General features: G+C 37.4%; 5 protein-coding genes across 13 annotated transcripts in view; 3 read left to right on the top strand and 2 right to left on the bottom strand.

Annotated features, from left to right (window-relative positions):
* The first annotated feature begins 3,383 nt into the window (after nucleotides 1–3,383).
* LOC139145984 (uncharacterized) lies at nucleotides 3,384–4,643 on the top strand. The gene has a single exon (XM_070717432.1). The coding sequence runs from the start codon at nucleotides 3,384–3,386 to the stop codon at nucleotides 4,641–4,643; it is 1,260 nt and encodes a 419-aa protein (XP_070573533.1).
* A 4,575-nt stretch (nucleotides 4,644–9,218) lies between these two features.
* Nucleotides 9,219–27,439, top strand: LOC139144633 (uncharacterized). Its single transcript, XM_070715336.1, has 3 exons — nucleotides 9,219–11,087; nucleotides 12,482–12,688; nucleotides 26,111–27,439. Exons 1-3 carry the CDS (start codon nucleotides 10,068–10,070, stop codon nucleotides 26,189–26,191), a joined length of 1,308 nt encoding a protein of 435 aa, XP_070571437.1. The 5' UTR covers nucleotides 9,219–10,067; the 3' UTR covers nucleotides 26,192–27,439.
* A 637-nt stretch (nucleotides 27,440–28,076) lies between these two features.
* LOC139144631 (BAI1-associated protein 3-like) lies at nucleotides 28,077–80,158 on the bottom strand. 9 transcript variants are annotated; one of them, XM_070715327.1, is made up of 27 exons: nucleotides 60,782–60,914; nucleotides 58,435–58,527; nucleotides 57,319–57,546; nucleotides 48,511–48,567; nucleotides 47,948–48,061; nucleotides 46,280–46,339; nucleotides 46,105–46,171; nucleotides 44,652–44,844; nucleotides 44,066–44,188; nucleotides 43,065–43,257; nucleotides 41,839–41,934; nucleotides 41,361–41,470; nucleotides 40,764–40,929; nucleotides 40,211–40,335; nucleotides 39,909–40,074; nucleotides 38,893–38,996; nucleotides 37,712–37,921; nucleotides 36,814–37,003; nucleotides 36,268–36,342; nucleotides 35,955–36,062; nucleotides 35,103–35,384; nucleotides 34,434–34,607; nucleotides 32,232–32,478; nucleotides 31,360–31,398; nucleotides 31,029–31,152; nucleotides 30,317–30,530; nucleotides 28,077–29,945 (listed from the first exon to the last, which is right to left on the bottom strand). In XM_070715327.1, the coding sequence occupies exons 2-27, from the start codon at nucleotides 58,477–58,479 to the stop codon at nucleotides 29,769–29,771; spliced, it is 3,687 nt and encodes a 1,228-aa protein (XP_070571428.1). In that variant the 5' UTR covers nucleotides 58,480–58,527; nucleotides 60,782–60,914; the 3' UTR covers nucleotides 28,077–29,768. The 9 variants fall into 9 exon arrangements, with proteins under 9 accessions (XP_070571428.1, XP_070571430.1, XP_070571427.1 ...); XM_070715329.1 differs by lacking the exon at nucleotides 58,435–58,527 and having other exon boundaries at nucleotides 60,782–60,908; XM_070715326.1 differs by lacking the exon at nucleotides 60,782–60,914 and having other exon boundaries at nucleotides 58,435–58,543.
* On the top strand, nucleotides 79,651–95,110 carry LOC139144632 (CMP-N-acetylneuraminate-poly-alpha-2,8-sialyltransferase-like). Its single transcript, XM_070715335.1, has 7 exons — nucleotides 79,651–79,915; nucleotides 80,267–80,488; nucleotides 82,253–82,394; nucleotides 82,718–82,830; nucleotides 83,192–83,278; nucleotides 83,559–83,788; nucleotides 94,692–95,110. The coding sequence occupies exons 1-7, from the start codon at nucleotides 79,752–79,754 to the stop codon at nucleotides 94,931–94,933; spliced, it is 1,200 nt and encodes a 399-aa protein (XP_070571436.1). The 5' UTR covers nucleotides 79,651–79,751; the 3' UTR covers nucleotides 94,934–95,110.
* A 23,903-nt stretch (nucleotides 95,111–119,013) lies between these two features.
* LOC139146075 (uncharacterized) overlaps nucleotides 119,014–129,976 on the bottom strand; it is a 17,522-nt gene continuing 6,559 nt past the window's right edge. The window contains exons 2-4 of the mRNA XM_070717523.1: nucleotides 124,442–124,801; nucleotides 122,500–122,615; nucleotides 119,014–122,005 (exon numbers count right to left, since the gene is read on the bottom strand). Of these exons, the coding sequence (XP_070573624.1) occupies nucleotides 121,637–122,005; nucleotides 122,500–122,615; nucleotides 124,442–124,643 (687 nt within the window). The 5' untranslated portion in view covers nucleotides 124,644–124,801 and the 3' untranslated portion in view covers nucleotides 119,014–121,636. The remainder of the gene's footprint in view (nucleotides 122,006–122,499; nucleotides 122,616–124,441; nucleotides 124,802–129,976) is intronic.

Below are 129,976 nucleotides of genomic sequence, written 5' to 3'. Positions count from 1 at the left end.
CAACCGGCAGCCAGTACAGATCAATAACAACAGGTGTGATGTGATCGAATTTCCGAGTCCGGGAGACGAGACGAGTCGATATGATCAGAAGTAGAACCGTCGTGGTTGAGCTTAACACCAAAATTTCGAACTGTAGTGGACGGGGCAATATCAGACTCGCCTATCCTAAGGCTGGAAATTTTCACTGCATCTTATCTCAGGCGTGACGAAAATTGCATCACCTCTGTCTCATTGTCGTTAAGAATCAACATATTTGGATTTCATCCACCTGCGAATTTCATCTGCGCATAGCTCAAGAGAAATTTGAACTTCATCAGGTCTATTGCACACAACATAAATCTGCGAGTCATCCGCATACAACATATATAGTTGAAGTCATTCTCGACAATGTCTTCAGGTGGTGCTGTATACAGTATAAAGAGGATTGGTCCCAAAACCGAACCTTGGGGGGATGCCATATGTCATATTTGTACTGGGTGATGTAAATGAGCCTATCTTTACACGCTGATTACGATTGTTGAGATAGGATCCGAACCATGATAAAGCTTTGCCAGTTATGCCAAAACGGAATTGAAGTCTGTGAAGGAGTACATCATGGTCAACCGTATCGAAGGCAGCATACAAGTCCAACATGACAAGGAGAACATCTTTCTTTTCGTTGAGAGCGAGCATGATGTCATTATGCACACGCAGAAGGGCAGTCTCTGTGCTGTGGTGAGCGCGATACGCACTTTGGAACTTTGTTAATAGTGAATGGTTAGCCAGGTGAATGTTCAATTGCGAAGCAACAACCCGTTCAAGTAATTTCGATAGAAATGGCAGATTTGACACAGGTCGGTAGTTCTTCAGACTCTTTGGATCAAGGTTCGGCTTTTTCAGCAATGGCCGAATGATCGCAGATTTAATGGGAATGACACCAGATGATAGTGATGCATTGAAGAGATGCGTAATGAACGGTGCGAGAACATCGGCGAATTTCTTGATATAGTTTGTCGGGAGAATATCCAGATCGCATGATTTTGGAGCTGCCCGCTCAATAAGAGTACGAACCTGATGCACGGACACCTCACTGAAAGTTAATAAATTATGATATGGTAAGATGTTTCCGGTGTCGGTACTGTAACTGATGAGGCCTTCACGAAGTTTGGCAACTTTGGAGTTGAAATAGCTCAGGAATCTAGATGGTAATTCCTTCAATGGAATCTCAATGGGTAGAGCTTTAGCGTTGATTGCTTTCGTATCAGATAACTCAGACACGATCTTAAACAGCTTCTTGTAATCTGCCTCTTTGATGCGAGCTCAATGGTAGTCGGCCTTTAATTTGTCACAGCGGCGAAAATATTCAATTCGCTTTATCAGAAAAATCTGCCGATCGATCTCAACTTCAAGCTTTGTCGAGCGATACTTTGACTCCAGCCGTCTTACATAGGGGTGGCCCTAAAACGAAGGGGGAAGGGGGATTACGAAGGGATTATGATATTCACATTCTAAGTAGATAAAACTTGGATAAAACTATGCAAAAATAAAATATTGTCCTGACTATGATAAATATGAAAATAAAGAAATATTATCCTCACACTTAAGGGACTTATGTTAGTGGACAAGGTGGGGTTGCTTTATGTACAATGCAATATAAAAGAACCATATGCATGATCAATAACTATCACTGATGCAGTGAAGTGGGATATGATATTGACAGTAATAGAAGAAAACACTTTGATAGCGATATGCAAAAATGAAATATTGTCCTTACAATTAAGGAACTTACGTTATTTGGCGACCCTGGGGTTTATGTACAATACAATATATACAGGCACTCACGCCATGCTTAAGGCAGAGCCTATAACTATCACTGGAGTCATGAAGAGGGACATGATATTCACAGTGTAAGTAGAAAAAAGTTTGATAAAAAATGAAAAATGAAATATTATTCTCACTCTTAAGGGACGTATCTTTTTGCCCGAGGGGGTTTACATACAATGCAACCTGTAAAAGTACTACCATCATACAGATCGGGGGCCCTATAACTATCACTGATGCCACGAAGGGAGCATGATATTCTAAGATTTAATATTGAACACATTGACAACAAGATTCAAAAGTGAAATATTGTCCTCAGGCATAGGACACTTATGTTAAAGGACAAAAGGGGGGAGGACTTAGTATAATGTACAATGTACAGACACTGACGCGGGCCCAATAATGCCATGAAGGGGACATGATATTCTCAGTGTCAGTAGAGAACACATTGATTGGACATGATATTTTCAGCGTGAGTAGCAAAAAGTTTGATAGAAATTATTGTCATCCGGCATAAGGGACTTATGCTATAGGACAGGGGAGGGGGCTGTGTGTATAATTTTTTTTGTTTTTTGTTTCCCGTAATGTATATACATATATATAGGCTCAAGCGCCATACTAAAGATATGGCCTATAACTTAAAATTTTACCGTGAACGGGGACATGATATTCTCAGTGTCACTACAGAACTCATTGATAACAAGATTCAAAAATTAAATATTGTCCTCACGCTAAAGGGACTCAAGTTATGGACAAAGGAGGGTAGTGTATAATGTATATTACCATGCGCTGTCCATTGCGTTTTAATTGGTCGAGCTGAACCACGTGACTGCCCACAAATACACAGTAATGGTTTGTTTTCATGCCCGTGAATATGAATAATATCGTAAACACAGTAACTTTACGGCTAAAACGAAAATTGTGATTTGTACAAAGATCATAATCAACCACAAAATAAAATGGAGCATTTGTGGGCCAAGTTTAGACGTTTTTTTTTCAAAAAATCTCCGGATTTGCAAATTTTTTGCAGCGCGCGCACTACTCACTGACAGGTTCTGGGGCCCGTTGTCGTTCGCACGGGAAATTTTCGTAAATTTTGACGGTTTTTCTGGGTTCGTTGATAATATAATGGAAATAACAGACTCCGCGCTGACCATTAACGTTTATTTATGGGCGCGGGCGAGAGGAAAGCCAAATTAACGGGCTCGGCAAGCCTCGCCCATTAATTTTTGGCTTTCCTCTCGCCCTTGCCCATAAATAAACGTTAATGGTCAGCGCGTCGTCCGTTATTTCTATATTATATACAGTCACTAATGAATAGTGACGTGACCTGCAACACGCGCTGACCAGCGCTGACCAGCTCTCTCGTTTGATCGTGCTTTTCCCGTAAGTCTATGATTTCAAGTTTACGAATTGTCATTTGCCGTGGTTTTGAACTCCATGCAGACCAGTTGCTGTCTTTCCATTACTCAAAACTGGTAACTCTAAGTCATATTTCGCCTTGGAAAAATCACATTGGATCTGACTCATGGTCCCGCCAGTTGCAATTGAATTGCTAATTTAGAAGTTCATTACGTAACAAGATGCGGTGTGCTGACTGTGGAACAATAGAGAATGTTTCGTTGTGCAGGGGTGACCTTGATTTGTGTCCCCATTGCGAAGAGGTTCGTTTTCCTGATATAATTGAGAGAAGGAAAGAAAATGCCGAAAGAAAGAAGAACGGGAAAAGTAAGAAAACTGACAGTATACCAGTAACGTCAGATAGAGCAATAGTTATCAACGAATTATTGTGTTTCCTTTGGAACAAGATTGACATTCTTCCGCAAGATATGCTAGTAAAATTGTGCGTCGAAGCCTACGACGACAAAGAGGTGGAACATGCCAAGAAGCTTCTCTTCGATTATTGCAGTGACGACAGAAATCGTTATATCCGCCGACAAGGTCAGAATAAACGTGCTAATAATGTACAAGATATGTTGATACTTTTACACGAGTTGGACGAGAATAATGCGCCATGTTTTGTTGCCTATGAATTGTCACGATTACCACCAATTGATATTAATCATATCGATGTTTCTGTCCTTATCAAAGAGATAAAACTATTGCAACAAGAAGTATCTAAATTTAAGAAAAGCCGTTGTTCTGATGATTGTGGAAGTCTGAGGGCTGATTTGACTCTACTGCGTAATGAATTCTCGGTGCTCAAGAATTCACTAGATCAACAGGTGGTCGGTGTTGAGCCTGTTCCTGTACCGGCTGTTTCTAGAATTACTGATCAGTCATCTAGTGATAAATCTGACGACGAAGACACTGATGTTAAAGAACTATATACATCGAGTTCATATAGTGATGCAATAAAACGTAATCGACAAGATGAGTCAGTCACAGGACACACCGGGAATGTCCATAAAACAACACCGGGTGCATTCATTGGCGTCGGTCAAGGCGTTAACCTCGAGGTACCAACTCGTACAGTGACGGCATCGAATGATGGCGATTTTACTATGGTGAAACGTCGGAATCGACGTGCAACGAGTAAAATGAGATCGACGGTCACTGGTGCGAACACCACAATGTCGACATCTTTGAAAGCTGCAAATGTATACCCACCCGCTGAACTGTTCGTTAGTCGTCTGCAACCGAATACAACAGGTACTGACATTATTCAACACCTAAATAAATTAGGTTTTATTGACATCAAAGCTGAAACTCTGAAAACAAAATATGACTCATATGCTTCTTTTAAGATAATTACTACGGCTGATAATAGCAAAGCTTTGATGAATTCCAGTATCTGGCCGTCGGGCATCTTGGTACGAAGATTCTATCCAGCAAAAAAGTAACTGTTCTCTATGAATTTAAACATTACATCATATAACTGTCGAGGGATCAAATCATCCATTCAAACGGTTAAAGATATCTGCGATTCATGCGATGTGTGTTTTTTACAAGAGCATTGGCTCACGAAATCAGAGTTGGCGTGGCTTTCACAGATCAGTGACGATTTCTATGCAATTGGAGAGACTGCTATGAATGATGAGTCAGGTGTACGATTTGGCCGGCCATATGGTGGCGTAGCCATTTTATGGAGAAAATCACTAAAAAGCGTTAATATTAAGCGCTATGATGACAGTCGATTAATTAGTTTAGAGATTGGCCATGGCTCTAGTTCTCTCTTGCTTATTAATATTTATATGCCAACTGAAAATAATGAAAACCACCATGTTTTCCTTGAGTACTTACAAAAAGTTCAACACTGTATGGTGGAAACTCCGACCAATGCCGTCATGGTTATGGGCGATTGGAACGCAAATGTTCATAAATCGTCTTTTGGTAATGAAATGATGTCTTTTTGCAATGATAATAATCTGATTTGCTCAGACCTTAGTCTGTTAGAGGGTAACAACCCAAATAATTTTACATATATCAGTGAAGCACATCATACTACGTCATGGCTTGACCATTGTGTCTCCACTGTCACTGCCCACAACGCCATCACAGATATTTCCATTTTACATCAATACATAGGGTCAGATCACTTTCCTATAAATGTGTGTTGTAATCTTAATGACCTTCAGAAGTATGAATTGACAAAGTCTCATTTTGACAAAACTGGTTATATTAATTGGTCCTCTTTGGATGATTATTCTCTGTCAAAATATCACTCTTTAACAGGTGACAAACTCAGTAAAATCAAAATCTCTAGCCAGGTGTTTGGATGCCATGATGTTCACTGTAATAATCCTTCCCATACATCTGCTATAGATGGATTGTACAATGAAATTGTGAACGCTTTACGTCTTGCTGCTGTTGAAAGTCTACATTCAGAGTACAAAAGTAATACAAAATGTGTACCTGGTTGGAATCAGCATGTGAAGGATTACCACAATCTGGCTCGGGATGCATTTATTCTATGGCGTGATAACCAGAAACCTAGATGTGGACCTATTTTTGATATTATGAGGAAAACTCGTGCAAAATTTAAATATATTTTGAAGTGTTGTAGACAAAACGAAGACCAAATACGAGCTGATCAGATTTCTGACGCTTTTAATTGTAAAGATAAGAGACAATTTTGGAAATATGTGGGTTCTAAAAAGTCTGTAACACTTTCATCGTCAGTTGGAGGGTGTAACGGGCACCAAAATATTGCAGACATGTGGCGTGACCACTTTTCTGGGCTTTTGTCAAGCGTTTCAAATAACGACAGCGAATCTTTTGTACAAACAAGTGTGTCTAATGTTCACTTTTCAAATGAAATGATGGTCACACCTGCTGAGATTATGCAGGCCATCGACAGGCTCACTGTTGGCAAGGCTGTTGGTCCAGATGCCATTGCCTCTGAACACATAAAATATGCACATAGACGACTGAGTACACTCTTGTCAATTCTGTTATCCTCCGTTCATGTTCATGGGTTTTTGCCTTCTCGAATGCTGGACACTACATTGGTGCCACTTTTAAAAGATAAGAATGGTGATATTACTGACTCTAATAATTATCGACCTATCGCCATCACTACGTCTATTTCCAAATTATACGAAATTATCATGTTGGAGAGGTGCAAGCATGATCTTACTACAAGTGACCATCAATTCGGCTTTAAAGAAAATCATTCAACAGATATGTGTATTTTCCTTCTAAAAGAAGTTATTGACTTTTATAACCGGCATAACAGTCCCGTGGTCCTGTGTTTTCTTGATGCCACAAAGGCATTTGATAGAATTAACCATTGGACGTTATTCCATAAACTGATCAACAGATCTGTTCCAATGTATTTAATTAGATTGTTATTGTACTGGTACAGACACCAGGAATTTCGTATTCGATGGGGTCATATTTTATCTGACCCTTTCCCAGTGTATAATGGTGTCAGACAGGGAGGTATACTCTCACCTTGGCTTTTTGCAGTATATGTGGACAATCTTAGTAATCAGCTAGACTCTACCAAAACCGGGTGTTTCCTTGCTGGAAAATGTGTAAATCATCTGTTGTATGCAGACGATATTGTCCTTATCTGTCCTTCGATTAAAGGACTAAATGTACTCATCAAACATTGTTGTAGCTTTGCAGCTAATAATGACATTGTCTTTAATGCTAAAAAATCGAAATGTTTGTTGGTTAAACCACTACGTTGTAAAATCTCACGTTTTCCCAATGTCTACCTAAATGACACCATTCTGAAATTTGTCGACAAACACTGTTATTTGGGTGTAATTCTGAATTCATCGGGTGATGACAATGATGATATCAGGCGACAATTGAGGTCTTTGTACTCTAAAGCGAATTTATTGATCTGTAATAATAATTAAATAAGGGCAGGGGTGCAGCTACGTAGTAACATACGGCGACAACAGGTGTACGGTGTGGAACTTGACCAGGTTTATTGACTGTGGTAAATTTTGTAAATGTTCCACTAAAGTTAAGTTTACCCTCTTTCAAAGTTATTGTTCTTCAATGTATTGTTCACATTTATGGAGTTCTTACACCAAACAATTTGAGTGATGTTCGTGTTGCGTATAATAATTCTTTCAGAATTTTGTTAAATATCAGAAACCGAATAAGCATTAGTGATACTTTTGTGCAGAACTGCATTTCGACATTTGTCAGTAAGCAGCGGGCTATGAGGGCTCGTTTTTGGAGTATTAAAACCTTGATAAGTGCAGTCATGTCTGATTATATTAGAAGAGAGAGTAAATGGTGGAAAAGGGTGATGTCCACAGTATTTTAATCATTAACTTTGATTTCCCATTTTTGTCGTATTGCTATTTTGGCATTTTATTTGGTTTGCTGTGACTTTTTTTGTTTCAATCGATTGTAACTTTTGTTGTTGTTATTTTTTATACTTTTCTTCTCTGAGCTGGCTCTCGAAATAAGTTATTATTACAAGGCCATACTGAAGACGGGGCCTATAACTTAAAATTATGCCACGAAGGGGGACATGATATTTAGTAGCGAAAATTTTGATAGAAACACGCAAAATTAAATTATTGTCATCGGGCATAAGGGACTTATGCTATAGGACGGGGGGGGGCTTTGTGTATAATTGCATAACATACAGGCACCACCATCATACTGAAAATTGGGCCTATAACTTTCACTGATGCCACAAAGGGGGCGTGATATTCTCAGTGTCAGTAGAGAATACTTTGATAACAATATGCAAATATGAAATGTTGTACTAAGGCTTAAGGGACTTATGTTATAGGACGAAGGGGGAGAGCTTTGTGTATAATGTATAAGGCAAAAAAGAGAAATGTTTCTGGTCAGCGCGCGCGTCACTTGAACAACAGCGCGTCACCCTTTTTTTCTGTTTGTGGCCGGCGGCCGTGGCTGACACCAAACCAAAATGGCTGAAGAGAAAGACAAAATTCTTTGGGGGGAATGATCAGTGACTGCATGAACAGTATATATGTGACTATATTGATAAAACTATAAAACTGACCCTCCTCCCTCCCTTGAGGCAAAAAAAAAATGCGCGTCACCGCACCATTTTTTAAAGAAAGACCTGACCAGAAACATTTCTTTTTTTTTTTTTTGGCCTAATATACAGGCACCACCATCATACTAAAAAGGGGCTTATAACTTTCACTGATGCCATGAAGGGGGGGGGGGCATGATATTCTCAGTGTCAGTAGAGAACACATTGATAACAAATTAAAAAATTAAATATTGTCCTCACGCTAAAGGGACTCAAGTTTTTGGACAAAGGAGGGTAGTGTATAATGTATAATATACAGTCACTAGGCCATACTGAAGACGGGGCCTATAACTTAAAATTATGCCACGAAGGGGACATGGTATTTAGTAGCGAATATTTTGATAGAAACACGCAAAATTAAATTATTGTCATCGTGCATAAGGCCTCCTCATCACTCCTCCTCATAGCATTTGCTAAAAGGAAAAGCACACTTTACAAATAATGTATCCTTTTTTGTCTTCAATGTGGTATTCACTATTATTAACGTGTCTTATAAGCTCAGCGGGCTGGACGTGGCAATAGGAAACACTTCATTGTAATTTATTTAAATGATGAATAGGCCTAAGTCCACATCGGACACTTAAATAATTTAAAAATAAATAAAATACAACAACCGTTACAACAGCCTGTTGAACGACTGCAGCGAGACAAAGTAGGATGACCGGGAAAGGTCGATATAGATCCCTAAACAGATACCATTGCAATAAAGAGAGATATGTTGGGCCTAATGTTAAGGATGTACGATCGGTAAAATTAAAAGTAATGTCATTTCTCTAAATTGTCAATTTTTGGATTCTCCTTTGTAAGTATTATCAAAATGTGTGATAAAATATAGGGGTCACCGCGCTCGTTTGTGAGATAAATGACCATGAATTTTGCCATTTGTGAGAAAAAATGCAGAGTCAGCAGTTTTTCACCAATGCATTTCTATGGACGAAATAATTCGATGCTGTTTATCTAAAAATTTAGCGCGGTGACCATATAATTTTATTTGATCAGTATTATTTATTTCTCTAGACTGAGCTTTGTGCAAATTTTCATGAAAATGACATTAGTATAAATTGATTTTCCAGCAAATTTCCATGTAATCCTATGGGAAGTGACAAATTCCACGCGCGCGTACCGCTCGTACATCCTTAACCAACCTTTTGCTTCCTTTTCCATTAGTGTTTTTGGAGAAAGAAGTACGTTTTTACATGTACTTTTGGCAATCTAGGAGGAGACGCCTAGGGCAAATGGCGCAACCCAGAGATAGAACTGCAATGCATTCACTGGGGCAAACTTTCTGTATTTTTTAGTGTAGAAAAGCACTGTTCAGGATTGTGGACTAGTTATTTACATAAAATGTACAGAAATGTTCTTTCTTATGTTTAAAATTCGGAGAATGTGACTTCATAGCTGCAGCTTGTGGTGAGATCCTTTGACATAGTGATTTTCACAGTGTCAATCACAACATCGATAGTGCCATTCTCGTCTGAGTAATGTTCGAACGTCAAAATTTCGGACAAATGGTGTAACTGACGCCATTGCCAATCGGCTATGTTGTTGTATTTGAACTTCAACGGAGAAACCCGCAAGATTCGAACTTGTGACCGAATGTGGCGGGACACCAAGCTGACGCGCAACAAGCGTTCTGAAATGTCGAATTCAAAATAGTTCTATCTGCCGCGCGTTACTTTTTCAAATGAATCGAACACTAAAGCATAGAATGCGGTCCCGCCTTATTCAGAAGATGTCATTTTAAATTCGTGACGTATTCGGCGTTGTGTTGACATTGATTTTGAACATGTGGGAGGAAGTTGAAGGCTCTGAATCTGGCGACTCGAAAGACACTGTTGTTGACATCACTAGTTCTCCGGTAGATGTTCACCAAGTGCCGTCAGATACGAATATCTGTGGACCAGTCTGCCTTTTGCGAAAGTCCACAGATAAAGAGAGAGAAGAACCACAGTCAACAGACAGTTTGCTAGAGTCAGAGAAAAACAAGTACGAAAGACTTCGACAGAAGAAATCCAAAGATGTGAAGTTTGAACACAGAGATAGTTTGATGGTTTCAGATCCGTTTATGCAGGCCGTGGATGAAGCTGCCGTAGCTGCTGTCATTATAGCCAGAGCAAGAGAGGCCAGAGATTCCGCTGAAAATGCACTTGAACTTGCTATAGGAGCCTGTCGGGCCGCAAATGCATCTTTGGAGGTGGCAGAATACGTAGCAAAGTGTGCCAGAGTAACAGCGCACATTGCATTAGATATATGCAATTTTGCATCATTTGATGAAGCCTACCAACATACTACAGGTCACAAGATAACGCTTGATGACTTTAAATCAGTTTTACGTTTCCCAGAAAGTAAACCAGATTCGTTGTCCTTCTTCAGCAGCAGCGAGGAACTGAAGCACATTCGCTACTCAAGTGATTCAACAGTATCGGGAACGCGACGCATTCACGATAGCGACCTTTTCTACGACAGCGAATATTCTGTAACTAGTCAACACCGGCTTGGACCCAATGTTTCCCATAAAGTTCGGATGTGGGAAGACAAGGTGACCAAGAACAGACCGACTTCTGCCAAAACCCCACAACGAGTATTCTCTGAATATATGGAACGCCCATCCTCCTGTCCATGTGGTTCATATGTAAATGCCAGATGTAATGACCCCAATGACAGATACTCACTGCTATTTGCTAGAGAACAAGACGAACTTGCAAGTGACGCCGCCCGTCGCCATCAAACAGGGCACCCAATATGTGATGATGAGCAAAAGATAACTTACTTCGACACCGAGGCAGCGCCGAGCAGCAGTGATGACGTAAGTAAAAGGAATGCAATCTAATACCATTATTCTACTTCCAAATCTGAAATCACATACAGTGAACACAAAATATCAAACTGTTGGAATATAATATAGGTCTACAACCCGTTCATCAGCATCAATACATCGTACTGCCTTGGGAAATAGGGATGTAATTTTGGAAATGCACTGCCACTGTGGGTGATAGGGCTGCGTTCACAAAAACGGTGGTGAGGGGAGGGGAGCTTGAGGAATTCAGGGGCATTCGAAAATTTTGGGGATAGTGGAGGGGGACTTGAAAATTTTGCACTGCTTATGGGGGCTGAAAATGTTTTGGTTCCTTTTTACCTTTACATTTTCCAATTCCAAGGTTTGTCAGGCAATTTAATGAAAAATGAATGACATTTTAATGTCATCCCATTGTTCTAACGTTAGTAACAATTAAAATCTAGAACTATTTTGTCACATTTCATGACTTTTATCTCGAAATAATCTAAACATGAACTATTTTTCGTAAAAAAAACATGTGGGCCCACTTACGGGGGTCACTTACTTGGCAGGGAAGGGGGCTTGAAAAATTTTGATCATATAGACGGGGGGACTTGAAAATGTTTGAGGATACTGAGGGGGGATCTTAAAAAAATAAGGTTTCAATCGCGATTCGTGCACCCCCATCGTTATTTGTGCACGCAGCCTAAACGATTTCTAATAAAGACAAACTATAGAAGTTGTTTTCCGTGCTGATACTGTTCGGTACTATTCACTGAGTGTTTTGAGGTATATGCACTGAAACAATCAAGTGTTAACCTGGGTAATTCTTCCCCAACTACATTTGTAGGAAATAGCTTTTGAAAAATGCTCTTTGACGTCACTTTTTTGAGCCAATAGGCATTAGACTTGTCTATTTTCTCGTTATGTTACTTGTTCCGGTGAATCGTGACATGAAATTTGTGATACGCGAAGAATGGTTCCCAGGCCTGCTTCTACTCCGGAACAGTCCGGAATAAAAGGGATGCGTTGCGTTGTAAAATGTGTTCTACAGACTCAGTACGCTCTTAGGAAATCACGTGATGGCGGTACAAACAACCCCATGTGTGTACAAAATGAAAATACACGTGCTGCTACTTGCGCACGAGGGTTTAACGTTTACGGGCCATCCGGGTACTTGCGGGTTCTTACGTCATTTTTGCGTCATAGAGCGGTGAAAACAAATAATTGAAGTTAGGATTTTTCAACCGCCAAACCAATATTCAAAGTTTCAACATACATAAATGACACAACTTTCTGTATCATTCGCTCTTCTGCATCGTCTCATCTCTCATTCACATCGCTCACGTGCTTTTCACTTAGTGACGTCACTCCGCTGTAAAGAATTGATATCACACATGTGAAGTGTGTTTCCATCCCTATAGAGTGAATCACCTGGAACGCAAGCATTGAAACCCAAGAGAAGTAAACAACTTCAGCGTGTGTCCAAGACAGAAGCTGAAAGCCCCCTAACGAAAATGTACGTTAGAAGACGCAGACGTGCATCGGGAAGTAGTGGCACGGATTCCCCAGAGAGGCCCGTCTCGCCACTGGTACACGGAGAAAACAGTCAGAAAAGACTGGACATGCAAGTAAGTGACGCTAACTTCATGTCTCTGGAAAGTGAAAACATACTTGTGATCAGAATATTCTACGTATGTCTACCTTTACGTGAAATCAGATGAATCAGCAATATGATTTTTTTTTTGATTGATTGATTGATTGATTTATTTAGCACTTAAAAAAAACCATACAGTACAAACAAGAAAAAGACAAAGACAGAAGTGCTGGATAAAACAGAAAAGTTAAAAACTTATTTCCACTGCGGTCCCACGAAAATAAAATCACAAGCAAATCGACACGACAACAATTAATAAAAACAAATCATTTTGCTCACGTTGAATCATTGCTTCATAAAATACTTCTTTAACTTTCTTTTAAACAGAGAATTTGAAGTAATACTCTGTATATTTCTTGGAACTTTGTTCCATTCAACACTAGCTGTAAATACAAAACTATTCTGATAAAACCGAGCCCCACCTTGAATAAAAATAGAATAGGGTCCGGATCTCGTTCTATGGACATGACTGTTAAAAACAAAATTATCAGACAAATATTTCGGTGCTAATCCTAATGTAACTCTATGAACATGATTGAGTTTTATATATGCGACTCTGTGGCTAACAGGTAGCCATCCCATTTGTTTGAAGTGAACCGATTCAAGGTGTGCTCTTCCTGACATACCAAGGGCAAACCGTATAACTTTATTTTGGGAAGTTTGAAGTTTTTGTTTGCTTTTTAAAGTCAAGGCACTATACCAGTAAGAGCTTGCATAATCAAAATGGCATTGTATCAAACAGTTAGCCAACAGTTTTCTCGTATGAAAATCTAAAACTTCTTATTACGATATAAAAACTTGAGACGAGAACATGTCTTTTTAATAACCTTAGATGCTACTGTTTCACCAGACAAGGATTGATCCAAGTCAGTACCAAGATATTGCACACACTGTTTTGCAGCGATGTTGACATCCCCACACAGAACCTGCATTTCCGAACACTGTTTTAATTTTCGACTAGAACCAAACAGGATAGATTCTGTTTTACCGACATGAAGAGACAATTTATTATCAATTAGCCATTCATTGAGATAACCCAATTCCTTACTAAGTTTTGTTTGAATATGTTCAACATCTCTGCCAGACACAAGAAGAGCTGAATCATCAGCATATACAAAAAATGTAAAGCAGTTTGCATGACACTGCTGATTGCATATCGTTTACATACATTGAAAAAAAAAAAGTAAAGGCCCCAGTATAGAGCCTTGCGGTACTCCACAATCAACTGAGTTATCATTAGAAGAGTACCGTTCACGTTCACGGCCTGAGTTCTACCAGACAGATATGACTTGAAACACCGTACTGACTCTTTATTCATGCCACATGCATCAAGCTTTTCCAACAGTATTGCATGGTCAACCGTATCAAAGGCTTTCTGAAGATCTATAAAACCATGCCTGTTAGCTCCCCTTTATCCATATTTGACCTAATATAGATAATGAGTTTCACTTATTATTCTCTTCTCAATAATCGATATTCTGGGAGAGCAATTTTATGCAAAAGAACTGGTTAACTTTCTTCCGCTTCCACAAGTATTACACCTGACTGGGGAACTGCCAATGCTGCAACAAGAATAATGTTATCTCATATATGTACTGTGCCAAACCAGGTTCACCAGATCCTGTTTATGCACGTTTATGGTGAAGTGCATTTGATCTTTTCCACATGATCTTCTGTTTTGTAAATCAGTGGCGCATGATAACTTCTAAATAATAGGATGACCCAAGAGTTTTCTCATTTTTGTGGGGAAATCCACTTAAGTGTGCAAGACTCAACCTGTCAGTACAACTTTGTAAGGAAATGACTGGAGAGAACGTTTTTTGTGAACTTATTCCTGTTGGCAGTCAACATAAGGATACGTTTTAGCTGACATCTCTTGTTCTGATGCTCAAATCTACATACAAAGTGATATACACAGTTCAACCTCCTCGCTTGACCACAGTGTACACACAAAAGTAGTCAACCCCTGGCTTGACTACCGTCTACACACAAAAGCCAATCTAATAAGTTTAATTATGATTATTACATGCCTCGCATATCGAACGTCGCGCGCTCCATAGGATTCAATGATACCGTTCATGATTTCTTTTTACCAGACCACCTGTTGCTTTTGTTTCATATTTCTCTTACTGCGCACCTTCCAGATGTCCCGAATCACAGTGAATTCTGTGCAAAGAGGCCATCCATGATTATAGCGCTGTACAGGTTATCCAGCGTTGTCTTTAGAAGCCGGTGCCGGGTAAATAACCCGCCTGTTTTGCATTTTTCCCCGGCTACTTTTAACGTAATTAGATTATTTTTATAGACCTATTAATTTCGGGATCGCACTGCCAGCTGTTAGACGGCACACGTACGATTAGTAGTTTCGCGACCCCTTTCCCAACTTCGAACTGCACAAACATAAAACAGTTTCTAAATGCCAATTTGTGGCTTTTTAAGCCCGATCTTTTACTTAATAAATAGTGTGATTGGCTGAATTTGTGAGAGAAAAGCACCGAAAAGATGTGATTTTGATCGACGATTCGAAGTTCACGAAACTGACAAGCTAGTTTTCTGCCGCCACGCTGGCTGCCAACGTCAATAAGAGTATGATAATCTTCTCAACAAATCAAGTTATTCTAAGAGCAATACCAACGCATTTTCTAGATTTAAAAATAATGAGATAGAACTGACTTTTTTAGAACCAACTGTTTTATTGAAGGGGTCTTTTATTTTCATTGATTATTTTACGTAATAGGATCCACGGTCACAGGCATGTGTGTTACCGATCGTTAATTACACAGTCACAGGCAGTTGTGTTTCCGACCGTTTTACGCTGTTCTCTCTGACAGCCTCGTCTACCCACTGATAGGCTATACGTGTGTGCGTGTATACGCACTGTTAAAATTAAGGGTATGCTAGGATATTTCATTTTATTTGGTGTTCTTTTTAGATAATAGGGTTCATCGATAGAGTACCACGCCAAAAGATCGATGTCGGATAAAAATCTAATTCTTCAAAACGTTTTCATCCGACAAAAACAATATTCTAGTTTGATATGGTTGAGAATTCTAAAAAAATGATGTTACGTAATTACATGTTTTCTCTTTATTGCCGTAATTGCAACTGGAAAGCTTCTTTTTCTTCTAGTTGTCTTAAATAGACATTTTATATCAGTGCATGTGTTTACATTACAGTGAATTATCTTAGCGATAAGTTTTTTAACAAAAATAAATGTGGTTTTCATGAGAACACTGTCGTTATTTTCAATTTTCCATCCTGATTGTGTTTTAAGTATGATTGGAATTATCAGTAAAGAAAGTAATGGGAACATCTGATAAAAATTCATCAATTACGTTTCAAGGAGTGGGGCAAAATAAATAAATAACACAAACATAACAAAATCATGTTTATTTGTTTTGTTGTATGTGAGCCACGTCTAAGACACACAACAAAAGTACTGTTTCAGTCTAAATGTTCAATGAATTAGTCAAATGTCACCTCAGATGCCACCAGAGAACACCATTTCCACTACAAAATTTCATTTTTTGCTTTGCGAGAGGGGGAACACCCGGCCCCCTCTCGCGCTCTCCCCCTCGTTCGCTACGCTCACTCGCCGCTCGGTCGCTTCGCGCTCCCTCGCAGTCCACCCGTCTACTTTCTTAAATTACCTGGCTATTTTTAAATATACGGACAACACTGGTTATCAGGTGTAAAACAATCATGTACAATATTTTTCTGCACTCAACGATTCTATCTGTCAGGCGCTGGCAAACAGATTTTTTTCACGGAAAAATAACGGTACCATCCTATACTATGTTGGAGTGATGCAGCAGAGGAGGCGAACGAGAAATATTCCTTTACGAATAGATAGATATTTATTCACTTCAACTTTATGATATTGCAATGCATGTAAAATAAATGTTAATACAAAGGTCGCGGAAGTGAGATGCTACATGTAGTTAAAATCAACTAATCTTGTTTAGCCTCGACTCTAGTAAATACACATACTGGGTTTGAAAAATAACTAACAGGCGACTAAAACTCTACCGTAGAGAAGAAATTTGTTTTAGAATTCAGGGGATGATTTTATAACAACAGTTTCAAAAAGTGCAAAATCCGACAGAAGTTCCTCAGTGTCACATACACGTGATTATTTATACTGGTTTAATAATAAAAGATTTTATTCTCTTTTGAACCAATTTCTGTTTTTAATGTTTCTTATGTGGACAGGCATATTTGTCTAAATCGTAGGAGTTATGGAAAAAAATTGACTTTGGAATTTCACCGAAATGTTGCTTATGGTGTAACCGATGTTTCGAGACGGCAGACTGATAACCGACCAAAGCTCAGCCAAATTTATTTCTCTAGCAGGGCCAACTAGTCTGATACTGGCGTTAACCTCTCTAGAGCAGCAACAGAGCATGTAGCCTTGTGTACAGGTCCGTGTGTTCCCGGCGTTAAACGGCCTCCACCACAGCCCTGCAACAGTCTATGGAGGTTACTGAAGTCTCTGCAGCGAGATTCAAAATGGCGATCTCCATGGGTAAACAACTTGTCGAGTACGTTATGTTTCAGAAAATGAGCGGTTTTGGACATTAGGAGAAGTTAATCGCATCTTTTCTGGGGTAGGTTAGGAGGTAAAGGTAGGCGGGGAAAGGATTTTGCCCGATAGTGCAGAATTTCGGCCAAAAAGACCATTTTTTCATTGCGGTCCAGATCCGGGCCGCAGAGACCTCAGTTATCTTCATAGACCATTGCAGGGCTGTGGTGGAGGCCGTATAATGCCGGGATCACACAGACCTGTACGCAGGGCTACAGAGCATGGGACATGGACACAGACTGTGACATCTGGGGAGGGTCACTGTTTTTTGTGCATGAAAATTGGGGTAGGTAACTCTTTTTTTGCAAACACTTTTGAAGGGCCTAATTTTTCAGCCCAGGGTCATAGGGTGCGAAGGGTTAATGAATCAAATCTGATGATTTTTTTTTTTGGGGGGGGGGGTCACATTTTACAATTGGTGAATGGGGGGGGTCGAATTTTAGAAATTTGATTTGGAGGGGGGTCGCTTTTTACATTTCATTTGACGCTCAAATTCCACCGACCCCCCCGTAAAAAACGAATGCTCCCTTATTCCTCGAATTTGCTCTGTTTTGATTTTTATGTGCCCATAGACTGGAGCAAGACTCGCACACCCGACTCACACGGCAGTGTTTTCTCTTCACGTTCATTGAAAGGGGCACTTTGTGCCCCATTCATCAAAATTAGGGAGCAGACTTGACATTCTAGGGGTCAGTCACTCTTGATGTTGGTTTTGCCTTCCTAGGAAGCGCTTTCCCGATATCATTACAATCTTCATGCACCCAGTTCAAGTAGCGTCGTCTATTTCGCATGCAACACCAGTACGTACTAACATCGACATCATGATGTTTGTCAGCTTGTGATGAGCTCGGCTGCTCTCCATACTCTGTCGATTTGTCACCCACAGGTTTCCCCACTCAGAATTTGATGCATTTGGTACCTGCGACACTATTTGATCCGAATTTTGGGATTTAAATTCATGGAAATGTGCGCCGCCGAATAGGTCACTTTTTTCACGAATAAATCCCTAAACATGGGTTGATTTTTCATCCCAAAAGACCCTGAACATGGTTCGATAACAAAGCCAATGCCCCATGCTTCAGGAAAACCTCCACATGCAACAGAATAAAGGTAATCCTTAACATTGGGTCATATTTTCGGAATATAAATGGGTTGATGTTTTCGACTTGGGCGGCACACCCCGTATGAAATATCAGGAGTACACTCCCGGCGCCGATCAAACTGTTACATGTATGTTTCACCTCGATCTCGATCGATCGTTACAGCGTGCGGACACAATGCTTAAGCTATAATTTTCCATAATTCAATCATTGATAGAGTGTTTCAAGTTTTGCTTTCAAACTTAATCAAACTTATGAAACATGAACAACAAATTGCACTGGCATCCATGGAGACCGAACCGCAACTAGGTCGTTGGCGTACACGTACACGCGTTTTCGATGCGTACACTCCTATAGTCAAGCACGTCACCAAAGCTGAATGACAGGCGATATTTTGTCTTTTCCGAGGGAGTATGACTAGAAATAACAGCAAATTCACAGCTCACTACACTGTGCGCTTGGGACATCCTCCATTCCGTTCAGTCAGTAACTTTTTCAGGGCAGACAATGGTTCCAAATGCGCAATTTGGGCAATTGCGCAGTCGAGAGAAAACCCTGACCCAGTTTGCTCTGATATCAGGTTATACTGAGATTTTGATTTGTGTGCCACGAAGCGCGAAGGTATTAAAACAAATGATTATTTCAGTCTATCCTGAATGTTATCGGCAGACTGAGTGTGTATGCGACGTCTGCCGCGCGTGTGCCTTCGTCTAATACTTTTGCTTTGTTCAGCCAACTTTGTTATCCTCTTTGTTACCTAAAATATCTCAAAATAAGACGGCGATGGATAAAACCGATAGCAACAATACAGAAGGAATGTCAGTATGGAACATCAAGTTAATGGCGAAGCGATGTAAAAATCGCTCTCGGAAAAGGTGTACGTGAAAAGTGGCTGTTTCACGTAGAAAACGACTGCCAAACGACAAGAGAAGATATGACATCATCAGAACATGAGAGGAGCGCGCAGAAAGTGATGACGTATCTGTTTACGTTCCGTTCCCGTATGAAATCTTAACCTCTCTAATAATTGCATCCCATAATTGGATGAACAATTTTTTTCTGTACTTTGAAAACACATATTTAAATCTCTCTACAAATGACTTTATATCGTCCGACGACCAATTTGTGTTGTTGACCACACGGCGATATATTTATCAAAAGCACAAAGAAAAACTGCATAGTCGTCATTTTATGCGGGTTCGCTCTTACTGAAAGTGATAATATGGCCGTCTTATCATAGGGGATTCGATCTCCGATGATGACAATGATGATGATTAAATATTTAAAAATGAAGATAAATAAAAATATATTTGGACTCAGTAAATTTGTTGTTATTGTTGTTGTTATTGTTGTTGTCGTTGTTGATACTATTTGCAGAAAAGAACAAAGTATGCGCTGCAAATTTCAACACAGCCTAACTATACATGTGCGTCGCAAATTCAACAGCCTGTATTGAATTTGCACATGTATAGTTAGGCAGCAACGCACATGTATAGTTAGGCTGTATTGAATTTGCAACGCACAACGCACAATCATGTATAGTTAGGCTGTATTGAATTTGCAACGCACATGTATAGTTAGGCTGTGTTGAATTTGCAGCGCATACTTTGTTCTTTTCTGCAAATAGTATCAACAACTACAACAACAATAACAACAACAACAAATTTACTGAGTCCAAATATATTTTTATTTATCTTCATTTTTAAATATTTAATCATCATCATCGTCATCATCGGAGATCGAATCCCCTATGGTCTTATCTTGAAATCTAGCACAGTGACACAAACTTTTAATTTTCAAAATGGCAAGTCATTCGATCGTAAAAGTTTCCTGAAAATGACAATCTTGCAAGGATATTTTCTTACATTTCTACATGAAAATCAATGGAATTTGCCGATACAACGCTGTCCATGGGTAGTCACTCAGCATGCATAATAGAGAGGTTGAGTTACTCGTAATAGACCTTTTCCCGGTTATCCCAAAATGCATTGAAGTAGCTACATCAAACACCGTATATACAATCAAAATAAAGAAAACAAACTTATTTATGTTGTGCAACAGATTGTTATAGAAGAACGACACAAATTTGCAATGCCAAATAATGCCCCGTGTATATTCTAATCATCAATGACGAAAATATAGGGTGTAATCTGCCATAGAGTTCTATGAGTAATATACCCCCGGGACATACCCTGCATATACCCTAACGGCTAAAAAGTTATATGCGTAACGTACGATATGGTATACCTTACGCGCACTGCATCATGGAACCGGTAAAAGAACTATTTCGTTCGTATCAGTATATATTTAGAGGTTATTACCCAATATCGCCTGTTCCTGTGTCGTATCAGCATGAGTGTCATTTGTGCTGCGTCAGACACGAGACGAAGTCGAGTGTCTGACGCAGCACAAATGACACGAATGCTGATACGACACAAGGAACAGGCGATATTGGGTAATAACCGATTTATCATATACCCATGCCCATAATTTTAGGGAATTTTTACTAATAGAACGAAAAACCTTTAATTTGAGGCTTTACTTTATTACGCCTTGCGCATAAATATCAGAATGTTTATGTGAACAGGCTTCATTCATAAAGTATACGACGAAGATGTCAACATCACGCGCGACATCGCTGCAAGTCGTCCATATCTCAATGAAACCCAAGAAGAACGACACCGGGATACAAAAATCGTCATACAGAAGGAACATTTTAAGGTGCAATATGCCAGTACAACTGTAACCGATCAAAAACTGCTCAGCTTTAAATCTATCCTGATTTCGATCGTCGTACGGCACGGAGCTCGCGCGGAGAGGGGACGCCATTTTGTTAGTTTACCTTTAGAGTTGCCATGTCAACAGTCGTCGCGCGCGCGACATCGCTGTCACGCCACGCGCTCACTACCTGTTCGGTGGAGACCGTGCACAGTGCCGGCGCCGTGCGAACGGCAGAATGTTTGCTAGAACTTGACCAAAAAAATACCATGGGAAAACATTTCAAGACTCAACGTGACATTTCCGTATTTTGCAACCAGAAATACCCGTGTTCCTCGAAGCCCTTCAAGTTTTTACGTCGGCGACATCGCTTCCCAGGCGGGGAGCGGCAGCCATTTTGTTGTTTACGTCGTTTACCAACAAACTGCTAATGTAGTTCGGGAAAACTCTAAAACTGATGACGTTCATCGTGCATATCTCGACGTTTACCGTGAATTATATTATAGCTTTGTCAATACCAGTGAATTTTGTGACGTCATATCCATACATTATTACTGATAATGTATTCCATTATTCAGCATTGCGGCCACACAGCGAGCAAGATTTTTTTGGAAAACGAAAAAAGGACTGCGCATTTAAAAAGAGGGGAAATATCGGATAAACTAAGTAATACACAAAACTATAAATCTTGACAATAGTTCACAATATTGATAATAATGTCTTACTGTACGATTTATTACATATTTTGAGTCCTCACGCACGCACTTGCCGTCTGTCTGGCTGGCGCTCAGCATGCAGTCCCGTCCGATACGCTGGTTGTACTACTACGTTTGTTTACAACATGGTTCGCTTCGTTGCCGTATAGGTGAAACAGAACTCAGTACGTTTGCAAACTCCTAGACGATACTGGGTTTGACACATGGCATATTATGTATGTCAGTGGCCATGTAAACGATGCAAGCGTGAAAGGCTACTCGAACCAGCCGTAAACGGGCCAACAACGACAGCTTGCGGTCATCAACCTTGATCGGAAGTGTTTACGGAAATTACTACGGAGCCATTCAAAGTCTCGGTCCAAGGTCAGCTACTACCAACAATCATGACGACCGTGGACTCTCCGTTGATCTAACATCTCGGCCACCTAATTCTGATGCACTGACTGTAATCGGAGACAACTTTCATTCATCGTTTTTTTCTCCATCTCTGTGATTTTACCTTGCCTTGTTCTCGATATCGCGACGGTACCGAAACCCTCTAGTATGTTTGTCAACTGTACCTTTCAAGCACCCGTTTACGTCAAGTTCTGTCGTTCGCCGAAATAAAATAGCTCTTCTCAAGGAGCCATCGAAAATTAAATTTATAGACACAATTATTATTGAAATATAAACATTTGAATAACAATGTTGAACTCTGTTGATATCGTTTGCAATGAATGCTGTACTACTAGCGACATAATAATGATCGTATTGATCAGCTGATACCATGGCATGCAGCTCGCTGATCATACTGATGTCGATGCATGAACATTCCGTTTTCTTCATCTCTGGCATTTCACCGTGTCGATTTTTTGAATGGCATGATATTTAAAGGTGGTGTTTCAAGTTTGATATTGACGGTAGGGATGCAGTTACTTTTCATTTCCTTCGAAAATACATCGTTTTTCAATTCAAAATGAACCGTGAAAGTGCTGGTCATTTTTTGTGCTGAACGTGCGTGTTCAGTGCAGTGCACTGTGCAGTGTGCAGTGCATGTAATATGTACAGAGTCAGGGCCGATCATGCTGGACGACGCTCACTGGCTTCAAACTCAGTTAAAATTTCCTTTTTTATTCGTTTTCTACAACTACAAATTCACTGGCATTGCCAAAACTATAAAATAATAGCAATAATGCACCCCCTCCCGGCCCATAATGGACTCAAGCAAACTTTGCACTCCATAATGTACTCGGCTTCGCCTCGTACATTATGTCGTGCAAAGTTTGCTTTCGTCCATTATGAGCCGGGAGGGGTGCATTATTGCTTAAATATCACGGCTGATATTTTACGTTGAACGTCACTAGGATGTAGCAATATGGGCATGGGTATATGATAATTAAGCAATAATGCACCCCCTCCGGCTCATAATGGACGAAAGCAAACTTTGCACGACATAATGTACAGTTGACAAACATACTAGAGGGTTTCGGTACCGTCGCGATATCGAGAACAAGGCAAGGTAAAATCACAGAGATGGAGAAAGAAACGATGAATGAAAGTTGTCTCCGATTACAGTCAGTGCATCAGAATTAGGTGGCCGAGATGTTAGATCAACGGAGAGTCCACGGTCGTCATGATTGTTGGTAGTAGCTGACCTTGGACCGAGACTTTGAATGGCTCCGTAGTAATTTCCGTAAACACTTCCGATCAAGGTTGATGACCGCAAGCTGTCGTTGTTGGCCCGTTTACGGCTGGTTCGAGTAGCCTTTCACGCTTGCATCGTTTACATGGCCACTGACATACATAATATGCCATGTGTCAAACCCAGTATCGTCTAGGAGTTTGCAAACGTACTGAGTTCTGTTTCACCTATACGGCAACGAAGCGAACCATGTTGTAAACAAACGTAGTAGTACAACCAGCGTATCGGACGGGGACTGCATGCTGAGCGCCAGCCAGACAGACGGCAAGTGCGTGCGTGAGGACTCAAAAAATGTAATAAATCGTACAGTAAGACATTATTATCAATATTGTGAACTATTGTCAAGATTTATAGTTTTGTGTATTACTTAGTTTATCCGATATTTCCCCTCCTTTTAAATGCGCAGTCCTTTTTTCGTTTTCCAAAAAAAATCTTGCTCGCTGTGTGGCCGCAATGCTGAATAATGGAATACATTATCAGTAATAATGTATGGATATGACGTCACAAAATTCACTGGTATTGACAAAGCTATAATATAATTACATATAATCCCATGGTATTTTTCTCTGTTTGACGTCATCGTATACGAGTGTTTTTCGCGGAGCCGTACAACTTCGAGCCGAAGGCGAGATTTATCACATGAAGAGTCTTCTTATTTTTCTTTTGACGTGAATAGATCAAAATTATCTTAACAAATTGCATGAATTTCGTCGCGATTTGTGTTTTACTTACGCGGATTACTTTCATTTAAAGAGTAAAGCGGTCCGTCACCCAGGAGATACTATCATTCATAAATCCCATCAAGCTGAAATTTGCTACATCAAATTGTATCTCCACCAACCAGAACATACGGATTCTGTCACGTGAACGTGTCAATCATTGTCTCGCGCCGTACCGATGCCAAGGCAAGTCGGCCATCTGCATATCGGTACGATGGACATAACTTTCATCGTGCTAGCGACGGATAACCATAGTATTCAGAGTTATTTAGAATATTTACAAATAGATTTATGAAGTAAATGCAACGACACGATCGAAACAGTAATTCTCATTCTCAGAGATTCCATGGCTTTTCAAAATATCGCACAAATTTACGACCTTGGCGAGCCCAAAAGATTCCGTTCGATGACACACAGGGTGTACCTCATTGCATGTTTGTGCCCATAACGCTGCCGCATGCCGTCACCTGTCTCTGCCATGCCGGTGTCAACTCGTTAGTCCCGATCTCGGTCGTCAATGTTTTCATCTTAGAGGCTTTGATGTTTGCAGTGATATATATCTCACCCGTAGATACATCCTAATTTTACTCGACATATCCTAATTTTACTTGACGGAAACTCTGTTTTGAGTGTTGTCTGAGTCAACTTTCGAAGCACATCGGATTCCACAGCGCTGCAATGCATATAAAGCTCAACAGCTGATGTCTTTGCTAGCTCTATCTACAGCCTAATACGCCGCGCTATACAGGTTTGATTCCGAGCAAGAATTTACGGATTTTTTGTATGATGAAGGAAATTTATCATTGTTAGTCGAATGACTTTATGCTTGTGCTTGTATGTCGCTTTCCCGAAGATTATACTGTACTCATTTATTCAGTTGAACTTCCGTTGAGGTGAAGATTTCAGGTTTATCGCCAACCAGCCTTACCGGGATCGGCGCCAGGTACGACGTCCACATTGAGCCTTACGAAGCGACTCGACTGGATCGGCGGTATCCCCATTCGATTCTCGGGAACAGCTATAGTTTGAGCGACTCGAAATTTCGCTGGACATGCCTTCTATGTTTCCATGTGTGGATTTATCGGTCACCTTTTTGAAAAAGTGTCATGAGAGCACGGCATCGATCACGACAAATCGGTCTATGCTCACGTCGCGACGCCTGCATGTATGAACGGTACCATGCACGAAAAATATATATATATATATACGTATATTTTGAAGGCTCTAATTTGTTATATATATATGAAAATGTCTAGTGCGTGAGTGATGTAATTAAACTTTCATTGGCAGTTGTGAAGCGGTTGTTGTAACAACTTCAGGGCAGTAAATATTGTCAGTGATTTACCATCAATGACGCAACTGGCAAGGGATCTAGATCACAAGCGCTATGGCTCGTGTATTAAGCTAAGATGCAAATTTACATTACTTTTGCGAGCTACACCAAGTACCAAGTCAAAACAATTAAATAGATCAACATTATTTTTGAATATGCCAAAGATTGATATTTTGACAGGAAGCTCCACGGTGACACAGACTTGTTAGGGAGACTCAAGAGTAACAATTAAAGGGATATAGTCGTCGGAACTGCGCCTGTGCGAGTTTCTTGTTTACAAACAATGTATTTCGTGTATGATATCTAGATGCACCTCATCAACATAGCTGCAACGTTTAAATTATACGAGGATAGATTATGACAGACATGTTTTAACTGTCATCAATCACCATTGTGCCTTGGATACATTGTTGCCATGGGTCGTATGGGTCCCATACGACCTTTGAGCGCAGTTCCGACGACTATATCCCTTTAAGTCAGCGTGGCAACATATTTTGAAGATAAATGCTTTTCAAGTGATTTTGCGTTGTATTTTTGCTCTTTTCAGTTGCAGCCAGCTACAAGTCCACAGACATTCCATCCAGGAAAATTCAGGTCAGACACAACATTCCAAAGTGAAAAGGAATGACGGTATCTATCCTTCAAACAACTGTCTAAGCTATTCTATTTTGATGATATTTACTTCGTTGTGTCAATATGAAGAGAAAATAGTCTCAAGAGTTTAAAACTGTCTGATGTAAAAAGGCGACTCGGATAAAATTGATCATTTGAAGTTTACGCTATAATATTTTAAGTTCAAAAGGAATAAAGTTTTTGGATCTTGTAATTTACCATAGTGGTCTGCAGTCATGTTGAAACATAAATCAACACCTTTGTCGGTTGAAGAAATCTTATGTGCAATTAGAAAGCTCAAACGTGGGAAAGCTGGAGGACCGGACTGCCTAACATATGAACACATTATTTTAGGGGGACCATCTCTAGTTAACCGCTTGATGCGCCTATTCAACGCAATGGTTACTGTCGAATATATTCACTCCTCACTTCTCAGCGCTACCCGTTTAACTTTTCCATCGTAAGGATGTTTCATGCAATGGTTTTGAAACGGGCGATGATATGCTGAACTGTCGTCATTGGTACTACTATTCTCTGAGTGATATTATGTAGCTTTGTATGATTAGTTTCCTTGTTAAAATATCCAGTTTTTCGCATCTTTTCTTGCATTTTGACAAAGCTTCGGAAACAGGCTGTAAATTTGAGTTTGTATGGGTCGCTAAGTCGTTCAGAAACTGACGCCTGTGACTGTGTACCGACTTTTGGAAACATCAATGTATATGGGATCATCTTGCGCAGAATACCAAGTACTGTTATTGATGGTACTTTCTTAGGTAGTACGCTACCATTCTATATAGGAGAGCGCCCTCTTTTGTCCAGAAGATGTACATGTGCCTTTTAGACTACCTGACCTGGTGAGCTTGAATAACAGGACAAAATGGCAAAAAATCATGCTAGTGACCTTATAATATTTCTTTCAGAAGTTTTTATGAATCAAAAGAACCGAAATTATGTTTTTTGCACTGAAAAATCGACAGTTATTTTTATTTTGAAAGATCAGTAGAGAATAATTAACAATTGTAGCTCTGACATAATATCAGTAAGCTAGAGGGTCAAATCTCAGGTCTTACAAAATTCACCTTTTTTCGTCACTTTTTGCTGTTTAGTAAGAAAATTTGCGAGGTGACCCCAACTTTTTTTGCTTCTAAATCAAAGAACACTGTCTATTTGATAGATATTGCTGTACTTTTTAACATTTTGAAAATTATTTTGTGCATTTATATGAAGTTTATATTTTTAAAAAAGACTAATTTTACAGTTAAATGATAAATTGAGGGTCTTATATTTAATTTTTAAGACAAAACATCACAAATTTTAGTTAATTGTGCTAATTTAGCTGTCCTGGCGATGCAAAAATGAGGTATGCACACAGGGATCTGTTAATCATTTGCGATAAAATAAAGATTCTGCTGGTAAGTGCCAATTTCACAAAGATTTAGTGGTTTTCTGTCAATTTTGATATGTGTTTTTTCAAAAATTTTGCATGGGTACCCCATATTTTTTTCATATCTTTGCAATGTACACATAAAGATTATTTCAGAAAAGTCAACTTCAAGAATGTCCCAACATTTTTTGGAATCGTAGTGTACCTTCTTAAGCTTTTTCAAACCTTATAGTTGTATGTATATAAAAGACAAAGACAGGCGCCATATGATTCAGATCGTGTAATACTCATCGTAGTTTTCATGGTTCGCACAAGTTATCAGATCACCATTGCTGACAATGGGCTGCAAAGTCGGTCACCTGCTGTGCTTATCAGAATCCCATCGTGCTGCTCCAAATAGGAAAAACAAGGTTTGGTTTAGGAAGTTACCGCCGACACATTGGTATATGGCTTGATTAATTGGCGGGTAATTACTATGTTGGGCCATCGTCGAATAATTAATAAACCTCTCCAGTGGTTAACTAAAATTATTATCTTTATTCAAGGTACTTTTTTGACAAAAGACTGTCAAATATTTACTGAACTTAAACATGATTACCAACTGTCCTTCGCTGGGAACACTTGAATGCTGTATAAAGGATCAAGTGAATAGCTTTAGCATAAAACTTTCAAGTCTGTTGACTAACACTTAAACAACATTTTATGATCATAATGTAATAAATATGAAAAAAATACTCTATTTGTCCAGTATGATAAGGTGTACATTACAGTACATAACTTATAACTTAAATAAATAAATTACAAATAAATATCAGAAGCTGAAACATTAACAAGTTATGCTTTTCAAAAAGCTAGAACATTTCATATCACAAATATATTATCTTTCTTCTTAACACTTGCTCTGAGACAAGAAAAACAAAACTAATTATTTCTTCAAGAGGTGTGAAATGTACATCATCAAGAAGATACAAGAACCATGAATGTCATGTACTATCTACAGACTAAGAGTCTATCACATGTATTATCTTCTGCATTGACTACATTAATTTTTTCAAACACATTTGGCTGCTCATTAGACGTTTTGTCACAAAGCTCTTGTCAAAATCTCCTTACAGGGCAGCTAAACGTTCTCTTCGTATCATTTTTGAATATTTGAAATATTTTTGTTTGCTTTTAAGTGAATAAAACAAAACTTTTAAGTGCATAAAACAAAATATTTTTGCACCTGCACCAGGCCTTTGCAACATGTCACAAAGTATCTGACTTTCTGAGTCAATGTGCCTGTGTTCTTTGCATAAAACTCATTAATCTGCTTAACTCATTAATCTCATTAACACTGTTGTTGATTGACAGTAGCTTAACACTGTCATTGACTGACAGAAGGATAACACTGTCATTGACTGACAGTAGGATAACACTGTCATTGATTGACAGTAGCTTAACACTGTCATTGACTGACAGCAGGATAACACTGTTGTTGATTGACAGTAGCTTAACACTGTCATTGACTGACAGCAGGATAACACTGTTGTTGATTGACAGCAGGATAAAACTTGTTGATTGACAGTAGCTTAATACTGCAGGAAAACTTGAGTTTGCATTGATTGAGATGTAAGATCTATTCTGACAAACTGCAGTACTTTAAAATCAAAATATCAGAGCTTATTAACAGAAATTGAAAACTAAAATGCTAATTAATATAACTTCCTTGTAGTTTTGCTAATTTTGCAGTGTACTGAACTGCGTACCAGTAGTAATTGGTTATGTAATATTTGGTTTGGTAAAACTTTGCTGTTTGAAATCACAACAGGCTCTACACTCTCAGAATAATCAAGGAAACTTTTCAGATACACAGTGGTCACTTTAAAACATAAATAATATCCTGTAATATTCAAATGCTTAAAGTGCAGGTTTACATATTCTATACAACTAGAAAAAATAAATAATGATATCTCTCTGTATGTTGAAAGAATTACATACATTGTGAAAATTACAATACTACAACTCTCAATTTGAATACAAGAGTGTCAGACTTAACAAACTTTTGGAAGACTGTGTTGTTTATACATGGTACATGTACAAGGCTGCTCAAATCTCTTACAGGTAAAGTCTGCCTATCATCAAGGGTCTTAACCATGACCTTTCACTGAAGTCTTGAACTTGAACTTTGAACTTTGACCAGAATGACATTTAGTCAAGTAAGTTACTATCAAGTTTTGTTTGCAGAAATTTTGGAAAAAATTGACATGAAACCTCTCTCTGCCATTTCTGTTGCTGTCTGTGATTTTTTAACATCAGTCCTCATTGGTTGGTCATCGATCATTTTCATTCTCTTTGTGATGAATTTCTTACTAATTTTATCCCAGCTACTTCTAGACTTCAAGATCTGCAGAATAAAAAGTGTACGAACAAACATCAGAAACTATACATGCAATTCTTGAAATTCCATGAAAATATTGCCAGCCAGTCATGTCTATATCATGCAATTGTTGAAAATTGTAATGTTCCCATGGCGATGTGATGGGGTTGGATAAACAAGATTCAGCATATCTTAAATCAGATCTTAGTTCAGATCTTCTTTTGATCGACAAATACATGCCTTTATTTATCTATATATCTTCATTTTGAAATTAAAATGCCATTTATCACATCATTGTCTGGTCTCTTAAATCATAAAAGCTGTTTTCTTTGATACAAAATCAAGGAATTCTATGATATTCCTATTAATCCTTTAATCTTTAGCATTTGATATCTCACCTGAAAAGTTGCATCGGACGATGTTGGTCTTTTCAATGGTAACATAATCACTGGACAAGCTTCCACATTACGATTGACAGGAATTTCTCTTGCACTCTTAACATGGATGAACATTTCTCCAGCAAAACCATCATGCCAGAATAGATTCTGATCCATAACTGTCAACGATATCACAGCACCATTTGATGTCAACACATCTTCCGCCAGGCCAGGACTGTGAGGGTAACACAATAGAATTCTTCAAGATGCGCACTTTGAAATGATGTTACACTTTCTTTAAAGAAATGTTAGCCATGGAAGTAAACAATCACTGTTGAACATTAATTAACCTTATTTTTCAAATTGTGTATGAATGTTGAAACACTGACTGGAAGACTGCCAACGATGCTCAACAATGTGTGATCATTGCACATTCAAATTTCAATTGGACATCTCAATCAAAGTGGGCCGGGTTTCTTTGTGACATTACAACTAAATCAATAATTCATAAATAGTAATGTCTGGTCAGAACTGAACATTAATACGAATATATTCTGGTGCTGAAAGTTTATCGTCTTCAAGGATCCTAACTCTAAGATGTTGTGTTTTGCTTCCTTGAAGGTAGCTATAGTAACCCTTCTTGATACTTGTATTTTGATTGAAAAACAGTTGAAGTTGATGTCATGTCATTGATAAACAATGATGAATTAAATATCTTTCATAGTATACTTACAATTCAAAGATTTCATTGAATTTGGGGTTGAGTGTCTCCGGAATGACCTTGGTCTTTTTGCTCTTTGAAGTGGTGAATATGGATTCTGGCAGAAGCTCAAGCGTCACAAATGGATCACTTAATCCTGACACAGAAAAAGATCAAGGCACTTCAAATTACAATAAAAAAACACAACCATTAAAAATGGGTTATTTGACTGAATTCACATATATGATATCATTTTTACACGTCTGTTGATTTTCTCTTAAAATGTTGAGTTACCAGTATATTTCATCATATATTGTTACATTGTCTGCCATTTTGTAAATGAAAAAAAGGAGAATAAACTCACCATTTTTATCCAAGCCTGGTAGATCCACTGCATTGACAACTATGATAAATCATATAAAAGTGTCAGATCAATATTGTGCTCAAAACTTGAAATGTTAAATAATTGATCAAATAATTCTTTACTCAACCGAACATAGACGTAACATCATAACATCACATCACATATGACATAACATCACATCTTATCAACCTACCAGTATATGTCCCCCTTAATCTAGAGGTAATTTAATTACATTTACAAAACTATTTACAGACTCTAAGAATACATGTTTTTTTTTTTAAATTTAGCAGTGCTATCAGGCTGTGTGTAATTCTGATATGGCAAGGCTAGCTTTTTCCCTTAGGTTCTTATCTACTTCTTTTCATTTTAATAAAAACATTTTCCTATATTTCCTATAAAATATCTTTCTTCCATTTTCATAATAATGAGCTCAATTTTGTGGCTTTTAGATTTCTAAAACTATTGTTTGTACACAACATCTTTAATGACCTTGAGCAGAATGAACTTTTTTTGCAAAACTGATCATTTGCATTTAACTTGCCAAACTCGGCAGATTTGTGTTCAATTTGTAAAGTAAATTTGTAAAGTTTCAGAGAAGACTTTTTTCCAACAATGGGGAAAATTATCTCAAAAACACAAATATGCACATTTCACTATCCTTTGAACAAATATAAGTAAGGTATGTCACGTCAAGGAATATGCATGCCAAATTTCAAAGCAACCAGACTAGCAATTTCAGACAAGAATTCAATGTTGACCCGTGATGGATAGACAGATGGTCAGGTGCTCAACCTATCTGATAAATTTAGCATCTCACGGCTGAGTTAAAAAGTTTAACTTTTAAACATATTTATGATAATAATATTGTTTACCTTTGACAAACAGTGTTATTTTCCCATGTGTTTCTCTCATATAGCCAATCTTGATAGCAAGATGTCCAAAGTATGTGTCTGGTGTGCACACATTATCAGCCATATTCTGATAATACTCTCTGATCAGATCAGGCGATGACAAGCTATTTGATGACAGTTGGTTTTTGACATATGTACACTGATAGTTATTCATCTGGATTGGGGACAGACCGAGGTTTTCAAAGTACTTTGTTAAAACTGACAAATGCTGTAGATAGATAAAAGACAGAGTTAAGGATGTACGATCGGTAAAATTAAAAGTAATGTCATTTCTCTAAATTGTCGATTTTTGGATTCTCCTTTGTAAGTATTATCAAAATGTGTGATAAAATATAGGGGTCACCGCGCTCGTTTTTGAGATACATGACCATGAATTTTGCCATTTATGAGAAAAAATGCTGAGTCAGCATTTTTTCACCAATGCATTTTCTATGGACGAAATAATTCAATGCTGTTTATCTCAAAAGTTAGCGCGGTGACCATATCATTTTATTTGATCACTATTATTTATTTCTCTAGACTGAGCTTTGTGCAAATTTTCATGAAAATGACAATAGTAGAAATTGATTTTCCAGCAAATTTCAATGTAATCCTATGGGAAGTGACAAATTCCACGCGCGCGTACCGCTCGTACATCCTTAAGCTGATCAGTTACTGGCGAGTACATTGATGGAGGCAATTACCAACCCACATAACACCAGGGCTCGAAATTAGCGTCAGTCTTGCATCCACAGACTACCAACTTTTCCCTGGGGCTACCAAAGTCCATGAAATGGTAGCCCACACGGACTACCAAAGCCTGGGACATGAAATACTTGGCATGCGATGTCCGTCACTCTGGGACAAGCTAAATGCAGTCGACATGCAGTTTCATTTATTTGAAGCAATTATCCTTTCATCTGTGAAGAGTTTTTTCTTGTGACTATTACAATTTTCACTGCTATGTTGTTGTTTTCACAAGATGCAGAGGGTTTGATACTAGAATGTTGAGTTGCTTTTACATGTGCAGTCTTTGCATGCCAGTTCACACTATGTTGTTGATCGGCAGCATACAAGACGTACCTGTGTCAAGTTTTGAAGTTTTGATTCTGAAATTTCACAAAACCGTCACTTCTGTATCCAGAGATTGTGTAATCAGTTTGATTTGAAACAGTAATATAAAACACTGTGTCAGTTAAGCTTGGCTGAGTTTCGCTGTCTTTTATCTATGGTTGTCGATCAGCATCAATGTATTACGTTCTATATAGAGAGACTCGGGTGTAACAAGGCATGCCAGTTCATAAAGATCATGAGAATATTTTTTTCTGTTTTTCTTTACTCGTTACAATTTCTTTTGATGTGTAAGCCGATTTTGAAAGTGATAGAAAGAAACATGTACATAAATAAGCATAAATTAAGCGATTATGACACATAACATGGGGTTTCTGGAGTTGAAGCCCCTAGTTTTACTGCTATTTTGTGTTGCTGAACCGGAGCTTATAGTCGGACGAGTACAGTATCCCTAAACTAAAATATTCATGGACTGCAGCCATTGTCCCTGGGCTACCAATTTCAGAAAGTGGTAGCCCAAGTGGACTACCAGGGAAAAAGGTTAATTTCGAGCCCTGTAACATTATACACAGCCCTGATAAAAGACAGAGTAGCTGATCAGTTACTGGCGAGTACATTGATGGAGGCAATTACCAACCCACATAACAATACACAGCCCTGACTCGAGTTTCAAGAAATACTGGTGACACATCCACTAGATGTCAGTAGCTGGCTTCACTTATTTATTATGCATAATAAATGAAGCAACACTGCTTTGTATACAAGTACCAGTAGCTGTGAATCCCGGAATTATACAAAAGTTTTGTAATAGTTGAGGATGAATCTTTGTCTCGTTATATCCAAATACAGCACGAACTGCGACATTCTTTTTTCCTCTCATAAATTTGTTGGACTCTAGTTTTGTTGAGTTGAATGAAAAAGAGAAGTCCATACAAATATTTACTCAGAATGGTAAACTATCTCTAGTGAAATACATTTATGATACTTTACTTCCCCCCCCCAAAGCAGCACATACATTTCTGTAAATTCCCATGTCAATGACCCATTCTCTGACTATATTGTTGTAATGAAGTGACTGAAAGTAATCGACTGATTGTTATAAAATATGCATACCTCTTCCAGTGTCTGGTAGTACTTTGATGGTGCTCCAGTTTCCATCTTATCCGCAATAGTCCTCAGGAGAGCATTCCAGAGTTCATGTATAATTCTTGGATAGATGGGTGCCATCAGCTGCTTGTAAAGTATTTCTAAGTTGCTATCCAAATACATCATCAACGGATCAACAGACTGGTATATGTGGAACAAATTACAGGTATAAGAAAAAGCATGTTACTTGTGTATTAATTTATATATTTTGTCATTTGTTGGATAAAAACAAATACATGTTGTTGATTCTGTATCCTTTAAGGTGTCATGGATCTTGTTTGGCAATTGACAATGATGATTGAATTGTCGTCAAGACATACTTTTGATATGGTTGATGAAATACATGTAGAAACTGAGGAAAATCTACTAATCTACAAACAAATTTACATAAAATTTAGCAAGTTGATGTTGAACACATGTTCAAGATTATCCTGAGTTGGCAGATAACTTTGAGGAAATATTTTATAACTAAGGAGTGCTCCCAGAAAACTGCTGTTTATGATTGCATTACAAGAACACTGCCCCCACAGATCATTTAAGTAATTCTTTTTTTTTCTTCATGGCTGTATAGAGCCAATGTCAAATGTAAATGTTAGCTATGAGATTTTGTAAAGAGAATTAAACTAAGACAATTACCGGCTCTTCATTGCTCTCCAGTAAATTAAAAATGCACATACTTTTCTTCATTTCTTCACTCATTTTCTCAGCAACATTGTTGACCAGCAACACAGCTTTATTGCACATGTCACTGCTAGCATTTTTCACCAGTTTTTTCAAAGTGTTCAGTGTTTTCGTTCCGGCTGTTTGATTATTGTGTTTTGTTACCAATCTGCCGACAGTACTTTCCCAATGCAGTAGTTTAGGCAACTCATCTAAGTATTGTCTGACATACTCTATGTTGTTCAGAGTTATGCAAAACTGCAAGACAAATCAAGTACACAGGTTATTTTAGATTTGAAAATTTGACTTTTCACAATTATGGTTTACACACACAATTAGAACCATCAACAATTGCATATTATCTGACTTCTTCTCTTTGATGATTTTGACGTGCATTGACTGATTCATGATTCAGAAGTCTTTGTATGTACTTGTTCAAAATTTTCATGAATTTGTTTTTAAATTTCATAGACAATTAAACTATTTAAAACATTTTCTTTGAGACGCAGCAAAAAGGAAGCATTATGCCACATGGATAGGGTACTAAACTTATTGTTGCAGGATTGTGAACTGAAAACCATGGAGTAGCAAGAGTAGTAGACTCATTATCAATGAAAGGTAAAAGGTCATGACCTACAACGGTCGTGCCTTTGAGCAGCACACTTTGTTCCCTATTGCATCATTGAGTGGGTTTACGGCTTAGCTCTGATTCTATCATTGGGCTTCAATGCTGATTGGTGGAGTAAATAAACACAAACATAACCTGGGTAGTGTGTATCATTACAGAATTTGAAATGGAAGCATAATGGACAATATCATGTGACATACCTTTTCCTTGATGTCAAACTGGTCATTATCATCATCGTCATAGAAACCATTCTGTTCTAGTGTACTGTGAAGATTGTCAGCGTACAGTCTGGCACCATCACAGATTAACTGTTTGTGTTATAAGAATATAAGATCAATTAATTGACTGAATTTATAAATCTCTAAGCTTCATCATGAAAATCATGCTCCTTTGAAACAAATAGAGAACGTTAAGTGTATGCGTAAAAGAGTCCGAGATCAACCAAATCAACACTTTGACAAAGATGACTCTATGTAACTGTCTGAACAGTCCTAACAGCATTTGACCTCTCACCTCTGTTATCTTTGCTACACCAACACAAGCACTGTCTGGATCTTCATAATTAATTTCATTCCATTCCTCTGTAATCTAATTAGAATGGAAAAATGAAAAATATATCAATGATATTGTGATTCCTTTTAGAACATTGATAAGAGATCTGATGAAAATTTGACATATAAAATTTGAAAGGTATAGGAAAAGTCAGAGGAGATGTTTTGGCAAATAGATATAGAAAAATTGGTCCAAAAATATGCCTATGCAAATTTTTTAGTCATGTGATTAAATCAAAATGAAGTTATCCTGAATGACTTAAAACATCTGCCAAGCAGTTTCAGAGAAATCTGGAGTGAATTAAGCTGCAGGCCTCAAAAATTTACACGTGATAACAACTTTGTTGAGTTTTGAACAAACCAATATTGAATCGTATCTAGGAATGTGAAAAATGAATTTGGAAGTGATTGGACGAATTACTCAGAGTGAAACTAATCCACTTCAATAAAATTATTTGAAAATCAGCATTGAATTTGAAATTGAGAAACACCCTGTCAGTTGTTTTACCTTGGCAAAGCAACTCAAGACATCCACTGAAGAAATAGAAAACTTGACCAGAGAATCAACTTTCATGACATTTGGATCCATTTCCAGTGCTTTCCGTACTCTGTGTTCACATTCACTGCGGAATGTTTGCAACCAAAATATCAGAGTTCCCTGGAACCAATTGTTGTAGTTGATAAGGTCAAGCTCATCTCTGAAATAATGAAAAAAAATATTGTTACTAAGGTGACACCAAAACACAGATCATCAACCAATCTCATTACAGATTACACTATATTAAATAAAGTATTTTCATCAAAAATGTCTGATCAATAAAAAATGTAACTTTGATGTCTCAGAAATAACTATTTTCAGAATTTTGTCAAAATAGAAACAAAACCATGATGTACACAACACTATTTATAAAATAATCCGTGTTGACTTCCGCTTATTGTTGTAAACACTTGTAAGATACTGATTAAAAACCTTTAAGAAACATCAGAAGTTTTCAAGCCAAGTTTAATTTATGCATTTTAACCAACATGAGAGCCAGCTTTGGAAGCAAAGTCAAAATAATCTTTTCAAAATTGATATAAGTCCTTGACTGCAATGATGATAACATAATTTTGTTCTGAATCTGAAAGCTATATTATGTGTGACACTTTGAAAAAGTTACAAGTTTCAATGGAGGATATATACATGTACCTCTCTATCGACAATAACAATATGGAATGAAACTCTCTAAACATCTGAAGTCTTCAATATCACTTCTGATATGAATGTAATGATTACTTCGTTGTTTTATTTATGATTAAAAAAGACACTTGACTAACATATAAAGAAAGTTGAAGGCTTGTAAACACTCGTTCACAAAATCATTACAGAACCAATTGTCAAATGAGACAGAAGTTGAGCAACTCACCTGTCTGTAATGGACTGTTCCATTACTTGAATCATTTTCTTTGTGGTCAAGTATAGTGTTAATGAACCTCTGCTACTCTCTACAATATTAATGTTGTATCGTTGATAACGCAATTGATACTCGTCTAATTTCTGCAAGATTTCCTGAACAGCTTTGGAGATATGGATATCAAGCAGTCGAACAGATATGCCGTAATAGTTCAGCCCAAATCTGTCAGCAATAGAAAACAATTTTCACATATGAGTATTAACATGAGTTTTATATATTCGAGGAAATTTGTATGCAAATTTTCATGAATTTTAGTCCTGACAGACATGAGAAACAGTGAGCAGCGAAATATGGTTATGAGTGGAGGGCCTAGTTTGTGAATTTTACAATGACACTCAAAATTCTACATACAAATATTGCAAGTGCTAGCTATGTTCAAAATATGAACTCTTGCATGTGTTTTCTTTGTACCGTTTGCATAAAATTCTCTGATTGTTTTGGACTTGGCAGACAGTTGGCTAAAATTTGAATGTAATTATGAAGGAAATTTATTATTTTAAAATGCCTTTACTGATATGTGGCCATCCAACTGTACAATACAGAAGACAGGACTTTTCTGTTTCAAATGTTGTCACTAAATTGATGTTGCAGAAGCATTTTCCAAAACAAAATGTAGAACTCATCTGTACTTTTTTAATTATCTTCTACCTGTACATGTACAACTGTGTGTACCTTTTGTGCTAATGTCATGAATTTGCTGACAAATTTTTTTTTTATTTTTACGAATTTGTCATGATAACAGTGGCTTAAATTTGAATTATTTTGTGTCGTTTAAAAAATCTAGGATGAATGGGAATGTAAGCTAGGGTGTGGTTGGGGTAACTTTGGTTGAGGGGTGTGACTACTTTGATTGAGGGGTGTGACTACTTTGGTTGAGGGGTGTGACTACTTTGGTTGGGGGGGGGTGTGACTTAGATGACTTTGGTGAGGATGGTATTCATCTTGACATAAGAATGCAATGAATCATCGACTGACAATATAATGTTTGTAAACATAAAATTGCAATAGAACACCTATAAATGAGTTCAAAGAGACTAGACAAAAGTCAACTGTTTCACTAGATTTCATTTCAGCTTCAATGACAAAGTTTTAATTTGAAGTCCAGCTTTCAAGATGATTTAAAGATGCCTCACCTCTTGAAAAACTCTTGATATTCCGTCTTAATGTAACAAAGTTGTGTACATTGTTCAATGACTGTTTTCAGATCTTTCAATGTTGTCAGCATATCAGCTGGTCTCTGTAAAGACAACGGTAATGTACATCTTTTAGAAATTCATCTGAGAGTATCTTAACCATTTTCCTTCTCTTAGAATACAACAACTGTGTATTGCACTCCAACATTCCAGGCCATACATAGATTTTTGCGTTAACGCTGTGATTCTAAGGAATTTTAGTGATACATTCAGAGTGAATGGTAAAAATTATACTTATCACACTGCTTAAGTAAACTTTGAGAGTTTTGTTTAGATGTGGACAGAGTTTAGTTGTATTTGTATATATGTATACATGTCCACACCCTTGTAGGTACTTTTGTTGGTATATGCATTTATCTGCATGCCTCTTTATAAAAAGGGTCACTGTTTGATCTTTGCTATAATGACGTCCATCTCTTAAAATAGCTGACCTTTGAACTTTAACAACTGATGAAATACTTGATGTGAGCAAATAAGCATTGACAAAAAGTAAACAAATGATGTCACTGCATTCAGGTGAGTTATGACCTGATTGTAAATGTGAACACATACTAGTATGTATCAGTTGGTTTTGGACAAAACTGACGTGATTAGCCATGATGATGATTGATAAGTGTAATGATTGATAAGTGTAATGATTGATAAGTGTAATGATTGATAAGTGTAATGATTGATAAGTGTAATGATTGATAAGTGTAATGATTGATAAGTGTAATGATTGATAAGTGTAATGATTGATAAGTGTAATGATTGATAAGTGTAATGATTGATAAGTGTAATGATTGATAAGTGTAATGATTGATAAGTGTAATGATTGAGAAATGTTGCTAACAAATGAAATGCAAAGATTAGATTGTGAGACATAAAACTTTCACTTCATACTACATGTACTTGACAATGAATCTTGAAAAGTAAACAAAAAAGGTGTTTGACTTGAAAACTGAATGTTGACTCACCATAGCTCCCTTTTTAACTGGTATCACATCTTTCAATTTGTCTGACATCCACTTGTTTGCAGTTCCACGGATTTTTTCCGTCAATTTTTCAATCATTTTTTCACTTAATGCAGAACCATTTCCATTCAGCAGTTTCAGAGACAAGAGACTGTGAATGATATCCAAACTGCAAAATGATTGAGACAGAATTATAATTTAGTTTTCCATCATTTAAAAATATTATTTTAAAATCACTGCAACAGTGAAATCTGATGACAAATAAGTCAATGGTCAGTAAATTAGATAAATTATCACACACTTACCAGCAGTTTTTTTCCATAATTGCCAGGTTTTCAGGCTTTGTTGGTGGATAGACGTCTGGGCAGTCTTGCAAGTCATGTAATGCAGCATCGATAAATAATGAAATACACTGTTCCAGAAGTCCTAACTGAAAAAACAGAAAAAATGACAATTTTTGAAACAAAAGTTAAGAATAGTAATAAAAAGTAAATAAAATAACTGCCACATATCCTGCCATTTCTCAATTTTGAATCCATGGAAACTATTTGGTATCAATGGAAACTATTTGGAATCCATGGAAACCATTTGGTATCCATGCAAACTATTTTGCTGAAAATAACACCTATCGCTTGAATAAAAGTTTTTCCCACATTCAAGTTGAAAAGGAAAGTTTATGATAAACTTCATTAGACTTAAACTAAATGACAACTACTGAGTGTCATGTAAATTTATCATACAATGTTTGTTTACCTGCATTCCATGAAGTTAAATTGTGATGATTTTTGAAAATGATAGAAAAAAGGTTAATTATTGATTGCAGTGCTGTCATATATAATACCCATTCTGGGCACTTACCTCATGACTTGATAATGAAAATTTCTGTTGCAACTCTTGCATGTCAGCTAAATCATTTAGTGTTTCCATGTCATTGGTTGCCATGTCAACCAGAGATAGTGCTTGTTGAAGAGCTGATCTTTCTAGACCATATTGTATGCAATATTCCAATAGAACACATAAATTTCTGGTGGAAAAGAAAAAAATATGTCAATTTCTGCAAAAGATTTTTTGAAGAATATTGATCATTGAACAAATACCAATGATAATTTATATTCACCAAAAAAGAGATTCAAAATGTGAATAAGTCTTTGATATGAGGTCAAGACCCTTCACCTCTGACATTAAATAGAACCATAAATGAAGACCATATAGATGCACAAAGGTCACCAAAAAACTGTATTCTTTGATTTTGGATTTTTAGAAGTTATAAAGATATTCATAAACAATATATCTCTTTGGTTGTACAATATATCTCTTTGGTTGTACATGATGCCATGAAATTAATGAGTTTCTTATGATTTGTGGATGAAGACATGTTTTACAATTGATCCCGTAATCAAATAGAATATTAAACAAAGTACATTTTCATATTTTGATAATGAAAAATTTACTCACATAACTGACTGAGAAACTTTGGAAACACCATGTTGAATGGCAAACTGATCTAGAATCAATGTGCTTGTCTTGGAAAGTACACCATTCCATGGACCTGAATGCTTTTCCACCTGTAGAATAAAAGTTTATAAAATCTCTGATAATTCATTCATTTGATTAGCAAGCATCTGACTATTCCTGCTAAAGCAAAATTTTCCCTCATATTTTGAGATTGCAGTTTTTTCCGTAATGATAGATTTATGTCAGCTATTCTCTGGAAATCACAAGGAACTTACAACCAAAGAACTCACTAACAATGAAGACGTCTGCTCTCGAATGAAATTTTATAAATCATAATTGCAATTTTTCTCCAACAAATATAGTACTTCATTTGTTACAGTTGTTCTAGGTTTGAAAAACTCTGTAACTAAGATGGAATTTTGAAAAGAAAATGGATTGTTGGAGACAAAAATTATGTAAAGATATTAAAATATCCTACCATTTCACTTTTGTCAGCATTAAATTTATAAATTTCTTTAGCAAGCATGTAGTATCTCTCCATGTTTTCAGACGACAAACCGTCAGTTTCATCCTGCTGTAGTGAAAAAATTACAATGTCAAGAATTATTTTGTCTTCAGTTAAGTAAGATTTTGAAGGAAAATTTGCGCAAAACAAAATTTTACTGACTGTTTGATCTTAGCTCTTCAAAAAAATGAAACCCTTTTCCACAACACATTTATCTACAACTATCAGACCACATCAACATTTTCACTTTGGTTCTACAAATATTGAATTTACTCAAAATAGAAATAATAACTTCATGGTTTTGGTTTAGTCTTCCAGTAAAAATTGTTTGACTTCTCAGTCTATTAATTGAATTTTTATGGTCATGTAACAACCTCTTTATTCAGTTTTCAGATTCTGTAAATGTTATGAACTTGTTACACTGTATCAGTTTAATGTTTTGTAGAATTACATAAAGTCTTCATAGCTTTCTATAATGTATATACATTATGAAAATATTACAAAAGTACCGTACAATGCTTTCTTTTTGCAATGGTTGACTTTTGCTGAAGAAATGGCTGAGTCATGATGAAATGAATTCTTATAAAATAGGTCAAAATAGGTCATCAGAATGGACATCACATGATTTACATAATGGACATCACATGATATGTACACAATTGCAGAACCAATAGACAGCTTGACCTACATTTGAACATAAAACAACTTAGGTAAAAATGTCTAGCTTAGAATCTATAAATTGAATTGTAGATTTTGAATTGGGATAATCACAGTAACTGTACCAGCAAATGTTGATTGCTTTAATTGGTCGATTTACGGCAATCAATGTTTCCTGTTATATTTACTGTGATTATCCCAATCTACAACTCAATCTACAGTTCTAAATCTACAACTCAATCTATAGATTCTAAATCTACGAATCTATAGATTTTAAATCTAGACATCTTAAATCAAAACAAATGGTCTTGAACATAATTGTCAAGAAACATAGAATATGTACTTGCTCTTTGGTAAAAGCTATCTACCATTTGTAAATGCCTTCAGTCAATGAAATATTGAAACTAATTTGACACTGAATATTAATAAACTTATTACTTAATATCACATGCTCATCATACCATACATGTAACTTACCAAACTTTGTAAACTTGCCTCTTTTTAAGTGACAGTAGCAACTCAACAAACTTTGTAAAACTCACCTCTTTAAGTGAGAGTTGTAACTTCAGTCTGATTTCCCCAGCAACAACTGCACTCGCTAAAGATTGACGTTGTAGTTTAAACCATTGGTCACAACCAAGGGTGGGAATTTCTCTCAGTGGAATGTAAATTTTTCCAAGGAAGTCATCTACTGGTTTGCCGTATTCTACAGTTTGACGGATTTGTCTGAAAATACTAGAATTTCACAAAACATTTTGAGTAATTTCTGATAATTTCTGAGCAAAATTTTCACAAGAAAAAGAAATTTAAATTATACAGGTAATAAATGTTCCCATTGTGGTGATGCAAAAAACTACATTTAATGGTAGATAATTACATATGATGAAATACATTCATGCAATACACAATTTTGTACAAACAAGTTAATACATGTTTGATAATTTCCATTAGCTCAGCGTTTAAACACAGTGAATGGTGGCAAACATTTGAAGTAAATAATGCATTTAGAGTATGTACTACAATACTGGTAAATTGTACTTGCTAAAATAGTCTGATGTATTCCATGGTTGTATTGTTTGTTAAGAATTTAAAGTGCACAGTTTCTCCACTCATTGACCTTTCTAACCTAATGGTTTTTGTACGTTGCTCTTTAAAAGCGCTTAGTGTCATTGTGTCCATGGCTACTCTGGTATTGATGTAAACAGAATGCAACTCTCATGTTACAATGCAGACAATTGGTCTGACTCTGAATTGGAATACAAAAGTTACACTTTATGTTTCGTCTCCTGATTCTAAATGCGCAAATGTTCTGTGTCTGCTTTCAATAAAATCAACCATGATAGACTTGATATCACTGGCACCATCATCATCAAGTATAAAGTGGATTAAATCTCCATTAGACCCTTTAATCATCCATTCCAGAATAACATTCAGTTTTTTGTGTCTGGGTCTCAGTAAATTGTAGATGAATGACGTCAAAGTCAATAACAATCAGAGTTCATACTGTATGAGGTCATGTGACAGTTCACCAGTAAATACGTACTTTCTGAGTCCGGCCAATCTGTGTTCAGCATCTAAACTTTTGATGGCATCCATAACTGAGCTTTCCTCATCATGATCCCACATGTAAAGATGTACTTCTTCCTTGGATAAGTCAGTGACATCACTGTAAATAATTGATAGAATTCCACAATATATAATTATATGAATTGTTTTATGTGACTCTCTGAGTTCAGTATCTCTTTGAATCTAAAGTCACTTACATAACAGAATAGTCTACTGAGATGATTTGTTGAAAATTGTGAAAACATTATTTACAACCTGATGCTAATTACATTCATAATAAGATCACTCAATATCCTGCAACCATTAAACAGTTATCATGTTTTATTGATGAGAACAATTTTCTGCTATTTCCTTTGCTATCATTACACTAGTGATCTATACATAATTCTTGCCAGTAACACTTTTATTTCAATCAATTTTATAGCTATTGAAACATTTATCTGTCATTCTGATGCCTTGGTTCAGGAAATTCAATAAATAATGTAAAATAAATTACTGTTTCAGAAAAGCAGCAAATGGTTGCAGTCTGTATATTCACTTAACAGAACTGGATCATAACTTACAATGTGTATTCCTCTAGCCATCTTGGATGTCGAGTTTTGAATTTTGTCTGTGTTTTGATGACGTTGCTTGTCTCAATGGAGTTTGCTCTCTTATTGATGGTTTTACGACTGTGTTTTGGAGACAATTTGGGACTACTCTTTGGACTGTGTTTAGGTTTGACCACACTCACTATACAGTAAGGATCACTCAGACCTGTTAGCAAGACATAAACAGATATTAATATATTGTAAGTGTACCTTTGGTGTGAGTGCTGTCTGTTTAATAAAAACAGCAATAGAAACAGCTTGATAACAAATATCCTTTTCAGAGAGTGTTCCTGTTTTCTGCATTCTGAGTATTTGTTGTGCAAGTGAAACAGTCACTTTAAGGTGAAGCACTACGAATTACGTCAAAATTAAGTTGTGGTGTCATTTTCTTGAAACTTTGCACAAATATTCTTGGAAGTTGTGCAAGTGCAAAAATGAAATAAAAAGGGGGGTCACCATGCTCGTTTCCATGGAAACGGACGTTAAAATGGCTTCGTTAGAAATAAATAAAAATGATATAATTCACTTAAACTAAAGAAGCAATTATAAAACGCTTAGCAAATGAGTTAATTTTAATAAATACCAAGACTTAAGATCCATATCTATCGAATGTATAGTTTTCATGATGTTTGTAAAGAAATTTTAACATAAGTATCGATTACAAAATGACGATATCGAAATTATATCACTACATAGTTTTCGAACTTTCTTCCTGTCGCTTTGAATGGTGTCATTTTGACCAAACTTGGCAAATAAACTCCTGACATAATATCATTTAGTTTACACTTTTAATAAAAGGGTGTCACCACGCTACTTTTTACAATATCTCCAGGTGAATGGGTAATTTGCGCCATATAAATGGGAGGGAAATGTTAATTTTTCTCTCATATTGAATAAAAAAACAGCTTCCTAGGGGGTCAAAATATGACAAGGTTATAGGTCACATGTATTTCTAAGACACTGGGTCAAAAAATTAGGTAAAAGTGCAATTTCAACAATGACAGGTGATGTTAAATATATGCGCTACAAAATAACCCATTTGCGGCAGGCTGGAGTTAAATCTGCGCAGAAACGTTCTAAAGCGTGTGCGCGTCCGAATTCGTCGCCCTTTACCTTAACTTTGCTGTTTGAAGTATTAAACTAGAATTATGTGTAGTTATCAGTTGTGTGTAAACAAATGTTCACTGAAAACAAGAGTCAAATTAGGCATTCTGAATTTCCATGGCAACAACACATTATGGTGAAATTTTGAATTGGCATCTCTAAAGTTGTAAATTATTTCATCTTTGGTCAAGACAGTATTCGTCTCTACGACTGATGTCTGACGGCTTTTCTTGTCTAGTTGTTCAATGTTGCTGTCTGTCACACTAATTTAGGATAAAACTAATCCATAATGTCTGTACTACATGATGAGTATATCTCCTACCATTAGAATCCATTGCTTTGATGTTTTTGGCTTCAATAATCCTTATCTTCAGTACGGTTGCTGGTGGCTGTCAAACAAAATAATGTTGTGAAAATTCAGTTTTGTAGTTGGAATTCAAGAGAGATTTTTACAGGTTTAATCAACTCATAAAACAAGATTCACAATTAAATGTTACCTTTTTTGTCACGGCACTTCCAATACATTTTTCATGTGTTTCAGTGTCTATCTGAAATACCTACAGTAAAAAGAAATTATCAAAACATGAAACACAAATTATAAAAGCATGAAAACACAAATATACAGAGGTACAATTCATAAAAAGTTGACTTATACAGAAAATATATGAAGTATGTGTAACAAGGAAGATTATCTTGTAAATATATCTGCACGTCACATTTGACAAAAACAGAAATCTTCAATCATTTTATTTATTCTTTATTCTGCAACACTACTATGATAGCATTTATACTGAATATTTTGTCTCACATTGATTAATCTAATTCTAGTTGAACTGTTTCCGTAACAAGTAAGTTTTGAATAAGTTTTAACTCCAAAATATAGCATTGGCGGCAGTGCGCACAAATTTTTTCACAGGACTAGTTGCATTTGCAGCTGATGAAAGTACAGACACATTGATATTATTGTGTAGCTGTCTGGACATACTGTACTTCAACAGAATAAAGTTTACAGAAGATGTAATGTGGTCCAGACAAACCGGAAAATTCCACGGAAAAAAACCAATTGAGTACTATTTTGCTACATTCATTTCCCCATTCAACTTAAAAGAGATTTATTACCCTAATATTTTGCCCTACCCAACATTGGATACCTTTCAGAGAAGTACAAAAATAGAGTTACCTACGGAAAGTGGGTTTACAAAAGGTGGTCACAGTTCAGTGTGTGAATACATTGAGACAGGAAACAGGAAACCAAAGTCTGAATAAATGTCTGAATTAATGTCTGTTAATCAGACATTAAAAAGTTTCTTTGCTTGCTTGTGTGACTTAAGACATGTCAAAATTCAAATGCTTCAAATACTGCTATCTTGGAATTTTTATTATTCTAATTTAACCACTATTACTGGAAAAGTAACAGTGATGTAAAACATCTCACAGCCTGTAACATACCGGTATGCGTATGTCACAGCATGTAATACATTCTTTACATATACATTTGGTTCTCTCAATTTTTATCTTGTATCAGTTTCATTGTTATAGACAGTGCCTATATTCAAAACCAGTTCAATTAAAATTGCAAATCAATACATTAATAAAATAAATAAATAATAAACAAACAATACAAATAACAAAGGGGTACAAAAACCCATTCCTGCAGATTATATTTTTTTGAACCAGAAAAACATTGATTGATTATCAGAATGTACTGAATAACTATACTTTAGACTTGTATTTTGAGTTATGACATGAATATGAAATTTGATTTATGTTCCAGTGGCAAATTTCTCATTAAAATACCATTCAGGGATGAATTTAAGGGCACTTTAGAGAATTCATCAAACAACTTACATTGAGATATTAAGAATGATGATCATTCATTGATCTATTTGACAAGCTACATTCCAAGGTACTGATCACAAGTTGAAAGGTCGATAATGACATCATTTAACTTTGAAATGATGTAATCTATTATTTCAGTTACCAAGGTGAACAACAAAGGAAAGTAACACAGTTAGATAATTTATTTCTTAAGCACTGAACATTTTCTGTTCTGGTTCATTGTCTGATTAAAGAGTTTGAAAAGTTGGAATCGAATAAAATGATTCCCTTTGTGATTCTAAGTGTACTTAAGCAAGATTTTAAATGAGTGACTTATAAACACTTACCTCTTGAATGTGTTTGATCATGTCAGTAGCTGTGATGTTGTCAGCATTTTCTGTCTTGCCCAATGGATGCACAATACTTTGTAGAAGAGAAATATAAAATCCTTCGAAGGAATCCTGGCATAGAAAAAATGGAGATAATATGTATTCACTGCGATCGGGTGAGCGGTATCAAAGGCTATCAAGATTCAACACACACAATCTACGATCACTGATTGCAAACTGTAGTCTTGCAAAATCGACCGGCTGAACCACAGCTCCTGGAATCGACCGACTGACCCACAGCTCCTGGTCTAAATCGACCGGCTGACCCACAACGAAGCAGCTGGTAGTATAGTCCTGTCGACACTTGTGGAATGTATCGGTTGTCATAATCCTCTACGCCACTACTATAATATATATATATTATATAGATTAGCCAATTTAGTCTGTGAATGAAACCTATTATGGTTCATGGTTTCTGGTGACCATGGATTTATCACCCATTGATTCACCGTCAGTCGGAGACATAATCGCCTCGGTACGTAGAGTTTATAGCGGCAAAATTAATTAAGGTAAATGCTTACGTGCAAAATCAGAGCGTCTCTCTGCCTGGATCTTCTTTTCAAATGTTTCAGTGGCATCTAAAAAAATAGTCATGAAAATACAGAATTAAAACATCGGCCACTTGTGTTCCTTAAAAAGGTGTGAAAACCCGTACATCCAGGAAAGTTTTACGTACATCGGCAAGTACTTGGCAATCGCCTCTGGCAGTTTCTACGTGCGGCATGTACGACGGCATGTTGGTGTCTGAAGTGCGCACGTGATCGTCGTTCGATGGGTAGCCTAACTAGTTATGCAACACGCCCACTGCACTGGTGCAGTCTTATAACTTTCGTGTCCGGATGTAAGTATAGATATACAATCACAACATCAGACAACGGGAAATTCCCGTGGTTTTCCGGGTGTTGCTATGGTGAGCAAAACATAGATGGAATGTGAGGTATTTTATGATCCACTGTTTGCTATAAAGACGATTTAAGTACGAACACTTACTACTTTGACCAGTTTAAGTACCTCCATACTGAACGGAGTTCACGCGGTCGCTCCGCGGGCGGCCAAAGCAAACTTGGGTCGAAGATCATTTATACAGTGTTATGGCCTAGTAATGTAGTAGCACAGAAGGTGCTACCTCCAGACAGTGGTAAACGCTCAGTTCATTTATAGAGAGACGGAGCGAAGAGTAGTCGAATCAGTTACATGTGATCTGTAAGTTATATGCCGGACTCCCTGCCAAAGGGTTGTCAAGCGGAGTTATATACAATTATGATTAAACCGACTATGGATCGAATGAATATGTTTCATGAATGATAGACAGTGTGTTATCAAGCTGGCAACGAACGTGTTATCAAAACTCTCTCATCAGAGCTCTTATCAAAGCTCATGGTTATTTACAACCATTAGGGAAGAGAGGATTTGGCAAGGGGATAGCAAATTGATGAAACACTGTTGAAAAAATTAAATATTTCTGTCATCATTGTATACTTGCAAAATCACCCTATTGCACTCCAATATAACTTGATGCGCGGTCACAGTACTGCCTTGGCAGACTGTCTGCCAAGGCATGTACTGTGACGGCGCATCAAGTTGCTGCGCAATGCTGTTGCTGTAAATGTTTCTCAGAGTCTGTGCAACAACTGCGTGATTTTGGCAAAAATACTGATCATCATATAAAATTTGAGTGCTGTAGAGTACTTCTGTAAGTATACAATAATCACAGGAATATTAATTTTTTATCAAGAATATTCACAATCATAAATTTATTAATAACAGGGTCTATATGACAACTGCGCGAATTTAGCATGAAAACGGATATCATTCATGCAGTTGGGAACTTTTGTAAACATACAATAATGACAGAAATATTTCATTTTTATCAAGTTTTCATATTCATAAATTTATCAATTTTTTACACTCTTGCTGTGACTGATAATGCATTGTGCCCCTGTGGTCCACATCACAATGTCGTTGTCGGACTTTGGCATGGCGACTGTGATTAGAACAAAGTTATTTGATGGTTAACGTCGATATAACAGTTGTGGTGAAAATTATGTTTTTATTTATCATCACTGCTCCCCCCCCCCCGACATAAATATTTTATCTTTACAAAATGGATATAATTGTGAGCCGAGTAAGGCAGAGTGACAGTCCAGCGATGCAATTTCAAGATTACCGAATCTACATTGTGATGATAAATGAAGATAATTTGTGTTGACTCACAAGGATTATAGAAGTTTTGCCATGCATATTTAAGGGGGCACTTCAAATTTTATTTAATAGTGCAGAATATATAGCGTCTCATAGCGCCACGCTAAACGTCTGACAGTAAAAAAGTCCCTCCACCCCATCTATTCATCCTTGGATGCAGCCCTGGTCACAATACACGTTGTTCATTTGTACCACTGTACAGAAAATTTTTCCACTCACACCCAAATGTTGTCCACACCCCTTTGAAATAATTACGAGGGCGCAACAGAATTTGAATAAACCTGCATAGACGTAACATCTTAACCTATATACGAGTCTCGCGACACAATACACGAAAACAAAATGTCGACATGCACCCACTGCTTCTTTGGAATGTTAACAGCGAAGAATGCAAGGTCACACTTCAATGTAGCGCCGACAAGCGCATGGAGTGACGTATACACCGTACCCATTCTTTCTGCATATATACCACATTGGCAATTCCAACCACCTGTTGTTAGCGCCTATATGAAGCTGACAGATGTCTTGTCTCTTAAAGTGCATGCATATCGAGTCAGTGTCAAGTTCAAGCATAGACACTGTAGACAGTAGAGACCCCCATACACTGTCTATGGTTCCAGAGAATTCATGGTGAGCGCAGAATGCACTGAACACTGACCTGAACTGATAAAGCCATTTTCCAACGCTGTATAGGTGGTTGTAGTAGACGCTATAGGCTTTCTCACAGTAGTTAGATTGTGTATGTACTTTTGTAAATGTGATCAACAGATCTAGCTTGATGGTTGCACGCCTTCAAACGGAGCTTTGAATGCACAATGTTATTGAAATACCAAACTCTGTGAGTCGCATGACTTGAGATCAGGAATCCAATAACAGCCAGGTTGAGCCTGTCCTAACCAGACAACAAGGCACTTTTAACTTTGCCAGGTCACAACTTGTTCGTCACGTGTTTTTTCTAATGAGGTAATTTACTTGAATACCACAGTCGGTATCCCATAAATTCAGATTGTTTTGTTTACAAGTCGACAGTTCCATCTAAGATACCCGGGACAACTCACAACCTCTGTGCCTCAACTTTTCGCTCGTTTTGGAAAGTAAGCAAAAGTTGGAATATTACAATTTTAAGACGGTGTATGTCGATCCATGTAAGCCAAGCTTTGCTTAGACTCTATCCGCCACTGTGCCCCGAAACCTGAGTGCGGTACTGAGACCTGAGTGCGGTACTGAGACCTGGGTGAGGTACTGACAGGTGCTGCCAACTGATCAATTTCATGAATTTCGCAATATTATCACAAAACGTGTTTTGAAGGCTGATATACCGATTTTTCTTATTTTTGACCTTGACCTAAAATTTAGAGGGGAAAATAGAGCTGTTCGTAACTGCCCTCCCACTGGCATACACGGAAAATGTGCCCTCCCACTGAATTTTGATGCCCACTGCCCTCCAGTATCTATAGTCTGCCCGCTTCCACTTCCCACAACAATTAAAGCTCCCCACTGCCCTCTCCCCGCTTCTGAAAGTCCCCATCGCCCCCTTGATGACCACTAGACAACCAAGATCAACGCAAAACCGTGCGAGCAGCTATCAGTATACTCTGGAATATTGCTCCCACTCTAAGTTAGGCTCTTAATCTCCCCTACTAGTTCTATCAACCACGCCGCTTTCCCCTCCCTCTACGTATTTTTCGGTGCCCACAGTCAAAAATCTTCTCCCGGCCCACTGAAAAAAAATGAAATTTCTTCCCCGCCCACAGTAAATATCGATATTTTCTCCCCGCCCGCTGATTAGTTTTGAAAGTTGCCCGCCCGCTGAAAAACTTTGCACGAACACCTTTTTGCACGAACAGCTTAGTTGGCGGCACCTGTACTGAGACCGCCATGGGTATTACCCTATTAAGGAACTGAAACCTGAGTGAGGTACTGAGACCGCCATGGGTAAGGAACTGAAACCTGAGTGAGGTACTGAGACCTGAGTGAAGTACTGAAACGGCGGATGGATTCAACGCAAAAGCTGTGACTTTTCTGACACTGACAGGTTACCATGACGACTACAGCTGAATGATATCCATTAACGATCGTAACAAACCAAGAGAAGCTTATTTCAGTAAATTGTGATCAAACTATGGACAGATACGAAACATATCGTCATTAAAAATGCAGCTTCTCAGAAAGCAAGGATAAGCTTGTTTCCACGACCTCTTTGACCAATAACATTGTCCGACTTTCATTTCCACGGAATCAGCTAGGACCAGATAAAGCTAAACAATTTTCTTGACTGTTACTTCTGCTGCAAAATCTCTCGGTCAACAATATCGCGTGCACTTCACTATTTAAGTTTGAAGTTTGCCAAGCTCAATATCACCCTGTCTCCCTTGCTGTGACGTCATTGAAAGGATCATACGGCGATTTATTTACTTAAGTTATTAACGGGACACTACTTCAAGTATTCCAACAGGACCGAGGAAAATACGATATTAATCGGCCAATGCACTTTATAAGACGTCCTTGTCGTGTTCCGAGAAATAAAATTATAAATAAAATGACACTAGAAGTCTGTTTCGGCACAAGTCAAGAAGATCAAGTTTTATGGTCAACTTGTAACGAACACCATTTTAAAAGTTTTGAGTGCTCTATAGCTGAATGTTGGACTATTACAAATTACTCATAAAAACAAGTGCATTGCTTAAACAGAAAAGCAGACGGGCTTACATTTGCAGATTAAACCGACATCAGTTCACTATCCAATTATCCTAAATTAGTTCCAATCGTGTTAATGCTAAAATTGAACACAAAATACAGTCATACTGAGGTTTCTGTAAGAAACTGGGATTCGTTCATGAATAAACGTCTTTTGCTCGTTCTCAGAATTTCGTGTTTTACTGAAAAAGTTCTGAAAGTGTGATTTCTGCAATATGTGCGATAAATGCTATGGAAAACCGCTTAATAGTAACATGATTGAAACTAATTTGATAGAACAGGATCTTTTTATTTTCAAATTTATCAAAAGTGTTAGGTGCCCTACAGCTGGAATTTGCAATATTAGAAATCACTCATAAAAACAAGTGCATTCCAAAAAATAAATGAAAAGAAAGGAAAAGAAAAGTAGATGAGCTTCAATTTGCCGATAAAACGAACAGTACTAAAATATCCTATCCTCCCAAATTAGTTCCAATGGTGTTTTGCCAAATACGAATTATCTGTTTTAATCGAGTTTTTTCGGAATAAAATCAAAACGACAATTGTCACGCCACGGACGCATTTTAAAAAATCCAGCATTAAAAGTTGAAAATATAGATACTTTAAAAAAATGCGAAGTTGCAAATTAAAAAAACGCGGGAGCCTGCAATTACACTCCAGCTGAGAGTCCGTGGCTCATGACCTCGGGCCTTGTTGACAGTGCTTGGCCAATGCAGCCACTGCGTGGTGGACTGGGCCTCGGGCCTTGTTGACAGTGCTTGGCCAATGCAGCCACTGCGTGTGGTGGACTGGATCTAAAATTACATTTTGCTCACGTGAACGTCGTGTTTTGAAGCTTTAATCATTGTTGGAGATCCGGACGGAAAGTCTAAGGTTGTGATTTGTTTTGTAAACCATATTGAGCTTAAAGTACATTGAATCTGCCATTCTGTGTCCGGTGATTAAAATATCGTGACAATACACTTTGGAATTTGTCACATATTCCGACTCAGAAATTTTGCGTTGTCGAAGACAACGAATGTACCTTTGTTTATTGACTTAATGCAAGGTGTCTCAATACATGAGTTCAGTTTACCATAATTTATATTGTTAAAACAGGAATTTATTTCGACCATATGACATTTTTCTTTACAGTTGCCATGGAGAAAAAGTTTAAAAATAAAGTACATTCCAGGTCATTGTCTATCGAACACAACAAAAGGCTGCCCATTTTCCGATCTTTTGCGTAGCCGTTTCATGTTTGCGTTTTCATGTTTGTTCATGTTCAACGTAGTCAGGGAAACACTGTACAACACACAGTATACGGTTTGCCAGTATCTTTCGAATCAATTAACAAGATGACGTCAGACGATGATCTTGATAATGACGATGCATACCTTAAATATTGAACAAGTGCCCGGATGTACGCGATGACTGACATTTTAGCAGTTTGAAGTTTGCCGACTAGTTAATATGTAGATGTGTATCATGACAACCCAGTTTACAAGTGGGTTACATAACATAGCCCTGTTAAACAGAACTCCGGAACAAGGATTGCATTTTTATAGCTCTTTAATTTAGCTCTGTTTTGAGTTCCAACTTCCAAATTCGAATAACAAGGCGAAAACAAAATAAGAAAACGTTCACTCTGTGGAAGGAATGCCAGATGGACATTTTTTGAAGTGTCGTCAGTTCGGGGAGCGTCGTCCTATAAATATGGTGCTGTGGTTCAGTCTGTGTTCAAAAAGTTTGTAATCAAATATGTAAAACCTATAATTGATTTGATAAACGATAGCCTCGGTACATTTTTTCTGTTGGATTGTGGATTCTAACGATGATTTGCATATTTTTGTTTTCATTTGCTTTAAAATGTACATTGAACACGCTATGTTACACAGAACACTTGACAAGTGTTGAAATTACAACATTCTCACGGTTACAGAGATCATTACCTTCGAACAAACAAACCAGCCAACCAACAAGCTTGCACTAGTTGATGGTACGCAGTGACTACCAATTTTGTTGCATACAGATCAAAATGGTATATTGATATGAAATGCTCATCTGAATTAAGTGCCAATCTAAAACTGGTGACCACGGCAAGGTGTAAGTGTACACGTTAGGTAATTTTATCTGATGTTGATCTATGGTATTATCGACCAGAAAGATGTTATCTGATATTGATCTATGGTTTTATCGACCACAAAGATTTAGAAAGAGGAGCAAAATTGAAGATTATATAAGGGCATGAAATGCCTGATATAAAATAAAAGTATTTAAATAAGATATAAAATATAAAATAAGAATTAAAAGAAGGAGGACGGGGTGAGATATAACAGGTCCCAGGTGTCCGGTCATTTTATCTTGAATTTTCATGTAAGATAGAACGGCCAGACATTTGTTATATCTCGTGTCACTTTTGATAGTACAATATGTTATAACTATAAGCACTTCAAAACTATTGATCGAATATATAGATCCCGTTATGAATATTATTTACGACATTTAAAGTGCATGCACAAGTGTCATTTACATAATTTATACTTACCTCAGAATTCGACATATTTAAATGTAACAAAATACAAATCGTCTGTTTTTACCAGAACTTTGAGAGGAGGAATATTCACATACAGCCAGACAGCGCAATAATGAGCTGTTAGCTTTGTGTTATGTGCTTTCTATTGACGATGTCATCATTTTCTTATTTTGGAATGAAAAACAAACCATGCGGCAAGCTGTTTTTAGACAACTTTCAATACCGCATGTTTCTTCGTGCGCATGTTTGCCTATTTACTTAGTTTTATCTTTTATTTAAAGAAGACAGTCATCCTGTGTTTTCTGTCATATTTAACTAAGTTTAATATTTCTTAAGCAGGTTATTGTCCGACAGTTCACCAATTCAAGGCCGGATGCAAAGACGCCATCACAGGCTCGTATGCGATGCCGTTACAGTACGTACTGTGATGTCATCAAAGCACGTACTGCCATGCCATTACAGTACATCAAAGCACGTAGTGCCATGCCATCACAGTACATCAAAGCACGTACTGCCATGCCATCACAGTACATCAAAGCACGTACTGCCATGCCATTACAGTACATCAAAGCACGTACTGCCATGCCATTACAGTACATCAAAGCACGTACTGCCATGCCATTACAGCAAATCAAAGTGCCTATTGCTATGCCATTCTGAACAAGGGAGGGACCAAGGAATATCCTTACTTTCATTTTATCACAAGCGCTCGGTACATTGCAAAGTCCACGGTGTCAATTTAACGGTTTGTGAATGCATTTACACTCGATAAATGTGCAAATAGAAATCGTAAACGTCTTTGTGAAAGGAGTGGAAGGGGAAAACACATCGATAGTGTCTCCATTATCCTTCTGTTTTGCGAAAATGCTACGTTACTTAGATCAGGATTCTGTAGATGATCAGCTCGCTCACTGTCTCCGTCACTAAATATTCTGTATATAAATAACTGTAGTATATGGACGAAACCCTGGTTCAAGGCAATCTCTAGAGATTTCAAAGTGCGCTTTCCAGAAATGAAAACGAAAATACAGGGAGTTTATTTGAAATTCTTTTCGTACTGTTAGACAAGGGAAGTCAAGGTCAAGTGCCAGGTCTTGTTCAAACCAGAGTTTGAGAATTTGTCTCCTAACAAGGTTTCTGTCATTAAAAACTTACAACAACCGCAAGGACGAGAAATAAACTTGTGTGATTGCAGTTTGAATTCCAATGGATAATTAAATTGCTCATATCATGCTTTTAAACACTTTCTGAGCGAATACAGATGAGAACATGTACCTGAAGTGAAATTAAGTACAAATTGCTTCGATCTTAGTGCAACACGATTAGAACTAATTAAGGATAATTGGATTTTCATATTTTTCAAGTTTCTCCAAAGTGTTAAGTGCCATATGGCTGAATGTTGCAATATCGCAAATTACTCATAAAAACAAGTCTGTAATATAAAAGAAAACCAGATGAGATAACATTTGTAGATTAAATCAACATTACTTCACCATCCAAATATCCCAAATTAGTTCCAATCGTGTTGTGCTTGTCTTTCCTAAAATAATTTCAATCAATCAGTTTTTATGCGTCCTCTCATCTTCGATGTGGAAGATATCTGTGGAAATTATAGATATGCCGATACAGCCTGCTTATTTGCACTGAAATTTGTTTTAAACTAGTCATTGCGCACCCTCACAGTATATCATCCACGTTTCCTATCTGTCAGGAAACATTTTCTGAGTTCAAAGAACTATATACCTTGTCTATAGCGTCATGGAAAATAGTCAGTGATTTGATAAAGATTTCGAATGCAGAAGAGCTCTCAGATTCTTACAGTAATTGCTATACAACTCACATGACGTACAAACTGATCTAAATGCTATTTCCATACAACTCACACGTACAAACTGATCTAAATGCTATTTCCTACCAATTTCGGACAAAATGAGAAAGTCCTTCTTCTCCCGTTGGTTTTATGCAGTTTTATTGGATCCAACCCGTCCGAACAGTCAGAGTCACTGATTTCGCAAAGTCTGCTGTCGATGAATTTATACTCTTTCATAGAATAACCACCACAGTCTTCGTCTTTCTGTTGACCGAAAATGCATGTTGGTTTTCCCGGAATTTTTGATATAATGCTCTGACACCAATGTGATGCCTAGAGTCAGGAATGATGGAAAACAGAAATACAGAAATGGTTATGTATTTCTGTATGCTGTGAAAAATTAACGTTCACACCTAATTGTGAAAATATGATCGCACTGTTTGTTTATCTGTTTGTATACATTTTGAAGCTATACAAAAGCATTACGACAAATGCAAACATTAGAGAATGAAGATACACATGAAGACAGACTCACTATCGTGGTGACCAGAAATTACATTAAATAATTCAGACTAAGGTACGTAGTTCGTGAAAATGTCAGAGGACAAATCCAATTGAATTGAATGGGTGACAGAATTGAAACTGATGGATGGATGGAACACGTCATTTTGAAACCATAAATGAAGTCTTAATTTCGGGATCCATCACAGAATCTCTAAGTAATAATGTGCTTTTTTTTGTTACGAACTGAAAAAATACAGACCATTTAAAGTGATCAAAAGGGGTAAATTTCTTACTAGCTAAAACGCTATTTGCTGAGGTATTAGAAACATGTGGAGCTTACATGATGCATACTAGTGTAAGGTAAAAACAAGAAAGTATAGAAATAAGTTTAAGTCGAAGGATATATAGAAAAATGCTGTCGACTGTGTAACCAAATAGAACTAATGAAAACAATTTGTTTACTGAGTAAATATTTTTAGGAAAAAAATCTGCAAGCTGTATACATGATGAGATGTGAAGAATTGGAGGTGTGTGTAGAGACAGCTAGAATTACGACTTCGGACATCTAAACTAACTTGACGTGTCTATCCTCAACGAATTCGAATCCAAAGACATCGTGGTCAACAACTTTAAACTGTCATTTGATCCTGATTATATCAACGATAAAAACGAATTTAGGTGACGGTGACAGAAAAAGTAGGAAGATGCGTTACTTACTCGTTGTTTAAACTTCTTCCGCTGCTTTTTCAATGGCTTATGCATTTTAAGGATCGATGGAAAACCAGCAATGGAAGTGTAGTCAACTTGTTACTACAATACATGTATGGACAAGCATTACACCAGCTTGTGTATTTATACATACGTAATGTGAGCTTCAACTCGAATTCAGAGAATTTGTTTTATTTAGAGCAATATTGGAATACCAAGTGTTAGCTGCGCCGATATTATTTTTCCTACGAACTAATCTAAATAATTATGTTCTTTGTCCATTTAGAGACCCTGTAATAAATATCTCTATGACAGTGTTTCTATTAATAAAGGGTTTACATCTTTACACTACGCTAGAGTGTGTACGCTATTTTGTTTCTTAAGGTTTTTGTCACATTTTCAAAAACAGCTTTGATGTTGCACAATAAATAACCATTTCAAATATATGTAAACACAGCCAAGAACACATACACAGAAACACACACCCACACACATGTGAACACACACACATCAGAGTCAACGACCTGCAATGTGTCACAGTTGCAGGAGCTATATTTGTTTTATTTTTAGTTGCTGGTTGTCATATGTGTCACGTCACAAATGCTACCAGCCGTTTTTGTAATGCCAGCTAGATATAGAGCAATCGCCATCACAATGGATGACAAATTCCCACGCTGTCCAAGAGAACTCTTTACATTGATAATTCAAAAAAAATATTAGTTGTTCTTTTTATAGAGTGCCAGTCAAGATCGTATTGATGTGGCAGTGTCCACCATTCGGATACAACAGAACCGCTGTGACGTCACGAGTTCGTTTCTTACTTCTGTACTGAACATGTGTAGCAGTCAGAAAATTGATCATTCTGTCACAACATTATGTTCTTAATCACGGAGATAATTTTTGTAGTGAATTTAAATTTGCATATCCGAGTTTGAATTTTGATTTGCATCTCTTTGTTTGTAAAAAGGTATACGTATGAGCGGAAATGAGGGCATAATGTAGTCCGTACATGTAGTACACAATTACTGGATAATTCCAATTTTGGCTTGTACCGTTCTGCTAAATACCAATTCCATGAATCCTTGAGTCATGTGGAAACAACATGAGAGCTGTAATTGGATGCGTCTGCTGTAAATGTGACCACACAATTTTCTCTCTGCAAGTATGGCAGCTCCATTGATGAGTAACCGACATAGCGAAGTACGATGCGTTTGACTTGGTGAGCATAGAAGCACACAAATGTTTGGCGTTGATACAAAAAATTGTTATGCTGCATTAAAGTGTTGGTTGTCGTCAAATACGACAAAAGGATTATTCTTGCGTGCAACACGACAGTTAGTCAGTCATTTCAATCGACATCTTCAAGTATTGTCATTTTCATATATATATATATATATATATATATATATATATATATATATATATATATATATATATATATATATATATATATATATATATATATGAGTTGCAAGTAAACGATTCTATGATGGTTAAATAATAATACATTTGGCTCCGGCATTATCAATATTTATACCTCCATGAGAGCCATTCCTTTGGCTGGCAACAAGTCGTAATACTTGCCCAAGATATAATGTATTATTTATTTTATTATAACTTATACGTAGGAATCGTAGTCACAGTAGAATGAAGTCACAAGCTGAAAGTCGCCGCACTGTCAATGGCCACATTTCCCGACCGCCATACCTAAAATGGCTTTCAAATAATTTTAGCTAGTTGTATGTACTCACACGTTGATCACTATTATAAGGTCTACTTTGACTAGAGTTAGGCTTACGTGTTGGCTCGTACGTACGTCGGGGATTGTACGCGTGCTTGTCTGTGCTGTGTTATATTTAGAAAGGAGACGCACTGAACCAAGGTATGTCTGCAGCGGTCAAGATCACCCCACAGGACCAAGTAACTATGCGCACAAAGCTTAATATGTCTATAGCGGTAAAGATCCCTTCATTGACCGGGTAAGATTCTCCTTAACCATGTAACGTGACTAAATATATACCAATCACGATAATGGAATGATAGGAGAGGTTGTTATAATACTAAATCAAATATTAGGAAGTTCAAAGTCAAAACATTCTTAATTATGATTTTTAGATCAGTAATAATACTAACATTCACAGACACGAACATCAAATCACATCAGAGATATAAATCTGATACAAAAATTTGCAGTATTTTACGCCCTTTTGTTTTCATGTCTATCGCTTTTGTTTATTTTTACGAGATCTCTTACTTCATAGGTTGAGAATTTGCAAACTGCTAAAATCACAGAAACCTAAATAATAGGATGTACTGCGTGCTCAAACTTCAAATTGATGAAATCTGAAGTACTCACATTTGACATTGTGACCACGGTAACACATATACCTCACAATAACCCATTTATCACGAAACAACCAGCATCGCACAGCCAACGAACAGACTCAAAACACCAGGCACCTATTCCAGTCCTTATAGTTACGACAACTGTGTGAACAACTGCCAGCTTATTCTCAATATATTAAATTACCGATTTCATTTGAATTTTTAATACCCAGTGGCTAGCTCTTTCCACACAATCTCGTGATAGTACACAAAATAAAAAAAATGAATATAGGTATTTTTTTATTTCGTATTCGATTTGTAAGGTCACCTTTCTACCGAGCTCATTTAGGCTTGTTTTGAACATCAAAAAATGGAATATTAGACAGCACAGCTGTGTTAATACAGAACAAGGGTATTATTCATATTTACCTGCCATCATTGATATTCACGTTTATAATTGACTGATACATTTATGAAACAGGATATTATTAAATTGGTTCATTTCTTTTAGAAACATTTTGAAATAAAATTAAGTTCACGAAATTCATGAACGAAAGATAGTTCATCTCGTCAGTAAGCTTATATCTTTACAATTTTTCCGATGTTAAAACAACCTAGGCATGGATGTAATCGTCCCATAGCAGACACAATCAACAGTATACTAGCCAAGTACCGCATACAAACACGATTTATTATCAATCGGAGGTTGAAGATAATATTTATTATATCTCTACCGTTTACTATTAAATTTGTGTTACTGTGACAATTTCTCGATGAAATGAGGTGATCAACTGCATCTTACAAGTATTGAGGGAGTTTTAATTGTTGAATCATGTGTTCTCCACCGCCAAACTGCTATAATGCAAAAATTTCAAGTACCTGATTGCAAGTCCATCTTATCCTCATAATACAATCAGAAATACAATGCATTGTTGGTAAAAGCTCCGCATTTCTTAACTTTGCAAATCAACGTTTCCGCCATGCTTGCATTGCTTTAGAGCTCTTTTTTGTGATCCAATATTCCCTACCAAGAAGACTATACCCAGTAGCCTGGCTTTTGAAAAAAAACATTGTTTGGGATCCCTTACTAATTCAACGCTGCAGTTACTGTCTTGCCAGTTATTGTGGGCCACCCCGTTCACCCCAGAATTATTGCTTCAGTTTACTGTTTTGACGTTTATATGTCCACAGACTTGCGGTTAGTCTGCCTACCCTCATCCGTGTCTCTAATTGATGTTATGCGGGAGTCAAATTAACAAACTCAAATTCAAGTTTCATCTCGAAACACGAAAAGAGGAAACATTCATTGTTCAGCACGATGCAGTCGTTTTCTCCGTGATATAAGTTGCAATGTGTAGTGTCCTAACATTTCTATTATTGTCTACTGTGTATGAATTTGTAAGGCTTCTGCTCGTTGAGAGAACTGATTATATTTTTAAATCATTAATGACTAGATGAAATCTGAATATCATATTTCGGCACCTTTTGGTGTAGTCGGTATGCAATTAGGTGACTATGATGATGACATTTTCTGACATCTTGGTCTCTTAAACGATACCCTGCGCAGTGTGTTTCCCTGGACAATAGAATAAGTCACTCTAAGGGACCGTTCAGTTTTTACGGCCGGGGGGGCGGCAAAATCCAGGGGGGTCATCGTAATTTTGGAATCCGCAAAGGGGGGGTCATCGCTTTTTCACTGGTAGGAAAGGGGGGGGTCATCACATTTTCAAAAACATAATACCAACAATAAAGTTCACTTTATGCCATGGCCATGATCGACCCTCTTTACCGGCGGGCCGCCTTCGGCGGCCCACTACAATAAATATACATTATGTATTACCCATGACCCTCTTAAAGGGCAGACGCCTTTGGCGGCCCAATTAGGTTTACTTCATGCAATGGTCATGATTGACCCTCTTTAACGGCGGGCCGCCTGCGGCGGCCCACTACAATAACTTTACTTTATGTAATACCCCACGGCAATCTTACCGTAAAATTCCCAATTGAAGCCGCGGCTTGTATTAGAAACATTTTTGAGGGACCCCTGGGATCACGCACTGAATAATGGTAATGGCCGCGTGCCTTCAGCGGCCCTGTCCAGTAAAGTCTACTTTATGCAATAGCCATGATCGACCCTCTTTACCGGCGTGCCACCGTTGGTTGCCCACTGGAATTAAGTTGACTTTACGTAATGGCCCATGACCCTCTTAACCGGAGGGCTGCCTTTGGCGAACCACTCCAATAAAGTTTACTTTATACAATGTCCATGGACATGAGTTGTCTATGGAAATGAAGTTAAAAATTGCCTTACAGTCGTCCTAATTAACAGACGTTTCAATTGATGTGGCTGAGAAGTTTGTGCACTGGCATCTCTGCTACACAAATAAAGTGCGCCGCGTACCAGAGTTCAAATCAAAACCATGCGGGTAAATTTGACATATGGGTTTTGGTTATTTTTCAGGGGGGGGGGGTCATCAATTTTTTTCGTCTGACACAGGGGGGGGGGTCATCTTTTTTCACAAAAAATGCAGGGGGGGCTCTATATTTTTTTGAACACCGGCGACAAGATTTTGCCGCCCCCCCCCGGCCGTAAAAACTGAACGCTCCCTAACCAGCAATGAAACCCCATGAAGTATGTAGCAGAGTCTCACTTTTCTGTAGGGCTATTTTTCTGACTTCAAGACCCTAGCTCTGTCACGAGACGGGCAAGCAGGAACAAACAAATGATGTATACTTGGATTTGACACAGCGGTGTAATATTACGCAACTGTAATGATTAAACCACTGCCTAAGATTCGCTAACAAAACACCTTTCAACGTTGTTTCAATACAAATACACTTTGCTTGACACGACGTAGAAACAGCGTGCCATTATTCAAATGCGCCATTTTGAACTTTGACATGTCAGAGGTCACAAAGGAAGGTAAAGTTACGTCGGCCCTAATTCTGGTACCGGTAAGTGTGGACACGGACCAAATTTAATCCCAAAAGGACAATTATTTTGCGTCGGCCCAAATTTCAGTTGGGTTGCCAATGTGAACAAGATAGTTTAACTGTTGACTGCTATGCAAAATCTAGTTTGACTCGTTGTGTGGTTATCTAATCCTTACAGTGCTCATTGGAGTTTCCTGAGAAGTTGTAATTTGATAATTTGACGGTGATTCGACCGAATGTCGGTCAAAAAACAAAAAAAAACAAAAAAACCCCAAAAACAAACAAAAAAAACAAAACAGTGCTACTGAATTCGGGCCTTGGTCGAAGCTTAAAGCACAGACTTTAAAATGGCAACGATTAAACTTCTTGAATTCATGTGAGCTGTTGTCAGAAAGATTGGTATGTCTTTGAACTTGGAGCCATAGATTTATGGAGGTTAAGCCATGCAATTTCTTCTGTTTTATGATCACATTTTCCAAAATTAGTCACACTTGGCGATGTCACAAAGGTTGATGTTCACATTGCCAGACCAAATGCGAGTAACCCGTCATGATAGTAACATTAAAACTACGAGTAATAGCGTCTTGAGAGCGACATTAAAATGATTAAAACTGCAAGTGAGCGCGTTACGAGAGAGACATTAAAACTGCGAGAATCCCACCGGCAAGTGATGTCACCTCTTTCCAAGTAAATGTCTTTCACGGAAAGTCCAAAATAGCACCTAATTTATTCTTGGAACCACAAATCCATGTACTAAGATGAAAATATAGTCCAGAAACGAAACAACCAACAAACAAACAAACCAGACCAACTGTTGATAAAGGTCCGCAATAATGATACGTGTTTGTTCCGGTAACACTTCCGTATTCAAAACTAGTTAGTACATAGTGTCATTCATGACAAATTCATCAGTTTAAGAGTTCCAATGTGTACATTCGATGAATAACGCACACGTTTGCGATGAGACCGTCATGTTACACAGGGATACCATAGTAACTGTTTCGTAGCCAGCTGTTGCAGTAAAACACTGTGTGCCAAAATACAAAGCGATGGAATGACCGACTTTTTAATAGCTGGTTATTGATTGGTGGATGACCATAGAACATACTCAACCTTCAAGGTTTTAAAGAAAATCAACAAATAGACTACAATATGACTAACATGGGTTATCCAAATGCTTGTTTTCGCGGAAATCGTGACAAGGTTGGGTAAATAATTATAGGGACAAAGTCAGCCATTTTTCATGAATTTTGTTTGATACGAGATACTACTTATATTGTTTGACATGTTGAAAGATATTGAATGAATGGGTGAGCACCCACATATTCGACCCGGTTTTTGACAAATTAAATGAAACCATCGCGAAAATGAATTAATGGTCATGAGATGACCATTAATTCATTTTCGCGATAGTTTCATTTATCGTGTCTTAAACCGGGGTAGAATACATGCGTGGTCACCCATTCATTCAGTATCTTTCAATATGTCAAACAATATAAGTAGTATTTCGTATCAAACAAAGTTCATGAAAAATGGCCGACTTACGGTCCCTTTAAAGCCTATTTTCCCTGCCGCGCGAACGCTCGAGCAAATGAAAATATCATTCCGTACAAAGTCTTGAAACCATTTACACAGTTTCCTGATACAACTCATTTACTGTAAACCGTGGGCAGCGACCATCATATTTATGCTTCGTAACTTATCGTTGCCGATAAGTTATTTTTCAGACCGAATAACGTTTTCTTTTTGTTCTTGACCCCTTGACCCCTCACAACCTTGAATGTCGGAAAGTTCTGGCGTACTTGCATTTCGCACTATCGCGAACACCCGTATCCACCGTAACTACATGAAAATGGAATTTCCTCATTATGTTGACATTGTGCATTTAGGACCCAGATCTCGTTTAAAATGATGCAGCGATACCGTCATTTATTTTGTAATAGCTCACAAGATCATAATAAATACGGACATATCCGGAGCACAGCGACACGTGGCATGGTGACATTGGTCAGAACTGTCACGTGAGTAAATGTGATCCTGCAAATAACAATATTACATCTTCTGTCGTGTCAAGCACGATGTAAGTTTTTTCGTGGACGTGAAAAATGCTTACGGCGCTATTCCATTTCGACGCACACGAGGATGAGAAACTCAGTGTCCAGTTTTTGTTGATCAACCACCACTCCAGTTGATGAACTAAGGCTGCGTTCACAAAAAAAGCCAAAAACAAAAACAGTTGGGGGTGGGGGGCTGGAGGAGTTGAAGGTGGATTTGAAAATTTTGGGTAGTAGAGGGGGACTTTAAAGTTTTGCTCTGCCTATATGGGGGCCTGAAATTTTTTGGGTTCCCTTTTTTACGATTCCAAGGTTTTATGTGTAATAAATGAAAATTTAATAACATTTTATGTCATCCAATTGTATAATGTTAGTAATAATTAAACAAGATCTAGAACCATTTTGTCGCATTTCATTACTTTTGTCTCGAAAAAATCTAAAAATTTGGGTAAGAAAACAAACAAGTAGGCTTCGTATTGGGGCAGAAGCTGCAACTGTCGATGATTTTTTCAATATTTTTTGCAGTACATGAAATATAGTTTCTTGCTGTCTCCTTAGCTTACAACATGCTGAACACACACTATTCAATTTGTCGACAGAAGCCTGCATATATGAATATTGGGTGATAATTGAATTAACAGACTTAAAGTCATTTGTCAATGATACAAATGTGGGGTACATATTCACAGGCTGTGTTGGCAAGCTGAATACTGGACAGTTCAACACACTGTAGGAAGTAGAACAAGAAGGCAGTTGTATAAACTGAACAATTGTCAAAATTATCAAAGTTAATACAGCTACTGCCATGCTACTGCCTACGGGCAGTGCCACGCAGTGAAGTAGCTGAAGAAGAGTTCGGGTCCTGTAACGCTTATGACAGTGAAACATACTGTCACACAAGATCAGGCCAGAAAGCAACACATGGAAAACCAGGAGACTTGAAAGTCATCAGGGATTTTTGAATTCTGGCATATCAGAATAATCAAATATTTAAGAAAAAAGATAGGGTCACCATGCTTGATTTTCTAAATTTTCACATTCTCATCGAAAAACAACACAAAGTAAAACTTTGTACAGTAAATAATCTAATTTAAATGAAAAAAATGTGACTAAATCTAATTATTCTAATTTTAATAAACTTACCATTATTATACCAAAATTTTCAGAGATATAAAAACGTTTATTTGATGGAATATTTTAACGTTTCAGTATTGTCAATTTTGTGAAACTTATAAGTAGCATCTAATATAGCCAAGAATTCACAATTTGTAGTCTCTCATGATTATCATTTTATGTGCTCTTCAGCCGGTGCCATTGACCTGGCCAGATCAAGTTGGATTAACTCAAGTCGGCTTTGACTGATAAATCAAAAGGTCCATTGATGTGTTTAAAAATGAATCAATTTGCTTTAGTAATATGGCTCTACAAACTGCTATTTACAGGCAGTGTTCAACATCTGCGAGCAGAACTGCCCAATACATGTATATTGTTTATTTTTCCTTGTGTGCATCCCTAATAAATATGCGGTTATATGATAAGTGTGGGGGGGGGGGGCGCTTGAACATTGTTATCATATAGTCCGGGGAGACTTGAAAAATTTTGAGGGTATTGAGGGGTATCTGAAAAAAAAGGTTTCAATCGCGATTCCCCCCCCCCCCCCCCCCGAACCGTTACATGTGAACGCAGCCTAATTGATAATTGACGTGTAACTAGACAGCCCTTGATTGGCATTTGTTGCATGCTAGACAACGCTTAATTGGTATACGGTACACGTTCCACTGAGTGTTATCATACTTCTGTGAATTACTCAAGAAAATGGAAAAAAAAAGTATTCTTGTGAATACGGATGTATCACGATGTCACTGGATATTTCGTAGAATGAATGAATACATACATTTAGAAATCCATAGATCTACAGGCAGGCATTTATGTGCCAGTATTTAAACAAGCTCAAATTATTTGTTACTATTTTTATAGACATTAGAATATTCAGTGAAAATGTAGAGGTAGCTAAGTGTACTATGTGCCCCATGCTGTATTTGTGTATCGCTGCCATTGTGTTTAGCGCCAACAATACACCCTCTCGTTTCATGTTTGCATATATACCGGTATGTTTTACATCGAATATCAAAGACTCGACTGTGTTGAATAAATAACAACGATATATACAATTGTTTTGAGAGCACAGCATGCAGAAAACATACGAAGGACTGAGTAGATTTATAATCAAACCCTTTGGATAGGATTAGATCAAAACGATAGAGTAAACTGAAGAACTTCAGCTCAGAATGGAAGGTACTTTACGTGTGTCTTGTCTGTAAGTTACAAAATTTCGTTGCGTAAGTAATGAAAATAAAACGGCATGCATTCTCGTTTACAATATTGCAAACTGAACCATTCTGTGAATTTTCACTAAATTGGGTGTGTACAGCGTCAAGGAAAACCCTAAAATGACTCTGAAATGTATACGTACATGTTTGTTAAAATCTGATCGGAAGAGAGACGTGCTTCTGATTCACAACATAATAGAAGCTAGCGTCCTAGAAGCCTGCATAGTAAAATCGATATTTATTACTAGCCACCAAGTCTCAGTTCTGGTTACTACCTTTTAATTATGTTTACTTATTTGATTACAAAGCAGAGATACCTCCAAGGATGGTTATCAAATCTGACGTATCGTATTTGGTTGCATTTCATGCAATACAATTTTGTAAATTTTAACACTAATTGGGACTGACCTTCAAGTTAACTGTGGGATGAGATTTGGTTCCAGTTTTGACACACCTCTTATGGTCAAATGGTGGATCACTAGATTTAATAGGGGTGGGCCAATAGATCTAATTTTGGGTCCCTTGATCTAATCATCCTAATCATGGTGAGTCCGTAAATCTTAATATGGTGGATACCTAGGTTTAATAGTGGCTACCAGATCTACGGATGGGCTCCAAGATTTAGTGTTGGATCCCCAGATATAACTTTTGATCGATCCATAAGCACTGCGTTTTCTTTTCTTTTTTGTTTTTGACGACTGGTCAACCATACACTGGTCTATCATACACTGGTCTATCATACATTGGTCCGCCATACACTAGTCTACCTTACACTGGTCTATCATACACTGGTCTACCATAACTTGTCAACCATACACTGGTCTACATTACACTGTTCTATCATACACTGGTCTACCATACACTGTTCTATCATACACAGGTCTGCCATACACTGGTCTGCCATACACTGGTCAACCATGGTCTACCATATACTGGTCTACCCTGCACTAGTCTACCTTACACTGGTGTACCATATACTGGTCCACCATACTTGGTCTACCATACACTGGTCTATCTTGCACTGATCTATCTTGCGCTTGTCTCAGTACCATACATTAGTCCACCATACACTGGTCCACCATACTTTGGTCTACCATACACTGGTCTTCCTAGCATAAATAAACACGTTAGAGATCGCTGCCGAGTAAGAATTCTTGGAACACAGTATCAAAAAACAGACAACTGTTTTTGCTTGTCATGAAATTTGAGATTCCTTAAATCTTGAAATTTAATTTTAATGTTTGATTTGCTTGCTATGGTAGGTGTGAGTACATTTAGTGTTGAAGAGTAGGTATATTTTCACACCTTTCTAGGTCTTCTCCAAACATAACCTCTTGGAAAACCGAAATACAAAACAACAACAACAACAACAACAACAAATCCCAACGATTAAAGCAACTACAAAAAAACAATTGAGGACAATGGTTCTCAACATGTTTTGAAGATCTGACACATTCGTTCTACAATATTATTGAAAAATTGAGATAACGTTGAACCTTAAAGGATCAGTTGTCACTAATTAAATATGCATATTTCAGTAACTTTATCTTTCATCGTTTATACAAAATTCAGTGTTTTCATGGTGACAGTTATGTTACGTAATAGTTGCATTACACAATACAGAAGGATGACCATTAAATCCCAGCGAGCAAGGCAGTAACAAACCGAATTTCTCACATATCATTTGATGTATTTCATACAGTGTGTGATATTATTGTAATTTGTTTTTCCTGCTCTCGCTATTTTTATCGTTACTTTTCTAAAGAAATCCTTCTTTTTGAGCTATCGGGGTTTGAAATGACGTAATGTCATATTCCTCAACGGGCATCAGTATGCTTTTGAAGTTATACCGCCCTCTACGTGGAAGTAATAACATAAATTGATATACCGAGAGCAACTCTCCTATTGTTCTCTTGTAATGTCCTAAATGTGTAAAGATAATGTTTACAGCCAATTTTGTTTTGTATAGACACACCGAAAATATCATTATATGCTTCAGTTATAGAAGCTGCTACCTCTCATAGTGATCTACACGTATGGCTTAGGTGATTTGGTAACTATAGGAAAAGTTTTATAAAATTAATTGTTTTCAGAGATTAGATGCCTTCATGTGTGACTTGAGGCAGGATGACAAAAGAATCGTAAAGAACAATGGCCATAAAAGAGATGGTATGAACTGATGTTATAGTATGACAGTGCTTTCATTATGAAGTTTGCACTTTTATTAAGAAGATAGGGAAATACGTTTAGAAAGGAAAGATATTCACTTTTGGGGGGCAGATAACTATGAAGTAAAAAAAGAAGAAATAGAAACAATTAGGATATGAAATGGCACTTTCAGCATTGTGTGCATCTGACTATTGCTACTTATAATGTAGAAAATTCCATCTTTATCGTTAAGATGTATATTGTGATCCTATTCTGTACTTTGACCTCTCTTTACATCCGGGGTACTTTAAATCATCTTGATAGGCCCTTTCCTTTGCGGATATAAATTAAAATTTATAAAACAGAAAGTAAACCTTGTCTCTGTACTTGTGGCGGTAAAGAAGAATATTTGTTCAATTTGCATTTCTTGTACACGTCACTCAACTGAGAAAATACTTGAGCAGGGACAGAAATTAATGACTTAGAAAGATGACATATAACAGAACAAAGATTAATATTTGTGCAGGGATTCATCTTGATGAACAACTTAATTTATGGGTGATTCCTATATGGACACGAAAAAGTCACTAGCGTTTGTATTACTTTGGATGGCGCTAGAGGAAACTAGGGAAAACTCTCCGTCAAACTATGATTCCGTCAAACTATGATTCCGTCAAACTATGAATCTCTTAAACTATGAGTGTTTTTTATATTTGATGTCAACTTATTTTAAGCAACAACTCCCGCCGCACAAGGGTATACGCAAGATTTTTTGGTACAGTGCGCAACATACAGCACGAGCCGATAGGCGAATGCTATAAGATTATGGAACGAATCGTACCAAAATCGTCACTTTAAGACCCAAATGCAGAAACCGGACGTCTGAGAGATCGAACATCGGAAATTCAGCGCCCAAGACCGAGCAAAGTTGGGATTACGGCTGGGCCGTGCAGCTTGGGCTTCTATCGTGCGGCTCACGCTATGCCTAAAGCAAGGACGAGCCGTACGATCGACAGAAGCCCAAGCCCACGCCCAGCCCACCATGGCAACAATTATTGCACCTACTGGGCCGCGTCGGCCAATGCTGCATACACAATATCATATCATGATCATACTACGGTCAACATAGCAAATGCACGTAATTTTGGCAAAAGAAAATAGAGCGAATTTATGAAACTATCTGTATTATCCTTTAAGTTTTACATGTATCTCAATGCTGCCTGCAAAGAACATCACTTGCTTCCTGATCTTTGCAGCAAAGTCGCTCGTATTCGATGTGTACATCACTCAGAGTGTAGGAAGCAATTCTTTGTTGGGGGGGGGGGGGGCAAGCGTTAACTGTTTTCTGGCTATTTATTTACGATGAAAAATTACAATGAATACAATAAATAATTCGAATAGGTACAAATAAATCAATATAAAGTGTAAAATATGATAATTAAATCCCTATCACTATCTCCAATGTTTGGCTATTCTTTTAGTATTGCGTTTTTGTGTATTAACTGCAGCAGCCTGTTGAACTCCTCTCCGCATGGCATACCCATAGAAAAGCTACTAGTGTGCAAGCATCATTCTTATCAAAAATTGAACTTAGGTTTCGAAAAAATCCACATGTCAACTGGTACAATGCCCGTTATAGTAAAACTAGCTTTGTTGGAAAACAAAATACGGGAATGTTAATTTTTGGTGCTTTACTGCAGTAACATGTGTAATGTATCTGTCATACAATTCTGCCACCGACTTCCTCAGGTGAAGTTATCTTGTCATTTCGCCGTGTAGATGCAAATTACATGAGCGCCTACTCATCAATTCAGGAAGCACCGAAACTTAATATAAAACTGACATTTCCGCAATATTTGGATCAAATTAAGTTTGACTCGAAGAAAATCTGGTGATTTGTTGCATTTGTGAAAACCTGAAAATGCAAGTATAAGTATGATTTCACAGATTGCGTAAAAGTGGATCAGTGAGTGCAATTTTCAAAGCTGTCAACAATTTTCACCATTATTACTGTGATTAGCATTCATGTTATCTGGTTGCCGTCATGTTTTGCTCAATTGCAAAGGTTTTCCTTGTGAGGCCAATCAAAACAAAGTTCATGAGACGGATTTTCCCCTGTCTAGTATAATCCAACCCAGGCTCGGAAAGTAGTAGTAATTATTTCATATCAAAAATCGAAAATGTCTTTTGAAATTTTGTTCGGTGGGAATGAAAATGTACTTCGCGTTTGGCCTTAACTGAGACCAACGTAATTAAATTCCTGTTTTGCATCCCACGCGCGCGTGTTTTTGAAGTTTGCCTTGGAAAACATACTGTGTTTTGTTAGAAATGTTGTGTAATGTGCTAGGAAAATTACTATTTCTGCGTGTTCTATAACTGCTTACCATTCGAAAGTTTGAGGACGCAATACAGTTATATTAATCTCTATGGCGTCATTCATGATTGTTACAAAGTATCGTATTGGGATAATGCGCCCAAGGACGTGTTTATTATTTCAGCTTATAATGGTGCGAATTGTCTTAGTATAGTTACTGTTAAGTTACAAAACGGTGGACTTCAAGATGAGTGTATGGGATAACATCAGTGTGCTCTCCATTGGAAATCCAATTTCCATCCACCAACATTTGATATGTGCGGTTTCCCGGAACACATTCGAGTGACTGTATACTCAGGAACAACATAATCAGAGTCATCTTCAAGATCAGCGATTTCGCCTGCAGTTAAACACCGAGTTTGGGGACATATTTGAAGATGTTTCTGGTTCTGTTGTTGCATTAGTAGAATCCTACTTCGAAAATGCAGAAACGTTTCAGTGTGCCCGTACCGAACTGGAACACTTAGAAGAGGCCAAAAGCTCTGATTCCGAGTGATCATATTGATCGCTCACAAACCAAACGGCCCTTTTCAGGGCCACCACATCGATATCCTCCAAATTTAAGAGATCATCCGTTGAATAATATCTTACCTCTGACAGTTACAGAGAAAGCAGTGTTTGTTCATATGACTCCTAAATGCCGACCGGTACCCGCGTTTTCATACGGTGCGTTCACTGGCTTTCATGTAACAAACCTTGCTACTTTCTACGATCATCAATATATGCCTACCCGAATCACTCAACCACTCACAGACTGAAAAAAAAATGCTCTCGTGACGCCCGAGACCCTTAGCTTTCCAGCGATGCATGGTCAAGAGCCCATTGGCCTGTCATATCTCATATGAACGTAATCTAGTGGGTCTTTTGTGAACACTGAGCAACTACACTCTTGGAAAAAGTTTTCAGTCGCAAAATACGACTAAACTAAACCGTCACTCGCAATGTCATAAAATTTGGTCACCTAAGCGAAAATGGTCGCAACTTTGAGCCCTGATTTAATTTAATACATGAAATTATATTGGTCCGTCTGGTTTTATGTTAATATTTCTGATACTTTCTACTCCAGTACAGCAAATACAACTTTATCGTAACTTGGAGTTCTGTAATTTTTGCCCTACCGCACTCCCTGAGTGTGTTGAGCAATAAAGTTTTGTATTGTATTGTATTGTATTGTATTGTATTGTATTGTATTGTATTGTATTGTATTGTATTGTATTGTTATTATTGTTTATGTCAGGCTCACATTACTGACAGCCATGATACTGTAACCAGAGTTATTAAGAATATTTTCAAATGTATTAATAAAGGGAAGACAACAGCAAGATCAAAACAGTAGTGATTATTCTAGGTGTCATAGCTTTCAGAATATCACGAGCTTACGATCTTGGCGAGCTCGAGACGTTCAGTTCGATGACACCCTCTGTGACCCAAACTAAATACGTGGCGGCCGTCACCTCACCACCGGTCTCCGCCGGTGTCAACCCGTCAATCCCGATCCCGGTCGTCAATGTTTATGTCTTACGAACTTTAATGTTAGCAGTGACACATATCTCGCCCGTATATACCTCAAAATTTTGGCATTTGATGGAAACTCTGTTCTGTTGTCCGAGTCGTTGTTCGATAATACATCCATAGGCATAGCGCTGCACCTAGCTGACAACTGATGTCTTCGCTACAGCGCCACGCTGCAGGTTCGGCTATTCGGATCGGTAATTTACCGAATATTTATGAGATAAGGACATTTATCGTTGTTCGTCGGATGGTTAGATGTATTTGCCTTCTCTGTCGCTTTCCGAAGATCATACGGTACTTATTTATTCAGTTAAACTTACGTTAAGGTGTATAACTTTCGGGTTTTTATTGCCAGGTTCATCGTCCACGTTAAGCCCTCCGTATAAAACTATAGACTGGAGCGCTATATAGCCGCGACGGCACCTCAATTCTGTTCTTTTAAATAGCTTCGTACAAAAAAAGCTTTAGCGACTCGAAATTCATCGGATATAGCCTCCGTGTTTTCCTTCTGAAATATCACCCACCGCATCACCTTTTCCGGATAATATCATGAGAGCACGGCATCGATCGTGACAAATCGGCCTGTGCCTGAAAGCGGCACGGCGAAGTGCAAGAAAAAATGTTCCGGTTGATGACGTAGAACAGTGGTAATTCGGATTTTTTTATCCGTCCTGTTCTACATCACACACGGGTGTCGATTCGGACAAGTTCTTGTGATTCTCTAAAGAACTACAAAATAAAGAATTTCTTTATAACGCGTATTTAGCAACATTTCTACTGATTCGAATAGTCGTCATGTTTACTAATCGCTCATGGAAAGATTGACGAAGCACAGGCTGGCTTTTAGACGTGGCCATGCTACTATGATAATATTTTCATTCTGCTTACTATTGACTGTGTATTCGTCGACTTTTCAAAAGCCTTCGATATGTGAATAGACAAAGACTTTTGTATACCGGTATTATTTTGAATGGAGGAATAGGTGGCAATATGTTTAAGATGGTATGTGCCGCATATCAGGATCATGCATTAGTTCTCACTGTAATTTTACAGATTATTTTCAGTGTTCGTTTGGATTTCGACAGGTTTGCATACTAAGTCCCTTCCTATTGTCATTTTTAATAAAGGAACTGCCGAGCAAGCGTCATCATGACGGGCTACGTTGTGAATCCCGATTTAGTTTGAATTCTTTGTCTTTTTTGTTTGCAGATAATGCTGCACTTTTTAGACACAATAGTAGGATTACATCGACTGCTAAATGGTTTAAGCTCATACTGCGATGAGTAGAAATTAAACCATGTTTTAGGGTAAAAATAAGGATATTGTTTTTAAAGCGGCTTGTAAATTTCAAAATTGGAAAAACGGGTATTAAGAGGAAAACTGGTAGAAGTAGTTTCATACTAAAATGTTGATTTCATTGGTAGTTTACTTTCATGTCATCTCAAATGTTTTATGGCTACCAAGACTATAGCAAATCAGCCAAGTAAATCATTTTCCGATCTGTACATGGCCTGATATTTCGACACAATGCTTTTGGCGATTTTAGTATATGACGCCGAAATGTGCGGATTCAAAAAGTACAATTGCAAATTAAAATGGATGCAGCTCCTTACATGCCGTGTATTTCTAGGCTGTTCAAGTAAAGCAGCGAACTTAGCTGTTCTCGGAGACTGCGGCAGATATCCAACCTTTCTCCATACTGCCGAGCCTTTTATCGAATATTGGTTAACATTAATAGTGTTACACATGCCAAATGATAGTTACACCAGGAAGTGCAATGATATCCAGTAAATTGTCTGATGTCAGGGAAAAACTTTGGTATTTCTATTTGCGTATGATTTACGAAATGCTTGAGAACCAAGAAATAAAAGATTTAAATTTTTTTTTAAGTTTGTTCCCAATTTTCGGAGGATTTTATTTTCAGCTTGGCAAAACCAGATCTGACTATGAGATACGCTTGTCACATGTCTCACTTTTAAACATTATCTTTTGTTAAAATCTATATCCATATGCAAATGCTTGCACAGTACATCAGATATTCATCACATAATTTACAAATATATAGAATCTGACAGAAAATATAACCTTGGATTTCATTTCTTATTGACTTGTTAATTTTCTCACATATCGGAAAAAGGTATGTAGATCAATACTATAATAATTCTCAATTACAAATGAGTTTATTGAATTACTTTTACATGAAATGTAGAAACACTAGAACGTTTAGCTTTTTTCATGTTTCTTGCGCTAAACCTATGAAATAATGTAAATGAATTAGATACGTAATGCTCTTTATCTCTTGTTTATTATTTCTATCAGTAATGATGTCGTACCATGGACCGATGGCCTTGAAATACTAAAATGAACAGACCGTTAGAATCCGTTAATCAATTCCGAACTGTTTATATTTGTTACATCAGTCACATCAAAAACCATCGGATATGTTACCTTAAATGACCATCGTTAGAAAATCGGTACATAGTTTTATTACTATTAGACTTTTTTATCTTTTATTGTAAAATATCTTCACGACTGACGGAAAAAACCCAATGTACAACAAATCTGCTCTTTACATTAATTTATCAATTCTCTCAAAAGCATGCAGTACCAGTATGTCAACTTTTAAGTGCATCTCTTTAAGAAGATTGTATCTTACATTGAATTCGTTTTTGAAAACCACATCGATAGGTACATTTATATTTGCAATCCAAAATGTATGGATACTCCATTTTCCAACAATTATTAAAAAATTTACTGATTTTCTATGTACGTCAGTAATGGTACTTACATTTCACTCTTAGAAAATCATATTTGATGGTGATATTTCAATTTCTTTCCCTACATATCTTTTAATTACGTTTTTTGCTTTGGTCCAGCATCTTACAGCAATTGAACAATTTAAAAATCTATGTTCCAAGGAATCTATTTCTTGGCAAACTGAATACAGCATTGTATCTTTTATCTTCCAAAATACAAATATTTGTTACAAGGAAGTAGACGGTGCAAAAGCTTCCATTGGAACTCTCTTAGTTTAAGTTCATTTGTAATATCATACACATTTTTCCAAATAAGGTTGAGGAGTTACATTTAAATTGTAAAGCTGGTACATAGGAGGTTCAGTACGCTTTCGTATGAGAATGGAATACAGTTCTTACATGTCAATTTGTTCAGGCGAATTTTACTATCATTGGCAGAAACCTCAAAATTATCATCTGTAGAAACCATGGAGTAAAAACAACAATATTTCCTAGACCAGCCAAGTAAGAAGTGACGATCTGCATGGTCCACACTGTGATTCACATCATACCAAGCGTTCAAAACATTGACGTAGAAAACTGGTAAAGCAGGTACAATACTATTTGGGACAACACGCCATAGAGAGTGTTGTTGTTGTAAATTTGTGCTATTATCAAGATTAAAGTACGACCATGGTAAAGCTGTCCATTGCGTGTCTTTACTTTCCACTAATCTTTTCACCCAGATAGCCTGCAGTGACATTTTACATTGATATGTTTGGTACCTCCACATTTGTAACCTCTTTCAAGCACTTTGTTTGAAATTTTTCTTTTTCGTTTGACAAAGTTGTCAATAAGACTTGACTTTCTGACAGACATCTTCTGGTATACCAATTACAGAAGCAAGGTACATTATATTTGATACAGCAAGAGATTTGAAATAACGATACGCCCATAAATTGTAAGGTGGCGCCTTCCCCAAGAATTTAACAAATTTTCGAGTGATTTCACTTTTTCTTCCCAATTTAATTTCTTGCATAGTATATCATCATAACCAAAATACACACCGAGTGTTTTCACAGGGTTTGTAGTCCATTCAATGCCACCAACTTTCACATCCTTCTGTCTAAACTTGCCTAACAGAATCCCTGTCGTTTACTTCTTATTCAGCTTTAACCCGCTACAATGGAGGAAGTTTTCCATAACTGTAAAAACTGATTTGACAGAGGCAATATCTTGAACAAAAATAGTTGTGTCATCTGCTAATAATGAAATCTTTGCTTCATGTATTGTGTTGTTGCGACCAGATAACTCGAAACCTTTGATGATTTTGTCATGCCTAATTTTACATGCTAATATCTCGATCGCCAAAACAAATGACAGGGCTGACAATGAACACTCATATGTAACACCTCTTTCAAGATTAAAGTATTCAGAGCACCAACCTTTGAACAGAATACAGCTCTAATACAGCTCTGTGTTTTCACCCACTTACGAAAGGATTGTCCAAAATTCATGGCAAGTAAACCTTCATTATTATAATTTCAATTGAAGCTATCAAAAGCCTTTTCATAATCAACAAAAATTGTAGCACCATTCTTATTGTGTTTTTTCGAATAGTGAAAGATATCAGCAATCAGACTAATATTCTCGCCAATAAAACGTCCCTTTAGATAGCCTGTTTGATCTCTGTGAATTAAAGATGGAAGAACAAGTTTCAATCGATTGGACAGGGCTTTGGTAGCTATTTTATAGTCAGTGTTGAGAAGGGAAATAGGACACCAGTTATTAAAATCATCTTCTGAACCCTTTTTATAAAGGAGAGTCAGCACACCGTGCCTCGTTTCTGAGAGACTGACATGACACCACTTCTGTAGGCTTCGTTTAAAGAAGCGACTAACAAATCACAAATTTCATGCCAAAAACAACGGTAAAATTCAACAGTTAAACCACCTGAGCCTGGAGATTTGTTTACTGCCATGCTATTGTTGGCTACAAGACATTCATTTTCTGATAATTCTCCCTCACAAATACTATTCTGTTCGTCAGAGAGTTGGGGAATGTGCGTTTCACCAAGAAAATCCCTTATTGAAACCTCTTTATCTTTAGCCTTATATAAGTCACTGTAAAACTGCTTCTGACCCCCTAAAATTTCTTCTGTATCAAACACGCGCGTACCATACTTTTGCAAAGTGATTTCATCTCTTTCTTCGTTGCGTGGTTTTTTTTTTCTAAACTTAAAAAATACTTTGTACCTCTCTCGCCTTTTTTCCACCCAACTTGCTTTAGAGCGAATTTGTGCACCTTTGGCCAGCATGGAGTACAAATCTTCCAGACGTTTTTTAATTGTACTGTAAACCTCAATATTGATATCTGATGGTTCACAAATCATACGTTTTTCTGCCGAACACAACTGATTTTCTAATTCCAGTATAGTACGATTACTAGTAGACTTAATTTCGCGAAGTGTAAGTAGATACGTGGATTATCCACCAACCTCTATAGTCTAAGTAGATACGTGGATTATCAACCAACCTATATAGTCTGAGTAGGAGTACGATAAAAGCAGGGACTATCCATGAACTTCGATGGGATTAGTAACCACAGGCTTCGATACTTGTTGTCAAAACAGACACGGCAAATATGACGGAATATGATAGTTAAACATTAAACGTAGAATGCAATGATAAGAATATATAATAAAACACAAGTTAGTGCTCAGTGTGTCAAATGTAAGTTTTTTTGAATTATTGGTTCACGTCAAGACCATATCGATAGAATACAGCGCCCTCAGTCACTTGACATGTTACAGTTGTAGCACCAACAAAAGCTAAAGCCTGCACACGCAGCGATCAGACAAATGTGTCATTCGATGTAAACAGATCTAAGAACTTTATCGTAAAGCCCAGCAAGAATGCCGAAAATTGGGATTGCTCTATTACTCAGGAGAAAGAAAAGTTTCATGTCGATAAGTGTGGGTTTGGCTATCGTTATCATCACATTCTCGTCGCTTAATTTGGACACTGTCGGTAGTGCCCGACCAGCAAAAGACTGTCGCACTGCTGGGGTTCAATCGCGGTAAGTGGGACAAAATATTGAACGTCAAAATCGAAGTTTCGCTTCGTCAAAATGCCGCTGTAAAGAGTAAGGCTGACAGCGAAATCTTCAAATTGGCAACTCGCCTTCTTTGCCTTCTCAATGACATTTGAATTATAATAACAAATTCCGGAGCCGGAGAGAAGCACATACAATTCGATTCTACTTAATATTTTGTATGTGCCATGGAGGTACAGACTACCTACCTATACATGTGGATTCTGCTTCATTCAGAGCAACAGATCGCAGGTTGCAATTGTACACGCTCCAGCAATTGCCTTTGTCTATTTGACTATTTTCAACTATTTAGTTTTCTGCTCTGTCTCTCTACAGTGAACACAAAGGGACAATCGGCTGTGAACCATTTCCACTGATCACGGGATCTGACTGGGGCAAACATAGTCCTGTGGTCGATCGCGTATTCCCTTCTATCAATCAATCGGTATTTATAAACCAAAACATCACTGGCAAAGATGAAGCGGAAGTAATTAAAAGTGTTGTTAAGGTATTATCAATGCCATGGACGCAAAACAACACTAACAGAGATCGCATAAGGTAAACGACATGTTCATAATGAACATCTGAACAACATTTGCTTTCGACTTAAAAGTGCCAAACTCAACGACAGGGTCTTCTACATTGTCAAATCGCTCAGAATTACAAAATTTGGCACTTATTTGGAACGTCATAATTGTGGATTTTATGATTGCCGGTGTTGAAAGGTTTCAGGACGGTCACGCCACAAAAATCGTGGTTTTAGGCGTATGTATCAGGTTACATAACAACACACTCTAAGATTTACAAACAGAATGGCGCAGTAATTAACACATCGCCTACGGCTTCACTACAGTATGAGAAAGCTACAGTCAGGGTGTGAAAGGCATGAATAAAGGATGCAAATACGTGCTTTCAAAAACTATTCTCCTTCACACCGCATAACAAACTACACCTTATTCACCTCCGTCAGGATGATAACACTATGAGAGAGGAAGCTGGAGTCTCACTTCAATAATGTGTGTTATCTCCATTCTCCGATAACTATGGAGCTACTATCTCCACACACGAATTGAGTATGAAGTCCTTCGTATGTAGTTGTAACTTAACTTCTCTATTTGGAGGTGAACCATTAATAGGGGAGTGGAAGTTAATTAAGGGAAATATTTGCCTCTGTAGTACAGCGTAAAAAGATTGTTCCTGGGAAGGCTACCAATATGATGCAATCTATTCGATCAACTTTGACTGACTTTAATAGTCTCAGAAGCTGCAGTTAACGGTGCTACTTGTTACAGAGTATATGTGTGCATGCCATGATGTGTGTATCTTCATGCCACTGTGAAAATCCGGGACAGCCTTTCTCAATCCCTGGTTCTCGCTTAATTCTTGTTCACATTGAATGCAAAAACACGGAGGTACTAATTCCGTAGTAAAACACATCGCCAGTCCTTTACTTTTTTCATATTCAAATCAGTGGTATAACCAAACCTTATGACGTCATGAGTATTTGTTCTTATACGTGGTTAAAGGTTACGTTATAAATTATGCGATGATGAATTAACACGATTGGAACTAATTTGGGACAGATAATTGGATGCTGAAGTATTTACAAATGTAAGCCAATCGTCTTTTCTTTTTAAGTTACACACTAACTTGTTTTTATGAGTAATTTGTAATATTGAAGCATTCAGCTATATGGCACCTAACATTTTTGATATGAAGATCCAATTATCCCAATTAGTTCCAATCGTGTTTGTCTGTTCCACAAACACTTTCGACACCACAGTGACGATAAATTTAGTATCTTTTTAAAATCTTTTTTTTTCTTTCACAGAAAAATTGCTGTGGTCACATTTATTGGTTCCTTAGTTACGCTTATGTCCACGATAAATTGTCGTTTTCATGCAATACTCCCATTACGATATCGAATATTGGGTCTCAGTGCTCGTATTTTTCCAATATATGGAAAGGGCTAACGTTAGATTTCACCTTCCTCAAGGAAAAGTCTCTCTTATACTCGATTAAATTGGAAGGTTTCATTTTCTAACAGTTAAATGGCCACAAAATGTACCGCACAAGATGTAGTTCGTAAAGTAATAGCGATAGCTACCTTGCGACAACGGAACACATAGCGTTAAAGATCGTCCCATATATCAATCCCTGTTCGGAATATCGACACTTCAGCATAAGTTAGGAAAGGCCGAAAACGTAAGTGTGAATGTAAGCGTGAAAATTAGAATAGGAAATTCAATTATTGTCGAAATACCTATACAAGTGACGTGGTTATGGATCTGGTGTTCGGTCGTTATTGCTCTTTCCCCCTAGACAGCAGCTGAGGGTGTTTACAGACACGGAGAAGATGTTTGTTCTCACGAAGAAGAATGTTCGAGTAAGCCAAAAAGTACACGCATCAATATCGAAGGTGCAGTTTCAAATAAAACCTGGCATATATCAACTTCTACCAGAAGTAAGAATACTATATTTAAGTATCATATGACTGATTTTAAAAGAATCAATTGAAGTTGCGTCGTTTGCGAATGGGTCTACGCATTTGTAACAAGAACATTGATCGTGCACAATTCTGTGTCGAGTTTCAGATGACAGTAATCAATTGACCTATACCTGTACCAAAGGTGTGTTAAATTATATTCGTCGAATGAAATGTTGTTCCATGATGTCGTCCTATGCAGCTCTGAGATATCTTTTAGAAAGAACAGTGACGCTTTACGGTTTTTATGTCACGGTTCCTTATAATGTATATTGAATGACTTTATTGGTTTTGTTCAACAGGCTCAAATCTTGGTGGACAAGACGTACAAAAAATGCAGCGTGGTTGGAAACAGTGGTATCCTATTGAAAAGTGGCTGTGGACGCCAAATTGACTCCGATGATGTTGTCATAAGGTTGTATAAGTCGATCGAGTTTTGGGATCAATAAACTACAATCCCACCTCAATGTCTGATTCAACTTGAGAATGAAACGATTCTGTGTGAGCTTTCTTAATTATATTGCAACTTTCATATAGTTAATCATTTTGAAAAGAATGCGAAAATGAAAACTACATAATTACCTGTTTGTTGGTCGCTCTTTCTCTATTGTGACCATGCGATTTTTCATAATATTGTTCATTTCCGCAATCACCTAAGTTTTTTTGACAATATCCGAAGTAAATAATTAAACAGGCATAGAGTGTTAAACATCCCTCTGGTGGTATAATGATTAATTGTTGGATTTATGTGGTTATCTCGATTTGATTTGTTGTAGGTTCAATATTCCCACCTTAGGACCGTTTTCCAGGGACGTCGGGAATAAAACAACATTGTCGACATTTAACAAATCTCAGTTTGAAAGGTACAGTTTAGCCTGAAAATATTCCTAATTAACCAGTCTTTGTTAGTCGCATTGAGAAAGATATTCAATTTATCAATTTTTATCAGTCTGTTCACAGTGATGTCTAATGTGGCAATTTTATGTTGTCTCCAAGAAAAAATAGCGTACTTAACAGCAAGGTGGTTGGCCTTATCTGCCTTTTGTTCAACAGTTCTGTATCAACCTGAATCACGTCTACTACTGAAAATAATAACCATGGCATTTTTACCCATACTCAACGACTTTTATCGACTTTCAACAGTTACAATAATTTGAGGTCAAGCGAGGATCGTGCTGAATTCATCTACAAGTTGAAAAGTTATGATAACTTGGCAACTCTTCTTCATTCTACCACATCCCAAATAACGGAGACAATCCTTTCAGCACAATTATTAAGAGGAAAGAAGAATCTGTATTTCATACATCCTCACCACTTCACCGCCATACGACATTACTGGGAAAGTCATAACTTGAATAAAAGACCAACTTCTGGTAAGAAAACGCAGAGTGATTAAATCGGCTAAAGTGACCGTCGACCAAAGTAATATAAAATATTTGGATAACTGACACGGTTCCAATCTCTTACGCCAGGTTTCTACCATTTTGAACATTGTGTGAGTAGAATTGAAATTTTATGTGCTACAAGGCTCTTATTCATTTCACGAAATGATCTGATGTCCAAGCGAATACTATCATTTTCAGAACTCTTGTAACAACGTAACATAGACATTAAAATTTAAGAAAAATATACGTTTTACCGACAAGAAAAGATGTTACAGGGACTTGGCCTGTGACAATGCCCTCTTATCAAGTTAAGGTGTGCTCGCCACAGAAACTTTTATCGTCATTATTATCAAAATGCCATCTTAAAATCTTAAGTCTTAGAAAAAGAAAAAAATTATATCAACAGAGGCCAATTTTTCCCCGAAGCTGTAGACATTGTGACAGTTTAGGTATACAAAGAGTTAGGTCGATGTCCGATAAATTTCAACTCCGCAAATAAGTTCCGATGTACTGCACACAAGGTCCAATAGGGTTACATGAGGGCAACAGCAATGTTATAGTGCAGTGGTCGTCGCGCTGCGCATGCTCGTGAGGGCCCTCGGTTCAAAACCTATCCGAGAACTCCGCACTAAGTTACGGGTTGATTACAATGTTTGTGATATTCCCGCTTTTTATCATGACGGCCGATCTATCATAAGCATACCAACTTACCCCGGTCAATTAATCTATGTTAAATATCTGCTGAATATTGAACAGGAAGTACACGCTGTAATAAATCACATTTGATCATGATTTTCTTGAATTGATACGCGTGTTAATGTGATGCTTACACACTATCAAATGACGGGTTCTTGTCCATGACATCGCTAGCAAAGACGAGAGGTCCAAAAGGAGTCCAGTCGACAATAACGCCAGCTACAGAAATTGGTAGCTCGCAGAGCGATGCCCGCCACAAGGAGAATCTGTTCCTCGGTCTGCGTGAACATCGGTGTCAAGAGAACCGGGTATATGCATATGGCGGGCCCTACTCGGCTGTGGAGAATCCGACTCCACTACGGAATTTGCCCCCGCGGGGGTGTGGTACAAACGAGAATTCCGTGTACAGGTATAAGTATCAAGTCAAACGAAGGACCTTTCATATGTCTTTTTGTGAGGTTATCTCATTTGAACGAGGATTCAGTCCTGCGGCAATCAGGAGGTATAATAACAAAGTTTGCGTAGCACCTGTGTTCCCGGCGTTATACGGCCTCCCACCACAGCCGTGCTGACTCTTATAGGTAAATCCGGCGGAAGCGGTCCCGATCTGGACCACGCACGAAGAAGTACCTTTTCTAACTATATTCGGCCGAAATCAACTCGATTCCGCTCTGTGCCTACCCGAATAACTCAATCGCTCACAGACTGCAAAAAAATTTAACATGATTGGAACTAATTTGAAATAATTGGATTTTCATATTCTTCAAATTTCTCAAAAGTGTTAGACGCCCTATAGCTGAATGTTGCAATATTACAAATTACTCCTAAAAGCAAGTGTATCGGTTTAAAAGAAAAGTAGATGAGCTTACATTTGCAGATTAAACAGACATTACTTCACCATCCAATTATCCCAAATTAGTTCCAATCGTGTTTTTGCTCTCTTGACGTCCCGAACCGTTAGTTTACCAGCGATATACGGTCAAGGGTCCTGTGGCCGGCCACTGGTCCCTTGACCCGTTTTGTCTATTTTTTCCTGCCATTTGATATTTCTTGCCATGTATTACTGGAATATGTTAGCAATGGTGATCAACGTGGTCGTGGGTCAAGTTTGTCGCATGGCCAGTACGTTGTGGGACCGGATTCTCATATCCGTGTACGTCAACGCGGTGACCCGTCTCGCGTATCGATGCACGTTTTTGTGGAGGGACCGTGATCGATGCAACAACATCTCCCGTGTCCTGCTCTGGCTTGCCGATCCTGATCTTCAGTATATTTTTGTGAGGCATTGTGCTTGTTGCTCGCCTAAATATAAATACTATGTCGATCATTTTAGTGATGTTTTATTGCTGTACTGTACATGGTATTTTGTACAACCAACGTGACCGCGCGCGATCAAATCCCGTTTGTTCACTGTGACTGCGTGCAGCAAACTCAGCAACATAATGTGCCGAGTGTACTGTCTCAATGTTCGTAGCTTTAAATGAGTACATAAATAGAAATACAGCACTGAAGTTCGTTTCCGATCTTAACATTTTACTGGTGCATGATCTTTAGTCTTACAGAGGAGTTAATAAAGTGAGGGACTGCTTCCATCTCTTTCCAACTGAAGTTGAGAAGACTTATGTTTATAAAAAATTATGTTTATCAACAAAAAAGTCACGCATGCGCAGCGCGACGACCAATTGACTTTAAAGCTTTGCATGTTTCACCTAAATGAAATCGAAAAATTTAGTTTACCAGTGACAATTTCCTTCCTTGCCGCGTTCACCTTGAAAATGGTATAAACACTCGGTAATAAACTTGGCAAATGAAAGCACAACGTTGGCTTGATGTTGTTACGTGCAGAGAAAACGAACAAAAGGGTGAACTCAGCAGTTAACGTTTAAACAGAATTTATTACAAAATAAAACTAATTGCTAAGTCAGGGATAGAGTACAAGCTTTAAAGTGTACAGACTACTTATCTCAGCTGGGACGGCAAAGCTCCAGTCTCAGAGTTGTAACAGTCAGTCGGATGAATGAACAGTCCTTTGGCTTGCAGGCTTGAAGCTGCACAAAGTCCACAGTATAAATCCAGCGTTGACAGTGAAGGTCTTGAAAAGTCTTGAGAATGACTACTGCTGGAGTTTAGTAACACACAAGAGACACGATCCCAAAAGTCTGACTGGAAGCTGTGCACGTCCCTTTTATAAAGGCATATAAGAACAATCTAGAACTTTTATTGACATGCTAATTACTGTTCTAAAATTATCTCCCTTACACAACTAATCAACTTTCCAGAACATTCCAAACATGACTAATTGAATTCAAGGTTGTGAGGTCATCAAGGGCAGTGACCTTGAGAATGTTCTAGACTAATTGAACTCAGGTCATGATGAGTGTGGGGAAATGACCTACATAACACACCCCCTCTTCAAAAAAAGAAAATTTTCAAAGAAAATCTTTCTTTTACAAATGTAATCTTGAAAAGGATTTAAGTACTCAAATTTTGTTTTACTCTAAAGTAAAATTTTCTTGAAAGTGAACAACAATAAAATTTCTTGAAAGTGAACAACAATAATTTCTAAATACGAGAGAGACAGTCTGCAATTAAATTGTCTCTGCCTTTGATATGTCTAATGTCAAGATTAAACTCCTGTAACATTAAACTCCATCTTAGCAATCTCTGATTTTGCCTTTAAATTTCTGCAGAAAAACAAGAGGGTTGTGATCAATATAAACCACTATTGGCTGATTTGAAGAAGTAACATAAACTTCAAAATGCTGTAAAGCTAATATCAAAGATAAACACTCTTTTTCGATTGTAGAGTAGTTTCTCTGGGATTTGTTAAATTTGTGTGAAAAGTAGCAAACAGGATGTCCCATGACTATCTTCTTGCAATTTGTTGTTGGAAAACTTGAAATGGCACTGAATTTGGCATAAAGTATGCACGGCAAAGTCCGGTTATTTTTACTGAGTTCGATAAAGTCATTGTTCGGCAAATACTTGGCTTCCTCCTGGAGATATTCCGCTTTCGCAGGATTCAGTCCGTCTGGATGTTGTTCCCTGGATTACTGTCGCAGACATCTTCGTTGTGGTAGATGATGTTTGTCCTCGTTGGAACATCTTGGAACAAATGTTCATGGATTGGTTCTTTCAGCTGTTGTTGGTGTTCTGGCTGGAGGTGTGCCAACTTTGTAGACTCCAGCTTCTCCAGGATTCCTGAGTTCTGAAGCTTGACCGAGCCCAGCTTTGAGTTTAGAGTATTTTCACTCAAGTCAGTTTCAGTATCACTATCTTCATAATGGCTTGAACTGACTGCACTGACAGGCTGAGTTATAGTAGGATTATCCCTATCCAAATATGGCTTAAGCATATTTATGTGACATAGCTGTTTTTGTTTTCGCCTGTCAGGTGTTATTATGATGTAATTTAAATCACTCAATTTCTTATCAATTAGGTATGGCCCAAAGTAACGAGCATGGAGTGGTTTGCCAGGAATTGGAAGTAGAACAAGAACTTTTTGACCTGGTTCAAACTTCCGTTTTGAGGTGTTTTATCATATTTGGTTTTCATTGACTGCTGAGATGACTCAAGATTTTCTCTGGCTAATTCACATGCTTTAGAGAGCTTTGTACGAAAATCTGAGACATATTGCAAAATATTCAGACAATCATCATCGTCTGATAGGAATTCTCTTTAACGAGCTTAAGTGGGCCACGGACTGTGTGTCCAAATACAAGCTCAAATGGACTAAAACCAAGAGACTCTTGAATTGACTCTCTAACAGCAAAGAGCAAAAAATGAATTCCTTCATCCCACTGCTTCTCTGTGTCAAAACAGTAGGTCCTAATCATGTTTTCAAAGTTTGATGAAATCGCTCAAGAGCACCCTGGCTTTCTGGATGATAGGCGGATGACCTATACTGTTTAATGCCTAGCTGATCCATTACTTGTTGAAAATTCCAGACATAAAGTTGGAGCCTTGATCGGACTGGACACATTTAGGGAGGCCAAATAAAGTGAAAAATTTGACTAAAGCTCTCACTATAGTCTTTGTCTTTATATTTCTCAGTGGTATGGCTTCTGGGAACCGAGTTGATGTACACATTATTGTCAGCATGTACTCATTTCCTGATCTTGTTTTTGGTAGGGGCCCACACAGTCTATTAGTATCCTACTAAATGGTTCTTGAAATGCAGGAATTGGCTGTAAAGGGCCTTTGGAATAGTCTGATTTGGCTTTCCTACCATTTGACATGTGTGACAAGTTTTACAGAAATGTGCTACATCCTGCCTGAGATTAGGCCAATAAAAGTGACTGAGAATTTTATGATAAGTTTTCCTGACTCCTAAGTGACCAGCCCAGGGCGTTTCATGGGCCAGGCGCAATATTTCAGCACGGTAGGGCTTTGGAACCACAATTTGATGTTTATAGCCCAATCGTCATCAACCAAAACATCTGGAGGTCTCCATTACGCATGAGAATACCAGACTTTGTATAATAGGAAACAGAGCTATCTGAAGTTTACCTTCATCATCTACCCTGTCAAACAAAGACAAAATATCTGGGTCTTTGTGTTGTTCTGCAATGAGATTTGATCTAGAAAATGTCTGACTTGGTCAGCAGAAGTTTTACTGGAAGTTTCAAATCCACGAGGGATAACGGAATGATCCGTGTCAAACACCTGACTGAGAAAGGTGTCATTTAAGTCAACATCTGTGACATTATTTTTGAGAGTATTTTGATTCTCGGAAGTTTTCTTTGACATGGCTCGAGTAATGGCACATGAAGGAAATAAATCGGGTATCTCTTGTTCAATTGGCTCTGGATTCTGATCTAAACTAGGATTATCAGTCACAAGTGGATTAGTAATGACCTTGTCCCCAGCAAGGTCGTTTCCAAGAAGAAGGTGAATCCTTCAAAAGGCAAAAAAGGCCTAATACCTAAAGTCACAGGTCCAGAAACAAAGTCCGAAGACAAATAGACATTATGGAGAGGAACAGGAATGTAGTCATTACAATCTACCCCCTTAATAAGAACTTTAGAACCTGAAAATGACTTTTCAGAAAACGGCAGGGTATCTGCCAACAAAAGAGACTGGGAAGCCCGGTATCTCTTAGAATTTTGACAGGGGTAGCTGAAGAAAAATCACTAGAAAGTGATATAAAACCATTATGAATAAATGGTTCGAAAATACCCATAATGCTATCTTGAGAAGAATTGACCTTGACCTCATTAATTGGGGATAAGAGGGGTTTAACCTCAGAAAATGTGTTGCACACATTATTAGACTCTAATTGAGTTGATGAAGAAATAAAGCCGGTGGGCTTAGATCCACTTTGACCACTTTGACCTTCACGTTTTCTTTTCAATTTGAAACACTCTGACATTAAATGGCCGTCTTTCTTACAATAATTACAAGAAAGTGTACCGAACTGTTTGTCAGAAGGAGATTGAGACTTGGGATCTGATGATGTGGGAGTGTTACTTGAATTTTGTGAACTGTTGTCATTTGATTTCCTACTCTCCTTTGAGAAATTCTGGATGAAAAGGAGGAGTTAAATTTACCTGCATTGTTTCTGTATGAAAAGGACTGGGATGGTTTGCTGAGAAATGAAGATTGTGGGTCAATGAATAATCATCGGCCAAACGTGCAGCAACCTCCAATGTATCTGCCTTTTGTTCATTGATAAACGTCTTGATGTCACTCCGAATGCACCTTTAAATTCTTCAATCAAAACAAGCTGTCGTAATTTGTCATAATTCTGACTGACCTTTTCCGAAGAACACCAACGATCAAACAGTTGTTCTTTTGTTCGAGCAAATTCAACATAAGTTTGATCCTTCACCTTCTCACAATCCCTAAATTTCTGACGATAAGCTTCAGGCACCAACTCATAGCCCTTGAGAATTAATTCCTTCACAGAATCATAATTTGAAGCCTGCTCTACTGACAACTGAATGTAAATTTCTCTGGCTTTACCCACCAAAGCACTCTGCAAAAGCATAGACCAGGACTCCTTAGGCCAATTCAGACTCTGAGCAATTTTCTCAAAATGAAGGAAATATTATCGACATCCTTTTCTTGGAAAGGGGGAACTAACCTGAAATGCTTAGTGATGTCAAACTTGTCTGAAGGGAAGAATTTTCCTGACTGTCCAAGCTCTAAACGTCTCATTTCTAACTGTAGTCGATGTTCTTCCAATTCTCTCTCCTTTTCTCTCTGTCTTTCTTCCATTTGTAATTCTTTGTCTTTCATTTGTAATTTTTCCTTTTCTAATTCCAATTTCTTAAGCTCCAAATCTGCCTGTATTTCTAATTCTAATTTTTGAGTTCGAAGGAAGACTCAGGCTCATAATCTTTTAAGGCAGACTCTTCAAAATGGCCAGAATTAACTAAATGTTTTGCAATCTTGAACTGAATTTCTCGCTTGCGCATAGATCTTTTGACATCTACTTTAAGGAAATTTGCCAGTGCTATGAGGTTGTCTTTTCTGAGGGAATTAAATGTGTCCTGATCAAGGTCATCCATAAATTCGTCTGGCTTGAATTCCGCCATGATTGAATTTCGCTGAGTTCACAGTATACAGTAGTTTTGAAAGGCTGGCAAAATGTTGTCAAACGGCTCAAAATATTCGTCTCCCGGACGAGCCCCCAATTGTTACGTGCAGAGAAAACGAACAAAAGGGTGAACTCAGCAGTTAACGTTTAAACAGAATTTATTACAAAAATAAAACTAATTGCTAAGTCAGGGATAGAGTACAAGCTTTAAAAGTGTACAGACTACTTATCTCAGCTGGGACGGCAAAGCTCCAGTCTCAGAGTTGTAACAGTCAGTCGGATGGAATGAACAGTCCTTTGGCTTGCAGGCTTGAAGCTGCACAAAGTCCACAGTATAAATCCAGCGTTGACAGTGAAGGTCTTGAAAAGTCTTGAGAATGACTACTGCTGGAGTTTAGTAACACACAAGAGACACGATCCCCAAAAGTCTGACTGGAAGCTGTGCACGTCCCTTTTATAAAGGCATATAAGAACAATCTAGAACTTTTATTGACATGCTAATTACTGTTCTAAAATTATCTCCTTACACAACTAATCAACTTTCCAGAACATTCAAACATGACTAATTGAATTCAAGGTTGTGAGGTCATCAAGGGCAGTGACCTTGAGAATGTTCTAGACTAATTGAACTCAGGTCATGATGAGTGTGGGGGAAATGACCTACATAACAATGTGATGAAAGCGAGTTAAAGCTAAACATCTGAGTTTCTGGTGATTCATTCTCTGAATATATGAATACATTTATTTACTCCCGAAATGGAAATTTGTGGTGAGATAGGCCAATATATAGAGCTCAACTCAGGAAATAAGCTCTTTCTAACGAAAAATATTCAAACATTGGTCTGTGAGAAATTTACTAACTTTTGTGGCCAATGGCTAATTGCAAAATCTTCAGCAACTTCTAATTAGTGTATTCAAAATAAAGTACTAAGGTCCATATCTACAACACCTCTCAACGATCAGTGAGAAGTAAGGTGGTGTCAGATCGGCAGGCTGATGTGTAGTGAGAAATGTACAAAGTCACAGAGGGCAGAAATCATACTGAAAGATAGCCAAAAGATGTTGTAGATAAGTACCATTGTCGTAGAGCGAATTAAAAGTCATACTATAATTGTACAGTATTGCCAATATGATTTAGTCAGAACAGAGTATGTGTAACATTGTGGTGAAAACATTAGCAGCAGATCTTGTTAAGGTGAAGTACTACGAATTACGTCAAAATTAAGTTGTGGTGTCATTTTCTTGAAACTTTGCACAAATATTTTTGGAAGTTGTGCAAGTGCAAAAATGAAATAAAAAATGGGGGTCACCATGCTCGTTTCCATGGAAACGGACGTTAAAATGGCGTCGTTAGAAATAAATAAAAATGATATAATTCACTTAAACTAAAGAAAGCAATTGTAAAACGCTTAGCAAACGAGTTAATTTTAATAAATACCAAGACTTAAGATCCATATCTATCGAATGTATAGTTTTCATGATGTTTGTGAAGAAATTTTAACATAAGTATCGATTACAAAATGACGATATCGAAATTATATCACTACATAATTTTCGAACTTTCTTCCTGTCGCTTTGAATGGTGTCATTTTGACCAAACTTGGCGAATAAACTCCTGACATAATACCATTTAGTTTACACTTTTAATAAAAGGGTGTCACCACGCTACTTTTTACAATATCTCCAGGTGAATGGATAATTTGCGCCACATAAATGGGAGAGAAATGTTAATTTTTCGCTCATATTGAATAAAAACCAGCTTCCTAGGGGGTCAAAATATGACAAGGTTATAGGTCACATGTATTTCTAAGACACTGGGTCAAAAAATTAGGTAAAAGCGCAATTTCAACAATGACAGGTGATGTTAAATATATGCGCTACAAAATAACCCATTTGCGGCAGGCTGGAGTTAAATCTGCGCAGAAACGTTCTAAAGCATGTGCGCGTCCGAATTCGTCGCCCTTTACCTTAAGTGCCACTCACTGTTATAGAAATAAATTTCATCTGAATATAAATTAGTTTTAGTGAAACGTTGTAGATGTGGATGATTATTTGTTATTAGGATCAGTTTGAAACGCCATATTTTCTACCCTGGGTTGATAGCTCTGCTGGTGGACAGAATTGTCCCTGATGCTGTCTTTCGCCCAGTTTAAGCGATGTATTCATTGTTTCGCTTCGATTAAGTTTGTATGTGATGTGTGATAGTGATTGTACGGGCGTGAGTGCTTCATGAACTCTACAGCGTGTGGAGGGGTCGCAGTCAGAACCAGATATGAACTGAAAATGCTCACGTGTTTCATTATATATTGCAAGTGTGTGTAAATTTAAACTTTTGCCTTGCAACTACATTAAACATGTCATGATCAACATCATGAACAACATTCACCACAGATTAATTCTAAAGGTCATCAAGTATGTTTACAAATATATAATTTTTTAGCTGAAATAAAAATAGTAAATTTCTCTGACTGCTGTGATTGTATCACCACTTTATATAGCAGGTGTAATTGCCTTTTGTCAAGTTTTTCAGCTGTGTACGCCAAACTGTCAAAGCTCAATAGATACAAAAATTATACAATAGCTGACATGAAAATGCGAAATAACTTTCAATATTGTTTTAACCTGGTATCATCAATGTACATAGCATGTTTGCCAAATTTGATCAAATAAATCCTGGTATAAGCTTATATCCCTAATTAGGAAAGTTATTTAATATGCAAATTAAGAATTGGCTGAAGTAAAAATGTGTAATGATTTTCAGTAATGTTGTATCATAGTACCTTCAATATATGTAGCAAGTTTCGTCAACTTTATTCTTGTCAATTCAGATATTTCCCTAATTAGGAAATTCATTAAATATGCAAATTAGGAATTGCTAAAGTAAAAATGCTTAATGACCTTCAATAATGTTAAGTCATAGTATCTTCCATTTACATGCCAAGTTTCGTCTATTGTGATCGTCAATTCAGATATATCCCTAATAAGGAAAGTTCATTAATATGCAAATTAGCAATTATCTTTCATGTCATCCCTTAATACCTTTCACGGCTGATATATCTTGTTGTGATCATCATGTGTAACAAATCTCATCAAATTGTGTGCTGTCGTTCTCAATGTATGTCCGTTTTTTCTAAAACCATTGATTATGCAAATGAGCAAAAAGTAAGCAGGCCACACCCACCAAAAACTAATCAGTTCTTGCTATTTGCAAACTGAATCTATGTATTAGATTTGTTTTTGATCTGATGAGCCGTTTTTCAGATATCGGGCCCACAGACAGAGAGACAGACACACACACACACACAGAAACACAGACAAACAGACATCGCTGCGACATAAGCTCACGTGTGTGAACACGTGAGCTAAAACTGTAACAACTTAGTTCGGTTATTGAAACATTTTAGAGATTGGGGATTTGGCCAAGCCGTTTGTCTGTGGCTTCTCCGTTAGGTGACTGGGTGCCGTACGTTGTGAGTTCGAATCCGATTGAAACCACCACCTAGGTTTACGACTAAGAAAGCTTTAGAAAAAAATCGTCCTCCAGCAACGACAGAAATAAAAGACTTTGATCGAATATTGATAAGCATACAATGAATCACTAATTTTTTTTTCACAGTCTGGTGTTCATCTTTTGTTCTCTGGTCTTGTTTACAGGTATGTATCTTACAACAGTAGCTTTGGTAATCTGTGACCAAGTGCACGTGTATGGTTTCTGGCCGTTTGCAACGGATCCTCGAGGTGAAAGAGTGCAGTATCATTATCATGACAACGTCCAGGCCAATTCTCAAGTTCACGGTTTTATGAATGAGTTCAAAGCTCTCCTGGATTTGCATAAACGAGGAGTTATAAAACTCAATGCAAATTCATGTGAAGAATCTGTAAAAACGGTAACATGAAAACTAACTTGTAAACCTATGATTTCGTTCAATGTTTCAAATTGAAACCGGCTCGCAACAAAAACTAAAGTGCATTAAAATTAATCATATGAGACAGTCTTGCAGGACCCGACAATATTGGTAGCTCATTTACAAAAACACAGTGTTACAGTTTTAGTTTATTAAGAAAATAAGGTTGTTTCTTCAAGAAACGAGAAAGTGTTCTTTTCGTAGACTTGAACTTGGAAAATGAGAGGAAACTCTTGCAATTGTCTTGGCATTTACTTTCACCTTTCATGTTGTTACCCGTAATCTAAGTCAATCGGATTTGATTCAATTTTAAGTCATAGCATGGAACCAATAAAATTTCCGAGTGTACGAGTACTTTCTACTCAATCAGTATAAATAAAGAACTCATCCGTCGTCGTCATCGTCTTATTCTTCTTCTTCTTCCGCCATATTGGATAGACGTACAGAAGAAGGGCTCCTACTTGTTTTGATTTTCTACCAGTGAGAAGTGCCATCCTTCGTCAATTGTCATCAGTTTATGTTGTGAGTAGTGTTAAGTTCTTTGGGGTCTTGTTTCCGGTCCGGTTTCATCTTCGACTAGGCGGATTTCCTTCGATTTTATTTTTTGTCATTTGTTAACCCGTGGTCGGCAATATGGCCGCCCGGGAGGACAAGCCATTCGGAATCTGACACGCAAGCATGCTGTCAGGTGTACTAATATTGAAGGTGTTCCCGTTGAAAGCTATGTTGAAGAGATTGCAAAGAAAGTCGGAAGTGAAAATGTTATTGCTGCATCTAGAATGAATAAGTCCGTTGTTGTGTTTTTAGCAACACTCGGTAATGTTGAAAGTATTGTTGAATCCAAGTTTGCTTTGTTTGATGAATTAGTCGATGTGGAACACATGGTGAAACCGGCCTCAAAATTAATTCTGTCAAATGTTCCTCCTTTCATTCCTGATGAAGTTTTGGAGGAACATTTATGGAAACTTGGTAGAGTTGTTGGACATTTAAGAGCAATCCCTCTTGGTTGTAAAAATGCTTCGCTGAAACATGTGAAGTCGTTTAGACGACAAGTTCATGTTTTGTTACACAATGAGAACATCAGTGGTGTAATTCAGATCAAATATGATGACCGGTTCTATTCCGTTTATGTATCTGTAGATGAACTGCGTTGTTTTCACTGTGGACTTAAAGGTCATATCCGTAAACGTTGTCCTAACTATCATGATCATAGATCGTCAGAAAACAACGATAATGACACTGAAAATGTTCAAAAAGACAACAATTGTGTGGATGAAAACTCAGGTTTAATGGATGTTGTCGAAAGTGAAGCAAATGCAAATGAAGGTGTTAATCAGCATATCAATACCACAGAAATTAACACCTCAACTTCAAGTAACGCCTCAACGTCAACTCGCTTTGTCGAAAACAATGAGGCAATCAGAGTCCGCTCACAAAGTCACATCTGTTGATGAAAATTCTGTCGATCAAGACCTCTCACCAGTAAAAACAGTCAACCCACTGACGCTCAAGAGAAAGAAATAGGTGTTAACTCTGCTGCAAACGTTACGTCCATGCCGATGAAGACAGGGTACAAACCCCTGCTTCGCCTTCGTATTCTCCGCTCCCCTCTACTCCCGTTTTATCATTCGACCCCCCTTCTTCGTCATCATCTTCACTTATTGAGTCTCAATCACTTGAGTTTCCTGAGACTCCTTTTTCAGATATCAATGTTAATGAGTCTCAGGATTTGTTTATTTCTCAGTCACAGTCTCCAAGAAAAGCTTCTCAAATCAGCTTATTTGGTCAGGAGTGAAAACATCAAACTCCTTTGATGTTCTCAGCGAAATGTCTGATCATGACAATGAGTCTGTTGCGTCTGAAATTTCTGACTTATCAGAATTTCAAGAAAAGCTACAAATCAAGCCGTCTAATTTGCTTGAGTTTTTAGAAGACATTAAAGGCTCTAAAAATATGATAGAAAAATGTAAAGATTACTGCTCAGATTTTAAGGTTCTCATAAAGTCATTTGCTAACTTACGCAGGTCAGATATTGTCACTAGTCAACAAAAAGTTCGTATCCATAAACTTGTGGCAAAGTTACAACAACATGTTAGACAATGTAAAAGCTTGGCTATTACGAAACATGGGAAGTAAAATCGTTCTTGTTTTTGCTTGTCTAGTGATGGCAAGTTTCATTTCTTGGAACGTAAATGGTTGCCATGATTCTTTGAAACGGTATAATATTTTGTCTTCGTTAAGTCCAATCATTATGCGGATTTTTATTTTTTACAAGAAACCCATTCTACAGTGGCTAATCAGGCGCAATGGCAAGTAGTTTGGCGCGCGCCTATTTATTTCTCACATGGTACTAGTAATTCTGCTGGGGTTGCAGTGCGGTTTCCACGAAACAAAAATGTTGATGTTGTTTCTGTAAAAAGGTCGTCCAGGGTCGTCTACTTCATTTGCATATTAAAATGGATGACACTTCCTTTCATTTGCTGAATATTTATGCTCCTTCAAGTGGAGATGATCGTTGTATTTTCTTTGAAAGTCTTCGTAAATTTCTCCTTGATTTTGATCTTGATAATGAAAATATTGTCATAGGGGCGACTTTAATTGTACTCTTGTTCCTGATTTAGATAGGTCGTCTCATATTGAACCACATTTAAAGTCTTCGCAAGTTTTTTCTTCTCTTGTTCATCGCTGTAAGCTTTCTGATGCCTGGCGTTATTTTCATAAGCAGGCTCAAAATTTTACGTGGCAGAGAGGAGAGCAAAAAAGTCGCATTGATACTTTCTTCATCAACAAGAGGTTGACTTCGAAAATAAAATCTGTGTCTATTGACTCTCCTACTGATTTATCTGATCACTCTCTTGTTTCTCTTGTTTTAACTATGAATTCGAGTGTCAACAAAAATCCAGTTTGGTGTCTCAATACTAGTCTTCTTATGATGGAAATTACTGTACTTTATTAAGGAATTCTTGGAAGGTTGGCCTCATGAGAAGCATAGATTTACTTCTCTTCAGTATTGGTGGGGTACATGGAAACAAAAGGTTAAAGAATTTTAAGTGAGTAGTACAGCGTTGAACGAGTTCAGCACCTTTAAACGTTCAAAACAAAAGCTTATTTAGGAAATTCGTACTTTTGGAATCATTGATTCATACTCAGCCTTCTCTGGAAACAAGATATCATCAGCAAAAAGACCTGTTAGACAGTTTTCAGAAACTTGATACCAGAGGTGCAGTTATTCGTTCTCGTTTTCAACAGCTCAATGATTCTGATACTAATTCACAGTTCTTTTCTCTTGAAAAATACAAAGGCTGTCGTAAATCAATTACTCATCTCCAACGTGAAGATCATACAATACTGAAAATCAGAGAGAAATTCGTCAACTTACTCGCCAGTTTTATCAAAACCTGTTTACTGCTGAGCCTGTTTCGCCCGAAGCACAAAATACTTTGCTTCATGATCTCCCTCAATTACCTGCTGACAAAGTTACGCAACTTGATGAACCCATTAGTCTTGATGAGTACACCTTTGCACTCAAGAACATTGCGAATGGTAAAACACCTGGTGTTGATGGCATTCCTTGTGAATTTTATAAAAAATTCTGGTCTCTATTGGGGAACGATTTTCACCAGGTTTTTCAAAAGTCAATTTCCGATGGCCTTCTTCCAACGTCCTGTCGTAGAGCTGTTATCACACTCCTTCCGAAACAAGGTGATAACTCCCTTCTTAAGAACTGGAGACCTATCAGTTTGCTTTGCTCTGATTATAAAATTTTCACTAAAGCTTTATCGCTTCGCTTAAAGCAGGTTTTGCAAGATATCATTCATGTAGATCAAAGTTATACTGTTCCAGGCAGACAGATTTTTGACAATATTCATTTAATTAGGGATTGCATTCATTTTCATAATGACATGAATCTTCCTCTTGGTATTCTTTCTTTAGATCAGGAAAAAGCTTTTGATCGTGTCAGTCATCATTATCTTTTCAAACTCTGCATGCGTTCGGGTTTGGTGAAAATTTCATCAATTTTATTAAACTTCTGTATACTCAAACTGATAGTCTTGTTCGTGTTAACAGTTCCCTTACTGCTCCAGTTCAGTTTTCACGTGGTATAAGGCAAGGTTGCTCATTATCGGGGCAGCTGTATGCAATTGTTATTGAACCTCTTTTACACAGAATAAGACAAGACGACAGTATTCAAGGTGTTATGATTCCAAATTCAAGTGATCGTAAATGTAAACTTTCAGCTTATGCTGATGACGTTAATACTCTTGTAACTTGTGATACTGATTTTTTGAGGTTTAATATTGGTTTTCTGTCTATGAGCATGCCAGTAATGCAAAAATTAACTATCGTAAGTCCCAAGGTCTTTGGGTCGGCTCATGGCGTGGGCGTGCTGATCATCCGCTTGAAATTCTTTGGAATAGTATAGGTCTCAAAGTCCTTGGTACTTATTTGGGTAACAGTAACGAGATTTTTCAAAAAACTGGAGTGAGTGTGTTACAAAGATTGACAATAAGTTATCTTGGTGGAATAGATATGCTCCTGCTATGTCATTCCAAGGCCGTGTTATCGTTATTAATCAACTTGCTGCAACTAAACTCTTTCACCGTTTAATTTGCCTCTGTCCTCCTGCTTTTATCATTGATGAATTCAGCACAAATTTCTTGATTTCTTCTGGCAAGGAAAACATTGGTTGCCAAGTCGTACAATTTTTGCTCCATTGAAGTTAGGAGGGCAAAATCTCATCGATCTCTCTTCACGTGTGAAAGCTTTCAGATTAAATTATCTTCAAAGATACTTGTATTCAGGTCTGGATCATCCTTCATTTTTGTTTGCTGATTTTTATTTTCGGAATGTTGGTAATCTCAAGTACACCTCTCAACTTTTTACAGTGAATTATCAGTCTGTTCCAGATTATCTTCCTAATTTTTATCTTGAACTTTTGAGAGTCTGGAAGTCATGTATTTTCCTGAGAAAAGGTGGACCCCTTTCAATCAAAGATATCTTCCATGAAGCCCTTTTTTTCAACGATTGTGTTAGTTTTACAAACCCTCTTGATAGTACTCTTGTTAATCACTTTATCAGTGCTGGCATTACAAAAGTTGGAGATCTTTTTGACCCTTTCCAAAAATCTTGGCGCTCCCCAAGCCATTTTAAAAACATTGTTTCTATTCATTCGGATAGAATTTTAACAAATACTGTCAAGACGTTGTCGACTCTATTCCCTGTGATTGGAAAAACAAAATCCAAGTTATTTTGAAGAGGAAGTTGATTTGGATGACGTTCATTCTTGTCATCGTCCTTCGTACTCTTTCGAACTTATTTGTAAAGGCACTGATGACCATATTATTTTGAATTGTCCCTTGTATAAATTTGAAAAGGGTAGCATTTATAATTCTTGATTATGTCAAATTTTCATAGGAACAATAAACGTCAAGATACAGTTTGGAGAGATCTGCTTTCACTTACGGAAAATATCAAACCTTTTTTCACTTCTTGTTATCTCAGTCCAATTCCCAAAAAAGAAGGAGATCTTCAATGGCGTCTTCTCCACGGTGCGTACGCAACTGGCTCGTTTATGTTCCATTCTGGGTATAGCTCATCCTCTGATTGTATTTTCTGTAGTGCCAGAGATGACCTTTTACACATATTTTTAGAATGCCCCCTCTTTTTCTGCCCTCGTCTTTCTCCCTTGTTCATTCTCCTTCGTAAACTCTGTCACCTTTTTCTGGTCAGGAATGCAAAATTTTATTCTGGTGGTTTGTTTTAGGCCCACCCTTTGATAAATCATACATGGACAAGAATACTTTTGCGCTTTTAAATTTCCTTTTTACGACAGCTAAACTTGCAATTCATGTAACAAGACGAAATGCAATTAATGGTCATGATCCCTCAATCAGTAATATGCTTGTTTCTGTTTTTAAAAGGCGAGTTTGTGCTCGCATTTTAGAAGAATATAATTACTTCACGCTCAATTCAAACATAAGTGCTTTCAAAAACATTTGGTGTATTACTAACGTCATTGCTTCTGTAGACATTGATGGAACTTTTACTATTGATTCAATTTTGTTATAAAGAAAATGCTTTCACCTCTGAGCACACTTTCCCTTTTGCCAAATCCTATCTCGTCCTGGGCACCGTACTCCTCACGGAATGGAAGGGGGTGAATCCGTGGCAAAACGCGTCCAACGGTTTTCCTTTGATCTCGTTTTCAAATGTAAAAAGGAATAAAGACACTTTTTTATGTTTTTCATTAAAGGGTCATCAAAAGATAATTGGTCTTAAGCCCGTTTTCATTAGGTTGTTACTCATTCCGAAAAATTTATAACATAATTAGGGTACCCCTCTCACCGAAATGGGGGTCTAATTGCGTCCATTCGTTTCATCGTGACTGCCTTAAATCACTTGACACTCCAAACAAAAATATTCGAGTGTCTATCCGTAGGGATGAAAATGTTTTTGTGTTTTCATTTTCAAATAATCTTTTTCTCTTTCAGTGTTAAAGTACGCCGTGTTCTATCCAAAGTACATGAACTGTACGCACATTTAATTACTTAGATTTGCTACAATGTAACAATTAATTGCCGAACTTGTTATATTTATCCAAATAATTCGCGCCACTTTTGTTTACGCAGACATTGTGCTACTTAAAATTGAGTTCCCGCCAAATTGAAAAAAATATTACCACTGTTTTCAACAGATTGTAAAAGGTGGTACGATGGATGGGGTTGACCCAAAGCTTGTTCGCGAACTCGTTGAAGTGAAAAATTTATCACATAACCAGATAAGTGGCTTTTTAAATGATCGATTTCCTAACCAACGAGGGTTTTCGAAGCGCTCTGTCAGACGATTTTGCGAGGAGCATAATATCCACAAACTAGAAGATGAAAAACTTGATGAAATTGTTCGGGCGGCTATTTTTGAAGTGGGACCTACTTACGGAAGGAAGATGATGAATGGCTATCTAAGAAGTCGGGGCCTTAAAGTCAGCAGAAATCGGGTCTTACAATCTTTGAAGCGTGCCGATCCCTATAATCACTACTGTAACAGGAGACGTCAGGACACAGTAAGAACTGTAAATCCAGTAGAATACTTTGCCCCCTGTTTTGGCCATAAGCTGCATCTGGACCAAAAGGAGAAGTTGGTGATGTATGGAGTCACAGTTGTTTTGTTCTCGGATGGTTGCAGCAGAAAAATAGTTGGCTATACAATTATGCCGATAAAGAATAACGTGGTGATATACGAGGAATTTAGGAGAGTGACACTCCGGTATGGTGTCTGGGATATGCTGAGGGCAGACCATGGGCGCGAGTTTTATTTGACCCTTTTTATTCAGCAGTTCCTTCGACATTTCAGAAGATATCAAGATTGTCCCTCATATGTCCAGACACCTTCTACACAAAACTTGCCAGCGGAGCGAAAATGGCCTGAAGTCAATCAACGGGTGATATATCCTCTTAAGGCAGCGCTGAATTACCTGCAACAACAGCTAGTCTTCAACATGATGACCCCGATGCACAGATATTGTGTTTCTTATGTTTCTTTATCAATAGTCGACATTGGAATACGTAGACTAATCGATGCTTGATGCTTGGAATTCTCATCCCCTTGAAGGTAAGTACATGTACTGCGGTTTGTGCAGTCACAGCGCATGTAATTATCCACCGGCCACGATATTTTTAAAGTTCTGATACACAGAAAACTTTGTCTTCCCACGAATGCGAACAGCCCTCCATTGCAAAAAGTGTTCGTTTTCCGGATGTTTGTTGTACTTGGGCCTCAGCCCAAGTACATTTGTTTTCATTCCGTGGGAAAAAACTGTAAGGTATAACCATTTCTGGCTGAGACCAGGGAGGGCAAAATGTATTGGCTTCATCTTTCTTGGCATAATAAATGGCGTAATGATGTTAACTGAATGGAAGTGCTGCTCTCAGCCAGTCTTGAATAAGTGAGATGTGAATATAAATGCTTCTCTATCTGAGTTTTGGCCACAAAATCTTCTGAATATAATCAAAATGTGCATCGAAATGCAACAATTAATGCACCCTCCGTTTCCTAGGCGATGGCACGACCTTGCTACACCCACTGGACGAGCCAAAGTGGGAGGGGTAATTTCGGTTTGGTCGAACAGGAGGGCTCGAGACCAGAATTTAACATTTAAACTTGAAACATGTTTAATCACTGACAAGATGTGGATTAGTGGTAATCAAAGAGAAAGTTTGAAAAGGAAAGGTTTTATATCCCGGACACAATGAAAAACATTACGACTGGAAACTGTACCCCGGTTGAGAATAGTAATGCCCACAGCGATGGAGAACACTTATCCTTGAGCTGAGAAAACCAGACCATCATTTCGAAATAGAGCTGCAGATTCGAGAAGCTCGTTCAAAATAGCTAGGTACACCCCATTAAAGGGGTGGTTTCGAGTTTTGAGGGCAAATTTCGCCTCCTTCATATAGAAATCGTACGTTTGTTTTTCCAGGGGAACACATCATTTGACACAAAATTTGCATGAAAAGGGGTCGCCAGTAAGCACGTGGTCAAATCTGGCATAAGAAACAATATGAAATGTTGGGTAAAGCCAGTCCAAAATAAACTGATTTGAACTCTTGTGTTTTGTAATTTATACCACTGCAGTAACATGACTTTTTTTTGACAACATCACACAATGTAATACGTTTTGAAACTGAATACTCCGACGTATCTGTGTCCCCTTTGCTAAAAAATACGGTATGCCGATTACCATGTAAGGAGATGATGACGTCAAGACAGATTTGTAGTGCGTTTGGTCTTGGATGGTGCACGAAGTTTTGTCGAGGTAGCTTGTGTATTTATTTCCTAAATGGGAGATATTAGGGTCGATCTAAAGAAGGCCGAAAAATGTTATGATACTCTAAGCGAGCTGAACTCCAATGCGAATGGTTGGATAATTTGGAGGATGTCTAGACTGATCTCGTCTCATTAAGATATTTGGCGGTTAGTATTGAATTTCAACTGCGTCACAAGTTTGCGTCGAACAGTCAACGAACGATATTTTAGAAATCTGGAGACAAGGCACATCGCAGTTTTATTTAGTATTTTATATTTTACAAAAGATGTAAGAAGCAATGATTTTGTTGAAAATTCTGAAAAAAATATAGGAAGATTTGATCGCGAACACATTTTCACTTGGGGTCAACTAGCCCTGCGTACGATGCTGTGTGTTCCGCTACAGCTAACCGCCCCGCTCACCACAGCCCTGCAAAGACCCGTACGTTGGGTCGGTGACTTCAAATCCATTTTGGGACTTGACGTAAAAAGCCAAATTACTGCCGAAATTCAGCGTTCTTGGGCCAAGTCGTATCCAGCCTACCTCAGCTACTCGATCGCTTCCAAAAATGACAGTCTTTTATTCACTTCTCGTAAATAACCGTCGATGTCGGCAACTCTCTCGCTGGCCCTGCGTACAATGCTGTGTGTTAGCTGTAGCACATAGCATCGTACGCAGGGCTAGGGGTCAACATGGGGTCGCAGCCATGTTGCCTCAAAACTTATTTCTGTCTGCACTCAAAACTCAAAAATGTCGCATATGAACCTGAAAAATCGATGTAATTTTGTCAAACTTCGGCAAATTTCAGCCTATAGACAAAATTTCATCTAGGTAAGGTAAATTTACTGAAATTTGATCGACAAATAATCCTGAGCTTGAACGTGACAGCTCGCCTTCTCCGGGAAGTCATGCATCCGGCCAGCTGCCCATATGGCCGGGTGCATGAGATTGTTTTCAAGCGACGGCGGCAGACCGTACGGGGCTCTGGATATGAACCTACTGCCGGTGTAGCTGTAATAACTGTTGCGTTGTTTTTAATCACCACGGACGAAGTCCGAGGGGACTTATAGGTTTGGTCATGTCCGTGCGTCCGTTCACGCCTAGTACCCAACCCCATACAGATGCACGTTGATTTGTTTCACAATGCTTTCAAATTTGGCCGTGTTAGAGGACTTTTTAGTTTACACCTCCATAGACTCCTATGTATAAGGCAGTTCTCCATAGATTCGCATGTATGATGCCAAGAAAAATGAAAATTTAGTTTCTCATCGTATTCATATTGCCTAAAGGATGCAGTGACACAGTTTTTTTGTCCCCACGGATAAAGTCCAGGGGGCTTATAGATTGGCTCATATCCGTCCGTGAGTCCATCAGTGAGTCCATCGGTTCACGCAGATCATCCATGGCCAGAAGTCGGGATTTTTTCATTTTAGACATTTTTACATTTTAGTAGTGCATATTTGACATGTTAGGTCGGAACTAACGTGACCAAAAAAGCCAATCGTGCAAACCTATCGTGTATCGTGCACGCCAAACATGGATGCACCTATCGTGTCTAAAGTGTCTAACGTGTATATCATGACTGTACGATTGACATACGGTACCATTCGACTTACCTGGACATACACGTTAGACATTTTAGACACGTTAGGTCCGTACACGTTGGGTCAGCACGTTACACGATAAGTTTGCACGATTGGCATGATAGATTTTGACTCATGTTGAGAACCTAAAATGACATACACGTTAGACATTTTAGACACGATAGGTCCGTACACGTTAGGTTTGCACGATACACGATAGGTTTGCATGATTGGCATGATAGATTTTGACTCATGTGGAGAACCTAACGTGTACGGACTTAACCTGTCTAAAATGTCTAACGTGCATGTCATTTTAGGTTCTCCACATGGGTCAAAATCTATCATGCCAATCGTGCAAACTTATCGTGTATCGTGCAAACCTAACGTGTACGGACCTAACGTGTCTAAAATGTCTAACGTGTATATCATGACTGTACCATTCAACTTATCTGGAGACCCTAAAATGACATACACGTTAGACATTTTAGACAAATTAGATCCGTACTCGTTAGGTATATGTACGATACACGATAAGTTTGCACGATTGGCATGATAGACTTTGACTCGTGGACAACCTAAAATGACATAACACGTTAGACATTTTAGACACGTTTAATAGCTCCGTAAATCTTAGGTCAGCACGTTATACGATATGTCTCAACTGAAGATTCACGTGATGGCCCGGTAAGGTCTAACTCTATCATGCCAATCGTGCAAACCTATCTTGTATCGTGCAGACCTAACGTGTACGGACCTAACGTGTCTAAAATGTCTAACGTGTATGTCATTTTAGGTTCTCATCATGAGTCAAAATCTATCATGCCAATCGTGCAAACCTATCGTGTATCGTGCAAACCTAACGTGTACGGACCTAACGTGTCTAAAATGTCTAACGTGTATGTCATTTTAGGTTTTCATCATGAGTCAAAATCTATCATGCCAATCGTGCAAACCTATCGTGTATCGTGCAAACCTAACGTGTACGGACCTAACGTGTGTAAAATGTCTAACGTGTATGTCATTTTAGGTTTTCATCATGAGTCAAAATCTATCATGCCAATCGTGCAAACCTATCGTGTATCGTGCAAACCTAACGTGTACGGACCTAACGTGTCTAAAATGTCTAACGTGTATATCATGACTGTACCATTCAACTTATCTGGAGACCCTAAAATGACATACAAGTTAGACATTTTAGACACGTCAGATCCGTACTCGTTAGGTATATGTTATGTCGATACACGATAAGTTTGCACGATTGGCATGATAGACTTTGACTGTGGACAACTTAAATGACGTGAGACATTTTAGACACGTTAGCTCTGTAAATCTTAGGTCGGCGCGTTATACGATATGTCTCAAGATTCACGTGATGGCCTACAAACACGGTAAGGTCTAACTCTATCATGCCAATCGTGCAAACCTATCTTGTATCGTGCAGACCTAACGTGTACGGACCTAACGTGTCTAAAATGTCTAACGTGAATATCATGACTGTACCATTCAACTTATCTGGAGACCCTAAAATTACATACAAGTTAGACATTTTAGACACGTCAGATCCGTACTCGTTAGGTATATGTTAATGTACGATACACGATAAGTTTGCACGATTGGCATGATAGACTTTGACTCGTGGACAACTTAAATGACATACACGTTAGACATTTTAGACACGTTAGCTCTGTAAATCTTAGGTCGGCGCGTTATATGATATGTCTCAAGATTCACGTGATGGCCTACAAACACGGTAAGGTCTAACTCTATCATGCCAATCGTGCAAACCTATCTTGTATCGTGCAGACCTAACGTGTACGGACCTAACGTGTCTAAAATGTCTAACGTGTATATCATGACTGTACCATTCAACTTATCTGGAGACCCTAAAATTACATACAAGTTAGACATTTTAGACACGTCAGATCCGTACTCGTTAGGTATATGTTAATGTACGATACACGATAAGTTTGCACGATTGGCATGATAGACTTTGACTCGTGGACAACTTAAATGACATACACGTTAGACATTTTAGACACGTTAGCTCTGTAAATCTTAGGTCGGCGTGTTATATGATATGTCTCAAGATTCACGTGATGGCCTACAAACACGGTAAGGTCTAACTCTATCATGCCAATCGTGCAAACCTATCGTGTATCGTGCAAACCTAACGTGTACGGACCTAACGTGTCTAAAATGTCTAACGTGTATGTCATTTTAGGTTTTCATCATGAGTCAAAATCTATCATGCCAATCGTGCAAACCTATCGTGTATCGTGCAAACCTAACGTGTACGGACCTAACGTGTCTAAAATGTCTAACGTGTATGTCATTTTAGGTTTTCATCATGAGTCAAAATCTATCATGCCAATCGTGCAAACCTATCGTGTATCGTGCAAACCTAACGTGTACGGACCTAACGTGTCTAAAATGTCTAACGTGTATGTCATTTTAGGTTCTCCACATGACTCCAATTTCTATCATGCCAATCATGCAAACCTATCGTGTATCGTGCAAACCTAACGTGTACGGACCTAACGTGTCTAAAATGTCTAACGTGTATGTCATTTTAGGTTCTCCACATGACTCCAATTTCTATCATGCCAATCATGCAAACCTATCGTGTATCGTGCAAACCTAACGTGTACGGACCTAACGTGTCTAAAATGTCTAACGTGCAGACTTTTACAGTGTTTAGTCATGCACGTTTCCCTTACACGTTTGGGTTCTATAATGTACAATGGCATACAACTCCCCGTAGCACGATAGCTTCAACAATGTGAAACGTGCATTTTTACCAACTACTGGCCATAGCTCACGCAGATATCTCAGACATTTTGACAAAATATCATGTGACCTTGGTGACCTTTGACCTCAAATATACATTATTGTCCATAACTCAGTAACCACAAGTGCTAAACCTTTCATATTTGGTATGATGGGACACCTTATGACGCCACATATTGTACCCCATTAATTATGTGCATATCTAATTATGAGCGAGCCAATAGAGCAAGAGGTCTGATTTCTGGTATATAGGGATAAGTTAACAATATAATTTGTTTGACAAAACTTCACGTGACCTTGGTGACCTTTGACCTCAAATATACATATTTGTCCACAACTCAGTAACCACAAGTGCTACACCCTTCATATTGGTATGAAAGGACACCTTATGACACCATATATTGTACCTCATTAATTTGTGCATATCTTATTTTGAGCGAGCCAATAGAACTAGAGGTCTGATTTTTGGTATATAGGAATAACTTAGCAATACAATTATTATGACAAAATGTGACGTGACCTCAATGACCTTTGACCTCAAATATATATATTTGTCCACAACTCAGTAACCACAAGTGCTACACCCTTCATAAATGGTATGATGGGACACCTTATGACACCACATATTGTACCTCATTAATTAGCGCATATCTAATGGCCGATTTGCATAAAGATGGCGATGACGTCATAGGCGCAATGCATTGTTGTCCTCAGGGGTACAAGGGTCAGTTTCCAGAACATAAATATTCATGTAAAAGTAAACATGTCGTCAGCGATTCCTGGGGCACAGTTGCGAGGTCGTAAACCGGAAGAGTTGTCTTTAGTAGAGCTGAAGAGATGGCTGAGATGCAGAAAAGGTGCCAGTCTACGAGGGAACAAGCGAGAACTCGTTGAAAGGTATTTTTTCCAACTCGTATGTGACTTTTTTACAGATTTGTGGCGTGATGCCTCCACTTTTTACAGCTAGTCTCGCGCTGGCCATGGTTGCTACCGTCATTGCTCCAATATATGAACATTTTTTTAGAAAGTGATGAAAAATTATCGTTCACATATGTGATTTCACCACAAGTGATTGTACTTTGGGCGTAAGAACTTGAATTTTGTTCTCGACCGACCATTTCTGTGCTAATGTGAAGCTGTATACGGGAGGGCCAGGTGTGCCATTTTTACCTGCTACGTCTATAGTAGCCAAAAATGAAAACAAAACATGATTGCACTTGTTTGACTTCCCAAAACATAAAGTGACAATGGAAGGAGCAGAAAATGCCCATGTCAGCACTGTCGTGCAGACCGTACGGGTTTTGTAGTGTTTTTCCGGTGTCTCACAATGTAAAGGTCAGACGAATAGACTGACCACAGTTCAACTTACATCTTATATCTAATCATAGTAATCTAGCCTAGCGTAAGAGTGTGGGATTTTCTTCCAATTTACATATTGCCGCATTTTGAAAAAACGAAAACAAAAGCATGATAGAGTGTGTCATGATCTATTTTGCATAACCGTGTAATATGTGCTGTAGAGTGCAATGATGCCATTGCCGCGCGCCATACTGCCTGGCGAGTGTATATTCTTGAGATCACAGTCCCAGTCCCATCACTGTGCTACATTTGAGATACTGTACAAGCTGGTGTTTTGATTTTGTGTCAAGGTCAAACCACAGGTGGGCCAAGGAAAAAAACAAACAAATGAACAAACAAAAAATAAACAACAAACAAGCATACAAATACATAAATAAATATAAACAGACAAACATCAACAAATAGATAAACAAACATACAAAATCATAGAATGTTGAATAAATAACAAACACACAAACAAATAAAACAAACAAATGTATCCACAGATGCATATATATATATATATATATATATATATATATATATATATATATATATATATATATATATATTATATATATATATATATATATAATGTATGCGTGTAAGTGTAAGAGACAATGGCATATTGAAAAAAAATTGAAATGATTGCCTGAACAGCTCATACAACATATTCAACATGTGACGGCAGTGCACTACTCTTATACTTGTAGTGGAACAACAGTTGCATGTTGAATAAGTTGCATGAGCTGTTCAGTCAATCATTTCAATCTTTTTCAATATGCTGTTGTCTCTTACACTCACACACATACATTATATACATATATATATATATATATATATATATATATATATATATATATATATATATATATATATATATATATATATATATATATGTTTGAGTATGTGTATACATGTTTATTTGTTAGTATGTTTGTTATTTATTCAACATTCTATGATATTGTGTGTGTGTTGTTTATGTATTTGTTGTTTGTCTGTGTGATTATTATTTATTTATGTATTTGTATATTTGTATGTTTGTTTATATATTTGTTTGTTTATTCATTTATTTGTTTGTTATTTTTTCTTGGCCCTCTGTAGTCAAACTAGGTTACACAGACAGCGTCTGAATGATGTTTTCTCAAAAATAGTTTCTTAATCCTCAAAAGAAGTTCAAACGTGTGTGTATGATATAAAATTTGACTTATCCTTTCAATTGAATTTCTAAAATGCTATATTGAGATACAGATCTATGTCTAGATAACTGATGAAGTATCCTTTGTTTTTATTCTCATAGAGTGTACCTGTATATGGTCATGGATGGGATGAGCAGTACCTGTTTGACCCTGATGGAGTCAACAAAACTGGAGTTTGTAATGTTCCAGTTTCCATGAACACTGTGGAGTCATTGCTCACATACCCTCCTGCAGGTGGATGGACGAGAAATTTGACTAGTCTTCCTGATCTTACAGATAGCACTGTCTTTGACTATTTCATTTCAAAGTGTGACAACTGCCTGAGTACAGCAAGAAAACACAGAGACAGTGGTTGGAATTTCTATAAAAGTAACCATGTAAAGGATATTTTACTTCATGACAGTGAACACCAGTCATTATTACTTATAAAATCAATGGTTGTAAAGTCATATTCCAAAGCTGACAATCCAGTACCCCAAAGTAAACTGTATTCCACCCTCATTCTTTTAAATTTGAATTCTGGTAAAATCCTTGGTGGGAAATGTGTTTGTAAAGCAGGGTTGGCTGTGGTTGCTGTAATGGATTTCCAGAGATGTGGATTAAGTGAAATACCAGAAACTACAACCAGCACCCAGAAACTACAAACACACCACCATCCTAGTGTATATGGAAACACAGCTGTAAAATTTGACTCGATTGACTGGATAAAACATGACTATGAACGTGACTGTAATTCGGAGAGAGTCTGTCGTCCAAGAAAACGGAAAGATAATTATAATGCTTGTCCAACAGAAGAAAAGACTGTCACAAAGGAGAAAGTAAAGCAGCTTGCAGATTTTCTGGATGCCTGTTCTAGATCATCTCATCTTGTTGAGCTTCTTAATTCTAATGATTGTGAACCAGTAAGCAGAAATGTTACACATCAAGGACAGATTGACAAGTCATTGTGTAGCATGACTGAAGTAAATGTTGTTCCATCTTCTAGTATTTCTTGTACGCATTCAGAGGTAGTTAGCCCATGTAGCTGTAATTTAATTTATAATGTTGATAAAAATGATTATGATTATTTATGCTTTGAAAGTAAATATTACAAGTGATGAGTCATCGCGCAGGATAGAAATGTCAACTAGGGGTCAATACAGAAATCCAAATTGGCATTCCCACCGAAAATTAAGAATCACAGCCAGTAAGTTCAAAGATGTTTTCTGTAGACAAAAGTATCCCCCTGATAATTTGGTTGACAGAATAGTTAATCCAAAGTCATTTTCAAATAACATACTACATGGGCCTTCAGAGTGAACATATAGCTGTAGCCCAGTATGTACAAGATATGGAAAGAAATGGCTACACAGTATCAACAAGAGATATGGGATTGGTTGTTAATCCCAGTTATCCTTTCTTGGGTGCCTCTGTAGATAAGTTTGTGACAATTAAACCACCATGTATTCCTGCTGATAAAAGCCCTCAACATGGTTGTGTTGAAGTGAAATCTCTATCAAAGTATGCAAAGTATACACCAGAAGAAGCTTCTAAAATGCCTGATACTTTTTTTGAATTTGTTGATAATAAGCTTTCACTAAATCATAATCATAAGTATTATTTTCAGATACAAGGTCAACTGTTCGTGTGTGGCTTGATTGGTGTGATTTGTGGTTAGATTGGTGTGATTTAGTTGTATGGTCCCCATGTGGTTTTGCTGTTGAGAGGATACATAAAGACATAGCTTTGTGGAAGGAAATGTTGCCAGTGCTTGGGGAATTTTATTTTACCTATGTTTTGCCTGAGTTGACAAGACGCAGTGTAAGTAATTAAAAACTGTGTCGGATATTCTAAATTATTTGAAGCCATACAACAATATGTAATAGATGAATCAAACAATTTAATCTGATGTTGATATTTTATCATTATATTTATTGTCTTTATACATACCAGGTATTTAATATGCAAATGCTGATTTATCACAGTGAAAAATATTTTATTATACATACTGTATATACTGTAGAATATGTCTGAATATGCAAATACTGATTAATACACAATGACAAATAATTTATTTTACATACTGTATATCAGAATATTGAATACATTAATACTGATCTATACACGGTGACAAATAATTTTTGATATATACTGTACATATTGAGGAATGTATGTGAATATTTAATATACAAATACTGACTTATACACTGTGACAAATAATTTTATATAAATACTGTATATACGGATAAATATATCTGAATATAAATTAAGCAATAAATAATCACATAATCTGTCAATTCATATTTCTGAGACTATTTTATATTTAGAATTAATTAATTTATATAAGTAGGCATTACAGAGACTCAATATGATAAAAGTGAAGTATTTATTCACTCCCATCATCAATAAGAGGGGGAAGAAATTTGTTAAATGACAACAAACATGCCAGATCTCATTTAATTGTCTACACAAGGTAATTGGAATAGTCATTTGTAATATTCTGAAATTCTTTACTCTCTCAATTGCCCTTTCAACATGTATTCTCAGACGAGCAATTCTACGAGTTTCAGTTTCCTGTTTAAGTGTCATCTGATTATTTCCTTTTAGAAAAGGAGGATGGTTCACACGAACACCAACAGCGTCAAACAGTTCTTGCACTTCAAAACCTTTATCTGCCATAACATGTACACCAGATAATGTAGAAAACTTCTCAACCAGCCCACATTTCTTTGTTAGCTCTTTGTCTGATACAGAACCAGCATAAAGGTCAGAGATGAAAGCAACTGGCCCATGTGGTAATATACCAACAAGACCTTTGGCAGTGTTATGATTTTTGTACCTTGAAAATGTAATGCTCTGCAATGCTAAACTACTAGGATGCTCAATGAAAATTTCTGTGCAATCAACAATTAAAAATGTGTCTTCATATCCAATAGAACTAAAAACATGGGGGAGTTTAGAATGAACAAAATTTTTGATGGCCAAATAGGAAGTTGAGAAAATTTATTATACATGATATTTATCCAGGTTGAAAATATTCTACTTACAGTTGATTCAGAGATGTGAAATCTATGCGCGAGATCTTTTTCTAAATAAGCTTGACGTAGCCTATTAAGTGTAAGAAAGAGTTCATCTGCTGGTGATAAACTCCTCTCTTTCCCCCTTTGTGTAACATAAGATGGATCATTCCCCTTAGTTGTTGATCCCCAATAATTTATTTTCCCATCTGTATTTAAAAAATCCACAATGGCAAGAAAAAAATAATCTGGTAATCCAGTATAAAACTTAAAATCCTCATTACTGCACATAAATCGCCTCAAACCAAAACGTTCAATTTCCAACTGTTGTTCAAGTCTCCTAGTTTTCTCCTTTTCTTCCATCAATTGCCTTTCCAATTCAGCTAATTTGTCACAGGTATGGAATTCCTTTTCCGTAACATTACCAGGTATTTCTGGTACCTGCACAAAAATCAAATGACAAGATCTATTGTTATCCACAGTATACTTCATAATTCATAGACAATACCTCTATAATATGACACAACAAATCTCAATGCAAATCCCATTGGCACATCATTCAGCGAGTGACAGGAAATAAAAAGCAACAGCATGATTCAGAAAGATAACTGACATATTGTGAGACAAAGAAGAGACTGCATGTGCCAACGTACCAGTGACAGCGATCACAATCACTCCACAAAAGTGACTGTTGTACTATAAATCGACCGTGAATACAAATCATGTTCAATTACTGGAGACTTTTATGATATGATTTTTATTACATTATGAAAATGCTCTGATATAGTCATACGACTTAAGATATTCTTACCCAATATGGTTCTGAGTCTTGTTTAGCTTGTAGACTTCTCAATTTGACAGATAACATGGGTGATTTCTCTCCCTTATCAATGTCATGGCACTCAGGCTGAAAGAAAGGATTGAAAGTGGGTCAATATCACAGCTGACAGAATGTAAACAAATCTCATTGGACTAAAAATAGCAGGACACTTTGTTTCATATAGAAACATTGTAACTTATCACACAGACCATGTTCAATCCCACAGAGCTCCAGAGGAATCCCTATCCAAAAGTTACACTTTGGACACAATGTTTCGACAGGGGATTCACAAATAACATACAAAGTTTCAGTGGGGGATTCCCCTTGTGAGTCTCAGGTCAAACGAGGATTTCACTGCCGTGAATCCTACTGCTCTTTCCTCCGACTTTGTTTATTGGCGCCCAGATGAGAGCATACAAATAACGAGGCCGCACTCATTTTCATTCAAAATCATTTAAAAAGACGTGAGATTGATTGTCATCGCACCACTGGAGTATGGCCCCTATGGCTCTATGACACGGAAGAGGGATCCATGAGCTATCTGTTTCAAAATTCAACGTCTATGGTGCCAGGTTTTCCTGATACGGTTCATACCGTAGCGGTAATACATTTTCGCGAAATCTACACAAGTTGATGCCGTAACGAGGTGAAAATGATCACGGTCTGACGGGTTGAAAAGAAAAAGTAACCATGGTCCCTCAAGGCTTATGACTTTATATTTAGTTCCCTTATTAATGGAAATATTCATTCTTTAGAAGCTGCTCTGACATCATTCATTAGCATAACAGAAGATCTGTCGGCTCAAGTAGGAGTGTAAGTTTGTCTGGAGATTAACATTTCAGGTTTCGCATCAAATTGCTGAACTTCAGTTGCTTAGCATCACAGCAAGCCAATATCACTTCACGGATTCCTTCTTACAGATGAGTGTTACTTCCGAACTCTATTGCGATTACTTGAACAAGTGTTCTGTTTAGAGAGAATGGTTAATTTTGTACAGACGTTACCACCGACTTAAACTACCTATTAGTTCCATGGAAGCATAGTCATTAATTGAAATAAAATAGGATTTAATTAACTTTTTATACTTTTTAAGTCCCTTACTTCAGTCAGTTAAAGCCATAGATCTGCGTTTTTGTTTTTGTTTTTGTTTTGTTTGCGTTATTTTCATCATTTATTTTCAAACCAAAGTTAGTTCATGTAAATGCACTTATTAGGATATGTATAGAAGTATTTCTGCTCATTGATTTGACTGTTTACAAGTTTGGATAAGATGAATAGTAAACAGCTGCTACACCCGTAAAATGATGGCCCCTATGGAAAAGTATAACAATGCTAAATTTGGAGCATCTGCGCAAGAAACAAACTTGATGCTACTTACTTATAAATGCACGATACTCGATGACCTACATTTTGTACTTGTAATCTTCATTTTAAATTTTAAGCTTTCGTTGTTATTGTTTAACGGCGGGAAATCTAAAATAAAAACTTGCATTGACATGCCAATTTTGCCAAAATGACCTTGTTCTACATTTTTCTTTTTCTAATGGGTTGAATTCAAAGACAACTTGAGGAAAACAGGGTTGTAACCATTGCGACTGTGTGATTTAAATCCGATGTGGAGTATTGTCGATGATTTTGCTTGACTTGTTCGATGGGCTTTACTTCTGCTTTACTCGGGGGAAAAGCAGAGCATACTGCATCTGATTGTAATGTGATTACCATTGTGAAATACAAATTGCGCGTTCACTACGGACATTTGACGCGAGGCTAAGTGCTTTTTTACATGAACTTTTACGCCAGGAGATAGTCGTCACCATCATCGTCATTGAATCTACAGCCGCAATCGAGGTCATGGTCATTATCATGGTAAGTTACAAACACTAAATCTAAAAAGAACATTGCAGTTATAGGGAATTATGCCAGTCAAACCAGTACGAGTAACATTGAATCGCAAGGGCGTTGGTGGGTCCCATGGTCTATGTCCGTTGACGAAAGGTTCGACCAACTTTGCCTATGTATTTTGTATTTCTACCGGAATGTTGGGTATTTTGTTGAAACATTGTTAGATCGGTATTTGCATTAAAACGTGTTGAAAATATTACTTTGTTAGTGCCTCTGATGGATTTTTGTGGAGCTCGCTTTCACGCTGTTAACAGTCAATATGATTGTATTTTCATGACAATATGACGACGGCGCAAAATATGGACACTAGAGGGCACTGTACTATTACGTTTCGGCAAGCTGCTGTCATAGTACAGGTGGCAAAAATGGAAATCAATACATATAAAATAATTTAGCAGAAACAAACAATTGAATTTAACATGAATTGTCTCGCGAGGTTGTTCCTGATAAATAAAATTGTCAATTTTTTCCTTCAGGAATGTACGTTTATTGAAAAGCAATGAGCGTTATCTTGTTTACTAAACCCTACTTTGACTGTAGGATACAGTCGTACGTGTGAGCGGGCGATCCCGTACCTCCACCCGGAAAACTCGAGGGCGGAGGTGCGGCGGAGCGCCCACAAACGACTGTTTCTTACAGTCTGAATCCTACTTTGCTTGTGAAAGATATACAAGCACCGAACTAGTGACTGATTAATTTTAACAAATCTCAAGAAATTCTATCTTCAGCTGTGGATGTATTCAATCTTTAATTAACTTATAGTGTGTTACGAGTGTTACCACTGCACGCACGTCGAAATTTAAGACAAGATTAAAACCGAAACGTTTTCCTTTTCTTTTAAAGCAAAGCATGTTAATTTTCGGTGTTGTTCTTTTGTATATCTAACCACACCTTGCTTGTTCCTGTTGGGGCCAAACTTGTTCGAACGCAATTGTTTAAGGTTAATCGGGTCGTCCACCGTATTGGGCACAATTTATGCAGTAGGCTAGGAGGTCAAATATGATTTAATCTGATTGACTTTGTCACCGTAAAAGAGTGAAAGTAGCTTGCAAGGTTGAAAATGCATTTACATACAAGTTTATCACTCTAAAAATCTTGAAGGGGAATCACCAAATTTCAAAACTGCCTAAAGACATAACTCCGGCGCCATGGGCACACAATAGGCCACGTCGATAGTGACGTTGGTTGTTGGCAAACACTGGGCGGGATTTTTAAACACTTGCCTATAGTTGTTGGCATATCAGAGAAACATAAACTATCTGTTACACCCTGACCACGCTTTGTGAAAATGTTAGTTCTCTGAAGTAAATAACATTTTTCTTCGACGTATTTTCGGCATAAACGCAGTCGGTATACATTCACAGATGTTATATATCAGATTGGATTGAAATTATTGCAGTTCATCCGACGAATTTCTAGAAATCTTGGAGCACCTCGAGTACCATGGTCTTACCAGTAGCGTGACTTTTTCACATTTGCTGGCTTTTATAGGGGGAGTTTGGTCTTTGATAATTCACTTTGTAACTATTATTTGACCTAGTGTCATCACAATGACATGGATTTCGAGGGAGATACGCACACGGTTGACAATATCAATATGAAACTTTGCATTGTGACTGCTTTTCAAACTGGAGTCCACAAAAATGTTATTTTATAGGTTTACATAGCCTATGCAAGTGTATTTAGCATTCAGACTCTCGGGTCATTTTCCAAGCGCAAAGCACGTTACGAATATTTGCTCATAATTTTCATGGAAATGACAAGGGTTTTGAAATTTCACTGAATAAGGCGTTCTCCGTATTGACTACCTCGTTCATGTCTATATTTGTTCCATTTACCCATGTGTTTACTGTGTTACTTTATCAACCAATCACAGCCATACTTAACAATGTACAATAGGCTGTACATAACCCCATTTTAGTGTACAGCAGCCTGATACAGGCAGCTGAAAGAATCTGAATTGTTCTTGTATTAATCTGTCGCTAGCAACTCCTACAAATTATGGAAATGTTGCTGAGATCAACACATGCTGGTACACACACCTACAATCTCACTATATCCTTTTAATGATTCATTCCCGTTCTAAAAAGTATTTTCAATCATTTCATTTATATCACAAAAATTCAATGTTCCTCATCACAATCACTTTGGAAAGGTGAATTTAGTTCTCCGATGGCGTTTTTATGCTGTGAACTTTGGCTAGAAAATTTTGCATTGATTATAACATAGACAATGAAAAAGAGGGATGTGCAACTACCGGCAAACATCAAAGGAATTAGCCACTTTACCTCCACAACGTTGGTTGTAATCTGGTACGGCTAAGTCAATAAGCATAGTGTCACGTGACTACACAATCCACAACAAAACGCTGGTCTATGTGCGATTGTTTGAACGTGCTCTGTCGACGTCCTTCTTTACTGTCTATGATTATTATGGCAGTGTTTAAACAATAGTACCATAAGAGAAACATTTTGCCAGTTAAGCTTGCTGTCCCACTTTATTATTAAAAGTTTGACATGCCTTACAAATTAAGGCACACAGTGAAAGACAATCACAGCAAATTGCTACTGAGTTTTCAATTATAACCTGAATGCATTCTACTGTTGGCATGATCCTGTTCACTGAAGTAAAATACACAGGACTACAGTGGAACAAATGGGCTATTTATTTCTTCATGAAATAATAAAATGCACAAGCACTCCAATGTAATTTAAAATGTCTATTTTAAAGATCATACAGAGTTGCATAAAAAAAACTTTTGACTATGTTGCTGTAAACACTAATTCAATAAAGTTACATACATTAATGTAAAAACTAAAGTGATCACCCTAACACAACACCGTTAATTGTAAAACATCTTTGCCTCAACATGTTCAAAGCAGGACACACCACTTTTACAGCCAAGTGTTGCCATATGCAATTAGTACGTTAATTACTCTCCTATCAACAATATGAGAACCAGATATGTTCTGAATGTGCTCAGTCTTTTGGAAAGCTGATGTAATATATATATGAGAAATAAACTAAATATGCAGTACTGTGATCATCTTTTATTGCAATAGTAAACTTGATTCTTGCCTCCCAGAACAGTCAGGTATCTGTCAGATCAAAATCTGCTGCTGGTTTCATCAAATTTGGTGCAGTAGTTTCTGAGTATTACAAAACTTTATTGAATATGCAATGAACTGTTTTCTTAGTTTACTCTGTTACAAGCTTGATACGACAATTCAATATCTAATGCATGTTTCATCGAATTTGGTGCTGTACTTTTGGAGTTATATCACTAATTACAAAGTTTATTAAATATGCAAATGAACTATAACACTTAATACTACTAGATGTTTCACAACAATGAGATATCTGTCTAATCAGTCTCTGTAGCAGGTTTCATCGAATATGTTGCAGCAGTTTGTGAGTCATGTCACTAATCAGAAATATTCATGAAATATGCAAATGAGCTGTTTATAAATTGTACACTGCTCAATGCTTCACAGTACAGTCAGATGTGTCAAATCAATATCTGTAGCAGTTTTCATCAAATTTGGTGCATTAGTTACTGATATCACTGATTACAAGTCATTGTTGATGACACAGTCCCCACTTGTTAATGGGTACTTTAATTAATTACAAATCCTGGGGGAGGATCAAGTCCTCTTCATTAATTAGGTCTGTGATTAGAAATACTGTATATGCAATTACAAATTAATTAACATGACACTGATAAATGTCTTTATTCACTGTTAAAGCAATGTGAGCTCAACACCTGTACCAAGTTTCATGAAATTTGATGCAGTATTTCTTGACATATCAGCCTAATTATGAAAATTCAATAATTGACATGATACTGCTACATGTCTTGAAACAAATTGATGTGCACATGTATGACATGGGTCAATATCCTTGTACCAATTTTGAATAATATTGTTGGAAATAAGTCTGAGTTATGGCTCTGTACATGAAAAAAACATAAAGAAATGGCGTCCGCGTTCCCATTTTGCATTGAATTGTGAAACCAATAGACATGCATACTTATGACATAGGTCAATGTCCTTGTACCAACTTTGAATAAAATCGGTTGATACATGTCTGAGATATGGTTCCGGACATGAAAAAATCATAACAAAATGGCCACCAGGCAGCCATATTGCAGTGGATTGTGAAACCAATAGACATGCATATTTATATGATATAGGTCAATGTCCTTGTACCAACTTTGAATAAAATCGGTTGAGACTTGCCTTAGTTATGGCTCTGGACATGAAAAAAACGTAACAAAATGGCCGCCACGAGGCCACATTGAGTCATATAATGAAATCCATGAGCATATTTATGACGTAGATCAATGTCCTTTCAAAAACTTTGAATAAAATCAGATGAGACATGCTTCAGTTATGGCTCCGTACATGAAAAATTGTAACAAAATGGCTGCCACGTGGCCATATTGGATCACATCGTTAAACAAATCAACCTATATATGTATGACATAAGTCAATGTCCTTCTACCAACTTTGAAGAAAATCTGTTGATACATGTCTGAGTTATGCTTCCAGACATGAAAAAAATTATAACAAAGTGGCCGTCACGCAGCCATATCCAACCTTATCGTAAAACAAATCAACGTGCATATGTATGACATACGGTAGGTCAATGTCCTTGTACCAACTTTGAATAAAATCGGTTGGGCTGTGCCTGAGTTATGGCTAAGGACATAAACAAATTTTAACAAAATGGCCGCCATGCAGCCATATTGTGAAACAAATTGACTTGCATATGTATGACATAGGTCGATGTACTTATACCAACTAAGAATAAAATTGGTTGAGATGTGCCTTAGTTATTGATCCGTACATGAAAAAATCGTAACAAAATGGCCACATGGTAGCCATATTGGATCGTATCACAAAACAAATCGAGGTGCATATGTATGACATATGAAGTAATCCTTGTACAAAGTTTGAATGAAATCACTACAGGCATCTCTGAGATATCTGCGTGAACGGACGGACGGACGCACAGACATGACCAAACCTATAAGTCCCCCCGGACGGTGTCCGTGGGGACTAATTAGCGAAAGAATTCAAATTTTAGTACCTACCATGCTATGAGTACTACAAGAATATTCATTTTGGAAACCTAAGATAACCTAGAACAATAAACATTTTGAAGAGACTAAAAAGTGAGCTCTGCTACAATGTACACATTTATGTTGCATGCACATTACATTTTCTGTCAGCAGATTTCAATGTGCTTTTTAATGTCAAATCGTTCAGTCCGCATTGAGTGCAGGAGGTAAATCCTCATCATCTGAAATGACAAATGGACTTGATGGTGGATGAGGTACTTCCAACACATCTGATGAGGTCTCACTTCTTTCTACTCGTTTTGCTGCAGCAGCTGCGATCTCTTTGTTAGATGAGAAATTGAATCCCATCTTTTTGGCAAGGTCATCCAAACCTCTGACTGGACCGGCTTCGATGTTTATGTCATGGCGACAGTTTGGACAGGCACGGCACCTCACGATGCAAGCATAGCATCCTACCAGCAAATTACATCCATGGCAAATGTATGCAGGAAATGTTACAATATCCATGCATATAATGCATGTCAATGTGCTTCTGCCTTCAGCATAACGATCCTGAGAAAAAAATACATTTAGGCTTAGCTTTCATTACACATAACAGGGTTCCAGTATGGGTAAATTTACCCATTGGATTATAAACTGTATGTGTAACTTTCTTTTTTAGACACATCGTCAGCATTGTTTCCATCAATACATGTTTTATTAAAGTAACATGGAAATGTTTGAAAGGCAGGGCCTAAAAATGCTTGTACAGGTTACCAGTGATTTTTTACCCCAGACTGGAACAATATCATGCTTCAAAAGTTGATGGGCAAGCAAGCAGGCAAGCATATCTATTTTGCAAGGGAGTTGACCTGATTCCAGAGTCACAGGTTTTACGATAAGCAACTATTTAAGCACATAATTTTGGCTACTTTGCAACAAAGGCACAAATACAGTTGTCACACAATCAAGGGATTTGCTTATGTTGTACCAAATCAATCAAAGGAAAAAATCTCTGGGTTGCAGACATGTAAAAATTACAGAGTTGCAAGCCATGAGATACCTACCTCTTCTTGAGGAGCACCACCTTCTTCATCTGCCCTATATCTACGTCCCCTCAGCTTTTGAAATTGGTCAACTGGTATGGCCTTCACTTTTCGCGGGGATTTCCAAAACACAGGATCTATGACAATAAATGAAAGAATGAATAAATAAATCAATCAATCATTGATGTACTCAAGGGATGTAACTTGCTCCCTGCCTTGATCCACACACATCAGTTTTACTCTCCAAAACAGTCATCAAATGAACGTATCTATAGAGTTCAATATAAAGCTGGCATGAGATGATTGATATTTATCATACTGCATTTACCACATAATACTTTTAAAACTGGCAAAGCAAGGTGTTTTGGCACTGCTGGTGACAAAAAGTCATACCTAGTCAGGGTACAAACATTCTTCAAATTGAACTCTACTAATCACGAAGCTTGTACTTTACGCATGGTCAAGCCACTTGATTGATTGAAAGCAACTTTTGAAGAACATTGGTACTCAGATGAAGCGTCATGGCCTCATACCACAATTGACGATAATTATCCACTCTAGTTTTTGCAATTATTCTCCAGTAAAATCTAAAGGGTTAAATATAAAGCTGGCCCTTTAGATGCTGATTTAGTGACTTTTCCAGTGAGTAAAACTGACTTAAATTGATCAGAGCAGGGAGCAGTTGAATCTCTTATGTAGGAGAACAAGGGAAGAGTACCTAACATATGAGTTGGTGAAATTGAAAATCAACAATGATTGTTTTATAGTTGCTGCTACATGACGATGATAATAACAACAATAGTTCAGATTTCTTTATCGAATAGAATAACAAGGAGCCTGGTTTCCCTTTGTACAACAGTTTCATGAATGCTGTAGCCTATGCAAAAAGACCTTCAGAAGTAACGTGCAAAGCCCAACAAGCTGGGACCATATAACTCAATTTGGGACGACTCCATGGGAATATGTTGACTGAAAGGTGTATCTCATTTTTCTTGACCACTGTACAGTCTGTTGCACCTTAAAAACTCATTCACCCTAAAATACACTTGAACAAGTCATCATTGATGACACAGTCCCCGCTTGTCTATATTTTGGTCTTTGGTGTTTTTATAGTTGTGCAACATGGACAGTACTGGTCAAAGACATGAAAAACCACAAGAAATGGCTGTTTTGTGGCAATTTTGGATTGTGTCGTAATATAAATTGACATGCACATTTAGGCCATAGTGTTTTGTCTTTGTGCCAAGTTTGAACAAAATCAAATCAGGACTGAGGAGTGTTTGAGTTATGGTCAAGGACACAAAAAAAATCACAAAGAAATGGCTGCCTGGTTGCCATATTGGATTGATTTGTAAAATAAATTAACGTGCGTATGTAGTCATAGTGGTCTGTCTTTGTGCCAAGTTTAAACAAAATTGGTTCAAAATTATTTGAGTTATGGTTCAAAGACACAAAAAAATTGTAACAAAACAGCCATTTGGCGGCCATATTGGATTGTATCACAAAATAAATTGATGTGGTTATGTAAGCCATAGTGCTTTGCCTTTGTACCAGGTTTGAACAAAATCAGTTCAGGGATCTTTGAATTATGGTTCAAGGACACAAAAAAATTGCAACAAAATTGCCATTCGGCAGCCATATTTGATTGTATCACAAAATAAATTGATGCGTTTATGTAAGCCATAGTGCTTTGCCTTAGTACCATGTTTGAACAAAATCAGTTCAAGGATCTTTTAGTAATGGTTCAAGGACACGAAAAAATCAAAACAAAATGGTTGTTCGGCAGCCATATTGGATTTTTTTCGAAAAATAAATAGACGTGCATCTGCAGGCTATCATGCTTCTCCTTTGTGCCAAGTTTGAACAAAATCGGCCCAGAAGTTTCTGAGAAACAGCTCCGGACGGACGGACGGGACCCATTCTATTAGTTCCCAATAATAAGCAAACTGAAAAGAAATCATACCTGAAGTGGTTGGTCCATCATGGATGGGATAATTGTTCACATCTAGTATTTTCATCGGGTACCCGATTTCCTGTGCAATTTTCTTTTCAACTCCCTTCAGAGTACAGTCTTCATCTGTAAGTGTTACCACCACAGGGTACACATCCCTTGTTCTTTGAGAGTACTTTACTTTACCCGGGTGATCCCGCATTTCAACAATCATAATTGATTTGCGATACTGGGCTATTTTCTTCTTCTGAAAGATTGGAGGTGTAGAGATTCCAGGTGGAGGGACTTCTAAGTGTTTGACAGACCAATTGCTTGGACCAGGTGACCCCACATCTGGTGTCCTACCAAAATTTTGTCCAAAGTAGCTTGACCCTGTGTGATAGGGATTAACAATATGAATTTACAATTGCACAATACATTCATCAGATAGAACATATGGTAAGAGTCAAATTTTAGCATGCACTTCATTGAAATGTGAAGCAATAGGAGGTCAAATCAATTATAGCAATCTTCACACATGGGCAAGCAAATTGACGGGTCCAAGAAATGTACAATAAAATAAAATCATATAAGCTCTTTTTGGTATTTATATACAAAACCAAATATGAGCTAACAAGAAACCACCACCACCACTGACAAAATCAATAGTGCATTAATCTCAAAGCACTAAGTCAAGTGGTGTTACCAGATGTCTAGAATAAATGTATCCTGCTAATATGACATTAAACTGGTCCAATAATCATTTCCATTCAAGGTAATATATTACCAGGTCCATGGGACAATTGTGATTTACAAATTTAAGTAGGACCATCCTGAACCACTGATAGTTAATGGTGGTAACAGGTGTCCGGAATGGGTAAGCGTACCCTGCTAGCATGCTAAACCTGTCAGGATTGGTCCCAAAATTGTCTAAATATTGTATGAAAAGATACAGAATATGAATCACTGTAATAAGTCAAAGCCGGGAATGCTGTCGTTAATCATTTGAGTGACCGAGGTGTCATATTTGGCCACAATGTCGTCATATCGACCGTAGAACTTTTTGAAAGTCCTAACGAGTGTTTTTGTTGTGTATCCTTGTCTCAGTAATTTTGATGCCAATGAGCAGTGTCTCAGTTGAAAATCAGTGTAGGAATCACAAGCCCTACAATACCTGAGAAGTTGAGACACGTACACACCATAAGCAGGTGCAGATGGAATATTACTTGACAAGTGGGGATAATTTATGATTTCAAAATCGAAATCATACATCCCTTTTGTCATACAGTTTAGTGTGTACCCACTAGTAGGAACAGATCAAGATATGAAGCAGAGTTCCTACCCTCTGTTGTTTCTTTGATTTCCAACTCATCAGGGTAAATATGATGTAAGTAATTTGATATGTCTGGATTGTCTAGACTAATCAGATCATCGATATATCTGTGCGTGTTGTTAAAACACCTTGCAGGTTTTTTAGACCCTGCTTTGTAGAGAGATTGTAGGAACTCTGCTTCATATGAATACAGAAATGTCTGCAAGAAGGGGTGCAAAATTTGTACCCATTGGTAAGCTGATAGATTGTTGAAATGTCATACCGCCAAACTTAACAAATGTGTTGTCGATTAAGAAATTAAGCATTTTAATAATTTCTTCACCTGTGTATTTGTGCTGGGCATCCATGTTGTTACTGAAATGACCTGACCTATGTTTGATGGTAATGTATTGGTACCTTCTACTGTCATTTTTACGCAGGAAAGCTTGTTTAACAAGAGATGACAGCCTTGTTTTAAGTGATAAAGTTATTGTACAGTAACTTAAAGGGAAACTTTGGTAACTTGGGCATTTCCACAGAGTTAAACAAAAGATCCTTTTTCCATAGGACACGACTGTTTATTAGAAACAAAAGATTTGGTCCACTGTAAACTGCCAAATTACCCTTGTGATTTAAAGTCAAGAATATTGTCTCTCATCATCAAAGAGACAGATTTGTCACATCTGGATACAAGTTCTCTGTAGAAATTCTTAAACAATCTAACCAACTTACTTTGTAAAAATCCCTGCCTCACTAACTTTAAGACTAATAAGCTGTCTCTCAATTGAAAGTCTTCATATGAGCCACAAGCTCTACAGTATCTTTGGAGTTGTGAAATGCATCCACCCTGAGCTGGACCCAATGGAATATTAATGATCAAGAAGAGAAAGCTGTGGTCTAAAAATCAGTCATCCCTTTGTCATACACCTTAGTGTTCAATTTACTTTTTCTAATTTCAAAACACAGATCAAGGTATGATGCTGGATCACATTTTCTGTTCTTTCTTTGATTTCTAATTCATCATTCATCATTTCCTCTTGTATAGACAATTGTAAATTTTGAAGAAAGAAGAAGTTAGTCAAGGCTTCTCTGGTGCACATGGTATATAGTTGTCCACACTAAAGTAAACACAACATGTCAAGTTGTCAAAGTGTCACAGTAAGGCACAACATGCAGAAAGTGGGGAAAGTGGGTCCTTGGCAGGGTAAAACCTATTTCCTTGTCCAACAAAGTCCTTCATAAACAAAAAGGTTTGTTTGTTTGTTTGTAATATCTTTAAATAAACCCTGAAATAAATGGGTGACATTTCAAAAATATGCTTCTCAGAAATTTAAAACATATTCATAAAGACCTTTCAAATTCTAGTGTACCCTGCTATTAATTTTTATGAAATCTTTTTACCAAAAATGGTAAAAATCACCCTTAAAATGAAAAAATATACATTTCATCATAACTTGCATATATCACATTCTGGTAATCCCTAATGTCTTAAAAATGTCTGAAATGTCTTTAATGTCCTAAAATAACAAAGTTGCAAATTTCTGCATAATTTGAACAATCTGAAAAAGACTATAAGTAGAGATCTATGTCCTAAATATCAAAACTATTCGATTAGCAGTTTTGAAATAGATTTTTTAAAGATTTTTTGACCAAAAAATGACAAAAATTGCCATGAAATATAAAAATTTGAATATTTCATCACAACTAGCACGAATTTGACTAAGGTCATTTTTAGGGACATGTTTACCAAATATTGAAGACGGCAGAAAAGTAGGAGAAGATTTTTGCCAAAGAATAGCAAAATTAGCCTTGAAAATATAAATTTGCATATTTCATCACAAGATGAACATATCTGATTAGGGTAATCCCTTGGGACCTGTAATCCAAATATTAAAGGATTCGTACAGGCTGTTTTGAAGAAAAACCTTTGGATGTACAAATTTGAGGACATTGCTACACATCCACATATTTAGCTGATAGCAAAGCTAAAAACCAGTGTTGAGAGACGTGTTGAGCTACAATACAAAATAATCTACGGTTTGGTAGCACGCTATGATCAACTAAATGTTACAAGGGCATAAGCTTTCAAAGACGTGAATTCTCCTTCATCAGATGCAAGGGGGATGAAAAATTGAAGCAGAAAGTGACAGAAAATTCAGAGTGAAAATTTCAGAAAAATCAGTAATTCAGAGTGGACATTTTTACTCTGAATGGTCTGTCGCTTTCAGTTTTAATTTAAATAAGGGAGACTGCACGTCTGTGAAAGCTTATTCTCCGACAACATTTAGTTGATCATAGAATGCTACCAAAGCTTGGATTAACTCAGAACAAAAATACAGAAATTTATCAAAATTCAGTTACTGACCCTTGGAAGTTTAAATCTACATTAGAGATGAACTGAGGTTCTCAAGCTTGTTTCCAGACAGCTACCTGTACACTCATCTTCTTCGTTATCTGTACCACCAGCTTCTATAACAACTCTTCGATTTTCAGTTAAATCCAACTTTTTACATCCTGAAAAAATGCAACAATAGGTAATATGGCGAGATGAAACTTTAAATGAAAGACAAGGGGCTGATTAGGTTAAGGAAAAGGGGAGACTTTCATATACAGTGCCTCTCTTCAATACTATTACAAAATATTTGCTGCTTCTTGTCATCAACTGATTAAAATAAAAAAAGCCAAACTCCCATATGCTGAAACAATACATTGTATACTCTACGATGTTCAACTGATTTTTTACATGCGATTGTGTCTACTAAAAGACATGTGTTAGCAGTGATTACGCAGCAGTACTCTGCAAGGCGTATCGATCGCGCTCAGGTCAAGGGTTATCGCTACAGATGTGTTTTGATGACCCTTGACCCGAGTGAGATCGATCGACAGGCTATGCCAAAAGTACCACTGCGTAGTCACAGCTAATTGTTGGTATAGCAGCCATGAAAGAAAAAAAGGTTTCCTCACGTAGTTAAGCTATTTCAAGGTACAATGCAATTAAAATCAAAGAACGATAATATAGATGCTTCAAAAATCTAATACCTTTTACTATTTTGGAGAGGAAACTTACCCTTTCTGGTCTTGCTTCGCACGATCACGACTTCAGGGTGCGCTTACAAGAAAAATGTCGCAACTTCCGTTTTGATGCATCATGGGATAGGAAAAGGCACAAAACTTGAACACCAAGTGTTTAGAAGTAGAACGCCTCTTGCACGCCGATGTTAAAATTAAACGTTCATGGTGGTTTTCTGATTTTCTTTTCTAATTTTTGAACTTTCAACCCGTAATAAACGTGTAAAATTATTTTGTATACTTCCTTTTTTAGAAAAAACATGCTTTCAGCAATTGTAGGCCGGAAATATTTTTCACTTAGTGTGAAATTCGTTACACCAATATCCGTGTACGTTTACCGGACAGTGAAGCAGTAGTAAATTTCATATAGCCGCTGTAAGGTAAAAAGCACAAAAGACTGTCAATTGTTTCACAGTATTGTAAAATTTCTGTGATGCAGAGTTTTTGAACACTTGAAGGAGATCGTTGTTAACACATAGTGTTCAGATTTAGAACATCAATGTTAATATTATGAACACTGGTGTTAACAATATGAACACTAGCCGTTCAAATTTGAACACCGACATGTACATTTTGAACGCGTAAAGACGCGTCTAGCGTCCGCTATTTTTACAGTGTAATTCTTGCGCTGGTGCAAACTCTACGAAATATTATGATATCAAAGATGTTTGCAATGATAGTTTACAAGGTTTCCTGTCTAAATTTGCGAAAATCATCAAGAATATCTAAAATATACTACACGTAATTATGACTACATTTTGTATGTGTAGGTGTTGTTTGCCGTTCCGAACGTCTGTTCTACACTTACGCAACATCTGGTTATCACGTGACAAAGACGCTACCCTTACTGGTGATGGAACGTAATTACGTGTAACTAAACTTCTCTATAACGATATGTTACCGGCAGACATGGAGATAATACGGAGTGAATAGAAATGACGGTGACTGGTTTAAAAAATTCAGTGTGCTGACAATGTGTCACCATTGTGCCACAATGCGGTTTGTAAATTATACTTGCTATATACACTCCCAGAAAACGACGTGAAACATACATCTATACAATTTTGATGAAAAGCTCATAAAACGGCTACTCCGGCGATCTTTTTCTACTTGGTCGGTCGATACTTTCTGGGTGGCATTTGTTATATGGAGCAGGGCCATGTCTGCTTGGTTATGTTTGAATTTTG

Source organism: Ptychodera flava, chromosome 12 (genome assembly GCF_041260155.1).
Source record: "Ptychodera flava strain L36383 chromosome 12, AS_Pfla_20210202, whole genome shotgun sequence".
Lineage (NCBI taxonomy): Eukaryota > Metazoa > Hemichordata > Enteropneusta > Ptychoderidae > Ptychodera > Ptychodera flava.
The sequence above is the reverse complement of the archived record's forward strand: the minus strand, read 5'-3'. Positions and strand labels throughout refer to the sequence as shown.

Coding starts and splice junctions, on each gene's coding strand:
- LOC139144633 (XM_070715336.1), top strand. CDS start 10,068: ATGTGGGAGGAAGTTGAAGGCTCTGAATCTGGCGACTCGAAAGACACT. Junction 11,088..12,481: donor CGCCGAGCAGCAGTGATGAC/GTAAGTAAAAGG, acceptor CCATCCCTATAG/AGTGAATCACCTGGAACGCA. Junction 12,689..26,110: donor AGAAAAGACTGGACATGCAA/GTAAGTGACGCT, acceptor TGCTCTTTTCAG/TTGCAGCCAGCTACAAGTCC.
- LOC139145984 (XM_070717432.1), top strand. CDS start 3,384: ATGCGGTGTGCTGACTGTGGAACAATAGAGAATGTTTCGTTGTGCAGG.
- LOC139144632 (XM_070715335.1), top strand. CDS start 79,752: ATGCCGAAAATTGGGATTGCTCTATTACTCAGGAGAAAGAAAAGTTTC. Junction 82,831..83,191: donor TCCGATGATGTTGTCATAAG/GTTGTATAAGTC, acceptor GATTTGTTGTAG/GTTCAATATTCCCACCTTAG. Junction 83,789..94,691: donor GAATAAAAGACCAACTTCTG/GTAAGAAAACGC, acceptor TCTTGTTTACAG/GTATGTATCTTACAACAGTA.
- LOC139144631 (XM_070715327.1), bottom strand. CDS start 58,479: ATGCATAAGCCATTGAAAAAGCAGCGGAAGAAGTTTAAACAACGA. Junction 48,568..57,318: donor TCTCATTTTGTCCGAAATTG/GTAGGAAATAGC, acceptor CTATTTTTTTAG/ATGCCACTGAAACATTTGAA. Junction 46,340..47,947: donor TGATCAAACACATTCAAGAG/GTAAGTGTTTAT, acceptor TTTTTACTGTAG/GTATTTCAGATAGACACTGA.